Source organism: Drosophila melanogaster, chromosome 3R (genome assembly GCF_000001215.4).
Source record: "Drosophila melanogaster chromosome 3R".
NCBI classification, from domain to species: domain Eukaryota; kingdom Metazoa; phylum Arthropoda; class Insecta; order Diptera; family Drosophilidae; genus Drosophila; species Drosophila melanogaster.
Window position 1 is genome coordinate 28,247,044 of NT_033777.3, and position 141,924 is coordinate 28,388,967.

Sequence of the window (141,924 nt, forward strand, 5' to 3'; positions counted from 1 at the left end):
TTATTGTTAAGCAAAAAGTGGGCGGCAAAAGGGGCTGGCCGCGAACCACGTTCGCTGGGCAGGTCAACGCGGTAACCGCAGCGGCACCGCGGCATTGGACATCAGAATACCACCAACCGAACCACCCACAGTTACACTTGAATTATTTATGAACCATAATTATTTATAGCTTAGAAAAACTTATGTTAAATCTCAGCTAATCTGTGAAATTAAAAAAAATATTTGAATTCAAGAAATTTATTTTTGCAAATTATCAGAATCGTGTGTCTATATATTTTGTCATGACCAAATTGAAATGAATTTTAACGAGTCGCAGCGCAAAGTGTCGGCAAGCAAAGGTAAATAAGCACCACTTGGCTTATCTGTAGACATGAATATTAGGTAAATGCTGTAATTTAAGATTAGAATGCATCTAATAAATTACATTTTGTATGAGGAGGAAAGAGGGCCTGCTTCATAACTTTTGCTATATTCTGTATATATTCTGCGCTTTTTTATTTTTAATTTAATTTTAAAGTGTATACTTTTTTCACTCTCAGTTAACTTTTTCAGTGCACTCTCTATTTATCTGCGCAATATCCCACCCAGTTGGTTCTCCGCGGGGCTACTAAATTATACGCAACGTCGGGAAACTCCCTTTTCAACTGCAACCGCCTGCCCAAAAAGGCCGGCCTCGGATCCGATGCGTGGCCTAAGTTTTTAGCGCGATATCCGACGGAGCTTCCTCTAAAATTGCGAACAAATTACGCAGAAAACTATTATCGTTAGGAGCATATGTGACGCTGTTGGATAGAAAGCCAAAGGGTCGATCCGTAGCCCGGCTAACACATCTAAAACCATCGCTACCAACCCAGACCCGTTCGCATGGCAAATGACTATGACAACGGCGCTTGAGTACCTAAATGCAGCTCCAACTCCAGGATGCCGGCGGCAACTATGCCCATCTTTTTTGGCACACTCTATGCAGGCAGGACTCTCGCCTGTTTAACCCATGTCGCCCTGCGAGAGGCGAAGGTGTGGTGAGCGGTATATGGTGTGTGCATATGCAATAACGACCAGCACCACCGCGGGCTCATCCACCGTTGCAGTCATCACGAATGGCAGAGAGCTCGCTTATTGTCTGCTTTTGTGTGTGGCCCAAAAACCAGATCCAGGTTCAGGTCCGGGTCCTCCTCATTTGGCTCCACATCCTCGCTGGATGCGTGGAAAATGCTTTGCCATGTTAATGTTGTTAGTTGATTTCAGTTTTGGCTTTCAAAGCCGCCGTTGAACCGGCGAGTGGACAATAGGGTCACGAATACGCGAGAGTGGGGCTTGAGGACACTGGGCCGAGGGCGGGATTTCAGGTGATGCCAGCAAAGAGCATTGCCAAAATTGTTAAATACATGATGCACCGAAAGACCCAGTTGGCGGTCCATAGCTACACTGGAAAAATGATAAGTATACATTCGTATAAATAACATTCAAGCACTGAAACTCATGCGATTTGGTACAAGCTATTAGTTAGAAAACATCAGGGCAATATAAAAAGTTCTTTTCTTATCAGATTCCGATAATTTAATATGTTTAATTTTTTCCAACTGCACTCATACCCCCACATGTGCAGTTTCTGTGTGTTTATGCCTTTGAGTTATGAGCGACATTCTGGTTTTTTTTTGGGGCAGCAGCGGGAAGTGGGTGGCACCGCCCACTTTTAATGGTAATAAAAACTAAAGCTGCTTTTGAGCGGTCATGAATTCGCCGGCGTTGCCGTTGCCGCTGCAGCTGCTGGCGAATGGCTGATGTCCATCCGGCGGTGCGACAAAATGGCCGCTGTGCGCAACGGAAGTGCACTAAACTAAACTAAGCCAAATTAATTGCCAGCTGTGGTTTAATGTGCCAAACAAAACTTTGATTGTGCCCCCAGATACGGGCCATCCGAGCCGGATCATTTGCATATTGAACGCACTCCTGCGGGACGAGAGATGGCCAGTCCCCAGCCCATCACCTATGGCTATATAGCCAGCCATCTCCTTTCGCCATAAAAACATGAAGGATTCGACACGAAAAGCTATTAATTCCTATCCAGAGACTTTATTAAAGAACAAGCGTACAGCCTGCTCACAAGCTGCAATAAAAGCGACCAAAACTTAACCCAACAACCGGCAAAACATCTAAAACCGAAAAAAGAACAAAACCAGTCGTTGCATAAAAACCAGGACGAGGCGAATGGAGCAAGTGCACAGTGCGGGAAAATTAATGGTTCTGACATGGAATTTTAATAAAAATGCTTGCGTCCGGATAGCGAGAGGTGAAAAAACTGGCCAGATGCAGGCTGCTAATGCTCCGGCCACCGAGAAGAAGAGAATTCAACTCAACTGCATTGCACTGCCACGGAAGCTGCTTCTGCTCCAGCTTTTGCTTCTGCTTCTGCTGGCGCTGTCATAATGCTGCAATTGTTCATTATCCACTAATGAACAAAAAGTGTGTGAAAATCGCACAGACAAAAACCTAAATGAAGAAAATGCCGCACAGCACTCGCTGAGCGATGAAAAAGGAGCATCGGACGGATGACACACGGGCGGCGGAGTGGAGTGGAGTGGAGTGGAGTTGAGTTGAGTAGAGTCAACTAAAGGCAAAGGAAACGGCAAGGGAAGACCTGGAACACGTTGCTCTGTCAGCAGGTAAGGAATCATTTCACAGCGAGAAATTGAGCTCTTAATTCGCTGGGACTTAATATAAATTAAATGTAATTAGGCAAGAGTTATAGTCCGAAGTATATCACCATAACACCATAATATAAAGTATAAGAAACTTATGATAGCATAAGATAACAAATATATTTTGATATATGAATACGATTCGATTTTCAATGAATAAATTAGCAATATATTGCCAAGACACTCAAGTGATTAGAATCCATATATATTATTTCCAGCTAATTAAATGGTTTCCTGCTCACATCCCGAAGTATCTCAAGCTTTGGTTCAGTGCAGGCGGAATCCAACCGGCAATGGCTTTAATTTGCGCTGCTCCTCGCACGTTTTCTTATTTGCCATCTGTAGTATTGGGGCCAGGACGCAAGGGACTCGGAATGGGGACAGATCTGGGGGCTGGTTCTCTCTGTTCTGAGGGTCTGAGGGTTGAGGGTGAGGGTAGGGTGGGTCGGCAGACGTTGCTTTGAGTGCATTACGTGAAATTTTTGAAGCACTTAAGCTGCGCCATAAAATGCTGCTGCCGTTTGCTTTGCAGCACAGCCCGCTTTCACATGTGACAGTTGCAGTTGCTACCTCGGCGAGTCCATGCCTTTGGTCCTTGGATCCTGCTCACTGCTCTGTGCTCAGTTCTCGGGAGCTGAGAGCTCAGTGCTTGGTCCTTGGTGGGTCGACCGACGACCGTCGACGGCGCTTTTGTCTGCGGCGTTTTTGTTCGTGCGGCATTTTCTAATGACAATTGTTTTGCAATATAAATTGCACAAGTGCGCAATATTTGCCTTTGTTTATGCGAAAACTTCAGCATTGCCTAGACTCATGCGCCTGACACCTGCCACCTGCCCACCGAAACAAAAAAGGACCAAAGAGGACGACTGCGACTGCAAGGCACCCGGAGATCTAGGCGAAATCCAGCCATTTGTCTCGCTTTGCACGTCGCTCGTCGCCCGTCCTCCTTTTGGCCTTTATCTCGGCCAGTTTCTTGCTGCTTCTTGTTTCATTACGCCGACTCTGGGATTCCCGAAAGCCAAAAGCAGCAGCAGCAGCAGCAGTTGCATTCAATGGCTTTTGTTGGGGTCGTGATATTTGCTAAATTAAATGACGTGAGTTATGAGATACGATTTCCTGACCGGGTACTCAGTCCCACTGCGCAGACATGTTGCAGGCAGTACAAAGCATACATATATGAGCTGAATTTAATTTGCTAAATGTTTTAACCAGTAAATTAAGTTGAAACCTTTTGGATATATGTATAAAGAGATTCAAATTAAAATTGGGATATATGAAACGACTACAAGGCATATATGAAATGAATTTGCTTGATGCTTTCACTAGAAAATTAAGTTAAGTTCTTTTGAAATCTTTGGAAATATTAATATTAAGTAAGTTCGAATAAATATATGATTTAGGTCAAGCAGTGAAACATGATAGCTTCTTCCATTCTATGTTTGCGAGTTTAATGTAACGTTTATCGAACTCAATAAGAGGTGCCAAAATTGACTGACGATTGAACTCAAGTTTATAGCTTTTCAGAACTGCAAGAATGCACAAACTTGCATGCCAGAAATATTTTCCTACTTAGAGTGGCAATAAAGTAAAATTGCAGTCCTCTGACATTAAGCTTAGTTGATTTGTTGGCAGGCGGGGGTGCGAGGCGAAGCAAAAGGACGTACAATGGGTGACGAATTTATCCCTATTTGCATATCATTTCGCAAGTTAACGGTGAGTGCACTCACCACAAACACACATGCACACACACACATGAATGGCGAAAGGACACGGCTCAGTTAGTGGTGCGTGCATGTTTCTGCGGTGTTGGCAGTTGGATGTTGGCAGGCTGTCCGAGGCGGCTTTTAAAATGCGCTCCGAGCACTGCAAATATGTAACATTCTGCTAATGTAAATTTATTGTTAAGCAAAAAGTGGGCGGCAAAAGGGGCTGGCCGCGAACCACGTTCGCTGGGCAGGTCAACGCGGTAACCGCAGCGGCACCGCGGCATTGGACATCAGAATACCACCAACCGAACCACCCACAGTTACACTTGAATTATTTATGAACCATAATTATTTATAGCTTAGAAAAACTTATGTTAAATCTCAGCTAATCTGTGAAATTAAAAAAAATATTTGAATTCAAGAAATTTATTTTTGCAAATTATCAGAATCGTGTGTCTATATATTTTGTCATGAATTAATGAATTTTATATGATTGCCCATTTAGTCTCCCCAGTTTCTCTGGGTGTAACTCGGCAGTCACCTGGCAAGTGCAGTGGCGTACAATAAATCTAATTTGCGTCGCATTTAATGACTTTGTCCAGGCCCCGGCTTCAGCTTTGGCCACGGCCTCAGTTGCCAACATCAGCGTGAAAATAGTGGGCGCCTCGAAAGCTGGCCCCTAACGAGGCACTCGGCGGATACCTGGCCATTTGGCCAGGTGGGCAGGAGATGGAGCTGAATGGGAAGGGGAAGGAGGAGCAGCGATGACATTTAAGCCGTTGTTGCCCGGGCAATTTGAGCCAGCCATATTTTTAAGGGTGCGGCGCAAAGTGCCTCATAAAGTAATTAAAAGCGTTAATTAGAATTATGTGACAAAGTTAATGCGCAAATTGTAAATTAAACAATGCGCGAAAAAGTTGTTGGCTTTGGGGGTTGTCCTTTTCGACCATTAAGCCATCTAACTACAAGTATGATGGAATATCTGCTCTACTAACAACCCTATCTGCGTCAATCTCAACGGATTTCGGATATCAAAGGAAATTCCGCTGACTAAGCGAAAAAATATATATTTTCAATAAATGGTATCTCATCTGACAAATGAATGCCAAAGTCGAGAGCACGACAAGAGTGTCCCCAATGCAGGCCCTTAAAAAAACACACACACATGACGAGCACATCACATATCAACATTTACATTCGGAAAAAAGTACCTAAAGTGGGAAGACTTTTTTTTTTTTGACTCCATGAGTCTGTGAAACATTTGTTGCATCGTGATTTGGCTGATTTATACTCTTTGATAGTCTAGAGAAAAGCGGCTTCATTGGCCCAATAAATGTCCTGCGAATAAATTTATGGCAACACGTTTATGCCACTATATATGTACTTTAAATTATATAGAATTTCGAAATATAAATATTATATTTATATTTAGGTTCGTTTTCTCAAATAAGGCTTCGCATAAACGCCGTACAGAGAAGCAAGACAGTCCAAGAGCAATTTACATATTTGATGCCTTCCTCCTCGCTGTACTTTAATATTTTGCCAATGCCCTGGCATTTTGATTTACAACGCAGCAAGCGAATACCCCCGGACATTTTTAAATATTTCCACTGAAATAAATTCCCTCCTTGGTGGGCCCAGCTAAGCGATCCTAATTTGCTTTGTATTCCGGACTGGAGGCTTTTCCCCAACCCATGGCCAGACATTCCCACTGTGGAAGGCATTCATTCATTCGTTTCATTTGATTTCGTTCCGTTTCATTTTGGATACGCATTTCACGAGAAATGATTTATTAAAATTCCACAACGCAGCAGTTGAGAGATGAGTTCCTTTCGCAGAGCCTCAATGACATTAATAATGGAAATGCCTTTCAGCCGTCTCTGTCCGTCGGCCGGCGGCTCCCATAAGTATGCAACAGTTTGGCATCTGGCTTTAAAATATTTACGATTCGCATGGGAGATGAGCAATCGAGTGGACGTGTTCACAGAAGTCGCGGATAAAACAAAAACGTAATTGTGATCCATCACAAACATTTGCGCAGATCGTGTGCTTATCTCACAAACAAAATCTATTTTTAGTCACTGCATAACGGTGACGGCTTCGGTTCGCGAAACTTATCAGCAACTAGCAATTTCTAAGCTGTGTTGTTTTTGCCCCTCGCCCTGCGCGCTGCGCAAGCGGGAGGTTGTTACAATTTACCTTACAAGTAAACCGGTAAATCTTATCGTGTTTAGTAAATATCAATTGCATTATACGGCATAAGTATAAAGACAATTGATATAATGGAGAATTCATTTGCTCAATCGCGACCTAGCAATGGGTGCGATAAATTTGAGAAAATGAGGAAAGTAGCAGGTGTTGAGCCAGGAGAATTACGCTCCCAACTCCGCGCCAGCTGTGCAGTTGTTTCCCCTAACCTGGAAGGTATGCCAACTCAATCTACGGTCTCCAGCTTAATGGTGGCAATCAGCAGCAACACCAATGCAAGTGTTACCTGCACTATTTCTAACGTACAGGCCAACATGATCTGTACTCCTACATACACTGATTGCACAACCGTGACCACTAGCATTTGCCCAACTACGCCTTATGACAATGGACTGCCGACACCTCTGTCATCACTGCCCAATAAGCCATCTAAAGCGAATTGCCCCTTTCAAGCACATGATCGTACTGTCAACAGGAAACGAAAAGGCGTGTCTCAGCCCCCATTACCTATCCTCACCCCTTCTCCAAGCCGTAAAACTAAAAGGCAGGCCACTATGCCACTCAATGAGGAGGCCTCTACCTCCACTGCAGCAGCATTAAATAACAATCGCTTCGCGCTTTTGTCTGCTGAAGCGGAGAATATGGAGCAAGACGTGTCGGATGCTGATTCTGACATTGAAGACTCTGCTGCCCGAGATGATGGTGGACAATCCGCTAAATATAGCAAACCCCCAGCCATATGCGTACCAAGTGTAAGTGATCCGGTCACCTTGGAACGGGCTCTTAATCTGAGTATTGGCTCCTCAAACTACTACATCCGCACCTCTAGATTTGGTGTATCCAGAATCTATACAGCCAACCCTGATGCTTTCCGCACCGCTGTAAAAGAACTAAATAAGTTAAATTGTCAATTCTGGCATCACCAACTTAAAGAAGAAAAACCCTACAGAGTAGTGCTTAAAGGAATCCATGCTAATGTTCCTAGTTCGCAGATAGAACAAGCATTTAGTGATCACGGCTATGAGGTCCTTAATATCTATTGCCCCAGAAAGTCTGACTGGAAGAACATTCAGGTAAACGAAGATGATAATGAAGCTACAAAAAACTTCAAAACTAGACAAAATTTGTTTTATATTAATCTTAAACAAGGCCCGAATGTTAAAGAGTCTCTTAAGATAACTCGACTTGGCAGATACAGAGTCACTGTTGAGCGCGCTACACGTAGAAAAGAACTGCTACAATGTCAAAGATGCCAAATTTTTGGACACTCTAAGAACTATTGCGCCCAGGATCCTATTTGTGGTAAATGTAGTGGTCCCCATATGACCGGGTCCGCTTTGTGCATAAGTGACGTATGTCTGTGTATAAATTGTGGTGGTGATCATGTCTCGACAGACAAAAGCTGCCCTGTCAGAGCAGAGAAAGCCAAGAAGCTAAAACCAAGGTCCAGGCTACCGATGACTAATAATATTGCCACACTCAAACCTCCACAACGTTCTTCAAGCGGTTACATACCAGCTGAGGCATTAAGAACCAACATCTCTTATGCTGATATTGCTCGACGCAACACGACTCAATCTAGGGCTCGTGCTACTGTGCAGGCTGAAGTTATACCAACGTCGGACAATAGCCTTAACAATAAATTTATGACGTTAGACAACTCCATTCGGGCCATCAATACGAGAATGGACGAACTATTTAAGCTTATACACGAAACTGTAGAGGCTAATAAAGCTTTCAGAGAACTGGTTCAGGTTCTAATTACACGTATTCCTAAATGACTCAACCAACCTTAAAAATCGGATTGTGGAACGCTCGCACCCCAACAGCCTAGCAAGGAAGCTAGGAACTGCAGCTGTGGTCAATGCTGACCCTCGGACTAGAGTCAAAAGAAGACTCAAGCGACACCACCCTCATGACCTCCCTAACCTGGTTTTGACCTAGAAAGTCTTAGTTTTAAAATTCATTAGAATAATCAAATAAATAATAATTACTATGTTATATCAACTATTATAATTCTCCCTATCATTTTTAGGATTAAAAATCTGTTAGTCTTAAGTAACCAAGACACATTGTAAAATAAAATAATTTAAGCAGATCAAATTAAGTTGCCGCATGGGTAACAGTGCGTTGATCAAATAATAAAAACATCATCGTAAAACCAAAAAAAAAAAAAAAAAAAAAAAATATTTACGGTCTCTTCGGCATGCATGCTAAACTTAGCCAGCAATTGACCTCGGTCAACCATAAACAAAAAGAGGCATGCCAAAAAACCAGAAAGGAAAATTCATTCGCTTTGCCAAATAATTCAAGTCAAACAAGACCGACAACTCACCGGTTGAGTTGCATAAAATATGCAACAGCCTTTGCGAAAGCAGCTTCAAAAGCCGAGAAATTTCTTCAGTTCGATTCTTAAGTCAGTCGCCACTCGAGCTAAGAGCATTTAAGTTCACATAAAATTATGTTGTTTCGGTTTGGTTAAGGAAACGGTGTTCCGGCTTGATTTACGCCTCCCCAGAAACCAGACTGAATCTTTAATGAGAAGCCAACTAAACTGGTCAATGCTCAGTGCTCACCATGTACACGGAAAAAATCAATTTTTATACATTTATATATCAGCACGGAACATCAGGATGCTTGGACACAATCGAAACGTAACAGGTTGTAAGGAAAACTCCTTATTTTTTCACAGTGTAGTCTGTTGTCACTGTCGTGGCTATAGCTTTGTTGTTTTCCATTTAGTAACTGCCACAAGAACCCAAAAAGTACTCAGACAGGTGGGAATGGGATATTACTGCGAAGGACTTTATTTGGTTTTGCGGCACTTGCCTTTAATTTCTTTGGGAAAGTTTGTTTGATTGTATTAATTGTTTTGTTATTCTTGGCAGCCAGTTAACCGAAAATTGTAAATTAATTGCTTGGAAACCGAAGCCGCACGCACACACTGAAGAGACAAACGTGTCGTGTGGGATGTAATTATTATCTTTCCATTTGCATAAAACTGATTACGAGTTGGCCCGGCTTAAAAGTTTTTGCATAGCCTTTGTCGACCCAACTAACTGCCAGATGGATAATTGCCATTATCTGATTTCGCTTTATGGGCCAGCTATCGAACGAATGAAATTTATTGCTGTAATTTACATAGTTTTTATTTAATTTTCAGTTTTATTTAAACCAATTGCAAAGTACGATAACGAACAGTCGATTAAAGGACAGTTTTTGCTTCGAACGACAAGAAAATAATGCTATTTACCTATGGGACATCAGAAATGCAGGCCACAAATTGCTCGGATAATTATATCAATAAATTTGATCAAATATAATGCAAGCCAAGGCATCCCGGCTTTGTTCGCTTTCAATTTTCAGTTTTCAGTTTGCAATTTTCATTTGGCATTTACACATTTTTCATTTGCATAAACTAAATGCGCCTAAAATAAACTTCATTTAATTTAAATTATTTCCAAATTGAAAAATAGACCGTTAAACGTACGAGAAAGTGGGTAATTGAACACAATGATGATGACTTATGTGTATTTAAACAATTTTCTTCTTGTCTGCTATTAGTGACCTTGACGTTGTGGAAACTCGCACAGGCCTTGCGAAGCACTATCTAAAAAAAAAAAAACATATAATACCAATCAAAAATTGAATCGCATTTTTGGCTTGCCAGCGCAGCTCGCACTCGTAAAATATAGAAATATAATGCCGAATGATGCCAGCTGACGCTACAGTTTTGGTATTTCGTGTGTGGCGCTTGTACTTTATTACACTATGTAGCAGGAAAACGCCACTAATAACACCAATGCAGCAGCACAGACAAAAACAATAAATAAATAAAAAGATGGCATGGCTTTGTCATTGCCGTTGCCACAGTTTCAGTTTCGGCTTTTTTCTCCATCTATTTCTGATGCTGATGCTTGCAAAACCGCAATGGTCCCTCTCAAAACACCAACACACTCACACACACTTACAGGCACACACATGGCACACGTTGAAGTTATAAAACACACAGATACACAAGAGAAGGGGGTACGTTTTTCGCCTTTATTTGTTTTCACAACATTTGTACACACGTGTGCGAGAGTGAGAGAACGAGTGTTATATTTTCATTTTTCGTTGCTTTGAATTCGTCGCCCCAGCGAAAATTTCCAGAAATTTGTCTTCACACGCCTGTCAAACCGTTGCACCGCTGTCATCCATTCGCTAGGCTTAGCCTGCTGCAAAACACACACTGAGAAAAATACTATTATTCAATAAATACGAGCCAAGCACTCGCGCTAACATATATTCATTTTGCAGATAAAGAAGAGCAATGATACCTTTCATTTTTTTTACCAGAGAATAAATTATTTCAAATGGGATAAGATCAAGTCATTACCATGGTATTCATATTTTCAAATGCTTTTCTTTTATGTGCAAGCAAAGTCTAAGCATCCTTTTATATTAATTTTTTTCAGTGCAGCGATCTGAAGTCCACTTAGTTGGCATGCGCGACCACAGACCGAAAAGCTCGTGTACGTGGACACAACAAATTTCTGGTTCTGAATTTTTACAAAGTTTGCACTTTTTTGTTCGGGTGCAGAAAGGGTTAAGGGTGCTTAAGTGGCGGGTGGGCGATGGGGGATGGGCTGTGTGGACCATGGGCCATGTTTGTTGTGCCCGCTGGTCATTTGGGCTGGCGTCCACTGGAGCCTTTGTTTGCCGCTACTGCTGCACGATTAAAATGTGCTCGACAAAGGAATTATTTAATACACGTTTCACCTTTTTGCCCAAGATTTTTATTTGCACTGTGTCGCATCTGGAATCCGCATATAGCTACGTACAAGCCATAGTACATATGTATGTATGTACGTATAAACGTTTGTATCTGTGAGTTTGCCTCAAGCAAATAGCGTGTTGGTTACACATTTGTGTGCCCGTTTTTGGCTCTGCACAAATATTTGAGGGAGCAGCGAGTCGCGTTTTGCAGCAGCTGAAAATATAACGTATACGCAACATTAGCATGCATACCTGTCCTGCGTCCTGCGCCCTGCGCCCTTCGTCCTGCATTCTATTTGTTGTAGGTGTGTGAAACGCTTAATGCTTGACAGCGTGCATGACTTTGAAATAGACAAACTTTTGGGCCATTACAATAAATGCAAATGCTGAGCAAACAGGCAACACTTACTGCAAGAGTTCGCCCCAACCGACTGACAGGCCATAAAAATACACACAGCCGCAGACATAAAATTTATTTATTCAGCTTGCCAAAAATCCCTCAGATAATAATTTCATTTACGCATTCCCACGAATCCGAACCCGAAGCCCAAACCAAAACCAAGATGCCATAAAAATCAACAGAGTTGGCAAGAGCGATAAGTCTGCCATTATTCCATTGCCAGGTGAACAGGCTTCCAAATCTCGGATAGCAGGCTGAGAGGAGGTGGCCATTAAATTAGGTACACCAAGTAGAAACAAAATCACAACAGGCACACACTCACATTAATTTAGCTTTAACTACATAAAAAGTAATGTCATAGCAATAGCTGGGATTCCACGAAAAGAAATCAACTGAAAAAGCATAGAAAAATAAGGATTATCTAAAGTAGTAAACCTAACAGAAACTGGATGATCTAAATATATTTTTTATCCTAAAAAGTCTTAATAATTGATCATAAATATTTCTTGGCTTGTTGGATTAAAAGCTTATTAGCTTATTGCTCCTTTTAATAATTTTTTCTCAGTGCCCACACACTCTCAACTTTATTTACTTCATATCATTGCTGCTCCAGCCATTTTCAGATTTTCCACTCACAATTATGCATAATACCGTGTTATCGCCCAGCCAATTGCCCGTGGAAGATGTCAGTTTGGAGTGGGCTCGGCTTTGTATGTTCTATATATCCATATACACTATCATAATCATCTATTAGCAAGGCAAATCAGTGGATGGCCAACTCGATTCGCTCCACTCTGCTCCGTGTGGCAGGACACAAGTGCAGCATCATTTCCGTTACATATAAATACACTTTTCTGGTTCAATTGCGGCTGTTGGCCATGACTTGGCCGGCAGCGGCGTCGGAATCGAAATCAGAATCAGGAATCGGCTGTGGATATGGCCATGGGGCTATGGGGATACGATATGGGGGCATCGATATCGGCATCTTCCGCACGGCAGTCAACAGTCAACGAGCGCAATTTAAACTTGTTACGTGCTTCCAGCATCGTCATGTTCGGCGTAATGAAATGTGGAACACAGATAGACACACTGACTACCCCATTCCGACCTAACCCATGCCCCCCATCACATCCTCTCCCATCAGATCCTATCCAGTATCAGCAGCTAGTCAGACACGGCAGCATTTTTCTGCCTGATTTGAGGATGCCGTCGTCTCTGGCCATCCAGGCGTGCCCTTTTATTACTATCCCATATCTGAGGATACAGCCGAGTCATGTCCCTTCTCCAAGTATCCCCATGTGCTTATCTCAAGCTGGAAATTATGAATCCCTTACTTCGGACCATTTATTGCCAAGAAATTGGTTTGTCTTTCACCGTCATCGGGGATTATTAGCATTGTTTTAGTCATGACTCCCGCGGAATATCGCAATCGTTTTTGATTTTGAAATGACTTTTGAGTTTAAACAAAAACGATTTCTTAGAAAAGTACTTACACCAATTGAAGCCTCAACGAAACATTGAGTGAAAATCATCTTTAAGCCCCCATTTGTTGCTCCATCCATTGTTTAAACATTCCAATATGAATGCCAATAAATAACCAATTGAAGGCAAATAGTGCGGCAAAAACAGCAAACCATATAATGGAATTTTTAAACTGGATTGCGGGCACAATGGAGTGGCGCAGACCGCTTCTTATGAGCATTCATTCATCAGTCCAATCAATCTGCTGGCAGATCGCTGGCAGAAGCAACCAATTTGAAATAAACTATGCACAGACACCTTGGAAGCCACGAAGCCATCAACTCGGCATTGGTTTGCTTGGTTGGCCTGGTTTGTCCGTAAGTTAGTCCAATAAATTCCATTCGCCAGTCGCTTTTCGCTAGGCCCTGATTGCCAGTCAGCCGTTCGCAGCCTTTGATGATAAATTAAACCGTGTGTCTACCGCTCGAATTTATTATGCGCCAAAACGCCAAATGGCTGTCAGGAATCTCTCTCTTTCTCTCTGGCGCGGCCGCGAAACCTTTTAAACTTTAAATCCGCATCAATGCATCATCGGTGAAAGCCGTGCCAAAGTAACAAACTTTGCTTTTCCCTGCTCTGCCGCGCTTTTGCTCGCGATTTTTTCGCCTTTTCCCCCGCTGCCATAAATTGCAAAAGTGGCTTTGCCTCGCCCAGGGAAAACTGCTAGGATCTGGCCTTTCTTCGCTGCAATCCTGTGCGGCTTGTTTATGCGCTTCACACGCCTGTCTTTACCTGGTCCTCCGGGTCCTGCGAATCTTCCTGCGAGTCCTGCCTTCTGCCTGCTGGCATATTGGTTATTAATGTTTATGGCCGCACGCTGTCGTCGTTTGATCTGTGCCAGTTTCTTGGCCAATGAAATTTATAATTTCATTTGGCGGCCATTACAATAATTCATAAAGCCAGACAAGCAGGCCGTGAGTGCACTACGAAAAGGGGTTAAGTTCTATATTAGTATTGCACTTTCATCTTAAAGATACTAATACTTTGTAAGAAGAAAGGTAAGTATATGGCACATCTAATGCAAGCATGCATCTTCTTAATTACTTAAAAATGTTCTAGCTTAGGAGTTCTTTTTTTTAAATATTTGTTTCTGTGTTGTGGCTTCACTGTTCCAAGGGCTTACTCTCAGTTTAGGCAGATTTCATATTGCTCTATTTGCATGTCGTGCTTTATTGCTTTTATATTGGCTCATATTTCGTGTTTTGTGAAACGGTTGGAGCTTGGGCATTGGACTGGTCCACCGGAGAAGGGATGACTGAGTCGATTCGGGAAGGACAGGGGTTGTAAATTGCGACAGGTTGCCAGCGGGGCTTTAAATTTCAATATGGGCTCTATGTCATCGAATGACCGACCGCCCCCAAGTGCGGGTGTGTAGAACCGAAAATTTATGGCGTAATTGAAACCGGAAACTGCAACGTTTTGTGGTGAATTTTAATAAAGTTGCGCCTTTGTCCGTAGTAATTTATTGACAAATAGCAGATAATTTGATTTTGTGCCAATATTTAAAAAACAATGTGACATACACGAGGGCGCAAAGGTCCCCAAATTGGAATGCAGATTTAGGACCTCCAGGCAATTTATGTGTCTCATGTTCAGCTTATTTGCCCCAATTCCATAACGATATTTTTTATTTTAAAGTCAAAGGGCTATTTGTAATTGGATAAAATGTCGATGGCCGTGTATGGAGCAACGATTTTTGAATTTCGAAAAAGGACTATAGTATGTGGGGATGTGTGATAAAATAAATTGAGTTTTCAGCGGTAACATTTTAACACTTTTAGAATCATCTGCGGTCAACGATATAGTGGAAATTTAATAAACGTTGAATTAAAATCCATCGATTTGCAATCAAATGTCTTAATAGTTTGAGTTTATAGGTAAATAGCTTTCGACATATTAAATAAATAAATATATTAAAATTCAAAAACCTTATCAGTCGTTCTAATTTATATTCACTACTAATCTTACTTAAAGTTGGACCTATTTAACTATTCATAGTAAACCATATAAATGGCAAGTAAAGGTCAAGGAAACACATATGATTAGGGGATGGGCTGATAACTCATAAGCCTTAGTAACAACCCAAATCCAAGCAACCATTCCCAGAGGAATGCAAAAACTGTCAACATTCAGAGATGAGTATGATGGTGATTTTATAGCACACATACTAGCTGATTCCTGGACAGACAAGAAATAGAAAAAAGGACCTTACCACATGGGAATATCCTGGTGGAGTTGGTTCGGGGCCAGTCTGGGGGCGAGACTAGCCATCTCCACCAATGGTCAGAGCTCATAGAAGCATATTAAATACAATGAAGAAGTAAAGTGACAGCGGCCAATAGCAATATTAGAACTGAACATTACACAGAAGTAAAAGTTAACTATTTTGTATTTTAAATTTAAAAATCAAAATCTGTATTTGGGGCCATGGTTATATGCACATCAAGTGCGAGCGGTGTTATCCAATTGACGTAGGCCATCACATCGGTATAGACGTCCTTCTTTGACTCGGAATTACGATGGCTCAGAATGCCATATTGGTGAAATAGTGCAGACTCGTTAATTTGTTTGGTGAGTGGCCACCCAACTGCAATGGGTTGGGGGGGTAAAATGACATCGGGTCGTGGTTCACGAACTCCAAACAGGGAGAGAAACCAATTTAAAAAACGTTTCATGATGCCAGCTTTGTTCTTTTTAGGCTCTTCATTTTTTTTCTTTTCAATCTCAAAGGTAGGAGCTTTTGGTACTTTACCCACGTTTACATCAATGCATATCGGCTGTATATTTTTTTTGTATACAACACTTGTTTTCAATCTGAGCAAAGCTATATTATACTGATGGCTCTCTGAGGAATATGACCTATGTATGAGCGCCCTCGCAACATATATTTCTTCATACTGAAGTTTACTGCTGTTTTGAAGGGTTCCGTCAATCTCTCCCAAGCGAACGATGCTGTGAAGGGCAAATAATGAATACAGTATAGTGTTTGTTCTATTATTACATACAGTTCAGTTTGGTAATCTATGCAGCTCGCAGCGGTCAAGACAAACCCTATAAAATCAGCAACGTTGTTAAAAAAATTTTAATAAAATTGTATTTTAACACCTACGTTCGTTGATAAGCGTGCCAGTACACGTAATATTCGAACTTAGTTCTGGTCGAATTTTGACCAGCCATGGAGCGGGACTAAATACAGAACTTTTCCCGCAATTCTGCTCTAAAAATAATGCTGATCCCTGGTAAAACAGCAGCAGAGCAAATACCGCCAACCGGAGTGTCGCACTCATTGTCTTAAACTAAAATATACTTCCAAATAATAGCGATTAAAAGCAATCTTCAATTGAGCTGGCGCTACCCATTTCGCTTTTATGTTTGTTCTTATGAGCGATCAGAACGTTTAATTAACTGAAAGATTAAATCTACAACAAATAATTTATGCATAAATATGAGACAGTACTTAAAGAGAATTTCTTATTTCATATTTCCGTTTCATAGCGAGCTTAGGTTGAATAGGAACCAATTAAAAATGCTCAGTACTGTTCCATTAAATATTTAATATTCTTTTTTCTTGACTGGAGTACTTATATCAATCTCTAACGAGATTTGAGCTATCCAGTTAATATGAGACATAACATTTATATAAACCTCATCATAGGTTTTGTTATCACGATAGCTCAGGATTCCATATCGTACAAGTCCCTTGAAAGGACCGTTTGAGATTGTTTCAGTCCAAGGACTTCCAGTGGGTTTGGACTGCCATTTTTCTTCATTTTCTCCGAAAACATATTTACAGAATAAACCTTTTATGTTTTTACAAAAGTACCACATTTTGGGCTTTTCATTGATAATTTCAAAAGTGGTCGCCAATCCAAGGCTTTTAGGACTTTTTGTGATACACATCGGTCGAATGTGGGTCTTAAATTCCACTTCCGTTTGCAACCGAAAGATACACAAATTATTCGTATTGTTGGCCGGGAAATGTGTCATCCAAAAGTAAGCCTTTGTTACTCGGAAATTTTCGTAGCTTTTATCAAAATAGCCACTGCCCAAGCGAACAGTTCTATTTAAAAAAGGCAGATAATATTTTTTCTGGTGTTTTTTTAACTTAACAGGACTTACAGTTTTTCATTCTCTTTAAAACAACTCGCAGCTGTTAGAACATAAACTGAGAAACAATATATTGATTATTTTGTGTCTGATGAAGCATATCGCGTGTTATACTAACGATTATTTATGAGTGCTCCAGCGCAAATTACTTTAGAATCCGATAGAATTTCAGCCAGCCAGGGAGCATAGCTTGATCCATTAATCCGCTCCATGTGGTCTACGCAATCCTCCTCCAGAGTCTGGGCAGATCCCTGGTAAAACATCAAAACGATACACAGTACTATCCATCTTGCTGTGTTCATCGTTCCATGCGGCAATTCAACTGCCTGCCAACTGATTTTGAAATCGCAAGCTGAGTACTATTTTTATATGGTGTTTAAAACGACGCTTATCACGAATCTTAGCAGGAGCTTAGTCATTTTGTGTGTTTGTGGTAATTAAATTTGTATACATATTTTTGATTCGCTGAAGTCTTATCAGCTTACACTTTTCACATGCACTCCCTATCGTATATACTCGGTGGAGAATTCTCTTCGTGTGTCTCATACAAGAATCAAAATTGAACGCTGAAGGCAGCGCGTCCGCTATGAATTATGACTTTAATTTCAATTTCAGTCAGGGTCCAGCATATGTGTCGTCCCTTCGATATCCTGCCCATTCTCCCCTACCGCTCCCCTTTCCCAGTTTCCCTGGCAAACCACCTGCCAGTAAGCATTGGCCATAATTCTAAAGTCAGTGACGGATCATAAATTCGAAACTTTTCTGCGAAACGGCAGTGGCAGAAACAACCAAAAGCAACAACAATGGTTTAAGATGGGCGACCTAAGATGAATCCATGGAAACCATCGACGGTCAATGACGAAAGCATCAAACTCAAAACCCGATTGCCATCATATTGAAAATATTGAGTTCAACACTCGAGAAGGTCGGCAACTTAGGCAAACTTCGACTGCCAAATGCTCTGTTTGAACTGATTTAATTGGAAAACCGCAGATGACAAATCTGAATGATAAATACCATTTATTATTTTAATATTATACTGATGCTTACATATTAATTAAAGAAAAAAGAGCTTTTTCGTGTGGCATTAGAATAGAAAAGAATACAAAGGTATATATAAGATTGTCATTATAATCACTTTATGACATATGACAAGCCACTCAAAAAGCAAAATGCTTGATGCAAGATTTTAAGAGTCGACATCTTATTTTAAAAGCTAGTTTCTAGGACACAGTACTTTCAGTTAAATAGAGTATGGAAAAAGAGCGTTTGTCAGCAAAAGAATAACAACGACAAGCAAAGCAACTGCAAATTACACTTGAATGGAACAATGGGAAAATGGGAAATGTGGAGGCGGCGACGGTAAGAGGAAAAGGTAAACGACAAGAATACGATTGGAAAACGATTTTCATTTCTGCAGCTAATATGAGCGACAAATCTAAGTGAAGTGGGTCGAAGGGGGCGTGGCTACATCGAACTCACAGTCACACACACTCGCACACCCACACACACCACACATGCAAGCATCATGCAAAGGGACAATTTCGAAATCAATATTTATGACTGCCCCAGCAGATTTATTGCAACTGGCGATGAGGGTACCAAATTCGCCTCGTTCTAGTTGAATTCTTTTCTCTATTTTCCATTTTTGTGCTTTTCCCATTTTTTTTTTTTTTGCTCATTGCTGCTGTTGCTTTTTGCCGAGCTCACAAAATAATAATATGCCGTGTTTGATTTTCGTATGCGAGCGCATATCTATTTATTGTCTCGGTGTATTTGTGCATTGCCTCGTTTATGACACTGCAGCATTTGATGATTTATGCATTTTAAACAAAATGTCAGCAAATGGACGTATATAAAGGAGCTGGCCTATCTTTTTTTCCATTCGTACATTTTGCGTTCCTTCTCCGGCAAAACGATCAAAGAAAATTCCAGTTGGCAATGCATTTGGATGGTATACTGCTGCAATTGCAGCTGCATTCAATTAACACACATGCAAGCAGTCGGCCTTTGGCGACCACGCCCCCTTCTGCTGCAGCAGCAGTGCACAGAAAAAAAAAGATCGAAGAATTCTTTCTTTGTCAAATCTAAAGCTAATTTTATTCCACTTGCATTATGGCTTTATACCTCTTTTTCAAATAAAGACTTCAAGTACTTAAATAGTATACAAACAGTTCAATTTAACTTAAAGTGCACACGGTATATGTATTAACTTTAACTTCTGTGTATTTGTGTAATTCCATTTGTTGGTCTCGGGTTTTGTTGATGCTGCCAGCCAAGCACAACTTCAATTGAATTATGAATTTCAAATTTCAATTCTACTTCTTTGGCTGCAATGGCAACGGCAACAATAACAAATGCATAAACAAACAGTAATTGCTACCTAGCCAAAGTGAGTGAAAGGCCTCAAAGCGCATTTGTTTGTACGCCCCATCGTCCGTTTGATTCGGGTTTTGGTTTGCCTTTCGACCAACAGACGTTGAAATGTAAAACATCCCACCACATCGGGCCCCCTCAGCTAGCCTAATGTCCATCAAGGTTTTAAGCTGTTTGTCAGCCACAAACACACAGACGGGCAGACAAACACACGGACACAGGGATTTGGCTCATAAAAAGGCCTAAACATTGCACACATTCATCAAAGGGGAAGAAGGAAGGGAGCAGACTTCAATCCGACTTCTGTCATCGGCAGACGGGAAGAGGCCCATGATCAACATAGTCGATTTCAATTAGGAGCTGAATTCTGATTCTGGCCGGTTATCGAATCATTTCTCTCTGATATTCAGGGTGGACTTGCAATACTAATTGGGGCATGCTTAAAATGAGCCATACATGCATAATGCACCAACAAAAAAAATCTGTCGAAGCTTCAATCTAAAAGTTTTCCAGTATTAATGTCCTATTTTTCATAGTCTGCATTTAGCCGGAAGTGTGCTTTAAACAAACAAATATTTTATTACACAGAATAGGACCACTCTAATAAACTCTTACTTTGGCCTGATGTGTGTCAAGATTCTGATTACGCTTCTGTTTTTGTTTAATTTCGAGCCTAATATTTGATATGATTGCTACTTTCGGATTTCGATATGTGCTGTACAAACAGAAAGACATCTAGAATCATATTAATTTGCCGGCTCCACATGTAGTACATCCTGCATGAGCCAAATGCGGCTGGCTCCTGCCAAGGATAAGCTCGAGCTCAGCCTCTTGGCGCTGCAGCCGGTTGGCCTACACTCTGAACTCTGACCGGGCCTAATGAGCCGCATTTAATGAGCCGCAAACACGATAAACATGCAACCGAAACGGCAACAGCGGCAGATTGATGTACAGCATCCTGCTCACAGGTAACAACCTGCACCCAACAACAGTACACCCACATCAGAATTTGTCTCGCGGCGCTTTTATCAACTTTCGCGAACAAGCCGCGCACACACACACACACACACACATGTGAACCGTGCGGTGGGTGTTGGGTGGCAACGAGGTCCTTGCTCAGGATTCGACATTTCATTAACGGGACACAGCCTGGAACAGAAAACGCCACGGGCCTTTCCTGGTAGTTAGCGCTAACAATGTGGCTTGATGCGACCAACTTTGAATGTTAGTCGGCGATGGGGTGGCATGAAACGAGCCCTAAGTGCCCAGAATCCAAGTTTAAAGTGCAGACGAGTGGCGTTTATTATAATTTTCGAATGAATGTTATAAAATTTCCGCCGCAATATGCAGGTAAATGCGGTTGAGAATGAATACCACTAAAAGGTTTGATGTTCGAGATGTATCGAATGTTTAAGGGGCTTTCAGAAGCCACTGCCGATGAAATTTGTAAGGAATCGTTAAAAATGGAATAAATGGAATAAAAAAGACAATAAGTGGGTCTTACCATTTTTTTTAAATGTTCCACCCACGGAGTCCTTCAACCCAAAATAAAGTTTAGATTGAAGCCGACACTTTACCTATTTGGAATCCCCTTTGAGGAGAACTTTTTAATTTTTCCACCACAATCAGCTTATGCATTTAACTATGCTCAATTAGGGAACCTAATCAGGACTCCAGAACCCCGTCGAGAAGGTCAAAGGCAGCTTTCAGTCCGGTCTCGAAAGGCCCCCAAAAGTGAGGAATGAAAAGCGCAGCTCGGCGATGAAGTATGGAACGAATAATTGTTTTGCTGCCGACACAGCCAAAATATTTATGCCTAATTGGGTGCCAATTAGGCACTGCCGGCCACCACCTTGTGTAGATCCCTGCATACCCTTCGTTTCCATTACACCCATGCTGTTTTGTTTAAACTTTTTTTTATTTGAGCGGAAGTTTGGCGTCGGCCACGGCAAAGACAAACGAGGGACGAAAAGCGAAAACTTAATTAAACTGTCAATTGGTTTCTAATGAATGAATGCAAAGATGAATGAGTAATGAAGCTAATTATGCACGGCAAATACGTCAAAGTAGCCATAACCGACTCACACACACGTACATTGAATTATAGCCGAAAAGAGGGGGGTGCAAATTTAGCATTTTATGTGCTGGAATTTTAATTAATTCGTGCTTAAATTGCCGGCACATGGCAGGTTCCTAATTGACGGCATGGGTATACCAACTCTTCAACTCTTTTCACAGATCAAAGTACTGGACCACCGGACTAATTGATAGCACGGGTCTTTAATAGTCGATGTTTTTGAGGGTAGGTCTTTGATTTAAGTTTTGCAGTATACTGACTTGTAACAAACTCTGTTTTATGGTTAAAAAATTACACGCGATGATACAAGTATTGAGTAAACTTATTTCATGCGCTTTTCTATGAAATTGCAATAGTTTTTCGCAAATATTTTTGTCGAAACAATTGACATTTGACATCTTAATCGCAGCATGTGTAAAATTAAAAAACTTTTTTCATTTCGAAAGGCAATTCCGAATGACGTGACTCGACGCCAGTATGCAAATGTGCAGCAGCCGAAGGAGCAGTATCCTTTGCGACGTCGGCTGGAAATTAAATGAAAAGCTAGTGACGGCGTAGAGAACTGCTGCTGCTGCTGCCGGAAAAGCGAGCAGGTGGTAGCAGCAGGTAAATCAGCTTGCGCCAGCATGCAAATTGATTAGCCCAGGCTCGAGCACGAACTGCAATCTGGACACCTGGCAACGGCATAGCACAAACAATGGGCCAAGAATTGGCAGCAGAGAATTCAGCAGGATGCAGAAGGATGCAGAAGAACGCAGGAGGATGCAAGAGCTGCTGCTGCTCGTTGTTATCCCAATGCAATTTGCAAACAAGTGCAAGGCATTAGGCCTAAGTACAACGGCAACGGCAGCCGCATCGAGAGCAGAAGGATCGGAAGAAGCAACAGCGGCCGAAGGACGAGCCCATTTGACAGGACTTTGAGCAACTTAAGCCCAGTTCGAGGCTTTCCTCCCGGGAAACGCATATCAATGGCCGGACTACAAGTTAAATCTCTGCGGACAGGTTACACGAAAAAAAAATACAGAGCCCCCTTTGAATTTCCTACAAGTTCTGTTAATAACTAACTGAAAGAGTATCTACAAAATTGAATTAAAAATTTATATTTACCATACATTAAAAGCGATAGCATTTGAACAATTAAGATTTAACATTAAGATTTCAGTGCGCAATTATAAGTTAGGGGAAAAGACGAAAAAAGGAAATAGAAAAAAAAAGAAAAACCCTTAAAAAAGAGGAGGGAAAACAACGTACCACGGCCAATGCTATTATTTAGTGTGTAGGCATTTCAGCAGGGCGAGTGCTTAATTACTTACAAGCCCATAGACACGCCCATTTCACATCTACTTCCACACTGAAACAGGACCCACAAACACACACACACACATACACACGCATGGAGGACCACCACTCGGGCAAGATTAAAATGCCAGCTTAGTGAAGACTTTTGCATGTGAAATTAGTAGCTTAAACTGTGCAGCAGGCCTTAGTTGCCTGTGCTGCTGCTGTTTCCGCTGCAGCTTGTTGTGGCAAGGACTTTACATGCCCCCTGTGTTTGTTGCTGCTGCATGCGTATGATAAAATAATTCACTCGACTGCAACTCATAAATTCTCTAAGGTAGCGCATAAATTCTCAACAAATCTCGACAAAATGCCGCAAAGCAGCCCCAAAACCTCAGACTTGGCTATGGGATTGGGATTGGACTCTCACACTTGGTGGCGCCACATACTTAGCTGTTCTGGCTGCTGGTTTTGCAGCCTGCATACATGGCCACATATTAGTTTCTGCCAATTAGATGAATGGCGCCAATGGCCTTGTCTTCCAAAATAAACTTTATTCGAAACTTGTTTGATACGTACGTGTACATGGACTGAATAACTGAATAAAGAATAAGGTATTCCACAAATTAACACATCAAAAAATGAACAAACAAGGACCTTTAAATACATATTAATTTAAATCACTTTAAATCAATTTAATCACTAAGCAAGCATAAAAATTTGTATCTGCAAAAAAATAATGCAAATATTTGAAGCAATGGAGAATTTTTACAAGTAATATAATAAAATACCAAATTTCCAAAAATTAAAATTCCATGCTTTACGACACCTGCACCATTGTTTAAAAATCCCATAAAAATACAGAAAGCCCGCATTTTACGGAAAAAAAATATCCGCATAACTAAGTTTGTTTAACATGATGCAGCACAATGATTTTATGCCCGCGCATAAATTGCACACAAAACTAATGTAAATCGCCGGAGATATCAAAAGCCCACATCCACGAGGCCCCAAAATAGGAAAAATCCGCCCACCGATGCACTTACCATATTTTATTGCCCCATGCGGCGTTCATGTCAACATTTTTGATTTTTTCACTTGATAAAATCAATGCATTTTTATGCGGACAATGGCAAAACAACAAAAAAACATCAACTACAATAACGAATAATGGAAAAGCGCTTTCCATGTAATGTGCTCTCCGCGGTAGCAACAAGAGAAAAGCAGATCAGTGCGGCTGAAAAATTCGTGGAAGAGGGGGGCAAATTGTGGGTGGGCTGGGTTGTTGTACAGCGACGACGAAAAAATTACCATTTAAAAAAAATGCCGAAAATTGTTGCTGTTGCATTTTGTACGCATCATTGGGGCCCAATGGAGTGTGCACACACTGATACAAAATGTCGGCGTGTCGTCCTCTCCTTGTGTGTGTTTGTGTAAAAGCGTGTGTGTGTGTGTGTTCGCAGGGCCATAAAACAAAAAGTTTGCAAAAGCTCAATTCGCATCGTCTTCGATTTGTATTTTGTTTGTGAATTGCCAATTGTTCGATTCTTGGAGAAAACGTGCCGCGGCCTCTAAGTAAATCAAAAGGTTTTTCCTCCCCACAACAAGGCACACACGAAGTCTTGCACATACACTCTCTCACGGTCTAATAAACGGAAACGGAAATGCGCGCATGCAACTTTTGCTGTCTGCCAAAAGCGCTAAAGAAAAACTCGCTGCAACTTTTCTGCACCGCCAAACAAGTCACATAAATTGCAAGCATTCGCAGGCTGGGCATTTAAAACTCTTACTATTGCCAGTAAACACGGAAAACAATTGATGTGCAATAAAAATATAAGTACAGCTTAACAATATTAGTAGTATTTTATTAACACTGGATGAATATCGAATGAAATGGAAGTGAAACCATTAATTTTACTTTATATCTATAATATTTATATAGCTTGTTTTTAGAACATTTTTTCTCAGTGAACCCTGTTGGAATAGCAAATTCCTTGAGAGAACGAAGGCTAAAAGGGCAGCAGTATTGATTAAGTCGGCCGCGATGGCAATCCCTTAAGATTCTAATTTATATCAGCGGCAAAACTTATTTCCTATTTCCGCGCGCGCGCCTCTGAAAATGTCGTACGTGATTCAATTATAAAATGCGGTCTCTCAAATCGTTGCAAAATTTATGTATTTCATTTTATTTTCCCACATCGGACATTCCGAGGCCTGCGGGTGCGGGTGTAAGGGCGTGCATGTGTGTGTGTGCGACGGGCACATGTGGCCCCATTTTAATGGACCTGCCTCGTAAAATGCCACAAAAAGTGTCACAAATTTATGCGCGCCCATTCATAAATGGCCGCAAAATGTTCAACAAATGTGCCTCAGGCGACAGGTCTTTAAGAGAGCAAAAGAGGCAGGACTATGTGCAGAGAAAGGGATAGATAATGAGATGCTTGATGTGCACTCTTACACTTATGGCAAATCGATAAAAAAAAAACTTAATAAAATAACAGTAGTAATACTATCTGTCCGTAGATATATGTTTTAAAATAACTTTTGCATTTAGTAAACCATTATATAAAGCTTATAGTTCTTCCCCTGTGCACTCTTGATCCGACCTCATCTCAACTGAAGTGCACCTGCCTTCGAATTGGCAAATTAATTATGCAGTATTCGATTGGATCTCGAAGGAAAGCCGCTTGTGGTATGGGCATTGTTTTAGCCCAACTGCATTGGCGGCTAATTGAGCAATTGGCGCTGCGGTGCCGCAGCTAAGATGCCTATCAATTTGGGCCCTAAATTGCTGATTAACCTCAGAGTCTCGTTGATAATGCCTTGCGGTTGATGGCATCACTCTCACGGGAGGTCCTTGGCTGATCCGCAGGATATAGTGGCGTGTTTTTATGAAAATGTTAGCCTGACGCAAGAAGTGACAGGCGGTTCGCATTTCCCTGACATTTGTTTGTACTGCCATCAGTCACGCTGGCACAAAAGTCATAAATCGCGATGCGTGGATTATGCAATTTTCATGTTTGCATTCGCCGGGAGAAAAACTACCGAGTCCAAAAGGATGTGGCACGCGCTGCCGCTGACAACAATGCGTTCTGCAGTTAGAAGAAGCGACGCTGCTCCAACAGGAGCAATAAAATTACACAAAAAAAAAGTGAGGAATGCTAAATGCATTTTTGGATAGTGGAAATAAGGATGCGTATGCGCTTTTGACAACAAACGGGAGCTGCCACAATGGTAAGGAATATGGCAACAGGAAGCGCTTCAGCCAAAAAGGAAGCTTAAGCAGCAAGGATGCGAAGCAGCAGCGGCAGCGGAAGCCATCAAACAATGACGCGAAAATGCAATTCCATGTGCGAATCTGCCACACGATGTCAGGCGAAACAGACACAAAGCATTATGGTTAATGGTAAAAAATACACAAACCGAGCGGCACGCCAAAAAACCATCTCCTGGTATTTTACATAAATATAAAATATTGCAAGGATACGGCTGCTTATGTATGTCCATTTATCTTAACCAATATTCGAAGGAATTCGCACGTTCAAAATACGTATTCTGGGAAATATCTGGCTAGATAAATATAAATAGAGTATCTAAGTTGATTTTGTAACTCGAGCTTCCTGCCTTTGCGCTCATCCAGTCAAAATTAATAAGTTACCACGATGCAGCTGACAAAATCCACAAAAGCCACTTGATAACTCGCTGACTCTTGCTCCATCTGCTACCCAAATGCAGCGTAAAGCCAACAAAAAGTCTTATTAAAAAACCCCAGGCATTCCCCAGAGCACACACACACACACACCTACTTGTTCCGAACTCATCCGCGGAAAATTGCTAATCATAATGAACGCACCGTCAAAAGCTTTTGGCCGTGTGATCCCCCGGCAGGGTTGCGTTCAAGTATATGAGTATATCCAAAGGGGGTTGGTAAAACCAGCAGCGCATTTTCAACGCAAATCAAGCGCTGAAAAGTGCACAGCCAAAGTTCCAGATGAAAAGCGAATGGCGGCGGGGTTATTGTGGGCGCTTTTCCTCGTGGGGTGGAAAATCAAATTTCAGTGCTCAGTGCAAGCAAAGAGGTTGCCTCGCAGGCGACGACCGGCCAACCAACTGCCATGTGTGAAAATTTTTAATACATCAACTCAAAGGCGGGTCGCAACGCAACCCGACAGACAGCCCCATTCTTCTGCGCCCACTTACCGTGGCATCGCCATACCAAAAGTTGCCCCCAGCAAGCACACCGAAATGAAATGCATAAATAAAGCTCACGCGGAGTCTGGTCAGGACACGGATAGTGTCTCAGTGGTACACTCCCAAAAAAAAGAGTGAGTAAAGTCAAAACGCACTCTTAATTCAGATTTGAGGAGGATCTAAAGACAAGTCTATGGATATGCAACACTATATTTTCAATTAGTTTTGCATACTCCTATCAAAGAAACCCGTACACTTTAAGTTCTTATTATTATTATTATAAAATTATTCTCAAATGTATCTGTTGAGTTTTGCAACTTTTATGTAATTTTCTTAGTGTACGTCGCGCTCTCACCACTTTTTCGGCAGAGTCAAAGGCTGCCGCTGCCACATAATCATGGCCATGAAAGCCGAGTCTTCACTGTGGGAGACGGCAGCCTGGTGGTGCCGGGGATCAGAGGATTCGAGGGGCTCCATGGCTACGGGTTCTCTGTGTGCACTCGCCAAATAGGCGTGCGAAACTCAAAGGCAACAACGAGTGCAGCAACCAAAACAATTTAAATATAAATAATTCGGTTACTCGTGTTCATGCTCATTGTGCGGCCTCTTCCTGTTGCTGCTGCTGTCATTATTGTTGTTGCTGCTGCTGCTGCGGCTGTTGTTGCAACTGCTGCAGACTCATGCATTATAAAGTGTCTGGGGCAATCATTTGATGCCCGGCCATGTCAGTGAGTTTTTGGCCAGCGCAGGACTTTCAGACTGGCAGTGGTCGCAGTGCCCAATGCGCGGGACTACTTGCTTCTGCTTTCCGGCCACACAACTAAATAATTTAGTTGCACAAAGGCAGGGATTGGGGCCAAAAACCAGATGCTACTGACCATCTGCGGCTGACCATTGGCCCGACCAACAGACCGCCCACCCGTCGACAATTTGGTGCAGGCAGCAGGCTCATGTAAATGTTAAAAACAAAACGTTAATAAGCACACAGAGACCAGAACTCAACCGAATTCTCAGTAAATGAAACCAGTGAACAAACAAATAAACGAGGATTTCGTTTTTGTTCGGCAAATAAGGGAATTACGCCTGCAAGGGAACAGCATATTTTCCACGCATAAAAAACAGCTACGAAAAATTTGGAATAGTATTATATATCAGAGTAAAAAAGTAAAAAAAATTTTAAATACAGTAGTGCGGATTACTTACAACCGTTTTTATGACTTGAATGGTAAAGAATATTTTACAAATTGTATATGATTATCAATGACTATCAATGACACTCCAATTAAGTGCGGTGTGCTAATTATAAACGGCTCGATGTAAATAGTAATTGCAATTGAATCAAATCGCTTGGGGCACGTTCCCTTGATGTCTAGTCATGTTCAAGAAGATCTAGCAACCTCAATCTCTTGCTTGAGCAAGTATCAAAAGGTTATACGATTGACTAATTTGCAGCTCCTTCGCCATTTTGGTTTGCCCTGTGACAGCTAATTGAAATTTAATTTGATCTCATCGGCGAGAGTAAGTGCCATGCCATTTTTGTTTATTATTAATTTGCATTTTGATTGAAATTCTGACACTGTCAATGGACTGACAGCTTCGCTCGACATGTGAAATAAACAAAATTACATTCGCCATCTCCTTGAGATGCCAGAAACCGACAAATGATGGACGCTCCGGGCGATTTGGTTGAGCATTATCATTTGGCAAGCCCTTTTTAAATAAAAATATTTTGCCAAGAGCTGATAGCTGATTGTCGGCTGTTGTCATTGGCATTGTTGCCTTCGCCCCAAAACCCAAGAGCAATAAATTGTTTGCAATAATTGATTAATGAAGGCGTGGTTGGACGCCCAGTTTTCCGCACTTTCCCCCAAAACCTGCCGTCCGATTTTCCTTATCATTGGCAGTCGACTCTTGCCACTGACAGGGGGAAAACTTTTGCCATTTAGTTTGGTTGGCAGCAGCCTTCGCGTATATAATTAACATGGCAGTCAAGTGGAAACTGCGAGGCGGGAAAACTGGAAAACTTGGCGGCCCCCAAAAACGCCGCAGGCGCATTGCGTTTTGTGTTGTGCCGCGCTGAGCTAATTTAAATTAATTGAATATGCTTTGATAGCATTTCAATTAACTTTTGTGCCGGCACACGGCCTTGTGCCACATTTTTCCCCCACTTTCCCTCATTTCCCCTTTCTCCTTTTATTTTTTTCCTTTTTTTTGCATGAATTTCAATGCATTTCAAGTGAGCCTGGCCCGTATCTATCCGTGAGTCTACGAATGCCTCTCAGCCATTTCAGCCATGCAATATAAATGAGACGCGCTCCGTCATGACATGTCCAAACCATTTGGAAACCCAACCCTTTTGGCCCCTGGTCATCATCCGTCGCTCCATGTGCGGCATTTTGCATAATAAGTGACGCACATGGAGAAACCATCACTTCAAATGAATGCAAAACTAATTGGTAAAAAAAATACTACAACATATTTAAAAAAACAGATAACTATACCTTTCTCTTTAACTAGCATTTTCAATTTTAATGTATTATTATAAACTTAACATTATTTTTTCTCTGTGCATGGAACAGCCGCCCTAGACATTCGCTACTCAGCTCATTCCATTTGGCGAGCCAACTAAATCACCAGAAATCAGTTATAAATTCGTTGGCCGTTGGGTCCTGGCTCTGGTTCTGAGCACTGCTTTCCAGTCCTCGTCCTGATTCCGATGCGGTGTGCTGCAGGACATTAGATATACAGATACATATGCATAATTCCCTTAACCAGCAGGCTTGGCGCTGATAACGTTGCGACTGCCAACATTCACTTCGTGATCTGTGAGTGTGTGCGCCCTTTAATTATTCAAGTAAAACATCATTCTGGCCATGGTCAAATCGCAAGCAGGCAAAGGACTGCAAATACACCAGGTTTCGGAAAAGGACGAAAAGTCAACAGATATTCTGCACGGAGAAAATTAATAACAATTTTCCCATCAAACAAATGAAAGCATTAATATAAAATTATTATTGTAGTATCACCGAATTGCTTAGTTCTGTATATCAGGAGGGGGTCACACATTTTAACTAGAATAAATGAGATTCTTCGATGGAAAACAACATCTAGGAAGCTCACTCATTAGTGACTTTAAAGTGAAAGCCAATAAGGCAACGGCCTGTTCAGCTCTTCCAAGTCTTAACAACCTACATAATTACGCATAATGCGCACATCAAACACCAATTAAGGGGCATTACAAATAATAACGCGTCCGCAGGAAATCAACGCAGTAGTCATCTCCTGCAAGTGCTGATGGATATAGAAAAAACCCAATTTGATTGATAACACCAGAGACCAAGACCAGCAGCAGATTTACCTAGTGGTTGTTGGTGTTTTGTTGCTGTTCCCGGTGGTGATGTTGGCCACTCTGTCAAGTGCCAATTAAACTAAAGCATCAGCAACAGGAGGACGCAGGACATTCAGCGTATGGCGGGGAGGGCCGATAAAAGTGCCAGATATTTTTTTCACGACTTGCGGGCGAACAAGTTTTTTGCCGCCACTTTTTCCCGAACTAATGACACACGGCCCGGCCGTGACCGCGTTGACGTTGATAGGCCACAACAATTTTCATTGGACAGCCATTTACAATAAACGTCAGCAGAGGCCTAGCTAGGCGAAAAGAAAAAAACCGAGAGTCTGTAAGTCAGCAGGAGCCGATGCTTAGAATACCCTATCTAACTATAAGATATTAAAAACTTAAGATGTCGACTTCATATCAAATTAGTTTTCAAAGAAAGTGTGGGAACTGTTTTATACCATTGGTAATAATCTTAAATATATTTGTAGCAACGTTTGAGTGTGTACTTCCAGTACTTCATGCTACCCCTTGGCAGGGCATAAAAAGTCGCTGTAGTTTAGGGCGAAAATCAAACGGCCATTGAGTGGCGGGACAGATCTGCCTGTGCCGTTTGATAAGCGCTAATGAATGGTTTTCTTATACGCTCCATTGGGCCGAAGCCGATGCCGTGGCTCCGTGGCCGTGGTGAAGAAAATCCGGGAAGGGTGGCGGTTAAAAGCCCAATGAAGTGGGGCGATGGATCCGTATGGGGTGGTGGGGTGGTAAATCGCTGGACACGGCCACTTGTCGCGGTTTTGGGCAATTTAAGCGGCGGTTGCCGTTGTCATTGTCACGACGTCGAATGCGGTTGCCACTGACGCAAATGTTTGGCTTTGAGGCAATTAACGAGGCCAGAAAACGAGGGGTGGAGAATGAAAAAAAGCACAGCACGGTACAAAAGTGAGGCGGTTCGATGCATTTTTCTTCATTTTTTGTTGTTGTTGCAGCTCTATTTTCCGGCTTGTAATAAAATGGCAAACGTATGCCGAGGCAATCAATAAACCCCTCCATCGCTCCCCAAAAAAAAGCATGCTGTGGGTTTTTTAAGAGCTCAACGCAAAAAACCACAACGTTGCAAGGACATGCTGCAAAGGGAGCGAACGGAGAAGGCTGGACGACCGACCAACAAGCGACTTAATACTGGCCAACTTGATGAAGATACAAGACAGATGGATAACGGCAGGTGAGCCGGGCATACAAATAAGACAATTTTTCCTCCATTCTCCTTTCACCTTGCTGCAAGAGATTGGGGACAACTACTGCCAGCAGGACTGCAAAAGGACAAAACTTTTAAACAAGATTCGGCACTCGATACAGACACACAAACATGCACTCACTCTCACAATGGCCAAACAGACTCGGGGACTCAGCCTCTTTTGTGCTTGGCCATAGTCCAATACAAATCGTTACCAATTTTCAGCCGGTTCGGTGGGCGGGCACAGCGAGCGGGGGGCGTGGTCGGTGGCAGGCCATAAGCAATGGTCAACTATATGGACAAACAGGAGGCGCACACCTTTCATTTATTGTTCGTGTCCGCTCTCCTTCTCTCGCTCGGTTCCTTTCTGAGCTGGTGGCGTATACGTAACGTGGGGTATGTTCATATGGAAGAGCGTACACGGTAAGAATTTCGTACAAATATATAAACATATTTTATCAGGTAAGAAAATACTTAATTGTATGATCTAAGCAAATAGAATAACCCAGTAAAGATATCTTTATATTTTTTTTAGATTAGGCAATTATCAGAGATGATAATAATATCGAATTGATTTTCCTCAATGTGTGGTTACCAATTGCAGGTGGTGGTGCTGTGGTGCTGCTACCGGTGGAGTGGTTCAGCTGGTGGTGCATCGGCTTTATGTTGTGTATATGTCTGGCCGAGGTCTTTACGTTGGCTTGATTGGATTTGCCGATGCAAATGAAGAATCCAATTTTTAAAGTTTGTTTTTCGTTATCGTTACGTTTCTTGTTAGTGGTGGAAAACCTCCGACCGGTGTCTCCGCATTTTCCTTCCCGCTTTTCCAGTTTCTCATGCAGCTCACGACACAGGTTCTTGGACACTCTCCTGCTCTTAACTGCCGGACATTTTTTATGCTCGTCGACCACGTTTGTTTTATACGTTTCGGGATAACAATTTCTTTTTTGTTTTGCCATTTTATACTCCTTTTCGTCCCGTCTTGTTGGCCGCATCAGCGAACAGGACTCTCGGCCTGACACAAAGCGTCAGGAGGACGAGCCAACAATAACCAGGGACAATTCAAACAAACCGACAAGGGAGGCACCAAAAATTTGTTTGCTGCACATGGCAAAAAACAGGAATATAAAAAAAAAAAAAAACCAATGGGGAATAGGGAATGAAAATTTGGAAAAGAAAAGTTTTTGCTTTTTGGTTTGGCACGCCATTTGTTTGTGTCCCGATGCCTTGTGCCTTGCCACAAAATCGAATTTTCACTTTTAAACAATTGACGTTACCACATACGGATACACCTGCATGTGTGCCACTGGCTTCGTTTTTGTTTTTTATTTTTTTGCATTGTGATCAACTTTTTGCGTTCGTTTATTTTACTTTTCTCATTTCATGCCTTTCAATTTGTTGTTTACTCTTTGTTTTTGCCATGGTCAGCTTAATTCAGCTCGGCCAAGTGCCTCTCATCGCTGCCATTGGCTTTTGTGTGCAGTTTATTTGGCAAATAAATTTACCAACTATTTTGTTAAACTGGCGAGGCGGCAGGTGGGGATTTCAGGAATCGGTTTCTGTTTTCGAGGGGCGTAAAAAATCGAGAGCGAAAAGTTGTATTTTAATTATCGGCGGTGGACAAATTGTGTTTGCATTTCAAACACAACACGATACGTGTCAAATCGAGTTGGACACCGTGTTATAAGCACATCCGATCATCTGTAATAATCAATTAAGCCGCAGGCGATGCCAAAATGCGAAATGCCGAATCTAACGAAAACATGACAGTTGCAATTTGTTTATTCGCAATTATTAGAATTAACAATGCATCGATGATTGATGCGAAATTAGCGCTGTGCAAACATTAACGGCACGCAGTCATGGCAACGCGATATTCGAGTACGCTAAACAGCAATTAGTACGAATGAAATTTGATAGCTCAATAGTTGGCAGTCGAGCTTATTAAATAATTAAGCACCGATTGCCGGCAATTTATCACAAATGAGTTGTACGCCAAACTGGGGGGAAAAAAAAGACCACTCTTCCCTGCAACCGACCCATCATCATCCCATCGTATAAATCTCTGGAAATACGATCCCTTGACAGGCAGCTACAATTACATCCGACAATCGCCCGAGTATCGATAAATTAATCAACATCCAGAAGTGTTTTGCCCCTCTAACTACCAGCTGCCATTAAATCGCCCGTTGCTATTTTAAGAAGCATTTCGAATTTCTTTTCCTGGCCAACACGGTCTGCTATTAATGTTTTACTGGCCAATGGCATGGTCAGCGGCACAGAAAATTAGCCCAAAACGCATATGCCATAAATCCTGAACCCGGACTGAGAGCCAGACAACCGCTCAAACTATGAAACGAAACTTTATTGACCCACAAATAACGTGCAGATAATTACAAAAACAAAGGCAACTGCCCCCAGGAAAACAAATGTGTCCGTTGTGGGGGATGGAAAAAATAGAGAAAATGTACAGCAAAATACAGTACAATAGAACTCGACTTGGAAATATCCAATAAATATAAGTATAGGTATTAAGATAAGTATTAGTATAAGTAGATAAGTAAGTACTATTTAGATTTTGAATATAATAAACACGTTTTTAAGTGTGCTTTTAAGTTTGCATGTACTAATGATCCTGAAACCCCGAGTGACTTGAACATATAGCCAGTCAGACCAACGCACCCTTGATTTCCGAGGGTATAGGGTGTGGAAAAAAAGCAAAATACCATGGCAAAGTGGAAAAACTACTTACAAGTATGTTAACATGCGCAATTGTTGCCGTTGTCCAGCTCCAGACCTCCGGGCAAACTCGAGCCAAGATGGAGGAGCAGCAGCAGAAGCAACAATGCCACGGAAATCTTTTCTTTTCCGGCCACAGTTTTCCCGCACCACCAGTGCGCCACTGTGGGTTTTTCCCAAAGATGCTCAAGTTTATTTGTTGTGGTCATGGCAGAAAGTAATCCAAAAGATAAAATACAATAAAATAAAGGGCCAAGGCGGTGAGTTATGTCCGAACTTGTTGTTGGCCTGCATTGAGCAGTGGGCAGGTCGGATAGACAATACAATACCTTAAAGCAACCCATACCCCCATGTGTTGTCGTCCGTCGAGCCAGTGTGCATAATTTATATGGCGAGCTTCACATGTTTTTGGCTAAATTATTTCCCTGACTCCAAAGCACGTGCTGCTCCACGGTCTCCACCGGACCCACCGGACCCACCGGCCTTCGGGTCAACCGTTTGGGCCATAAATTTAGACGCCTGCCCTGCGACACGCTCTATGACATTATTGAACTTGAAAGGGATGCGGCTGGGCAGCAAAACAATAAGCGGAAAGCGGAAGACTAGGTGCAGTATCAGAGGCCAAGACACACAAAAGCCACTGAATTGACCTTGTAAACTCCGGTTAACTGAAAAATTGTGTGCATGTGTGCTATTTGTGCTACTACAGCTTACCATTGAACCAAAGATACTTAAGAAACGAAATTTTATTACTTAGAATATTTATTTCGTATATTAATGGCTATAATTATGGGAATTTCTTGGGAAATTTCGCTCGAAAATATTATCAAATAAGTCAGTCGCATGGCCTGTGGTACTGAACAAATCTCACAAGTATTTCAGTTGCTTGGCAGCCGTCAGTCGGAATAATGAATTTCGCATCTTGTCTTGCTGTGTTATCATGGATGCTGGCTAATCAGGGATCGGCACAGCTTCTTGACCAGAACTGTGCCGAAGTTTCACGTCTTTCTAATGATATAATATTTAGTAGACCGTGGATGGCACTGGTCTTATTGCCCAATAAAACCTGCAGTGGCGCCCTGATTCACAAATGTTTGTATATAAATGTAGATGAAATTTAATATTTTATTACAATTTAGAATACCATTTTAGACTTTGTGATAACATCAGCAAGCTGTGTTTTCAATCAAGAGAGAGCGTAAGTTCATTTTAATTTTATACTTTTATCATACATAAGCTCTTTCCCTTCAACAGCATCGTCCGCTTGGGGCAGTTGAGCATTAAACAAGAGCATATTGTTAGTTATAGCAGTGATGATTACCATGTGCAAAGTGCCTACATTCATAGGTTCTATGAGAAAAGCAATTTCGAGCATGACATAGCTTTGCTGGAACTTCAGAACGATGTGCTCTACAAGGCCCACATACGTCCAATTTGCCTTTGGTTAGACAAATCTGATATCGACACACAAATGTTTAAAAGATATGAAACATTCCGCTGGGGCATAGATGAGAAGTACATATTGCCTGCGGCCAAGACAAGCAAAATAAAACACATCAGCCAAGTCAAGTGCGAAAATGCCTTCAAATTGTATCCGCAGAATTCGCATATCTGTGCTGGCTATAAGAACAAAAGCAAGTGCGTGGAAACAGGAAGTCCCTTGTTTAAAAAGATACGCTATTACACAAAAATTCGTTACACTCTATTCGGAATTCAGAGTTATGGCGAATCGAGGACGTGTTTATATACCGATGTGACGAAATACATTGACTGGATTATGGGAGTCATTCAAAATGTTAATGTGATAGTGTCGAATGGGGAAAATAGCTACGCTTAAGATTCTTTAATAAACTGATTCAAAATGCAATGACATACATAACGTTTTAGTGGCACATTTATGGTAGCGTGTTTTAGAATTTACATAAATCGAAAGCGAAGGCAATCTGCATTTCGAGAACAATACAACATTACTGATAAGCTTTGACTTTCCGTCTCTATGTTTGTACATTAGATTGTACATACATTGTACACTGAGATTGCTTCAGTGCTTACGAATCAGTTCGTTTGTTAAGATGACTGCGGGATCATTGTGTTTTCTGTTCACTTTGGTGCTAGCACATCAAGGATCGGCCTATTTCTTAGACTTCGAATGCGTTAACCACAAGCCGCATCAGGATGTTTTTAAAGAAACACCTTGGATGGCATTTATTGCATCTCCCACAAAAAACTGTAGCGGAACGCTTATCAATAAACGTTTGTACACTGCGTGAATTTTCAAAAAAAAAACAAAAAAAAAACATATTAAGGGTGTCCTTTGTTTCAGAATATGTCATAACAACTGCTAGTTGCGTTTTCGATCAAAGCGAAAGGTAAGCAAGTGGAAACCTCGAAAAGCAGCCCAATTATACTAAGCCCAAATACCTTCTGCAGCACCGTTTTTTTGGGAAGGTTTGACAATATACCACAAAATCGAAATAGATACGTCAAGCATTCCGTCCAAAGCGTCTACACTCACAAACTGTATAATAAACAGACTTTCGAGCACGATATAGCTCTACTCTTGTTAGATGATCCTGTGACTTTTAAAATGAGCATACAGCCAATATGCATTTGGTTGGGTGAGATAACCAACTTGAACCATTTGGAATCCAACCGATGGGGCTTATCCGAAAAAATGATTTTCCAAAGAATCAACACCGTTAAAATTCTGAAAATTAAAAAGTGCCGCGATTCATTTGGAATAACTCTGAAAAAATCGCAGATATGCGCTGGCTTTCAAAACGGTAACATCTGTACGGAGACAGGAAGTTCGTTGGTTAAGCAGATACATTACTCGGGTAAACTTTGGAACACATTAATCGGAATTCAGAGCTATGGCGTTTCGGAAAGGTGTATATATAATAAAATCGCACACTATATTGACTGGATTGTGGGAGTCGTGCTGAATGTAGATGTTATACTCCTCAATTCTAGCGATTCTGGAAGCGATCCTAGACTAGATTAGTAAACTATTTGTAATCCATATAATATCATAGATATACCTACCGCTTTTGTACAAGTTTTATGGCTGAAATTATATAGCGTATTTTTAAGCATCACCTTGGCACATTTTATGAGACAAGCGAGCACATACTTTTGGGCCAGCAGGCAATCTTATTGCCTTTAAGGCCAAAACTGCTGCTGCCTTGTTGCTATTTTTGCTACTTATGTTGTTGTGGCTGCAATTGCTTTGGGACCATTTAGCATTTTTCAAGTAACCACATGGGGCTAAGACCGACAGCGGATAGGGCACGAACCTTAATAGCCACAAAGAGGTGGCAAACGGAGATGCCGGTCGGTGCTGAAGTATTACGAAACTCTAAACAGGCGCAAAAGTTTCGCCAAAGAAAATGCTCTTAATTTGATTTCTTCAACGCCCCTGGAGTGCAGTATTGCGGGCAGGCGTCTAAATGTGCGTGTATTTTATAAATATATATCCCTACACATAGAACGGTATATAAAGCAGGGCCCGACTTAGGGCAGACAAGGTCTCATAAAAAGGCTTGGGCACAAAAGTTTTTAATAAAGTTTTTACACCCTAGCTACGAGCATAAAGGCGGCCAGTAAACCAGGGGGGTTGGGTAAAATGGAAATAATTGAGGCAATTTGTTACGCAGGAAATAAAGGTAAGGGCACCGGTACGGGCGATGCAAGCTTGGTTTCCCCATCTTCATCCTCCTGCCAGATGTAAAGCCTTGAAATAACCAAATAATCGCTCTGATCCTGCCCACAAAGATGTCAACTTTCTACGTGGAACTTCTTGAACCAGCAACGCTGGCGATGCTTGAAGTTTCGAGGTCGCAAAGTGCGCGCACATAGCAATATGCAGCGTTCCCACTGCAGTTTGAATTTCATTTCAAAACAATTTGTAACAGTCTCCTCCATATCTTTTATATAGACACACTCGCACGCAGGCTCGCGGCAATCGAAGTTTGGTTTGGCAGCTAAGCAAATTTGTTGCAAGTCTGCCATTGCCACTGCCGCGTCAGCAGTGCAAGGATACGCCTCCTGAATTCTGCATCCTGCATCCCATTCGATCAGATCCGCTTACGATGCACTGTAGAAAAAGTGCAAAGCAAAAATATAAATAATAATTGCAATTACTATTTAGTAACTTATGTGGCACTTGTAGATCAACAAGAAGTTCTTGGCCAATTGAACTGCACTTTGTAATAATGTTCCTTTTTCATTTCAAGAATTCAAGAAATTTTCTTTGAGTGTACTATGCGTGTGCATGTCAATAGTTTTGCGCGTTCGCTGACGCTCCTCGCTGCCTTTTTCTTTTTGATGAATTGACAGGCAATGCTATTTGTCAGCAGTCAATGTGTTTGTTACATTTTATTGCCAGCTGGTTGCTGCTGATGTAGCTGATGTTGCTGCTGTTGCTACTGTTGCCGCTACTGTTGCTGCTGCTGATGCTGATGTTGCTGCTGTTGCTGTTGCTGCTGCATTGTTAATGTCAGGCGTTAGGGCATACGCTAAACATGGGGAGCAAGTTATTTGTCTGCATTTTATATGCAATTTCTCTATGCATCTCGCCGTTCGACAGACGGCCTGACAGGACAAAAGGACGAAAAGGACGACCAGGCGAACTGGAAGCGGCAACACCAGCAAATTGTGTTGTATTGTACTCGCATGCATCCGACAGTCGACAGCTGAGAGGCGATGGCTGTAACTACAGCAATAGCTTCTTCGATTTGCATGGTCGCTGTTTGAAATAGATTACGCATCCGGCGTGCCAATTGCCCCTTGAACTTTGAGCAGCAGGTCAGCGCTCAAAGGGTACGTACCGCCTTTCATTGATTGAATGCAATCAAAGCTTTATTAATATTTCTCGATTTCCGTAGCCTGGCAAGTCTGTTGCCCCTTGCAACGATTTTATTAAAATTCATTGCAAGCAAGCAGCTCAGATTGGGTGGAATTCAATGAGGTAAGTCCCCTGCTGAATCCGTTTCCTTGATACAAGCCTATCTTAATTTAATCCAAACAATTTTCACCCCTTCCGTCGGACGCTGATTTCTTTTCATCTCAAAGCTTCAGGATTTGGATGGAAGTTAATATTTAGCTGCAAATGAAATATCATTTGGCACAACTCAACTAACGCCAATCCTTTGAACCCTTAATGCAATTCTGCCTCCATCCCTTTCACGTAAAAGTTCACCAATCTTTTTATAAAACTGCATAGAAGAAAATAATTTCCTTGTATAGGAACTTCTGAAAAAGCGGCATAAACAGCTTAAAGGTCACTGGGCGTGGAAAATTCAACATGCACACCCAATACACCTGCTGACGTCAGTATAGTCGCCCCCAAAAATAGCTGAGAAATCAGCGACTGTCTGGTTTCGCATGTGGTTTCCGGTTAAAATGTTTTTTTTTTCGCATTACTGTTGCGTTTTATAAATAAGTGCATGTCAACATAAATTAAAATACTCCCGGTTGATTAATAATGCACAAGGAAATGTCACAAAGAAATATGATTGTACTACGGCTCCCTCAGAGAAATTCCTCTACTACTTCAGCAGCTCACTCAGAAAGGACCTGAACCAATCAGCATCAAGGCAAATGTAACAAGGCTTCTAAAAAAGACCAAAGCCGAGACTTGAACACTCTTAAAATTGATTAACAAATTTTGTTGTCTGATTTTTACATATTGGCAAAAGGATTAAGTAACTTAAGAATCTAGAAAATCTTTCTTAAATATTATTTTGGAAAGTATATATTATTTAACGAAACCAATAACCATTCGTAGATAAGAATTATGTTTCTATTATCTGTACAGAATTCAGTGCATTAAAATTGCATCCACACCTTATATAACCAAGTTGCAACCAATAAATTGGTTGTATTGCAATACTCTATATACCCCCTATTGTAAGTGTATGGAAATATTTTATGCCGGCACAAAAATAAAGTCATTAAAATTGTAAATATGTATACAAGTGGTGGCCAAAGAGGAGTTTACGGGGGAAAGCGGAATGGGGCAGCCATCCTGTGTGCGTGCAAGAAATGGAAATGCGGTTAATTTCCGTAAAGTATGCAATAATTTCTGGCACTGAGCATAAGCAAGTGCACCCAGTGTGCGTGTGTGTGTATGCACATGCGAATGTATGTGTGCAAGTGCGAGTGCTGCAACACAAAAGGCAAAGAGTAAAATAACTGCCACGCCCTCCCGCCCCCTGCAAGTAAATCTCTTTGGCAGTCTGCGAAGACGGAACTAACGAACAAACGGACATTCATCAATATAAATCAACCGGCGGCCACAGAGCAGGCCCACTAGCAAGGATTTCCAGGGTATGTCCTTCTGCTTCGTGATAAGGGGCTCTACTGATATACATATTCAAAAAAAATAGTGTTTGGAATAGAAAAGTTACAACCTTTCTTAAGCAGTAATCTCTAAGTATAAAAAATATTTTTTATAAAACTGTAGAGCTATATTTTAGACAATATAGAAACTTTTCAGTCGATATGCCAACCCACCAATGCAAAAGGATGAGGCCGCCCCAATGGAATAAATAAAAACATTTTTTGTGTAAAAATGGCTGCCAACTGGTTGGCAAGCGGGGTCATCGAAGGAATGGTGGAGACGGGAGGGGCAAGGCGGCTGTAAAAATGTTGGGCAAAGAAATATTTTCACAATTTTATTTATTTTTACTTATTCGGCAAATGGCAAGCGGACGGCTTCGGCCGGACCATGGATTTGGGAGCTCGGTCCTTGGTCCTGCATGTCCTTGCAGCTGCTGCTGTTGCCACAGTAGCATTTTCGTTTCATTATGTTCCGCGTGCCTAAAGGATTGCCATATATATTTGAATTTTATTTTTATTTTCTTGTTTGCCACTGACTGAATCGTTTGCATGTTGCAAGGGAACGGCGCTGCAAATGCCTTTCCCCCCCTTCCCGTGCACATCGGCATGCTTTACAATACACAGAATCGTTGAGGCCACGCATTTTGACTTCGGTATTTGCGGCTTTTTATGTAATTCATGGTCATTCCCCATATGCATATGCCGGCAAATTTACTGCCTGGTCAAAAAAAAAAGTCCACAACTTATATTCACGGATTTTGGCAGAGACAAGCCTTCTCGAAAATTACGTAATTTATGCGATTTTTCATACAGTTTCCCACTGAGATGATGAAAGTTAAGCAAACATCAAAGTAGAAATAATCGTGAAAAAAATATTTTACCTGCAGCTATGAATTTTAATATACTGTTCATGTTTTTTATTTGTCCCAAAGAATACCTACTCATACCTACTTTTATTACACTTTTAAAAGTCGTACATTTAACATCAATTTTGAGAGTATAAATATATATTACCAATTATTCAAGTTAAAAAAAATGCTACTTCTTATTTCTCAGTGTATTTGAATGGCATTGCGTTTTATTTGTCATTTCCGGTTTGTGCCGGAAGTTAAAATTATTGAAATCAAACGGAAATGCATCGAAGCAAATGCGTAAAAAAGCGGGAGCCGAAAAATATGATTAACCCATTTAAAATTATGGCAAATATTTGAATTGATTCTCAGACCTTATTAAAAGTGTTATGTCATTAAATTTCTCATTTAACTTGTATGTATATTTATGTATATAAATGGAGTTAAGATTTCGAACCGCTAATAATTTAAAATACAATAATATTATTCACGTCTGCGCTTCAGTAGGTTAAGTCCCGACTCCGATAGAACAACGATCCATCAGCGTATATGTCTGTGAATATATATATGCTGTGCGCAGCCCATAAATAAATATATAAATTTAAATAAAGGCCGCCGCAATACCCGCACACTCACAGTTTGTTTGTCAATAAATCAGAATACTTATCAACGTCAAAGTACCGCAAAGAATGTGAGCAAACAATAAGAACTAAATGTGTGTGTGTTTCAGGAGGTCCATCAGTTTATTGGGAACTATTAAAGTTATTTATGAAAATAAATGGAATACCTACAACTTAAAAATAAAACCTTTCATTGAGCTACAAACATTTCTACACAGTGCCTAAATTATTCGACAAATGCGCCTCTATCTTGACTCCAGCAGGCATTGTGGGTGCCAATTTATGGGCAATCTGTGCTTATTTTCCCATTTCCCAGCCCAACATTGTTTTGGGCCTAGTCCCGAACTAAGTCCGCTAATTGCGCCGCCTTAGCCGGGCCATCTCGACCGGGTTTCGGGGAAGGCCCCGTCCATAATTATGCGAAATGTGCGCCATTTCTTCGGACTGTTGCCTGTTATTGTTTGCATTATTAGCTGACAATTTCGGTGGCACTGTGATGCCAAGTGGTGGGTCTGTGATTAGGCCGGCTCTTTGGGCTCTGGAAATTGTGGGATTAGCAGGCGCTTTGTCTGTGGCTAGAATCTTGGTCGGGCACCATCAGCCTGTCGCTCGATAAGCGCTCCAGGGCAACTCGAGTCCAAGAAGTTGATGTTTTTCTTGCATGATTACGACCATAAGCCAACGGCGTGTTATTGCAGGCCAAAGAAGTGGACGGTTTTCTTGGGAAACGCCCGAGTTCAAATCGATTGAACCAATGTTGCTCTTTAAATTGGTTTAATTTAGACATTTATTGTATCTCAACTTCCTGGAAGCAACTTGATTAAATTTCCTAATTTAAATAACCGGAACTATTGGACAGCAACTAATTCTGAAGAGCAAAGGCCATCTAAAATATCGCTTGATTTCTTAGCTATCACTAATGTGACTATCAATTCGAGGAAATGAAATTTTGTAGAATTAATAAAAGTCGTGTGTTATTAAGAAAATATTAAAACGTATTATATTTATTGTTTGAATACCAGAACGTTTCTTATTCCGAGCACATATTGTAGCGTTTGCCCCTCGCTTTTGGCATTTAAAATGGAGCAAATATTTTAGAATTCACCTGAATCGCATGCAAAAGCCTTTGTCAACATCAATGGTCCGCTGTGACCACGCTCTTTGTTGTAGTTTTTTGTGAATGCGCAATTGTTCAGTGTCGTCATGGCTGTGGCATGCACAAAGCGCCGATTGCAACGCCCATCCATCCACCCAGCAACCCCCCCCCCCCCCCACCTACTAAAGCTTTCAGGATATGCCATCCAACTACCAACTACCATACCGACCAAAACGCTTTTTTTTCGGCGCTGACATGTCCAGGCACTGGGGCAAAAACAAACCCATATATGTATATTCAATAGGCCGGGCGCTGCCAGAGTGTTTTCCGACGTTTTTCTGTAATTCGTTGTAGGTTTTTTCCAAGTTGGCTTTCGGCCGGTCCGAAAAAAGCGGCCTGCCTACATAAAGGCGCTAGCATATTAAAGGCTTAAACCCACTCAACGGCAGATGCCATATTGTTGAAATATATGCAGATACGTCGCGCATACGTCATGTGAAGATGGAATCCGGTTTGCAAAATGCATTCCATTCAAGCAGCGTTCTGTGATTTTTCATTGCAATCGGTTAAGCAATCGAATCCACCAGATTTATGTATTGTAAGCATATATTTCCATTCAAAGCTCAAAGCGATTTTCACCTTACCTGCACAACAAAAACACTACACTAGGGTGTGATCGTAGAGCTCGGTTTTTCAAATTTCGATCGAAGTGGGCCTGGATTATTGTGCAATGCTGTCGTCCTACTGTTATATCTCATTCAGTTTCCTGTTTCGCTCCGAATAACTTCCAAATTGAACAGTAAAAATTTGTAACAAAAATAAAGTATAATATTTTTCTAGAAATTTTATTTTGGAAAACTTAAGTCGAAAACATGTGCTCTCCGTGCGGTCCTTGTAGTCCATGCGATCCCTGCTGCGGTCCCTTCGAGTGCTCACCCAAGTGCTATAATGCCGCCCAATTGGAGGCCTTGCCACAATGTGCTCCACGTATTCCACCTCCCTTCCCCAAATGCATCACCGTGCAGCAACCACCACGCATGATCTGCAAGAAACGCGTGGTGTTCACGGAGAAGATTGTGCCGGAGCCAATGGTGGTTAACCGATGCAGACAGATTACCATTCCAAAGGTCGTTGATGCCACGCGGGTGATCAAGGTGCCCAAGCTGATTTGGGTGTCGCAGATGGTGCGAGAACCCAGAGTAATCTACTACCCCTCGATGATCCCCGATCCCTATGTGGTGTGCTATCCCAAGCGCGTCTGCGAACCCCGGGAGGTGTGTCAGTCGATCCTGTGCCAGCCGAAGCCACAGACCATCGACATTCCGCCGCCAAGGGAGTACTGCTGCTATCCAAATGGACCCATCAACTACAAGCCCAGTGCAGCGTGCCCACCCTGCCCCATTGGACCATGTGCTCCTGGAGGACCCTGCTGTCCGCTGCCCTGCTTCTCCACAAACCAGTATCCCGTTGCCGAGGGTAGGTGCGGACCCTGTGGACCTTGCGGTCCAGGATGCGGACCCTGCGGTCCGCGATGTGGTCCCTGCGGACCCGGCCCGTGCGGACCCTGTGGGCCGAGATGCGGTCCGGGTGGACCGTGCGCCGTGCCCAATTGCGGGCCCTGCGGCCTCACAATGCCGTCGGGTCCGTTTGTCCCGGCTCCGTGTGGACCCTGTGCTCCATGCGGGCCATGTGGACCGCTCGGCAATAGTCCTTGCGGTCCTTGCGGACCCTGCGGACCCTGTTCGCCCCCGTGTCCGTACGAGTCACCCGAGTGCGGCCCCTGCTACCCGTGCGCCCCAACTCCCTGGAATACCCACTGCGGCCCAGTTGGTCCTTGCGGTCCTCAAGTGCCTTGTGGACCCAGCGGCCCCTGTTAACATCATCGTTGTGCTGCCTGGATTGTTGTCAGAAACCGGTGCCCAGTGGACCAACTTGTCTATCACCAATACAGATTGCCATAGTGTATTCTCGCCGTTCTGCTCAAACACCACCAAAAAAGTCTACAGTTCTCTATACTTTGTCAACGCATGGACGACTCATTGGCTGTAAATAAAAATCGGATTTATGCATATATAAGGTTTTTTCAATTTCTTTTGACAGGTTATGCAATGGTTTCTATCCAGATAAAATTTTCTACCAAATTTTTGTCAAATAGTAGGCCTTGCCTCTGCTTGTCAATCTACCTATGTTCGTTACTCAGGCTTAGCTCGCATTTTGAATCCGGTTTCGCTTCGATACACTTCTAAATTTCTCTGATCAAATTTTATAAGAAACAAAAAACAAAAATTAACTTTTTACTCTTTCGGTTTATTCTAGTCGAAACTTAAAATGTGCTCTCCGTGCGGTCCTTGTAGTCCATGCGATCCCTGCTGCGGTCCCTTCGAGTGCTCACCCAAGTGCTACAATGCCGCCCAATTGGAGGCCTTGCCACAATGTGCTCCACGTATTCCACCACCCTTCCCCAAATGCATCACCGTGCAGCAACCACCACGCATGATCTGCAAGAAACGCGTTGTGTTCACGGAGAAGATTGTGCCGGAGCCAATGGTGGTTAACCGATGCAGGCAGATCACCATTCCAAAGGTCGTTGATGCCACGCGGGTGATCAAGGTGCCCAAGCTGATTTGGGTGTCGCAGATGGTGCGAGAACCCAGAGTAATCTACTACCCCTCGATGATCCCCGACCCCTATGTGGTGTGCTATCCCAAGCGCGTCTGCGAACCACGTGAGGTGTGTCAGTCGATCCTCTGCCAGCCGAAGCCCCAAACCATCGACATTCCGCCGCCGAGGGAGTACTGCTGCTATCCAAATGGACCCATCAACTACAAGCCCAGTGCAGCGTGCCCACCCTGCCCCATTGGACCATGTGCTCCTGGAGGACCCTGCTGTCCGCTGCCCTGCTTCTCCACAAACCAATACCCAGTGGCTGAGGGCAGATGCGGACCATGTGGACCCTGTGGACCCGGATGCGGACCTTGCGGACCCTGCGGACCTTGGGGACCAGGATGCGGTCCTTGCGGACCCTGTGGACCCTGCGGACCCTTCGGACCAGGCTGTGGTCCATGCGGACCGTGTGGACCCTGCGGACCTGGCCCTTGTGGCTTCGGTCCTTGCGGACCATGCTGATCTGTAAAACAGCTGGAAAGATCTACTTGACGTCTGCCAAAAACATTTTGTGACAACTCCGCGTTATGGAAGTCCACATCCGCGCTCAATTATATGACAGTCCAAATTAACTTTGCAAGTTTTGTAAATTAAAGAAGTGCATTGATACAATATTTAAACCACATTTTTTCTTCGGGCATTTGTTTCGGAAATTTCGTTGTTTCATTGCATTTAATATGCTATGTATTTTTCAGATAACGAAAGTTGAGATTCGGGATTTTTGTTTCGAAAGGCCTGTTGGGGAATTTTTATTTTATTTTATTATTATTTTAAAAACTCATACTTGTTAGTTCACCAGTGTAGCCCTGAGTCACCTGTCAGCTTGTGGACTTACTGGTAATAGTTGTAGTAGTCATATCCAAATTATTCTTGATCTTAAATCATGTCGAAATATGTGGCTAGAGTGGGCCCAGCGGTTTTCTCCAAGTTGGGAAAGTGGGCCTACAACATGTCTGGATTCAACCAATACGGCCTGTATCGCGATGACTGTCTGTACGAGAATGAGGATGTGGCAGAAGCAGTGCGTCGTCTGCCCCGCAAACTGTACGATGAACGCAACTATCGCATTCTTCGAGCACTGCACCTTTCCATGACCAAGACGATCCTGCCCAAGGAGCAGTGGACCAAGTACGAGGAGGACATCAAGTACTTGGAGCCCTATCTTAACGAAGTGCAAAAGGAGCGCGAAGAGCGTGAGGAATGGAGCAAAACTCATTGATCCGGATACTTCGGTTACAAAGAATGTCATAACCAAAACATAAAGGTTATTTAAATAAATCGTTAATATAAATAGGCATAGAAAAAAAAACAACTTTAATTATCTGGTTTTAATATCATAACATCTAATATCACTTTATCGCCAGCTTTTTTTAAGCGCGTCTCTCAATATCGTCAGCCGTTTAAAAATCCCCTGCGATCCACAGCAATGTCAACGCAAATAATTTTCGCATTAAGTGCATTCGCATAAATACAATATATGAAATTCATTAACAGCGAATACAATACAAATTAGTGCTGCTGGGTGGGGCGTGAGCCGCCCATTGAACATGTGTATGCCGCCCCACGATTTAAAATGACAGTGGAGGAGTGGGCGTGGCAGCGTCAGCGGCAAACAAAATGCGTGTGCATGGCCCGCACATCCTGTCAATCCTCGTATACTTATGCGCATCCTGTTTAAAATGCAGCAAACAGCAACAATGCAGTTGCAGTTGCGATTGCCGTTGCAGATGCAGATACTTTCGCAGTCGTATATATCTGCATCTCTGCCGCTGTCTGATTGTTCTGGCGCTGCCATTCGACCGGAAGAAATTATTGTTATTCGAATTGATCTGCCATAGTTTCGATTTCGATGTTGGCCACTGCGATAGGCAATGCTCCTGCCATGGAGCGATATCGCTGCGTCTGCGGCCAGTAACTGCCAGAGTTCTGATAACGTCAACGCAGGAGGATGCAGCAAACGTAATGGTTACCCTGTAATGTTAAGGGCTGAAGGTATGTAACGCTGTTCAAAATTTAGGTAAAAGTATCTCCTCAATCCTTAAATTACAAATAATAATTCAAGTAACTGTCAATCAAATCTCTACCCTACCCACATCAATTTCAAAATGATGGCTTTTAACTCGCAATTATGTACTGAGTATTTCTTAGTCTAATTCTTCTTGAGCAGCCCTTTTTTTTCAAGCCGCCATCGTTGCCGTTATTTATTTGCGCTCACATATGCATAAATAACGGGCGGTGGACGTCACCACCCACCCACCCAGCCACCCAACCAACACGGGAACGCCCAACTGGCGCTTGTACAATAAATTGCAAAAATATTATTTTATCAACAATAATTAATTAAATGCACTTAATTGCGTGCCGCAGTTGCTGTTGCTGTGTTGTTGCTCGGCTTTCATTTTTATTTATTTTTGTTGCCTCATTTTTGTGCACATTTTCTGCTGTCCCCCGTTCGACCTTGTTTTTATGCAGCTGCTACTGATGTGGCATGGTGGGTGGTGGCTGCAACATGGTCATCTGCATGCATATGCTTGAGCAGAGTTGTAAGTAGCCATGTAAGTGGACAAGTGGCCAACCGTTCCCGCATCGCATTCACTGCCATTCTCCCCGTTTGGCCGAAACTCTTTCTGCGATTTATGCGTATTTTTAAGTGGCATTAAGTGCGCGTTAACATCTTATGAAGCTGGCAGCGGCAACAATAATTTATTGCGGCAGCAGCAACATCTGGATGGCCATTAAACGCCCCGAAACAAATGCTAATTGACGAGTGCCAGAAAGTGTGCTTAAAAAAAAGAGGCGGTAAGTCGCTGGGAAAGCTTAATGAGTTGTGCGGCTAATTGGAGAAATGCAATTGCAACGCCAACGGAGGAGCAGCAGAACTTGCCGTTGCAGCTGCAACCTGCAACATCTCGAGCTGTTACATTTGCATTGTTATTGCGGCAAGTTGGTGGGCTTGCTGCATTTCTGGCTTTCTGTTGTTAATGAAGTTTGTCGGCCGACATGCGGCAGGGAGAAATATTATGCATACGCCATGTTGGCCAAAAGTTTTACAAATCCCGCTCTGTCCTTTCCTTGCCCTGCCCTCCATTTCCCGACCATGGACACTGCACGTTCCTTGGACACATTTAGTCTCAGTATGTGTATGGTAATTTACAATCCCCTGCGCTTGCAATGTACACATGCCTGCACGTGTATGGGTAAATTGTTAAATTTATACACAAAAGCAACGCTGCGCTGCAACTGCCAAAGTAATTTGCGATAAGTGCGTCAGATTCTTTGGGGAATTTTCGACCAGCACGACCACAGAAGCAGCATCACCATCACCGCTGAAAATAACAACAACAACTACGACAATAATAATGCAACCACAACAACAAGTGAAGTAAAAAGTGAATATTTATTCGGTTTTTGGCGAGGGGTCGCCAGCCAGCATAAACGAAACGAAAATGCGCTGCGATCTCGCACTAAGATTAAAGCCTTTTCGCTTTGGGGAAAATTAAGTTTAGCTGCCCTCTGATTATTGAACATCTTTCGGGGCAAACTTCGTTTACTGCTCTGCAATTACCTTTTTAGGAAGGGGAAACGGAAAGATTGTTTACTTGATTACGATAATACAGTATACAGTGATTGTACAAACACAAACAAATCGTGAAACCGTGAAATTATAAAATATTTCTTTAATTGCCCTAATTAAATTTAGTTGCATTTCTTTTTAATCCTTTTTAAAGTATTGCAAGCATGATAATCCTTAAAGATCTACCTCTGATCTTGGTTATTTATGGGAGCGCTCAAAGGACATGGACAATCAGAAAAGTCCTGGCCAAGTGAAGATGGAAGGCAGCTCAAAAATCCAGCGCGCATTTCATTTGCGGCTTGTCCTCTTTGCCGCAACTCCTCTTTAGTGTGTGTGTGTTGGCCACAGTATACGTGAGCACCTCCCTCGGTAAATAAGTCACTGGTGTATGCATATATACTTAAATATATGGGTGTGTGTAAAAAAAGGCAATTTGTATTTCAGCGTGTGCTTTTTTCAGCGCTGCCCCGCAATGCTGTAATAATAAATTGCATAAAAGTATGCAATGAAAATAAAAATGCCAGTGCGTAATTAATGAGTCAAGGTGGTGTCATATGGTGCTTACCCACACACACACACACACAATGGCGCGAGATGGAGACATGCGACTTTGCTGCGCATTGCGTGTTAAGTCGCGTATTTCATGGCGTTTATTTATTATGCACAAAGTGCCATCAGGAATGGAGCACGGGGATAACTTCCCGCCCATTCGGGGGCCCAACAAAATTATTGACTCAATTTGTAAGCTTGCACAGAAGCCACACACACAGATAGCGATTCGCGTACGCTTATACAGTTCGGGTCGAACAATTAGCACTTTACTAAAGAACTAAAATTCGACTTAAAAAATAGGTTAGTATCACAGTGCAATAACGCTTAAAACTAGAAATATTGTTTCATACATATTGACAGACATAGAGGCATTTCCAAGCTAGTGATGCTATTTTCTCAATCCGCACTGTACTCACACTCGCACACTGCAGAGGCGTACGTGTGTAAGCTCCGCAGGCGCGTTAATTGCTTATGGGGCTCACATTATTCAGCTGTCATTCGGCAAATGGCAAGCACATACACGCCTATTCTCGCAATTCTCCTGGTCGAGAAGAAGAAATGGCCAAAGTTGCGGCTTTGGCAAACAATTAGGCAGCTAATTTGCAGCGGCTAAAAGGGCTGGGCGCGGCCTAATCCTGCCTTTCTGGCCAAAAGACAGGGCAGACAGGACGCCTCAGGGACGCTGTCAGTCAGTCAGGCGGTTTGACTGCAAGCAACGTAGGGCGGGTGAGTGAGAGACACGGAATTTGGTATGAAATTTGGGCCAGCAGCTAAATCACTGCCAAATCCTTTTGACAAATACGCACACAAGGACGCCCAGACACAACTAAGCTGGGAGATGCTGACTGCTGCCTGCTGAGCTGAAAGGAAACGGAAACACGCTAATATGGCAAGTTATTCAAAAGGCATTCCAGATCGAGATAAATGCACTTGCCTCTCCTCGAAGATGAGATGATGTTGCACGGAAAAAAAGGGGAGCCACAGGATTACATAACAATGACGGACTTTTATATCTTCCAAGTAAGTAATGTCATAATGCCAACTAATGATTTTAATGTACAAAACGTTTTCGACGTGATTCATTACATATTGCTTAAATGCTTACCTGTATCTCAAACGATACGTTTCTGCAGCTTATCACATTTTTCTTATCCAATAGGCTCTGTAAGGTCTTGATGAAGCTCCACTATTTCGCTCAGTGTACAGCCGTTACGAGAAGAGCTGGCAGCGCAGCGTTGTCAACTGAGTGCTCGGCTGTCAACACACCGAAAACTAAAAAGGTGACAAGGACAAAGCGCTCCCTGGGCTGCTGTGGTTAACTGCTAGGATGCGTGGATGCCAGGATACTGGGATGACTGGATGGGGTAGGATACTAAAATGCCAGCACATGGCAGCTGTCATGCGTGCAATGGAATGGCTCCGATTTCTGGAGCCTTGGATCCGCGGCTTACGGCTAAGTGGCAAAAGTTGCAGCGCTGGATGCACAGGGAAAAATCATATATGCCTTGAATAAAACCTAACTATATATATCAGGTTAATGTTTGTATGGTGTTTAATGCGTCACAGGAGACACAACATGGTAAGTAACTGAAACTCTATTGACTTCGAAAATTATCCCATTTTTCCGAGTGACCCGGGCAAGCGCATCAATCAGCCAACGGCATCCGCATCAGAGGAAGCCGTCTCCTGTCAGCCGTAATTTACGCGCATTCACGCTCACTCCGCTCCCAAATGGCAAACAAAGGACGCGGAAGGGTGACAGGCTTCGCAAATCGTTTTGATTTTGCACACACGTGACTGATTCACCGGCTGCCGGTGAAGGAATCCCCATAAAGGGCGGATGACGCCATAAGACAGGATCTCCAAGATGCGCTGAACTAGAGCGAATGTAAATGTAAAGTAAATGAAGCCCCTCGACGGCGTTTGAATGCGAATAATGAGAACTTGAGTTCGAAAATGATTTGAGAATAATATGATGGTGGAGAACAAAGAAGGAAATCAGCTCGAAATGTAGCATTTGTTAAAGTTCTGCATTTCTCGATTGTTATGCATTATGAAAAGTTACTGCAGCATCCTTTTTACCATAACTAATCTCAACGATTTCCTCACATTATCTAATTATTTGAACAATCGTTTTACTTGGGCACCAAACATTGTAATAGCCGAAATACAAATCTCATTTGGCCTGCCATTTGTAATGATAACAATTTAATTCAATAGAAAATAGTTTTGTGAGCTTACGGATAGCCATGGAACATGACGTGCTTGGACAGCAAAATCAATTCCCCGGCAAACACACACAGAAGTAAACGGGTGGCATGCGGGTGCCAAACAGGTGATCATTAGATTTGGCAAGTCGCAAACGATTCGCAACGTATTTACAACATTGAATCGACATTATTACGGAATGGCTGGCTGAATTGAATTGAATTATTATAACAGTTTCTGTTGTCAACGCTTCCAAACGTGTGTATCTCCATGCTTGCGTGTGTGTGTCTCGCGTCAATAATGTGCCTTTGTGTATTTGTATCTATATCTGTGGCTGGCAAGTACGTGACAGACGCGGTTTGGCGCGATTAAATTACGTTTATGATTATATTTTGTTACAAACACAATGCCATCGCGCGCACACACATACACACTGCCATAAACAATCGACACACACACACGCATACATACTCAATCAAGAGGGCCATGACACATTGTATTGAAGTGAAAATGGTTAACAATTGCGGCGGGAGCAACAATAAAACCGTATTGATTCATGCTTGTGATGGATTTTCCTATTAAACTCTCACTGCGCCCAACTAAACAAAAGCATTAATTGAATTTTAATTAATTCAAGAAGGTGTCCCACGGCGAGCTGAAGTCAATCAAAATAACCGAGCGGATTAGATTAAACGGCCTTAGGTATTCAACTCAAAGAACCCACCCAAAGATCAACTCAAAGATCCCACTGAGTCCCGCCAACGTGTCCCTATGTCTACTCTACGAGTAACGGGTAAAACTACCATTTAATTTGCAATACGTTTGGCTTTAAAATAAATTTTCAACTCTTGTTTCAACGGCTCGCTGTTAATTTTTCACTTGCCCTTCGACATCAACGAGATTAACCGCACTTTATGCAAATGGGATGCTCAAACACTTCTGGCAATCTCAACACTTTCGTGCTCCGAGGAGCCACTTGAACTGCACCTCGAAGTCATCCTCTCGACGCCTTCGTCTCATCCTCTCCTGTTACGGCCTCCTGACATTAAATATCATTCCGTCTGACGCTTATTGCTTATTGCAAACGGGCGGAAGGCAACAAAGGATATCGCAGTGGTGCTTACACATAATATGAAATTAATAACAATCATACGCCACGTTGCCCGCCTGCCAGCCAGCCCGGCATCTCCGTTTCCCAGCATCCCGGCTGAGTTTGCCATTTGCCACTGACAGGCGCATTTGGGTTCATAAGTTCTGCTCGCGAAGATTTCTAAAACTGTCAGAAATTGCAGTAAAATTACGCAGGACATCGGAGGCTCGGGGAAATGGGTAATGGGAGGCGGTGGAGCCCAGCTGCCAGAACGCTTATTAAAATATAAATATGCTAAAACAAGAAGCGCGTGCGGACGCCAAATGGACGAAGGGCTTTCGCCCAGCGAAGGCAAAACAACAGCACAACGCAACACGGAGAGAGCACCGGGCGAAGTTAAAAAACTAAAGTTTTATACTATAAAATAATTTCAACTACTTGAAATAAGCACAAGAGAGCGCGCAGGGGGAAATCTCGAGAATTGAGGGAGGGGAAAAAATAAGAAACAAAAAGCGAAAACAAAAATTTACTACACAACACAACTAAAGTGGAAATTTCATGCGCGCTATGGAAACTTTAGCACTTTCGCCCACCGCCTGGAAAACTGCATCTCCATCCCCCGGGAAACTCTGACAGCCAACAACGACGGCAACAACTACTAACCATGCCAGTCAGCCAGTCAGCCAAGGCAGAAAGCAAAGTTGTTTCTTTGCAAACAATGCGCAGTTATTCTTTTGGCGAATTTCGGACCAAGGTTATTCCGATATGTATTATGCAGGCGCTGCCCGAGCTAAGGAATCTGCGTTACTGAAAATATTTAAAAACAAATAGCAGAACTGCTCCAACAGCAACTACAGCAGCAACAGCAGCAGCGGCAATCCATGGACTGGGCAAATACATTTTTGATTGACTGCTGGCCGGCAGCGTTGGCTCCTGAGCCCTCATTCGATTTTCATTAGTGAATGCACACAAAGAATACCAACTTCGGAGCGAGCGAATGCATTTGAAGCGCAATTAGGCAAACATTCTGGGTGGTATGTTTTGAGGAGAGGCAACCACTCCAACAATCAATCAATTAGCCAATTAGTCGGCAAACTCATCACGCTCATCAATTCCTATGCAAAACTAACTAATTTGCGCACACAGCTAATCAAATTTAATTAAGACATCCAGTAAACATCGTGGCGAGCCGAGAACCAAAGGCTTTACGCATACGCCTCCTTTTACCTGGAAAACAATTGCGGTGATGTAACTAGTAGCAGCTGCTGAAACTACTAACTAACTAACTAATTTTTCAGAATTTTTTAAAATTAATCTAGAGAAATTAGAAAAAATTTAATTGTAAGATAAGTATTCGACATGTTGTAAACTGCGTAAAACTATGAATTTAGTGTTAATTGCTTAGGTTAACAGGGCGTACACATAATTTCCAAATCGATCTAAAAGTATGCACTGGAAACAATAACAACAAAATGACTTCTTTTTACCTTTTTTTTTTTTTTTTTTTTTTTTTTTTTTACGATGATGTTTTTATTATTTGATCAACGCACTGTTACCCATGCGGCAACTTAATTTGATCTGCTTAAATTATTTTATTTTACAATGTGTCTTGGTTACTTAAGACTAACAGATTTTTAATCCTAAAAAAGATAGGGAGAATTATAATAGTTGATATAACATAGTAATTATTATTTATTTGATTATTCTAATGAATTTTAAAACTAAGACTTTCTAGGTCAAAACCAGGTTAGGGAGGTCATGAGGGTGGTGTCGCTTGAGTCTTCTTTTGACTCTAGTCCGAGGGTCAGCATTGACCACAGCTGCAGTTCCTAGCTTCCTTGCTAGGCTGTTGGGGTGTACGACTTCTTTTTACCTGACGTGTACATAATGCATTATATGCCTAAAAGTATGCAACGAAAAATAAGTTTTTGTGTTTTTCGATAACATGGCGTATACACAATGTTTAAGAATGCCCACACTTTCATGTGCTCCAGTTTACATCATTTTGACCGCAGCTGTTCTCCAACAATCTACGGGGCTTCAAGCCCATTGTCTGTTTGATTTACCGGTGAAATATAGTAGTTGTACACGAAAGCAGGCCAAACTAAACTCGTTTCAAGTCCCAACATTTTCGGTTATCAATGCAAATGCGTGGCGTTGTTGCTCAGCGGTGGGCACCACCGCAAAAAGGCTTACCTGCAGACAATGCGTGCCACGCCCCCGCGGCACTCAACGCCTCTATATATGGCTATATTCGCCATGGCCGACGGCTGTGCTTTTGTTTGGAACTTTTCAGGCCGGTGTTACCTGCCACTACCTGCAGTTGCGTGTGGGTGAATAAATGCTCGATGGGTGGGGCCTGGCATTCTACCAAATCGGTCGGACCTCGGGCAATTTTAGAGTTCTTTTATTACCAACTTGTTAGCTGTTTATTTGGCGCATTATTGACTCAACCGCTACCCGAAAACCCCAAGCAATTCCAGCACTACTAGGCCCAGTGCTCCCGGATCCGGATACGGCGCCGTGCGTTTAGATAATCAACTAAACACTTCATTATTCCGTCCGTTGGGTGGTGCAAATTGCTTCCACTCTTCCGCCCACTATTTTTACGTAGAGGGGAATGTGCGAAAATCCTCTGGTTTATTTCGCGCATTTGCCATGCACGCGTTTTTAGCTGCTTTCCTCCCTTTTTTTAATTGAATGATAAAACATCGCTGCACAGCCTATTCCGATTCGCAGTGAGAGGCATTAATTTAGATTAGCGAACGAAAAGTGCGAGTTGAATGTTCTCAACAGGCTTTCTGTGTGTAAATAGCTGTTGAAATCCCCAGCCCATTGAATTAGATTGCATGCATTAGATACTGACACAACACCTAAAGGTAAGGATTGAATGATTCCCTAATTGGTAAGGATACCATTCATTTTTGAGTAAAATTAAATAAGTGGCGATAAGATTCGAATAATGGTATTGTATTTACCCAGCTTACACTTCAATTGCCAAATATAGTTCCAACTGGATATATGATAATCTTTCTCTCGCCATTTATGGGCAGGGTTTCATAGTGATAACCACGATGTATACAAGCACTATACTTCCTTAGCTCGAATGCCCGCTTAATGGGCTCCATATCGACCGTGAAACAGTTGATCTTAAAGGTATCGAGTAGATTCATCATGCCAATTACATCGTAAACACTCGAAACCCGCTCATTCCATATACTAACCGATGCGATTGGTAGGGGATATTCCTTTCTATATATCTGAGTGGCTTCGAAAGGGGTGCGAAAAATATGCATGGTTATAATGCCAGTGGGTCCATCGCCCAGAAATTTGTGTGGTATGTCCCGCACCATTATGGGCGTGGCATCGGGTAAGACACGATCTGAAGGACCTATTATAGTTTTCGGCCTAAGTTCGTCAATCTTCATCAGAGTGCGCTTGTAGCACGGATGATTGGCCACCCTGGCATCCAAGGGTTTCATCAGAATTTTTACTCGGTTTTCGATTTCTTCGGCTAAAGCTTCTTGTACCAAGATCACGGCAACCGCATCTAAGGCAAAGGGATCCTGTAGAGATTCGACCAGGTGATGCAGGGCACAATTGACATCGCCATCCTCGAAGATGACCATCATGCAGGGTGCATTCCAAGCGTACTTTACCTCTTCTTCCTTCGGCTCCTCAGATACCTCAATTACCTCTTTTTCGGATTCAGAAACCGCTTCCGATTTCTCTGTATTATCTTCCACCTCATTCTCATTCGATTTTTCTTCGAAATTAATATCTTCCGTTGGGGGCTTGATTGCATCCTCAATAATATCGGGAAGTGTTATCCTACCGACCATAACACTTGGCAGGATTTGCACCATTTGTCGAGTTATTACCGGGCTGATCATTATGCCAGCTATAATTTAAATAGCTATATTGATAATTTCGAAGGTTGAAAGTATAAATTTGAATTCGGTTGTGAAATAAAAACAAAAGCACACTGAAGAACCTCCTGATTCTGACGCACCATTAAAATAATATATTATGGTTTAAGACCGCCACAAATTATGTTGAATACTACTTGAAAATTAAAAGAGTTTATGGGGGGAAATAAATTTAAAAACGAAAAGTGATTAAAATTTGTTAAAGCGCGTACGTCCTAGAACAATAAACATAAATAATCATTTCAACGGGGCTCCATTAAAATTAATCTATCAGAGCCGAAAATGAACAGCATATTTCACAAAATTTGGACTGAGACTCGGGATTTTGCGGAATATGATTTTGCTATTTTTCCACAATAACTGGCCTGTGGCAGCGAAGAAAACCAAAGCCAAGCTGTCTTGCTTGACATGCCTGGGGCAAATAAATATTAATGAAATGCATTTCATCAGCGATACCAAATTACAAAATGTGACTCCACTCGGAGCAGACCTAAGGCCAAGTTAATTCTTGACTGGACTTCAGCAAATCTTAAATGCAATTACGCTCTAGCATTTGTCGGAACTGCTTTTTGGTTTTGGCCTGCAGAAGCAGTTAAGCTCAAGTTGACCCATTGTCAACTAATTGACAAATGAATGACTTGATTTGCTTGACAGCATTTGATTCGATGCTGTTGCCAAAATCGCAGCCAGCTCCTGAAACTGAGCACGAGAACGAGTCTGAGCCAGGACATGAGCATTTTACACTCATTAAGTTTAATTACATATTTTGCTGGGCATTCGAGGCTGAAGTGCCTGCAGTTGGATGAAGATTATCTCAGTCGAGTGGAACAATGGAGCTGCTTTGTGTCTGACTAAATTCAAAACCTAATAAACCGTCTACACTTTGGCAGTGCGGCATGAACACTTTGCTGAGCAATACAAATATGTAGAATGGAAAAAATTGTGTTTAAATAGTTTAAGCGAACATAAAAGTTAGCATAGGTTATAGCCATATTTCTTTATTAACAGCATTAAATATTCCACCAACTTGCTCTCTTTGCATTTCCGTTCGCTGAATTCATTGATGTCCATAAATTATTGTCGACATTTATGTAATCATGTTTGATGGCATTAATTAGGTTGCAATGATCAATTATCTGGTTTAAATTTAGTGAAGCTCCCATCAAGTTAACCCCTTTTATGTGTTGCTCTTTAGGCACTTTAAAACCAGCACACATTACAAATCATTAAGGGTTCATTTTGCTTAACATTTGTCAGGCTGCAAGGATTCCAAAGGGAGCTCCTTCCAATTCCTGCATATCAGTACACATTTTTTTCGGTTCGATGTCAAACAGTAGGATCGTAAAAACGATGCTCGTTAGAGGCAAAGTTTTATGCCTTTTATTACACGACCCAAAGAGGCATGTAGCGACCTCAATGTCGCCCTTTCAGGCCGGACTCAGGGTTGTCAAGTTTCGCATTGAAAATGAATATAATACTTTCATGTTTTATTCAAAATTAAGCATAGTTTTAAGAGTATGATTATTGAACTTGAGCTAGTTTAATGTTACATATTTTTAATTTTTTTTTCTTAGTTTCGCTTTATGACAACCCTGAGGAGAACGTGCAAAGTCTCCCGACGCACGTAAAACCAAATCAGACGAATGGACTAAACGTATTTGGGATGTAGCGAAGGCAGCTAGATTTTTATCCAGACCGAGCTGCATGATTGCATTTTATGTTCGTCTTAATTTTTTATGTCTACTCTGCGAGTGCGAGGCCATAAATAAAGCAACAATCAATTTTCATACGCCGCACTCTTGTGCGACATCGCAGGCAACTGGAGTCGTAAAAACGTGAAGTAAAGGAAACCGAACTCCGAATTGTAATCGTATATTTTAACATAATATTATTGCACACCCAGATGCGAACAAAACTGGCATTTGCAGGCCCCACTCACTTAAACATCATTAAATATGAAAATTCATCTGCAATTTATCAATTATTTATTTATGGCAATGCTCCTTTCGCATTTTACGCATGTGTTAATGAATAATTTTCTCGTTTTCCCCCTTTTGCTTGGGCCTTCCCCTCCCCGAACATACCCCTCTCCATTAACCATGGTGCGTGACTGAATGTAAGTATATGTCCTGTCCGATTCTGTTCAATCAATTCGCATTCGCTTTTGCATTTTTATTGCACTTTTCCGGTATGCAAAAATATTAAAGGTAGACTGCGATACGAATAAAAAATACCTAGCATTTTAGCCAGATTCCTTACGATGGTATTGATAATACATATAAACTATACATTAAAATATTTTTAATACTCTATAGTACAATGATAGTATAAATAAATCGTATGATCTATTTGCTACCCTTCGACTGTTACTTATCTTCCATCAAAGGGAATACATCCAAGTACTTAACAAATACCCTGTAATGAAACAAAATAATACGTGTATGCTCCACTCAGATGAAAGGAAGAGTTTGAGAGTCCAGAGCCCATTTCTCAAATGTCGCACATTAATGCGCATGAAATGTTCGTTGGTTGTGTGTTATTTTTATTGCACAAAAGAGCAGCAAATTGCATGCGGGTGGTTGTGGATGTGTGAAGACAGCAGCTGCCAGCGAGTACAGTGAAACAAAACCAAACCGAACCGAATCTCCACCTCCTTTGGTCTATCTGTGATCCGAGGCGGGGTCGTCAACGCGGCATTTTTCAATCAAAATGCACACAATTTGCAATTTAAATGTTGATTTCGTTAATGCGGCGAATAACTCAATGGAATGAACACATATGGGCTGCTTGGGGCTTTGGCACTGGCTTTGTTATCGAACTGAAATGAATAGTTTATGCGAAGTCCGCACTTGTGGGTTGAGTTTTGAACGGGTTGCTTTCGAATGATTTCGAATGCTTTGGTTGGTTTGGATGGTGCGGATAAGTGCCGCGAAATTCTGCTGCCTGGCTGCGTTTTATAGCAGAAGATGAATTGTAAATTGCATAGCAAATGAAATCAATTTTAATGGACATTGCTTATGTATTCGACAAATGCTTATTAAGCATTCATTATAAGCGAACCGCACTTTTATGTGTGCACGCGCATCCGAGCCATAAATTGTGAGAAAAGTATGGCCAGTTAAGCGGCTTATCAATGTTTGCAGATGCGTTGGCAATGGTAATTGAGTGCTCTTAAATCCGTTTCAAATCCATGTCGACTTATAATAAATTAAACCACGCCTCGAACGAGTTGCCAATTTGTCTCGTTTTTAAAACAAATACTCATTTTAAACCTTTACTAAGATATTCATTCTTGTAAATTCTACATAAAGTTGAAGAGTAGTACATACGGCTAGTATTCAGAGCGACCTTTTGCCACAGAGTGCTCCACCCTTCCGCAATTATTAGTCAGCCAGATCCTCCACTGCTCCATCAGCCATCACAGACCATTTGACAACTTGCTCAACACTTTCCGTCGCAACTACGCAACTTGACGCGTGGCCAACTGAGTGGGTGAGTGAATGGATGGGTGGATTGGTGGATGGCGGGATGGGTGGATGAGTGGGTGACGGGCTGAGTGAGTGGTGCTCTGAGTGGTGCAGTTGGCCCGACCATGGCCGTGTCTTCGTCGCCAGCCATCAGCCAGTCAGGCAGCAAATGAGCAAAGGGAAAATTACATTTGGGACGCCGGCGTGTCGCCTCCATTGGCATGCAACCCCAATGCAAAACTTTTTTCGCTTTTCCGCTGCCGCCCACTGCCAGCCATCGAGTGCAAATTAAACCGAGCAGCGCACGAGGTTAATTTCACATGCATTTCACTGGCAATCAGTGCGTGCTCCACTCAACGGGTAATGCTGCACGGAGAGAAAATGCGGCTTAGTTCGGTTCATGCGACCAAAGCAAAAAGGAATTCATTCTCCAAAATGGTCAGCATATCAAAAAAATCAAACTGAGAAGGAAGTACAAACAGGAAATGATCACCTCTTTAAACTACCATATTAGAAGTAATTCAATTAACTCTCATGTTGAAACAGCATATTTCTCTGAGTGTACTGCTGGTGCTGGTGGTGCCAGCCCCGGGTGGCGATAGTGGTGCTGCTGGTGGCACTTAGCCCAAGCTACTTACACTGCGCTTTGACTGCCTGATGACTGGCGAGGAAGGAGTGTGGGAGTGACGAGGTAATACGGGGGGTTGTCCTCTAATCCGAAACTCATTTTCCACCCCACGAAAGGGATGGGAATGGTAACTCCATCGGAGGGACAGGAACCGAGGACATGGCCCAAAGGGCCCGGAGTTTCTTCTTGGCCCGTGGTTGAGATAATTGCGTGTAACAGGTGTGAAAGACGGAATTTACAATGGAGATAGTGCTAGAAAGAGCTTAAGAGGTTTCCAGCAGCTACACAAATTAACTTCAAGTCGTCGCATTTCTTTGGGAGCATACACAGCAAGAAAACAGCAGCCAAATTATTGAGTATATGAAATTTTGAAAACATTTTTCAATGGTTGCAAAGGAAGCTAGTTTTTATGAGGGCACAACTGTTCAAATCAAAATCAATTCTCATTCTATTTAGCTGGAGAAAGAAACATTAATTTTCCAGTGAAAGCGAAAGGAAGCTATCTACATTAACTTAAGTAAAAGGCACCGCAAGTTTTCGAGGACAATCTTAATGGAAATTATTATTCATGCACATTACGCGACAAATGCTATCTGAACTCGCCCAGGATTCGTTCATCTACATATAGTATATACGATTCATTTGCAGCGGCACCTCGAGCGCCGCAAATTCCGTTTGTGTCATGAGTTTTGCCTTTTAATTAACACCGTCCATATACAGCAACAATGTTCCGGCAGCAAGTCGCAACTCAAAAAGTTTCGTAGCTTATGCGTTTTTAGTGTCCTTTTGCCAGGAGCGAATGTCCTGGCACTACGTTCTCATTAGGCGCTAGGTGAAACGAAGAAAAATTGCCGTAGACTCTCCCTTTTGGCCCCCTTTTTCATTTCGTATCTTGTGGATACACGCAGTGCGCATGGTCCAATTAAATTATTGCCAGTGCTGTCGGCTAATAGAATAAGAAATCTTCTTTCTGCCAGCGCCACGCAAAAAGCATATGTTAATTTGCTACCCAGAGTGCGAGTGGTGGAGTGGGGGAGTGTGGTGGCGAAGGGGGTGGGGGGAGGGTGATAAGGTCCTGGGGCTCATTAGGATGTCCTTGCCACAACACTTGAAAGGGAATTTTTAATCCCGGCGTGCCAGTAATCTCCGTAGAAAACGGGCCCGGCACTGAGACAAAGTTTGCCATTAGGTAAATGTGCATTGCCGCTCCAACAAATCGCAACAACTGTTAATGTTAATTATATTACATGCTGCCTCAGTCCTCAAAGCACAAGCCCACACCTACACACATCCGAGGCAACCTTGGACTGGCTAAAAGTTTCGAGCCCATTTAAAGGCCCAAGGTTCCAGTCAAAACAAATAAAAGGGTCCCAGCACTCAAGCACCTGACCCGCAAAAAAATGTAAAAAAGAAAAGAAAATTTTAGGAGAAGTTCTTCGTCATTATCTTTGACACACATTAGAAACTAATAAGTTATACACCCAAAATAAAAGATTCTTGGTATCACAGGTATCTCGTCTTCCAAGAAAGACCCATATAATTATGAACTATTTGACTAAGTGGCTCTATTATTACAATACATCAGGAAAGTTTATGGTATAGTTTGAGATTTTCTCTCTATTTCTCCACTGCAAAGATAACCCGAGGTATTTTGGTTAATCACAAGTTGGAGCTGCTATCTCGACGGAACCTTCAACCTGCATCATTACGGATATGTAGTTTCGGCTTGGTTACACGCACAGAAAGGCGGGGCGCATTTGCATGCAACGCCGTGATGCAAATGAAACATAATGAAATTGTAAAAGTTAGTTCCAGCGAATGATAAAATTTGCATTTCTCACAAAAGGAGCGATTCGGCGGAAGTCGAGATTTGCGGGGCGCTCGACAAAACTTTGACATTTTTATGTGGCTGGCATTGCATTTGGAGCGATTTGCTTAGAAATTGTCTTTAGCATTCGCGTACTTGACATTTAAACGTGTGACAAACATTTCGAGGGGATAAGTTTATCGAGCCGAAGGATAAAGGATACAGGCAGGCCACAGTGCAGAGGTTGCAAACTTTTGTATTTGTAAATGCAAATACGCAGCGACAGTTTGGGATGCACTGGAGCATGTGGTGGACGGAAGCGAAGCGTGAGAGCTCCCGGAATATTTAGCGGCGACATCCACGGGAAATGAAGAACGTGTTCGGAATGAGTTGATCAAACAGTGTAGAAGCCAACCAAGTTTCTAACTTACAACTTAGTTTTCTGACGTTTCTAGGAATAAAGTATAAATGCAGCTTAGCTGTAACTTTATTCTTTAGCCCACAACCTTGATGAAACACAAATATTATTAAATGAAAATGTAGTTCTCCATAAATTGGCATTAATTAACTTTTGTGCCTTTTGCGAAAAGTCTTACAAATGATTGGGTAATTCATTTAAATTGCAATTTCAACGCTAGAGCTTAATAAAACTCGCAATAAATCCAAAGAGCCTCCGTTCGTTTGTTGAATTTACATATCAGATAGATGTTTATTGACTTTCCACGCCATTTGGCAAGTTAATTCGGTTTCCTGAATTCTGTAAACTATATTCAAAATTAATAAGTTACCAGGAAAGCGTTGATGAGAATATTTGCATGCGAAGAAAAATTCGTATAATTTGGTAATTGCAATTAAAATATAACAAAATTTAACGCTCAACAGCAAGAGGATATGACGAAATATGATTGAATTCGGACACCAATGCAAATTTAATACTTTTTAGCCGTGAATCCTGAATCGTGAATCTCTCGCTTAATATCCGTTTTGATGCCGACCAGGCTGCACTTTATCCACTATTATGGTGCATAAATAAAATCACAGCAAGAGGCCAAAAATGTCGGATGTCGACGCGGACTGACCTTTGGGGAAAAAAAAATCCAAAAGTCCTGAAAAAAGCAGCTAGCTACCGAAATACAGTGCGAAAAATTGTGCTCATAATTTTTAGCAGTTGGACAATTTATTGTCGCATGCAATTAGGCGAACTCGTAAATTCTGCGAGACTGTCGCAACGCACAGGAAAATAAATAAAATTAAAGAACAGCTAACGGAAAAAGCGAAGCACAAGAAATTTATTTAAAGGAAACTATAATTCACAATTTGCTGCCCCGCAGCCATGGCTTTCTTCTGTTCCGGGTTTCTCCAGTTGGCTATTTATGAGCAATTGCCAGGACGTGGCGAAGATTCACGAAAGGATTCTCAAGATCCTGCAGCAATAAACACAGACCAATACATAAATGAGTGCGCATATCAAGAGGCGAAATGTGTAAATATGCTTATTGTAAGCCCGAGCATGTTTGAAAATCTTAAAGTAGCCGACTTTAGATGCGTTGCATACCCGCCACGAATGCACCACTCATGGATTCAATTGGGGGGCTAAGCTGGGGCTAGTTTACCTCTTTTCGAGACGAGAATTGTGCATTAGTGAAACAATTCTGTGGCATAAAGAACACTCCCCCCACCAGCCCCTCCCAACACACGTGCATGTGTGAGCTGCTCGTATCAAAGCAGCCGGAGCAAACAACAAAATGGCCATTAGGTTGCACAATAAAAATGTTTAAAATACTATATGGTGGAGGATACCGTTTGTGTGGAGCAAACGAATCCGTGCTGAGGTATACAAAATTTAAAAACGAATGAACAATGTTCTGCCACTTAATTGATTGCAATAAAATTTAAGTCGCACAAAATGTTCAACTTATGGTTATGCTTAATCAATTTTGTAAAAGATTTTCTAGGCAAATAAGTTCTTCAGCTGACTTTAGAGTATGCATCAGGTCATGATGACCCAGGTTCCACCTTTTGTTGCCGGCAACTATTCGTGGCATTTTGTTGTGCATAAATAGCCAGACTGTTTGCACTTTTAGACGCCCGGTACGTGTCTTGTGGCATGCCTCGTCGGCTTAAAGCCCGCCTCAAGCTGGCGAGTCAGGTCAAGCGGCTTTAATGCGGCCACACTGCGTATACTCAATACGCGGCCAGGGGACAAATCAGAACATCTATTTTGCATGGCCGTCAATATAGACGCGCCAGCGTTGAAAGCCAGCCATCGCAGCTACACATTTATGACAGGCGGCTCTTTTTTTGCCATTAACCAAATGCGACGCTGATGAGCAGGGCACAAAAGGGGAAAAAAACACCGAAACACTGCACTCGGAGGCAGCGCACTTAGCGGGAATACACTGTACGAAGGCAGTGGTGTAAATATGACTCCTCTGAAAATAAAAAAAAAGTCATTCCTAAAAGTGTTATTTATCATTTTTTGCATACCTTTTTAATAGTTTACTAGTTTTAATATAGTTTACTTCTCCACAATACGCGTGCCACATTAATGACAATGGTTATGTCCATATTTTCTGTCGGTGCAAAATAGAGGGACAACTAGGATGGCAGCACGGCTGGATGGCAGGCAAACCAATGAGTGTCCTTTGCTGGCAGAATGGCTGCATGGTTGGGCGGCTGGCTGGCCGGATGGCTTGCTGGCATAGCAATTGAAGTCGAGTTTGAAGTAGCATCTCGTTGGGCTATCAACGCCATCATTGCCATCATCATCAACGCCAGGACGAAGCCGCTGTCGCCGTGGCAAAGGGCAAGCCAGAATGGATCCTTGTTGGTGCCACCGACGCGCTGCCTCCGCCGATGCAGCTGCTGTTTTTATTATTGTTATGGGCCCATAACTGTCAGCGCAATAAATTTTCCATTTTGCTCAAGCACCACTCTCATTACAAATGCAACGTTGTCGTTGTTGCTATTGCTATTGCCATGGCTATTGCCGCTGAAGGATATTCAAGGAGCAGCCTGGCCGCCTGGCTATTTGCAAATCAGTCGGCCACGCAGTTGCGACGTTGTTCGTCAGCCAAGGGTTAATTAAAATGCGCCAAATCAGCGCCATTAGCGCCTTCAATTTGCCGCTCTGTTCGTAGTCCAGTCCATAGATCCTTTGGCGAACTTCGTTTTATCATATTTTTGGATTGGTTAGGTGTCTCCGCGTACGCCCTTGCCCGCCGGCCATTTTAATTTAATTGCACAACGACAGCGGAAGTGGACGGAGCGGAGTTGTTGAAAGGGTACAACCGGAAATGCTCGCAGCGGTGCAGCTTTTGTGTGTTTAATTGCGGCGGCTGTTGCTCTCACTTAACCAGCAAACTAGAGATGAGCATTCCACTCAATAAAGGCGACAAGTTACTTAATTACAACCTTAATACTTATATATAATAAAACTTTAAGCTTTAGCCATTAAAGTTTAGCCTAAATATATATTTATAGTTATTGCTCTTATAACATTTTAAATTTTTTTTTCAATTCTGTCACGCTACCATTTACCGCAGGATTCCAAAACCCCTAGGTCCTTTCCTTATCCTGCTGCTGCTCCTGCTGTTGTTGTTCGGCCAAATTTTCCCATTCGCCCATGGAAAAACATGTCGCTCTTAGTTTTGCTCCTGCCGTGTCCTTGTTGCTTGCTCTCGTTTTGGCCGCTGGTCATCCGGCTACCCAACTTTGGAACTAGCCATCTCCTTTCCGCTGGCCAGCGGCATTTGGCATCCGAGGAAAACATGTTTGCTTGCACAGGTGCAAATGTGTGTGTGATGGCGGCATGTTTTTTGGTCAAACACACACACAGATGCATGCACTCACGTAGATGAAGAGAGGCGGCACATCTAAAATTCATTGTTCATAAGACATGGACGCATTTTGCATGGCCCAGCGCATTCCAGTGTCGCCTGCAGGTGTCTTTCCGGCCACGCCCTCACCGCCGCCCACCACCTATCCGGACGGAGTCTGTTGTACTTTTGCCGTACTATTCCGGCCGTATTTGTGTGTGTGTGTGTGTGTGTGAGTAATGTGTGTCTTTGCCTAGCGACTCATACAAAATGGCGTCGTTTGGCTGCAGGCGCATTAATTAATGTTTTGAGCCGCAACAACGACGGCATCAGCAAACAACAACACAGCCGCTCCGGATAACAATTCCAGGGCTCAGATACATTTAAAAATTGGCAGAAAATTAGGAAGTATATAATCAGGACTGTAGAAGTATGCCAAAAAGTAACCTCATAGTATTTTTAAACGAAATTGTGGTTCAAGCTAAAAATGAAGTTAAAATCCTGATATATTCTCTGCGTCGGCACATTTCAAATAAAAGGTTTTGAATCCCATTGAGCAGAAGTCGAACGATCACACATCGCATCCTAATTGCCAGCTTAGCTGGGACAGGGAAGTGGCCACAAATTCACCGGGGCGATTTCCATTAGATACATTATACACACACCCCACACACGCATACACGCACACACAATGGACGGCTTTCAATTTAATTGCCACAGGTAAGCAAGGCAACCGATTGGAGTTGCCAATGTCTTCGACACTCAGTCAAGTCCTTGTGGTTGGTCCTTATAGCCAAGCTATACCTAAACCCGCCTGCTATCGCAAAATGCTGTCTCATGCCTGCGGAGCAAAGTCGCAGGATAAGACCGAAGCAAACGAACGCACACAATATTTCTTCATCAACAGCTTAAGGCGGCGGGCAGGCAATAAATTCTGCGCTGTTAATTTGTCACATGATTTTAGTTGGCCAATTACAACTATCGGACAACAACAGTGGTCTCCGTGCTCCCCATGCTCCTCTGACAGGACACAGCACACACAAAGGATGGCCACAATGGCAGCTTAACTGACTGGCCAAGAAGCAAAGGTCCTGGGGTCACAGAGTGTACAAAAATGCCAACGGGGCAGAAAAAACAAAGCAAATAGGTACGACGAGGGGTTTGGGAAACAACAACGAAAAAAGGCAGCAGACGACAGGAGCTAGTGGCTGTGCGTGTCTTGGTATTTATCTAATTGTCCTTTAGCCGCCCACTGCCAATGCCTTTAAGGACATTTCTAGCTTGCTCAATACCTCCGTCAGATAAATGCTTGTGCGTTCATAAAAAAATACGTTTGTATACATCTAATTGCACTGCCTGCGTGTGTCTGTGTGTATCTTTGTGGAGGCAATTGATCCTGGCCAGCCTGACGTTTAATAAATAACCGAGCACTGGAGAGTACCGCTGACGCACTTCCGTTTCCTGTTTATTGGCACTCAACTGAACAGACAACAATTTCAATGTTGGTCCTCGGCCAGCTTTGTGACAATTTGTCAGGTTTTGGAGTGGGTGCGGGTTGTACTTGTGTAGTGCATTTCAAATGAAATGTAATTGCTGTGTAAGCCCAACCCATTAAGGTCCTGCCAAGTGCGTGGGCTACATAATGGCCATGCAAATAGTTTGAGTAGACCCAAACAGAGCGGAGTTGAGCCAGAATTAATGGAATTGCATTCCGGCACAGATCCTCGAATTTGCGACCTACTCCTAAGCGAAAAGCTCGGCTAATTGGGCAAGTGAAACATAGAAATTTATTGCGGAAAATATTTGATACCCGATATACAGATATTAATTACCCATATTAATCCGGCACAGGTAAATAATTAAATGACGAATAAAAATGGCCAGCTTCATTTCGTACGTGTTTAATTTTCAATACATTCAAAGAACGCCATAGAAAACCAGTTGCAATTCATAGCCAGACTATAAATTTGATACATTTATTGCTCATGTACTGTATTTACCATGGCCAATGGCCTCGGTTGATTCCACCAATGATAGAAAGCCCTAAAATATAATTAATTTTTCGATGGAACGCGCCGCCACGCTGCAACCGGAAACTATTTTATGAAATATTTTATTTAATTATTTCGAATATTGGGATCATTTTTTGGCCACGCCATGCCAGTTTTATTCCGGGTTCCGGCCATTTCTGTTGCGGTGATAAAATTTTGACACAGGTTTGTCGACTCCTGCCACGCCCCCTCGATCCGGAATACGGATTCCGGAATTCACCAACCGGGCCGAACTAATTAGACGGCGCACCAAAGCGAAAATTTCGGTATTAAAATTGTTGAAAGCTCAAAATTATATTTATGGATCGCGGCAATAATTACGCTAAGCCAAAGTGCAAATTGTTATGCCTGTGGTTACCCACGTGCCCCCCACCCCTTTTGACCCATCACATGTCGAGTGTTTGTTCAGCCTGTGGAAAGTGGGCGTAATCTGAAACATGATGCACCATGTGGACAGGAATGGGTCTGGTTAGCGACAACCTATGACAGGTTGTGTGGGTTTGTCCGGTGGCAGAACAGCAGGGATTAAAGGATTTAGTATATCTACAGTTTCTGTTAAAAAGGAGCAGCAGTCGCTGTGGATATTAAAGGAAACGCCAATAAATTGCAACATTGACGGCTATTCCAATCAGCCAAACTCCGAAACACACGACTTTTCCAGCCCACTTTACTCCGGAAGCATGTGCGTGAGCTAAGTGCGGACAAAGTTCAAAGGCGAGTCACATGTTAAACGCCCATTAAATTTAGCTTCGATATGAATGCGATATGTGAACCCGCCCCTGACCAACGAGAAGGGGTCACGTGTGATTAGACCTGGTCGCGGTCACGCCAGCCGAAAGCCCTTATCCCCATTGAGCCATAAATATTGGTAACACAATCTAAGCTCTGTCGGGTCAGGACTTGCGCTTGAGGTGCGAAAAGTCGCACTGCCAGTCGGCAGCCGGCACACACACGCCATCTGCCGGCCCGCACCGCCACTCATTTCGTGGCTCCCAAAGACCTCCATTTCCGCCCCCTCCAATCGTCTGTTTTAAATCGCTACAAAATTGGTTTTCAATTTTTAAACGCCTTGCCAGGCTATCGCCTGTTATGCGCTAGGTGCCAGGTCCTAGGTCCTTCGTCCTCCGATTCAGGTCCTTGCGTGCCTTTGCGTCTTGTCCTTTTGTCGACATAAGGCCGCACAAGCAGCACTTGGAAAAATTTTGCAGCACATAAAATAATACAAAAAGAAATAATAAAATAAATGATTTTGCTAAGTTATAGCAATAAGCAAGGCTATATAGTTAAAAAAAAAAACTAAATCATTGTAAGACTCTACCCATTGCAAATTACATTTTAAAGTAAACTTCAGTGTAAATGCCTTTGTGTGTGTGGCGCTTATGTTTTATACATGATTTTTCCCCGCGCTCGAACGGATTTGGTGGAGTAGTTTGCTGTGGAGCCGGGGGCCAGGCCATAATTCAAGTAAGGCGTTAATCTGTGACACCCAATGCTCTCCAAAGCCAACAACATGTGTCGGGGATGGAGATCCCAGCTGCTGCACGGGATGATGTTCGTAGTGGAAGCCCCTGCATTTTGTCGCCGGGTGAAATATGGCACACACACTCGAAGGGGTTAATTACTCCAGGGGTCAATCGACTGGGCGCGCTGTGAGTCCTTATTTTTTTATTGTCAATTGATGTAAAAGGCAGTTCTCCCTAAAATTAGAAAGTTTACCAACCAAATAGACCGGGAATTGCTAGAGTAAGTCATGCCCATCCCAACCCATAAGCAAACGAATTTGCATTGGTTTTTTCAAGTTTTTTTTTATTCATTTTTTTGTTTTAGTTTTTCTACTCATTGTTTTTAACATTTTTTTGTGTTGGAAATTTTAAAAAAATTTTTTACTTTTTTTGTTCACGTTAGTTTAGAAATTTTTGTGGTTTCCGTTTTACACATACATATCCATATATATTTATATATATATATGTATATATGCATCGTATAATTAATTATTAATATAATAATAGTAGTAAATATTACTCTTTATGGTTTAAACTATCACGTTTTTCACATTAATCATTTCTTTCGTTTTGCTTACTTTTCCTCTCGCATTTTTCATATTTAAGTAGCTTACAAAATTACTTTTAATAGAGTTTCCATTATGTTCATTTCGTAGGTCTGTGTGTATCGTATCATATTCGTAGAGTTAAGTTTAAATTATTCATATAAAAGTTGCAAACTTAAAGTGCACATAAAAGTCAGTGATCCAAGTGTGGTTGGTTGTGTGTTATCATAAACTAAAGTCAACACTTCATGTGAAAAACAAAATAGTTGTGGCAGAACTACATATGTATAATTACACAACAGCCGATTGAATTGTCTCGTCGGACATCTCTCTCATTTTGTAATATCTATAATATTGATAGATCGGATCGTTAAGCTCATACAGATAGAGAAGCGTCTGGCCAATGCGGATGTGATTGTTTTTATGTGTGGATAAAATTGTATCAATTGATAAGGCGACATTTTAAAAAGAAGCTGGGAAATATATTTACAGATATCTAATGATAACAAAATAATATTTAATGAAACGTTCTTTGCACTCTTCGAATTTGTGTGGTTTGTAGTGTGTGTTGTGTGTATGCTTGCTTAGGCTAGATGAGCGAGCAAAATCGAGGAGCTAAAGGACCTTGAGAGAGTTTTGCAAACTTCTGCAACTTCACCGTTTGCCTCTTATTTAGTTATGGTATTTTCAAAAGCAGTCACGCTCTAAAGTCTCTCTATATGTGTTTGGATATATGCAGATATATATAGTTGTTATCCGTATTAAGCTTAGATTTGATTTCTCACGTATGTTTAAGTTTAGGTCTATTCACTATGCGAAACAAACTTCATTATTTCTGAATGGTTTTTTTTTCGTTTGCATGATTTGCCTTTTCGTTTTTTTAAAGTTTTAAACTTTTTTTTGGACTTGACAATTTTTGTGTGATTTTAAATTTTTTTTTTGTTTTTTTCTAAGTTTTTCTGTAGTCGTAGCTTTCTCGAATTAAAAGTTAACAAGTGCAAAACTAAAGGTAAAAAATAAATGGTTTTGACATGCTTCTAAATGCTTGGCGGGGTACTGAGGTTTTCGGGTTTAACCAATTCGATAGATTGGATTGATATAGACTGGGGAGAGTGCAGTGTGATAATGGTGGACCCGAGTCCAAGTCGGATTCCTATTCCTACTCCGCTGGCGATTGCGATTGCGCTGGACTGGCTTGTGGTAAATGCTTAAATAACTAAAATTCGCTGGCACTTGAGTCCCGCTTGCCTCAATTGGGTTTAAGGATTACAAGATCTCGCTGCCTCTTAAACAAATACATTTTACATTTGCGCTAAGGTCACACACACAAAAAATAATCATAATTATAGTTAGTAATCATATTCTTATGTACGCGTTTTCATGGCTTCAGTGTACCTTTGCATATAAAGTTATATATGTTTATATATATATATATATATATATATATGTTCTTTCGTAATTTACAAAATTTATTTGCATTAAGATCATTTGGTTTTTGTTGTTGCTTGCGTATCAATTTCGATTGATTGGTTTTCAGTTTTCGTTAGGTAATATTTGCATAGGTTATATCGTTATCGTTATTGTTATGGTTATTAGCTTTAACTTTAATCGTATAGTACAACAGTTCATGGCATTACGTCAACTATTAACGCTGCTCTAAGTAGGAAAATCTTTGCCTTGATTTTTGCATCGCATAAAAAATAAGGAGAATAATTAACAGAACAAAAAAAAAAAATAAGGGCAATCGTTTCGTTATTTTCCAAGATCATGGCTGGTTGGCACTGGTACAAAGCAGACAGACCCCGCTGTGTGTAATTGGTATGTGTGTGTGTGTGTTTTGTGTGAGCATTGAGCATTTTGTAAGCAACCATTGTTTTAGTTTTTTGTCGAGGGTATGCGAGAAACAAACATTTGGAATCGTAACTACTAAACCAACGAGCGCTAGGCAAATTGCAATAAACAAATTTCAAAAATTTCACTTAATTATGCTAAACGCTAACAACTCTTCCCACTTTACGTTTGACTCGAATACTACAAAAGAATAATAAGAATGAATAAACAAAAGAGTGTGGAGCCATCAAATGCGAGTGCCCCCTGAAAACTAAGCGGTAGATATTAACTTAAGCCTAATCCAAAAAGTGTCTCTGCATTATCGTGTAACTACTTCTTCGACGACGATGACCCCGAAGATACCGTTACCGCTGGCGTCGCTGCTGTTGATGTTGCTGCTGATGCGGCTGTTGTTGCTGTAGCTGCCGCTGATGTGGTGGCACGTGTTGAGCCTGTCTGTGATCCTGCTCCTGGCTTCGGCTTCTGTTGCTGCTGTCGCTTGTGTGGCGCCAGGCCAGAATTGCTGCCGCCGCGTCGCAACTCGTGCTGCGATCCCTGATTGCGATTGGCCACCTGCGGCTTGTTGCCCAGGGAGCCGCTGCGAATGCGCACTGTGGTGCTGCCGAAGGAGCCTGTGCGCCTGCGGTTTTGCTGCTGATTGTAGCCGCCGTATCCCTGCTGATACTGGTGATGCTGCTGCTGCTGCTGTTGTTGGTGCTGTTGCTGCAGCAACCTGCCCACGTAGTCGCTGCGGTTGGTGATGGTCGTGTTGAGGCGACGACCGCCGGCCGCAATTACAGCTGTGCCATCGCTCTCCGACACACTGCGGTGGCGATTGAGCTGGCGGCCTGGATTCAGGCTGCCCACTCCTTGCAGCATCTCGTTGATCTCCGGCTCCACCACGCGGAAGTCCTCAATGTTCTTGAAGCTCTTCAGGTACTCGGCCAGCTTGGGCTGCACCTCCAACTTCTCACCATTCTTGTAGTATTTCAGGAAGGCCCAGAACTTCTCGAGGCCGTACAGTTGACCTGAAGAAAATGTTTAATATTAGTAATGAATGTTTAATAATGAATGTTGTAAGAAGTTATAATAATTTTTATATTTGCACAACAAATTCTTACCTGTTTCATAATCGGCAATCGTCTCGTCCTGGAAATCCTGATAGATATTCGGTCTGAACTTCTTCTCCAAGCCGTACGAGAAGAACCGGAAGAGGCATTCAAGACCGTAGCGGAAACCATTGCCGGCATCCTCCAGCGCCAACGATCGGAACTCGTTGTACATGCTCTTGTTGAAGTTCTCGCGCAGGAAGAACGACCAGAAGCGGTACAGGGTGTTCATCTCCTGCGACTGACCGTAGCCCAAGCGCCGGCGCTCCTTGAGGCAGCGCGAATGGTACTTGTGGTAGGCCTGTTGGGTGAAGTTGTTCTCCTTGAGAAGAGCATGTGATGGATGCTGGAATACGGGCAGCGACTGTGGCACCGACGATCCGAACGATCCGTACGACGAGGCGGTAGGCGATGTGCCCGCCGAGGAACCCATCGAGGTGGTGCGAGGACGATGCTCCACAGTGTCAAGCAGCCAACCGACGTGGGCCTCCACTGGAGGATTGGCGGTGTGACGGAGTTTCCTCTTTCTTGGCGTTCGGGGATCAATCGAGTGCGAGTTGGGAGCAGCATAGAAGCGGGCACGTCGGGACTTGAGAGTGTTGTTCAGCGTGGAGTTGAGAGTGGTGTCACCCACCAGGGTTTCATCCAGATCTTCCTCAAATGGTGGCGGTGGTGGCACCACCTGCGGCGGCAACACCGATTTGTTTCGACCACCAGCCAGTTTTTCGAAGTCTGCCTGGGAAATCACATTGACAGTCTTGTAATCGGCAACCACATTGGTGGTGGTCCACAGATCCTCTTCGTAGTTAACCAGTCCATCGTTGATGATGTTCTCCAGATCCTGGGTGATTTTCGTACGCGACGTAAAGTCGGCGGTGCGGTCGTAGCCCTCGTGCTTAGGTGCGCGGCCCACTTGGGCCACAATCAGTAGCTTGTTAATGTCACGATCGGCAAACTCGTAGTCGGATTCGTCGTCGTCGGAGAAGTTTTCGGTGAAGTTGTTGATGCGTCCGGTTCCAGGGGGTAGGGGGTCCATTAGCTCCTCGTCAAACTGGAAGTCTAGTTCTTCCTTTTCGGCATGGCACTGAGCGGATGGCGGAGCAGCTGTTTTGGATGAGGATTTGGAGTGGGTTTTGGAGTAAGCAGCATTGCCAGATTTAATGTTGTTGTTCGTGGTGGTAGTGGCGGTGGAGGTGGTTGTGGTTTTGGTGGTTGCTTTGGTGGCTGAGGAAGCATTGTTCGTGGTTACACACACAGTGGCTGATGATGAGGCGTTGGATGGGGCGTTGTTGGACGAGGACTTGGACTTGGACGAGGTGTTGTTCGTTTTGACATTATCGTTATTGTTGTTGAGCGTTTGTGAAAGCGGTGGCTGTTGTTGTTGTGGTGGTGTAGTAGCGTTTTCTTTGATAGCATTTGTTTTGGAGCGTCTCTTTACCTCTTTCCATATGCCCTCCGGCTCCGCCACCAAAGCAGCTGCTGACCCAGCTCCATTGCCCGCTGAAGCAGCATTTCTCTTGTCTGGCGTCGATGTCGACTTGGGCTTCACACTCTCAGCCAGTCCACTCAAATGTCCAGCCAGCTCAGCGGCACCACCCTCCACTTGCTGGGTCAGCGCACTGATCGCATTCACAGAGTTTAGAGCCGCAATGGTCGAGGATCTCGACTGTTGCTTATCCTGCAACATTTTGGGCACCAGATTCTGGGGGTTTCGCGGCATTGGCGGCGGCGGAATGCTGTTCAGCGGCTTTGTGGCCATCGCCGATGTGAGAATGGGCGGCGGGGAATCCGCCTCAGTCTGCTCCTCCAGCTTTTCCTGACCATCATTCTGCTCCAACTGCTCCTGCTCCAGTGTGCCAATAGCCTTCGGTTCCCCTTCGTTGACCTCCGGCACTTCCGTGATGGGCCAGGTGGTCGGTGTCGTCTTGGTGCGCACCTTATAGCCCTCAAAGAGCTCCAGTTTATCCGATTCCTTAATGGCGTTTACGATCACAGCCACATCGGTGGTCAGTGCGAGAACGCGATGGAACGAGGCGATCAGAGTAACTGGGATATAGCCCTCGGGGTCCATTTTGCGGCGCAAAAAGAAGTCGCCGGTAAGATTATCGACGCTGAAATAGTATTCACTATGGGGGGCAAATGGAAATAGTTTGGAAGTCAACAAAGAGATTCTTAGTAACATTGGATGTAATGCCTTTAGCTGCAGAGTTTATATTTTTAAGTATACATACAGAATATATATTTATCCAGCAAAAGGCATTAGGCGAAATGTATCGATATGTACTTACACTTGCTTCTTGATGGCCTCCTTGATGCTGTTAGCGTCCAATTCGATGTAGGCGGCGGGCACGTTGCCAAAGTAGTGGGTGCCCATGAGCACATACGAGGACTGCGAGTCGGCGCCGGCGGCGTCCGCCGGCAGATAGTTGGCATACTCGCCCGAAGCTAGCAGATGGCGTGGTATGCGATAAGTCGGGCGACCTGGTCCCTGTCGGGAGAATCCGCCCCGGCCTTGCCGCCCGCCACGGTACGGCGTCCGGTAGCGACGCGGCCCGCGCGTGGCTGACCCAACTCCCGTTCCCGCTGCCCCGGCACCACCCGCTGCTCCAGAGCGCTGCTCATCGAACGCTGCGGTGGTGGTGCTGCTGCTGCTACGCCAGGAATCCACGCGCTCGGACGTAGCAGTCGCTGGGCGTGACCCGTACGGATGCCGGCCAGCGTGTGGATGCCGCGACTCGACTCCCGCTCCTCCAGCACCGGGCTGACGGTCGTGGTAGACGCGCGGCGGACGGCGCTGGTCGGCAATATCGTCGCTGAAGCGCCGATTTGGCCGGCCGCCAATCGGCTTGGGGCGACTGGACTTAGCCAGATCGATGGGCAGCGGACGCCACTTGTGCTTGGGTATCTTCTTGGTGAGGGCAGGCCCGGCAGCGGTGCCAGTAGTTCCTGCAGCAGAATTGGCCGCTGGCTCAGCGTCTCGCTGGGCTTTGGCATCATGACTCGTGCTGGCAACAGGTGCAGTTGTGGCTTGGCTGTTGGTAGTGGTGTTTGTGGTGGTGGTGCTGCTGCTGGGATTGCTGTTGCTGCTGCTGGTTGTGCCTGCGACGTTAGACTCTGTGGCAACTTCACTTGAAGTGGTATTGCTGCTGGCTGCTACTGCGGCTGCTGTTTTGGCTGACTGCTGTTTTTTCGTTGGGTTGCGCTTGGGTTCGTTGCTGGTGGCTTTGCCACTGCCAGAAGTTCCGCCAATTAGCGTCGGCCAGTCACCAACGTTGCTAAAGTCGCTGGCCTGAAAGAGATGCATTCGCTGTTTAGAACATGGTAGGTATGGGCACATTACAAAGACCATATCAAAGAGGTCCCATTTAAATGTATGACGATTATTTCAATGATATATTTACATGAGACATGGTAATATACCATCTTGTTGGCTAGAGTTAGATACCAACCTTTTGATTGACCTTCTTTTTGTCCTTTACCACGACTTTGGCAAGAGCATCCGCCTGGCTGGCATCAACTGTAATGAAACAAGCAGTTCTGGGCTGAGTATATCGTAGTACAAGAACAGTGTTTTAAAAATAAGAAATCAGGCCATATGCGTCGCCAAAAAATGGCACCTTCTCTCGGAGCATCGGGTCAACAGAGAGAGTCGGAGTGCCAGAGAGCGGGAGACACGTGAGCAAGTGCGGCAGAGAACGAGAACCAGAGCAGTCACATGGTGATGGTGGTCGGGTCCAGGTTCTCTCATCCGTCTCTTGCATCAAAACAACTCCGCAGGGGGTAGATAATATATATATATAAATATATAGGAATTTACAGAAATACACAAATCTATTTTATTTCTAAGCATTGCCTTGACACACACAACTAGATAGAGAATATTGTGCTAAATCTTAATAATCTTGCCCTATGATTATGTGAAATTCTTTGAGATGGCTGAACTATCGAGCTATTCGCATTGTGATAATGTTTGATGAAAAACAGCATAATAAAAATAGATTGCTATTCATAAATTTTTGCATGTAAACATACAACCACTTAGTTATATTTATAGTTTACTTTCCCCAGTTCACTTCAGATCAATTGAGTTAAGTATAGAAAATTTTCCATCCTCCAAGGGGCACTCACCAGTGGTTGTTGTTGCGGTTTCAGTTGTTGCTGCTGGTACTGCTGCTGCGGATGATGTTGCTGCTGCTGCTGATGTGGTTGCTGCTGTTGCTGCTGCTGCTGCGGTTGCTGCTGCTGCTGCTGCTGTTGTTGTCTGTGTGGTTGTTGTTGCTCCCTGTTGGGGTTGTTGTTGCTGTTGTGTCTTTTTGTTGCTGGCGGTGTTCTGTGCGTTGTTGTTTTGGCTGGCAGTTTGTTTAGTTTGCTGCTGCTGCTGCTGTGCCTTTGGCTGCAAAACACGTTTGTCCAATGGAGAAGTTCCTGCCTTTGGGCTGCCGGATTGTTTGGCCGATATCTGTTGAAGTAGCAGAATGGAATTCAAGAATATGAGTTACATTTCGCACAGTAGGTAGCCCCGAAAAACGGGTAAAAATCAATGCAACTCCAGCTCCACTCCCTATGCGCAGTGCCCCTAACCCAGATTTAGTTCACGACGAGGGTGGCTAACTTCTATATCCACTTCTATAGCGTATATATGTATGCACTTTGGAGAGCGGCTAATTTCTCGTTTTGGCCACTGGAAAATTACCTCGTTTTTGTGCAAGAACTTTTTGTCGCTTTGCCTTGTTTCACTTCTAATCAGTTGTCACTGCGGGTTTTTCGCTTATCTTTGTTTGCTTTGCTTACATTACAACACCTTTGCTAAACTAGCAATTGGCACAGTTGTTGTTGTTGCTGGCACAACTATATTTTGTTTAAACAATTGCTTGCTAGTTCGGAAGAACTGATGCGTCCGTTTTCTCGAAACGTTGAATGAGTTCTGTGCGATAGCGACAATTTTTTGATTCGAATATGCCTCCGCCTCTGTTTCGCTCATCCGCCTCTGCCCTTTCTTCCTCTCCCGCTCTCTTTGGCTACCGCTCTCTCCTTCCACTTTTCGCTGTCCACGCGTTGGCTACGTGAGCAAAAACGACGAAGACGATGGCACAACAACAAAGGCAGAGGCGAGGGCATAACAACAACTGGTTTTACAACGCAACATAAAAAAAGGATACAGTGAAGCTTCGACTGTCGCTCTTTATTAAAATGCGACCCAAAGAAGTGTTTTCTCAGCTTTCTTTTCGAACCAGAGTTTATTAAACAAATTCAGTCCATAGAATGACTTCTAGACTTTAAAAGCTTTACTATTGACACATGATATAACATCCACCCGAAGAAGTCCCACTGTGGCTTCAGATCCAAAACAAAAACAAAACAGAAAACAGCCGATGCGCCGGTTCATGGATGCGTGAGAGAGGAGGAAGCGGAGAACCGGAGAGTTTTGCCGGCGAGAGCGTGAGCGCAGGGCACCCTGTATCTGTATCTTAATGTGTATGCGATGGATACAGGTTTTCGCTCAGTGTGCGTACGTGCGCTTGTTTTATCGTTTTGTTTTTGTACGCATTTTCTACAAATGTTGTTTTGATCCGCTTTAAAGTTCACACACCCACAACGAATCGATCATAGATCGAAAACAGGTGATACGCATATCTTCAAACAAACAAAAGCCTAACAATTATAAACATAAACATTTGCTATCTCGCTCGCGCACGATGTAACAGTAACGGAGCATACAAAGAGGCAAAACAAAACAACATGTGATTTTCGGCACGTAGGCCATCCGAAGGAGAGCCGAAAATGGAGAAACGTGGTGGAAAAACTTCAAAACAAAGAGAGAGAACGAAAATCGTGGAGATGCTTAAATAATCCTATAAAAAATATTACACGCAGATAAAAGTGCACAAAAAAAGATACATTTTTAAATTTGCTTCTGAAGTGACAACAGAAATTAAAAAACAGGGGTTATGTTGTATAGTGTTGTTATTTAGTTTTGACCTTAAAACCTTAATCAGCCCATACGTCATATCACAAACCTTTATGGCTTCCTATAAAAGACATGGAAAATAATTTCACTCTCCTTGAAGGTGTGTTCATAATAAACGCTATCGTTATTGATATAATTATTATTCTCCCAGCCCCTACCTTAATTTATAAATAATTAAACCCTTAATTGAATATTTTCTTTTAGTGTAACCGATGTGTCATGCTTATGCTAAAAATATTTAAACACTTTCCATGCAATTGATCACGTATTCATCAGAATTGTCAAGGATAAAAAATGCATGATGTGTGCCAATAAACAATTCGCAATTGCAAACAACATTCATTTCGAATAGGAAAAGTACGCATAAAACCATGACTCAACCCAATTGCAGGATCATGAGTCACAAGGACTTGTCATTTTGCGCAGAGAAACGACTTTCCTATGAGTCATAAGGTTTACTATTGGTAACTATTTGTAATTTTCCATTATGCGTACATATAAGAATCACTTTCCCACAAACTCAAGATTATCGTGTGCCACTTGTCAAGCACATGTTTCCAATTCTATATTTACCCAAGCATGGCTCTTATCACTTTCGGACATTTTGAACCCCCACATAATTGCTGACGTACTTGGGTGTTTGTCATTAAATTTCTAATACTATAATACACATAGGTAAGCTTTTTCAAGCAGAGATTAGACATTCATTAAGATGGGTGGTTCAAGGTCAACCATAGTTTAAAAACCGATCGAAATGAACGTCAGTTATGATTCATAGAAAATTGTGTCATTAATTCACTTGCATACAGGCACTACAAACTTGAACTTGCCTATAAGTAAAACTTCAAGTATCCAACGTTTTTCAGTTTTCCAGTCATTGAGAAAACACCACTTTCAAAAGAATACTATGTATATTTGTATATCTCTGGGATCTGCGTAAGTGCACCACATCGGGCGATCGATGAAAGACAACTGAGGCGCCTGCAGTGCAAAATTACTATTTAAATGGCATTAGAATCGGTCTGACACGATAGCAGCAACTGAAATCGCACAAAGAGAAGTAAAAATAATGCCAAACAATGACCGAGAGCCGGGTAAACGTGCAAAAAGACCCACATTCAGCGATTCTCGTTCTCTAAGTCAACAGTCGAATGGCTCGCAATCAGTTTGAGGTTATAGTGCAGGCGGGATCGGGGCTGAGATACATTATATATATATATATGTGTGTACATATACCCCCCTTTTTGAGGTTGCGATTCGGTCGACGGGTCTGTCTGTCTTTCTGCGTCTTAGCAAATTGAAAAGTACGAACAGAATGCGAAAACCAGTCAATAATGCCGGCCGCAAGACATTATGTAAAAATATTGTAAAAAAAAAAAAAAACAATCGAAAATAAAACCAGAAAACGTGCTCAGCCAATCGAGTGGCTAGCGAAAAGATGGAAAAAAATGTTCATATGGAGAACAAGTGCCGACAATCAGCTCAGTTTACATGAATAGTAATAAATTTACCAATACTCGAAGAAAACTGATAGTGCTGAAATCTAGAGGTATTATGATTAAACTAAAAAATTCTCAGGTGATATAAAACACACTGTGCTCAAAACCACTGGCATAAGAATCGATTTATTTAAATTTAATAGCTACAAGATACAAAAAATGTATGTCACATTCTAGCTTACAGCTATAGCATACCCTACAACTGATGGGTACGAAAAAGGCCGTCCAGCTTTAAACGCAAACAGTTTAATGACAACTATTCACTCTTCTTTTTCTATTTATAGTTCCATTCGTGATTAAATTAAACGATTAAACTAGCAGATTGCCTATGAAGAGAGTTGAGTAGAGTAGTTTGGATCCGAGGCGACGAACTCCATCGGCACTCATCACCGATGATAAGACGACAAGTTTATAGGGGGTGTGTGCGAAAAGTTGTTTACGTTCGAGCGAGTCGAGCAACTTTACTTAATGCGTAGCAGGCTTAGGAACATACATACATACACACATACATACATAGGTCTTATCGAGGTCCCTATGATTAGGTAAACAAGGCAAGAACAAATATGCACAAGAGTCGTGTTTAGATTCTATATTCCACAATTATTTGTGAAAGTAAAACCTTAGGGTTTTCTATAATTTTCGAATAAATATTTGAGGTAGTCTCCATCACCTCATGGTTTTATAATCAGTCGCGTATCAGCATCGCCTAAATACATTATATTGAGTAAATCCCATAGATTACTTCTATCAGTAGTTTGAGTAACTGAATGAAACTTACGTATAAAAACGATTCGAAAACAGTTTGTGCTTGTGACCTTAACTCTACTTTCAATATTGTGGCTTCTAGAAACTGCGAAGGCTTGAAATTGTTGCGCAAATAATTAGTGGGTCAGCTTTTTAAATGCAAATAATTACTCAAGGATCAACAGGTAAATGAAATGATAAAGAAGTGACAATATAAACAAGAGATTAAAGCCAGAAATAAAAAGTGTGCATTTTGAAGCACATGGCCTTATCTTAAAATTGGCGATATATGAACAGTACTTCATTTGATTGAATAATGCAAGAAGGTATTGAATGGGTATTACAAAACTTTTGAGAAATCAAATTACTTCATTGATTTGTACTGGTTATTAAACAAAACCATTGTAGTTGGTCTGGGAAAATGCCTGTTGTTGTGTGTACATAAAATTATCTGAGAAATTTAAATTAAATTAGCACATGTGCATCTATACTGTAAAGTGCATTTATAAGTAAATATTTTTCCATTTTCTCTTGACAACAAGGGAAAAATCTTGATCGCAAGCACAAAGAACTAGGAAGTGCACGTATTTCTCTTGAAGATAAAAAGAAACGAATAAAAACTGATTATGAAGACAAATACTGTGTGTATCCATCGATATCAACAACAAAGATGACAGCAACCGGGGAAATAATTGAAAATGAATACGGTTGTGATTGTATCTTGGGATTTTCAGCAAATTTGATACTCTGAAAAGAGGCTTATGAAGCCTGAAATTCACATATCGCTTTAGTTTGAAATTCGCATAATACTGCAACGTGATATCCGACAAAAAAAAGAGGGAGTAAACAAGATATAACCCACAATGAAACGTCAGCGTAATTGAGGCAAATTAATGTTATTAATCTCCGGTTGCAAACGAATGCCTAAAAATAGAACATTGTATTGCATTGGCTGTCAACAATAATAACAATGCAAATATCGGTGATCATTGACTTTTATAATGGGCTTAGAATTACAGTAGTGAAGGGTGGCAGTTGTTGTGGAGCTAGCAAATTGAATGTGACTGTTTATTCCCAGCAAAGCACTATTTTGTATAATAAAACTATTATATTGGACGTTCCCTGTACTGCATTACATACATTTTGTTTCTAAATTTAATACTGGAGTTCTGTCTTTTAATTAAGTTGTTAAGATGATTGCATATTTACTTTCGTTTTCATGTTCATTATTCCTTTTTGTTTTGTTCCGCTGAAGAAAGAGAGTGAGGGAGAGAGGGAGCGTGCGAGAGAGTGCGGTTTCTTATCACTCTCTGCGAATACGTAGCCCTACGTTACGTAGCGCCCGCTACGTTAGTGCGAGGAAATGAGAGCGCGATAATCAGGGCGTCGAAATATCAACAAGTATATCGAGTTTTGGCTTCCACGTCGGCGGCACACGCGATTTCCAGCCTTCCAGCTGTATATGTGTACATTATTCTAATTTTGATTAGTTGTTCTGCTTAACCCGCCTCGCAACAGTAATGAATCGACGATTCCACCACGTGGTGAGTTCGGTAACACGTGCCGTTCCAGCTGTTTACGTTTCAAACTTTTGAATCGTCTATTTCCCGTTCCGATCGCACTTTCTAATATTGAAAATTAAGAAATGAGAAAAAATAGTGGGAGTTTGTCAAGTTTTCCCAGCCGCGAACTCTTCCAGAACACACGTCAATGGCAACTGGCGTGGAAAAATAAACGGAAACAACAATTCGAATTGCTGCTCTGCAACGCTGCCGCTGCGCTGCTGCAGCTCTGCCAGCGTCGTCGTCGCAGTTGTGGCTTAAAAACAAGAATCGAAGATAAGCAAATTTAAGCCACTCTTTTTTCGGGCTTCACGATAATAAATAATAATAATTTATTAATTAAGTAACTATAAAAGTAGCTTAACTTATTACTATTATTAATATATTAGATTTTTTGAGTATTTAAATAACACAATCACTTTCAATACAGTATATGCATATTTAAAGGATTTAAACCAAATATTTTTTAGCCTTAAATACATTTAGATTAGATCCGAAAAATCTAATTAGCAACGCTTGGCAAATGTGAATTATTACGAGTTCAATTTCACAACGATATGCATACAAGTTGTTTAAAACGAATTTGATGTCGCGAATGTACAAATGTTTAATTCGTTTCTGGCTGAACAATTATCATTATAAACACACTACTAATGACACAGCGATTAGCGGTTAAGAGACTAGATTCACCTACGTATAAATTTAGTACAACTTACTATCTATTCTCCAGAAATCAAAGTAAATATTCTTCTAATTCCTATTAGCCTAATTTTAAGTCCTAACTTGCGGATTTGAGCGATTTGCATGAGCCGAAAATGTCAAAAGTGAACAAGCTATTTGCATATCCATTTCAAGTGGCTCAAAACGCTTTCGAAAGCAGAGCGAATTTCGAACTGACGCTTGACGACAACTTAGTTGAGTTATCAACTTTTATGGACGTGTAAACTTTTGGCTTTCAGCCTTTTCCACAGAAAGAAAATTAGCCACACCTTTTTGTTATTCGCTGTGTTTGCGTGCCTATTTCTGCTTTCGCCCTCTGTTTATTTGGCTCTCCCTTTTGCGCACGCTTTCGCCATGTTTGGGGGGGGGGGTTGGCGTGTGAGGTGGGCGGTAGGCGGTGGGGGCGGCTGCCTGATGAAATAGATAAACGACAAGCGGCTGACCTTGACATTTATTTTTAGTTGGGAAATATTTAACTTTTTCTCTCGTTCGTTGCGACACCAAAACAGATGTGCCATTATAGATACACACGGAGAATAGAAACAAAACAAATGAAAAAACAAGAAATTAAGATTTCGGCTTCGCCGTAGCAACAAACAAATGAATAACACCTGCTACCTAATGGATTATTAAAATTATCTTACAGTCTGGCCCAAAAAATATGTATTTTTGAAATTGTTAAGAACTGATATTATTCAAACAGAAGTGTGTTCGCGCTTTGGAGGCTTCACGGTAGCCAAGTTAAGCGAGCATGCTTTTGTTTTTGCCAAAAAGGAAACTTTTTTATTTAAAGAAAGGCAAGCAGAAAACAAACGGCAGAAATACCGCCGGCAATTCGCGCTGACATTGCGTAATAAGAAACAGCCAAGAATAAATAGAAATAAACACAATTGTGTGTTTGTTTCCCTCGATTTTGTTTTGTTTTTGATGACACACTGCTCGCCAGACATTATGCAACCTGCAGTTGTGTATCTGTGAGATACAATTTTGCAATCGTAATCGGGTTTTCGGTTTACGCAGCATTCGCATAACGGTGATAAGGGCATGAAAAACCACAACAAATAGCGGAAAACGTGTTTCCACTGCACCGCGTGTGCTTGTTGTTGCTGCGCCTCGCACTCTGCTTTATTGGCCGCCCCGCTTTGCTCCCTCTCTTGTTTTCCATTCCACGCACATTTGTTTACCAACAACCACACACACACACGCACGCACACCCAGCACATGCATAGATATGTTTTTCCATCATTTTTAAGACGCAATTTGGATAAAACAAAATGAAGGTGAAGCCGAAAAACGAGTAACAACAAAGAATGTGAACTTCAATTTGAAGGGGGTTTTCAAAAAACTGCCTTATCGCCATGTACAGTGGATACTCGCGTACTATATTAGTACTATTTCATATCGCATTCTTCACTATTTTACTGATTACTGTTCATATTGGAGCACTGCTTATCTAGATTTTTCTTAGTATTTTCTCAACTTTACTTCAAACCCTTCACCATCATTACAATTTCCACTTCGGAGAACTCACAAAAAGTTGTCGTTATTATTAGTTTAAGGCATATTTGCATTGACTTTTGACTAGATTATATTTTAGCAAAGCTTTTCATTTGCATTTTCCAATGTTTTGTTCGAGTAACTAATTTTTGTCAATGCAAATGTACCTAATTCTATTCCGGTGCACTTCTAAATCTTCTGGATTTTTGAATATATTAAGATTTCCAATTAGGAATATCCAAAGAATACCAATCAATGCCTGAACAACTCTAATGAAAACCTATCCTAATGAACCTACCATTCAAGATACCCCAAAATACAATCAATCACTTAAAGATTCAATCATTTGATCACTCACCTTCCATGCGTTGACCTTGGGCGGTGGGGCGGCAATGAATCGCTTGGGCGGCGGAGCTGCTCCAGCGGCGCCTTTCTCGCCCGCCTGCTGATCCCCGTCGGCGGACTTGGCCTCGTTGCCGCTGCTGCCGGCTCCCTCGATGCTGGCACTGGGCGAGGTATCCTTGCGATCCTTGTGTACTTTCGGTCCACCAGGAACGGCGGAGGACACAGCTCCAGCATTGGATCCGGCTGCGCCAGCAGCTCCAGCTGCCGATTTGCGGGGACTACCGCCGCGCGGCGCACGTGGGCGCACTGACTTGCGTTCGGTGTCGGAGGATCCGGGGACGCGGCGGCCACCAGCCTGCTGGGGTTTCTGACCATCGCCACGTCCTCCGGCCGGCTGCTGATCGCGCGGCTTCTCTTTGCGCGCCTTTTTGCGATCGCGGCGGTGATGCGATAGTACCGGCACGAAGTCGTTGTTGTCGTCCAATTCCGATGAGTTCTCGGCGGTGTTATCTCCACCGGAGGCAGCGGCACGCTTCTCACCCGTCTGGGCTAGGCTAACGCTGCCGACGATTGGCGATTCGCCGGCTGCCTCGGCGGCAGCGGCTTCCTCGCTCCACGACTTGAAGCTCTTCAGATTGGGCTGGTTCTCTTTGTTGTCCACGGTGGCTCTGGCGGTGGTGGTGGTGGTGTTGCTGGTGCCGGACTTCTTGGTCTCCAGGTTCTGCACCACATTGGCGTAGGAAGTGGTGGCGCTGCCCGAGGCGGCGACAGTGGCCACAGGAGCGGCACCTCCCGTGGATGGCGTCTCCTCCTTGCTGGACATGCTCCTCAGTTGCGGCTGCTACTCCTGCTGTTTCTTTGACTCCGGTTTCCTCTCCAGAGTGGGCAGCACACTCGCTGCTCCTGCTCCGGCTACGTCAGCGGCTGATCCTCGTTGTCGGGTTGGGGAAACTCTTGTCTGCTTCCTTGCCTGCTCAACGGGATGTGGTGGCTCCAGAGATAGGCTTCCAAACTGAAATGGTTGGCAATAGAAGGATTAGTTTTCACAGGCCTGTTTGGTAGGAACAAGAGGAAAATCCAGGCCAAAGACTACAATTACGTCATTTTATAACTTTTCCACGCAGTGTTACTATAGCTAAGCTTGACTGTTTTGGGTCATTTACATATAGAACTATTCAGGGCAATTCTGCGGTCAATACTAATGCAATTTGTATAGTAATTTGCATTAACTTAAACTTTTAAGTGAGCTAATAAATTCAAGTCAACATCTCGAGTTTTAATGGCCTTATTGGCCGTAGAAAAATAGACTTTTGAAATTAAACTGATACCAATGCAAAGAAAGAGTGGAATGGAAACTAAAACCTCTTTACTAAAACTAAAGAATGGCCATCTAAGCCCAGCTTTACTGTGCCTACTAGGATTTTCCAACAAGATTGCGAGTTGGGCGAACGCGAGGTGTTTGTTGCTCAATTACGGCGATTAATCTCAAGTTCGCCCTTCTGCAATAATATTTACATCTTTACTTAATGCAACTATTACAGCACACACACATACGCACATACACTGCACTTTGAACTTGGGGCTTTCGCAATGGGGATTACTATTCTTGTGGGACTGCAGAAGAGCCTCCCGAGGAGTGCGGTGATTTTTTAGGAACTGGCCATCGGAAAAGCCTCTCCCAGCGGCCGTTTTCTCGATTTTCCTCAGCTGTCACGCTCCTCGGCGAATTGAATTTACTGCCACGGATTTTGCACGATTATATACTGCAGTTTGGGCGAGCGGAGAAAATCCGTTGCGAGGCACGACCAATCGTGAATCGAGAGGTATTATATTATTATGCAGCAGCCACACACAGCAGTGTTCCAAAGAAGAAGAAGAAGTGAGGTTAGATTTTTGCCCCACACAAGAGGAAGAGGAAGCAGCAACACAACGCTAAGCGACCAGGGCTGCCGCAAAGCGAGCTGCCCACTTGCCAAACTGGAGTACAACGTAATGGCATGGCGTTGAACGTAACCGGTAATACGACAGGAAATCGAAGCGAATTAAAGGTGCAAATAAAAGAAACTGCGTTTATAGCTACAATTTGGTTTTATTATACCCTGTGGCCTACCACAATATCCCTGTTTTCGCTTCACCCAATATTATGCAATATCCAATGCACTCGGCTAACGGCCTGCATTGCTGTTAGTGCCGCCCTGGTCGGGCCTTTTAAAACAGCTGATTTCGACTGCAGCTCGCCTCGAATTTCAAAACGATGCACGCGGTCACACACACATACACAAGTTAAGGTTCAGATTGATTTGAATACGCACCAGAGGAGATTGAAATGGAAACAAGAATTGTATTTTATTCCGCTATCTCTCCCACTTCTTGTTTCGTACGTTTCGTATGTTCACTACGCACTTTCCGCTCCGCGTGTTAACACGTACACAAGTGTGTGTGTGCGTGCGTGTGTTGTTATTGTTGCTTTGCTTTTGCTTTTGCGGGTTTCCTTGCACACACACTTTCGCACCACTACGCACCTCGAATCACTGCCTCTCGCTCGCACTCACTCACGCGCTGCTGGGCAGAACGTTACGAATATTATTTATCGGGTTTTTTCGCAATTGCACACACACTCGCTGCGTTATTGGTTGCACCGTACTTGCGCCGTTCACTTGTCTTGTCAATTAACCGCAATTAGTCAATTAATTGGAGCATTATACCGCCGAAACGAAAATCAAAATCGGTTACCAGACATGTGGTTCTACGGGTCCAAAAGAAAAAGAGCAGGGTTGTTGTTCAATTCGTTTGCGTTGCGTTGCGATAGATATCGACCGATGTGATAGCTACGGTTAATAGAGATGTCCCAACCGGCTCGCAACTGATTTAATTTATTTAATGTTGTTTTTAAATATGATTTTGAAATATCTTCCAGAAAGAATTACTTTTCGAGAACAAACTTATTTTTTCCCCATTTACCACTTGATTTGAAATTGAAAATAGGACATTCAAATTTATGCGGCTTATCGATTTCACACTACTTAAGTGCTCGGAATATCATTTATTTTTATCAGAATTTATTTTTATTTAGTTTTATCAGAATTAAATATATATGTAATTTTTCTTTTTCTAAAATTTACAACGTGATTAACATAACGTAAGCAATAACGTGACGTGGCCCTCGTTTTTTAAACATTTGAAACAAATGTTTAATGTCAGATAAGCATTTTTTGTAAAGTGAGGTACATATAGATCTTTGTTTGGTTTTTCCCGTTTTCAAACAAATTTACTGGTTAAACATTTTCCAATCCATTTTTAATTGAAAGCAGCAAAACACTTTTAAAGAAAAACTGGAAATAATTATATTTCAATTGCACATTCACAAAAAGTAGTGGGTCCACAACACAAAGGGTCAGTACAGCTACAAATGTAGGGGTTAAACATATGTGGCTTCAGCCAGAAGGAGCACAAATGGGTTAAGGGTTCGGATTTTGATCCGACAAAATACCAGAAAATTTTAACTTAAGTGCTAGGGTTTGTTTTGTTTTTCTCAGGCAGATACTAAAATGGAATTCTTGAGACGGTGCGAGCCAGTTAGCCAGATAGTTGGGGCGCCTACTCCACGGTCACCGACTTGGCCAGGTTCCTGGGGCAGTCCACGTCGCAGCCGCGGAGCACGGCGATGTGGTAGGACAGCAGCTGGAGCGGAATCACCGTGAGCACGCCCTGCAGGCAGTCCACGGTCCTCGGGATCTGCAGCGAACGCGTGGAGAAGGACATGGTCTCGTTGTCGCCCTCCTCGCAGATTAGGATCGGTCTGCCCTTGCGGGACGTCACCTGCTGCAGTGCATTCATGCACTTGGTGTACACCGGATCCCGCAGCACGATCATCAGCACGGGCATCTCCTTGTCCACCAGGGCCAGTGGTCCGTGTTTCAGTTCTCCAGCCAGGATTCCTTCGCTGTGCATGTACGTCAGCTCCTTGACTTTCTGCAATGAGCAAGTTAATTGATTAAATTCAGCTCATGAAGCGTGGGACAAACATAATAATTAATTTAAGTGCACTTGGCAAATAAACAAGTTAAGTGAATTGTTGACATCGGTTATTTTCCATCATTACGTTCCCATGCATGCATTACGATGCATAAATGAGATTCGATTAAATTATAGCTCAAATTATCAAATGGATTACCAGTGCGCCCTCCAAACAGGTGGCGAAGTTGAAGCCCCTGCCCATAATGAGCAGCGACTTGTGCTCGTACAACTCCTTGGCAAGCTGCTGCACCTGCGAGTTCAGCTTGAGGACAGTCCTAATGTGCTCGTCCAGCTGCGATAGGCCATCGATGATCTCCAAGCGGCGCTGTTGCAGCGAGAGACGATCCTCCGACATGACCAAGGCGAACATAACCAGCGAAATGAACTGGGAGGTGTAGGCCTTCGTGGAGGCCACTCCGATCTCGGGTCCAGCGTTGATGTGGACGCCACAGTGCGACTCGCGGCAGATGCTGCTGCCCACCGTGTTGGTAACGCCCACGATGAGCGCTCCTCGCTGCTTGCAGTATCTGAGCGCCATCAGGGTGTCCGCTGTCTCGCCCGATTGGGAGATGAAGAAGCACACGTCGTCCCGGAAAATGGGCGTGTTTCTGTCCAGAAAATCGGAGGCCAGTTCCACCATAACGGGCAGTTCGGTCAGTTCCTCCAGCAGCTGCCTGGTGGCCACCGCACTGTGGTAGGATGTGCCGCACGCAATTAGCATCAAGCGGCGGCAGCGCTTGATCTCCGGTATGTACTCCTTGATGCCACCCAGAACCACGGTCTGCGTATCGAACCTCATCCTGCCGCGCATGGTGTTGACCACGGATTCCGGCTGCTCGAAGATCTCCTTCAGCATAAAGTAGTCGTAGTTGCCCTTCATGATCTGCTGGATCTCCATTTTCAGCGTGATGATCTCGCGGGCGTGCGGATCATCGGATGATTTGTTTAGGCGATGAATGCTGAGCGTGCCATCGCTCTTGACGGCGGCCACGTCGTCATCTTCCAGGTAAATCACCCGATTCGTGTGCTCTATAACAGCCGATGCGTCCGAGGCGAAGAAGTACTCCACTTCCTTGCGCTCCAGCGGTTGAAACTCGGCGTTGCAATCGCCGGGCGGCAATAGTTGATAGGCCTGCTGCTGCGGCTGACCATGTGGCCGATGGGCCTTGGCGTACAGGATGGGTATGTGATCGGTGGCCAGCTTGGTCTTGGCCTTGATGCCCACCAGAAGCGGTGAGCCTCGCCTGGAGGCCACGCACTCGCCCGGGAAGTGCTTCGACTTGAAGGCGATGGCGAAGGCGCCCTCCAGCTGCTGAATGGCCTGCTCCACGAGCTCGCCGAAAGTGTAGCCAGGATGCTGCTGCCACAGGTGGTGTACCAGCTTGGCAATCACCTCCGTGTCCGTGTCGGACTCAAATACATATCCGCGCTTCTCCAGCAGCGTCTTCACATCCTTGTAGTTGGTTATAATGCCATTGTGCACCACCACAAAGCTATTATCCTCATCGGATCGCTGCGGATGCGAGTTGACCTCGGAGGGCACACCGTGGGTGGCCCAGCGCGTGTGTGCTATGCCTATGTGGGTGTCGATGGGCAGCGAGTAGTCCTGGCCGCGACACACCTCCGCCACCGCATCCTCCAGCACCTTCACCTTCCCGGTGCGCTTCACCAGCATTATGGACTGTGCCTCGCCAGAGTTCAGCGCATCGATGGCTATGCCCGTGGAGTCGTAGCCGCGGTACTCCAGCCGCTTCAGTCCCTGCAACAGGAGATCCAGGACCTCCTGTCGCGACTTGGGCGTCAAGTAGTTTAGGTACGCGAATATGCCACACATTCTGAAATGCGATTGCTTTTGCTGAAATTTGCTGGTGATTCGTGGTTTTCCACGTCGCAATGTTAACTTTCCGGTCAGCTGAGGCTGATCTTACACTTCTGAGGCGGCTGCAATGCGATTGTCGTGTTTTTATCGCGACACTGGCTGGAATTTTTTTTGTTTTTCTCTGATAAACCAACCCAATTATTTGCTTTTTCGGCGAAAAGAACACGTCTTCGCCCTGCTCTCCCGCTCGCACGCACACACGCGCCGCTCTTGCGCTCTCGCTCACGCACACAGCTACAGCCACACGCGAGCTGCCATGTAAACATTGGCTTTGTGTGACCGTATTGCAGCCAGGGATGGAACGGTAATTTAATAAATTATTTTTTTACTATGTATTGAATAATATAATAAACTTTTAAAGCTATATACAAAGATGTTAACTGTGTAAATTGTCTGAAAAAGCTTAATATAATATGACCATAAAGGCCAGATCTCATTTCATAGTTGGTTTAAACGACATTCTGTTTTTCCCAAAAATATGAGCATTGAAGATAATATTTTCAACCCATGTTCTAAAGGTTTTGGAAGTTATACCAAAAAGCATAAAATGATTATTGGTTGCTGAGAGTAATCAATGGTGTATTTTGACTATATATAGCTCAAAGTTTACCGTTTATTTGAGCGTACATATGTATGTATTAACAAATTTAAGAAAATATATATATTAAAATTAATATATCGATACCCGAAAATATGCTAAGCATATTGCACATCGATATTTCTAACTGTATGTTTTTGACATCCCTAGTTCTGAGTAGAGCTGGCAACGCCGACATTGTGCAACTCGAAAACGGCGTGAAATACGTATTAAACAGCATTTATTGGCAGAAATCGGCGCATATAATGACGGTAAACAAACGCGACGCGGGTGCCACGCGACCGCGGTGCTTCTTTGACATTTCCCTGGGCGGCCTGGGCATGGGCCGCATTGTCTTCGAGCTCTTCAACGATGTGGCGCCCAAAACGGCCGAAAATTTCCGCGCACTCTGCACGGGCGAAAAGGGATTTGGCCTAATCACCGGCAAGAAGCTGCAGTACAAGGGTGTGATATTCCACCGGGTGGTCAAGGACTTCATGGTCCAGGCGGGCGACTTCTCTGCGGGCAACGGCACCGGCGGCGAGTCCATCTACGGCGGGACGTTCGAGGGTGAGTTCTTCCGGCTTCCGATTCGATGCCTGCATGCATACATACACGCTTGTGTGTGTGTGCTGCTGTTTGTGTGGGAAAAAATCAATACAGTGGTTATCTGATAAGAAGAACAGAAAACGAAAGGGAATATACAGGGTACTTAAAGTGCAATTAATAAAGAGTCAGTAGGGGGAGAAATGTAATAAAAACACTGTAAATACAGACACCCACATTTGGAGATTTAAAAACTTCCAGCCAATTACATCTAAACTGCACTACAATAATCTACTTAAGTTTAATCTTTGTCGAAAAAAATTAAAACGCTTTTGATATGCCAGCCAAAGTGTACAAATGCCCCATTTAAATGTCAAAAATAAATGTTTACTCAAGCGACTCAATTTAAATTTACATTTTGGCAAATATTTCCATTAGAAAGATAAGGGAATGGTGCACATCATACATCTACATATTGCTAATTATACGTTTGGGTGGAAAATGGGACAAATATGCAAATAGAAGCGGCTTTGGGAAATCCAATTACATGCGCATTAAAAAGTTATCTAGAAGATAACTTGAGTTGCTCATCTCTCTTGGGCTTTAAAGTAACATTTAAAGTGAATTTGGTTTAAACAATCCGATTCCTCTTTCCAGATGAGAGCTTCGAAAAGAAGCACGATCGTCCCTTCCTGCTGTCGATGGCCAACCGGGGCAAGAACACAAATGGCTCGCAGTTCTTTATGTAAGTGCTCTCGACGGAGGACCGTAACCGGCTGGTCCGGACTAACGTGGCCGTAAATTTAGTTTCAGTTCTGTTTCAGGCACCGATATTACAGCTAAACTCTCTTCGTCTTCTTTTTGATCTATACTTAAACCACTGTTGTTGTTCATTAATCTATTGCCATTTAGCCTTAGCCCGTGGGCGTTAAAGTGTGAGCTAGCGTCCCACTGACCAGCGGACAGATGCATCGCAATCTGTCCTCCATCGGCCGATGCACCGCCATCCCAGCATCCCTAGTGCATTTGGTCTGTGGGTCCAAAAACCAAGCGAAAGACGATGCAGGTCTTTCAGCTCCATGGTCTTTGGTCCCTGGGCCTGGGTCTCAGTGTGTGTCTCAATCTCTCTCTCTCTCGCTGTCGGCTCCTTGTGGATCTTTGCGGGAATCTTGGGCTGGATCCTCACGATGGATCTGCCAGATGACAATGTGCTGGCCATGGCCAGCGGCAGCGGCTCTTGCGGTTGGTGGCTTGCCAAAATCCTGTGTGCCACCTCTGCCTACACACCTAGAAACCTTTAAACTTTGTTGCACATGACATTGTCTCCGCCACAACCGACAACAATAACAACAACAACAACTGAAACAACAACAACAACACCGATTTCAACTACAACTGCCTACTGCAGCCCAACAACCAGTTAGCCAAAGTGTAAAGAATATTTTTCTCTTCTTCTGTTTCTCATTGTAGTACAACACAGCCTGCGCCACATTTGGACAAGTAAGTTAGCTTTGAACACGTTAAGTAGATCAACAGATTAATAGCGTCATATTTTCTCGTTGCAGTATCCATGTTGTATTCGGCCAAGTTATATCCGGTCAGGAGTTGGTGCGCCAATTGGAGGGCTTGCCTGTCGATCGGAACTCACGCCCGCTGCAGGATGCAGCCATTGCCAACTGCGGTGAACTAGTTAGACAGACAAAGGGTACGACTGTAATCCATTTTCGCATATCCATTATACTTGACATGCTTCTCGTCACATAGCCAAAAAGGAGAAGAAGCACAAGAGGCGCTCCACGGCCACCGAAGATTCAAACAGCGAGGAAAGTGAGGCTGAAGCAAAGGTCGTGCGCAAGGCCAAGAAGAAAAAACGCAGCCGCAAAGATACGAAGTCGCAAAGCGATAGCGAAGAGTATGTGATAGTGGTTGTTATTTTGTAATTTGTTTCATTTCATTTCGTTCGTACAGCAATGAAACAAGTCGCGGGAATGGAAAACATGACCAGACCCCGCAGGATGATGACGAGGACCGCGAGGAAGGCGAACTGCATCCGCTGGTCACAATTACAAAGATAGATCCTAACGAGATACCAGAGGTAACTGAAGTGGATTCTCTGTTCCTGTTCTTGAATATGTACCCTTCATCCTATACTCTTCTGTATTTAGGTATCGAACAAATTCCTAATGCGCGCAGAGCGATCAAAGTCGCTGGATCGTGAGGAGCGTGGAGCACGCGGGCAGGATCGTGATCGAGGCAAAGATCAGGATCGAGACCGCAGCCGTAACAATTTCGGTTGGTCAAAGAAGCAGGCACCGCCTACATCGCGTAGTGGTCGCATTGTCAAAGGACGCGGAGTGTTTGTGAGTATATAAAACTGTTTGTAACTCCGCACACAATTTCTAAAATGACACCATTTACAGCGCTTTCGCACCCCGTCGCGTAGTCGTTCGCGCAGCACTACGCCACCTCACTGGAAGCATGCCCAGAAGCGCACCATCAAGTTGTCCGACTTGGAGCGCATTGAGGAGGAGAGCAAGATGCGCGAGGAGGAGATGAAGCGGCGCGAGCATGAGAGAAAGCGTCGCCACGAGGAGGCCACAAAGAATCCTAAGCAGTCCTTTTTCGAGCTATCCCATGCCAGCACTTACGGTGGCAAAATAACTCCGGATCGATTCTCTCCAGAGCACAAAGCCAAGTCGAAGGACACCGCAGACCGCGGTAAAGCCAAGGAGAGAGAAAAGGCTGGCGAGAAGGATAAGGCTAGGGATGTGACTCCTGTAAAACGCCGCAAGTCGATGGACATGAACGCCTTGGACTACGAGCAGCAGACAGAATCCGAAGTCGAGTCCGAGGACGAGGAGCAGTTGAAGGTGAAACCACCAAGCAAGCAGGATATCAGAGTGGAGCCATCGACCAGCAAGGATCGCAACGCGAAACGCGATGAGCGCAAGCCCACCGAGGAGAAGGCCAAGCCAAAGCGCAGCCGTTCCCGGAGCCCTCGTCGCCAATCTCCTGCTCGTCGTCAGCAACGCTCGCCTGCCCGACGTCCTGGCCAAAACTACAACCAAAACCAGAATCAGAATCAAAATCAGAATCAGAATCAGAATCAGCTTAATCGTGGCAATCGCCGAAATCCCTTCGCGGACAGAGATCGCCGCCGTCGCTCGCGCTCTCAGGATAATGAGTACCGCAATCGTTACCCCCTGTCACCAATCAGAGGAAGAGGCTCGCCCAGTGGAGACCGCCGGCGTCAGCAGCGCTCCCGCAGTCAGAACCGTAGGCAGGATTCACCCAGCCAGAGGCGTCAGTTGTCGCCGGGCCGAAAACGTCAGGATTCGCCGAGTAAGAAGCGTCCCAATTCAACGGAAAGAAAGTGGCGTGACTCGCCTGAAAGAAAGCGAGACGATTCACACGACAGGAAGCGGGAGGCTTCTCCCAACTGGAAGCGTGACGATTCACCTGCAAGGAAGCGCAAGGACTCCGCCAATAGAAAGCGGGAGGATTCCCAAGACAAAAAGATACAGGACAGCAAAAGGCAGGAGGATTCTGCGGGTAAGAAACGAGAGGATAGCCCGAGCAAAAAGCGAAAGGATTCTGATAAGAAGCGTCAGGATTCTCCTGTGAAAAGACAAGAATCGCCAGGCAGAAAGCGTCAGGACTCGCCGGAAAGGAAACGCAGGGACTCGCCTGACAGAAGGCGCAAGGATTCACCGGCCAGACGACGCCAGGAATCTTCTGGCAGAAGGCGCCAGGACTCCGATGGCAGAAGACGCCGTGAATCGTCCGGCAACAGGCGCAGTCGCAGCCGTGGACGTTGGCACAGTTCCTCGCGCAGTCGCAGTCCCTCAACTAGTCGCTCTCGCCGCCGTCGCTCGCGCAGTCCGCTGCCCAAGCTCACCTCCGCGCTGCCCATGAGCGAGGAGCGCGAGAAGGCGGCCCGCGAGAAGATGCAGAAGCGTGCGGAGGCCGCCATGCTGATGAAGGAGCACATGCGCAACGAGATCGCCAAGGAGGAGGAACGCCGCATGGAGAAGCAGCGCCAGGACGACTTGGATAAGGAGCGCACCACCCGCGAGCTCAACGAACTGGAGCGCCTGAAGGCCGAGACGCTCAGGAAGCTGCATGAAGAGGATTCCGTGGACCCGGATGCGGCTGCATCCGCCGGAAGTGCGTCCAAAACCGATGCCACCAGCACCGGCGCCAAGAGCAAACGCGATTCCAGCTCAGAGAATCGGCATCGCGAAAAGAAGCGCAAGCATAAGAAGTCCAAAAAGTCCTCGGGTCGATCCGATAACGATTAAAAAACTAATCCTAGACTTTAGTTGATATACCCCAAACGGTGGCCGACCTGGTCAAGTTCCACCAGTTTCAGGTGGAACTTTCAAATTGCAATTGTAAAAATCGCGACCCCCAATTTTGTAGCCAAGTCTGTTTAATAAAGGTAAACGTCACTGTACTTATCCACTGTCCATTTATTTTTTAACTTTTTTTCTGAATTTGCAAAGATAATGCAATATTTTAAGCAAAATAACATGTGTGAATGAGCACATTATTTCAAGATCTGAAAAATATTACATATTTTTTTATTGATCTCAATTTTTGTACTGGTAAATATAATTTATATTATATTATATAATTTATATTTATTTTAAATTTTTCAAAAAGACTTGAAAAAAAATGAATCCCAATAGCCGTGTTCCACACCTAGCCAAGACTCGAGCCAATGTGGTGAGTTTGGACAATCTCTTAGTGCTGCCCATACAAAATGTGCTGCTGTTATTTGCTTGGTTGCATTGTTTTAGAAATGTTGAGTCGCTAGGTGGCGGCACTTCTAAAAGGACTTAAAGGACATTAATGTTTTTCGATTTTATTATTTGCGAGGCACTGTTTCACGCTAATTGATTGACTATTTTCTCTTTAATAATATTTTACAACCTTCGCTATGCTTATTTAACATTTGTTTATTGAATACTTTTCTACAGTATGTTTATTTTTATTTATTTAAAATTGTTTATTTAAAATTTCTTTTGTACCATTTGCAATCCGAGGGCTTTCCAAGATAATCCGACCACTTCGCACATCCGAAAAGTTGCAAAGCAAAGTGTAATTGTTAAACAAATTAAACGTGCAACAGCATATTTTTTATTTTCGAGCAGATTGGTCGGAATTGCCGTTTCTTAGTTGTTTGAACTCCCTAATTGCCAAGTGAACTTGCATAAACACTCGTATATCCTCTGACCAAATTGCCCTGTGTTTGCCTAATATTCTTATATTTTATGTGCATTTCTTTTGGACCGAAGACGACCCTTTGGTTTCGAGAGACAAACAATGGCGAGGCAAGAAAAATAATAAAATTGCAAGTTCAACTTTTAGGCTGTGGGTTGTTGTTGTGGCTGCCGTTGCAAGCGGCAGGTGCAGCATTCCACAGAAAGAAATTTTGTAAGAAATATCTATATCTAGAAGGTGAGTATATAATGCATTATTATGCATGACACCAAGATGTATAGGACCGGAAATCATTGAGTTTAGTGCCACAACGTATGTTGCATACTTTGAGATACTTTTATAAGCGAAATTTTAAGTGTGTAACCTGTTGGTGAATGTCAGATTCTTAGTTTAATTATTTTTCAAAAAAATTGTTCTAAAATTTAATTGATTAACTTAATTGAAAATAGAGACGCACTCATTTCGTCCTGGCATTCTGTTGGTTTTTCCTTGTGTGCCGACAGTTTTTCCTCTTGTAGCTCGTGCGTTGCAAGTTGCTGATGCTGTTGTGGCGCCTAGGTGGTTGCTCGTTGCAAGTGCCACTGACAAACACAGCTGTCGAGTGCGGCGCTTAAATGGCAAGTAAACTGCAGCCGAGCGTTTGCTTTGCTAATTTTGCAGGCATTCTGCCTTTGGAGCCTCTTCTTCAGTGCCACCACACCTACTTGGACCGCCTTCGCCTCAGCGTTCTGCCCCCTCGACAATTGTGTGGGCGTGGCTGTGCACTTGCTGCTTATTATTTGCACTCGGCAAGGCCAACAGCATAATAAATTGGGCGGCAGGAGGAGCAGCTGGAGAAGGAGGCGGTTTGCCTGCTTCTGGTGTCGGGGTGAATCGGAAAATCTTTTATTCATGAATGCCGCCCCCCAGCCGCCCACTGCGTCCATAAAAATTGCACAATTTGAAGCGCTTTTCCCACTTTCCCCACGAGCCGCTTAGTCTGAGACGTATGTCCAAAACCCAAAAAAAAAAAAAACTTTATATAGAAATGCGAGAAAAGGAAGACGCGGCGCTCAAGAAAAGAATTTACGCGCCTCGAGCGGCTCTCTCAAGGATTTCGGCAATGGCTCTCCTGGAGTCCTGCCCCACCCACTTCTGGCTGCAGGCGATAGTTGCATAAATCATAAAAGCGGCACTTGTTGTTGTCCTTGCACCCACCCTCCTTTGGACCCAACCGCTCAGCCTTAACCCGCATCCGTGGCAGGACTTTACGACACTTAAGTAACGCAAGTGGGCGGCGTGAGTGTCGCCAAATGTCTGAATTTGATTGCACGGCCACAACAGCGACTCGAGAGGTGCCACTCCCACTCCTTTACATGGATAATGGATTCAACTCCCCCCGTGGAACTTGGCGCATTTATTTATGAAGGTCTAAAGGTCTCCCGAAATCGTTCTCCGCCCGCCGATTTCGGTCTTCAAATTCTATTACTGGAATATTTGAGTGAAGGAGCAGCGATGCTGGAGGGAAATGCTCTTGCAAAGTGGATGAGATATCAACAGGTTGGTTTCGCTAACCAAAATAGTGGATTTGTGACCATGAAACTGGTTTGCAACCATAACAGCCATTCGAGTTTAACTCAATCAAAGCTTTGTTCATTTCTTGACAGAATCGTAGCTCAATTAAGTATAAATTCAAGGTAAGGTATAATATTTTAAAAGTAAGAAAATGCTCGAAAAGCGCTTAATGCTTAATGCAAGTGCTAGATTGGCCACCTGCCACAACCACCGACAAGTGGCGCCCAACGTGCGCACCACACTCGCCGCCATTTCAGGAGGGCCACGCACTTAATTTATGACTCGCCGTGCAATAATTCAAAGTCATAGGCCTCCAGAGGCCATTCAGGGAACACTCGGCCACTCATTCGCTCAAGGGGCTTCTGGAGGGGCATCTGGAGGGGCTGTTGGCCAGGCTTACGGCCACACCTCACTCACACTTTGCGGCAGCATTTGCGATGGAATTTTTAATTAAAATATTAAAGCATTGGCTGCGAGGTGTTTTTAATCTTGAAAATTGTTTTAATTGTTATTTAGGATTTGTTGCCGATGGTTGTTGTTTGCCCATCTTGTTTGTGGTGCAATTTATGTGCGCCTAATTAGAACAGACACAGCCGCGGTGTCAGAGGTTCTGGCTTCCCTGCTCCATGTTCCCGCTCCCCCCCGCTATCCATTTCTTGTTTTTCTGCTTTCCCGCCTTATACAAAGCTGCTTCATAATTACCATATTTTCAAATTACCATTGGCCAGGGCCATGGCCAACATTTTCCTTTCCATTCGGCCCGCGGCCATAAAAGCTAATTGTATGCGTGCGTGGCTCGAGGGGGCAGAGAGTGTGGGGAAGAGGGAGAGGGGGAGGGGGCGGGGAAAGGTAAATCCTTGGCATGTTGTTTCCCCGGTGATTTATATTTAATTGTTGTCATTATGGTCATCAGAAAGCGTGTGAAGTTCCTGGAGGACCTGGCGCAACTCCGGCACTGTCCTGTCATGATGGAGTGCCCCAGCTGCTGGCGGGAATTGTTCGAGTGTTTCGTGGGTCAACATGCTGACAGATGTCTAATTGCTGGCCAACTTACAAGTTGCCCCATAGACTTTCCTCTTTAAAGACCCTACCGCTCTTAGCATTTTGCAAAGAGAAACATGCTGCGGAGGAACGATGGCATTGGAACAGGACATGCCAGGCGCATGACTTGCATCCACTTTCATGCCGTGCACATACGCTTTGGAATCGCTTCAGTTGTGGCCCGTTGATGGCTCCACTTGGTCGATGGGGGATTGGCTTTGGTCTTGGGCTGCAGCTGGAGCGTGAGTTTAATCGAATTCGAGCAGAATATTCGATATTGATATGCATTAAATTAAATTCAATTAAATTCGACTCTGATTGGGTCTTGGCCGAATTATTCTCACACGATGCCGTGCGTCGCTCGAGTGACACAGGCGTAATTGAATAGTTGTGGATTTAATTATGCAATTGTGGCTCAAGTGGGCAAACGGACAGTCAATTTGCCGATGGCAATAGTAGTTCATCAGCATTTCGACTGCCGGCAGAGCAATAAATATTTTTAATTATTCATAAAATAAAAGCGAACACTTATTTGCCTGATTAATACAATTTCCCCTGCCGCAAATTGAATTAAGCTTTTTTTTATCGTCGCAATCTGGATGCAAATGATGTTGAACGATGAAATCATCAGCACGAACAGCACGAGCTATATTCATTAGTTGCAATAATCCAATATGACATTCCTTTTGCCATTTGTTTTGATGTCCGCGCCCCGCATTCGCGTTTCACCTTAATCAGCCCGCAAGCGATTGTGTTTTAAATGATTATTAATTTAAATGCGTTTTATGCCCCCTTAGGCGTAGCTCTACCCTATCAAAAGATACAAAAAGTTACAAGGGGGCATATACCCATCACACATTTTTTAATACGCCACTATCTGATTGTAAGCTCCACAAGCTGGAAAATGCGGAAAATGGCTACTTTCGCTTTGATGAACATTACAAAATTATTAACGAGTTAAGAGAATGTATCTAATCATTCTAGATATTGATTATTTTTCATTGGAACAAACGAAGCTGTTGGTGCGATAGAATCTCAAAAAATGCATCTATCTATTTTTCGTTTTCTGTAATTCATAGAGTATCTCGAAAAGAGGCGTATTGAATATGGACCGCCCAGTTTTAATTGACTTATAGCATAGTTGTGGCCATAGTTGTTGCAATTATTTACAAGCGTTTGTTATTAATGAAGCATGGCAATCGGAAAAATGACTGGCGTTAATGTAATTTCCCGATTTCAACAGTTGCATCCAGCTTTCGCAAATTAGCTTAGTAAGCGGAAAAAAAGAAAAACTGAAAAAATAAACCATTTTCGCTGGGGTTCGAGGCGATGGCAGGCCTGTTTTCCCACGAAAATGGATTTTCTCGAGATGGGAAGGGGGAGAAAAACAAATTACTTGGGACTTGTTTGTTTTGCAAAAATACTCGCCCATTTGCGATTGCGATTTCGGGCCTAGGCAAAAGTGCCTCGAGATGAAAATAGGGCTTCGTCATTTGCGAATTCGACAGTTTTCCTTCGAGCGTATCAAATCAAGCCGCAAACAGAGGCGCACAGGTATCGAAATTCGGTGGGTCCTTGGCAAGTGGGGCTCCCCCCCCAACCAGTAATATATCCCAATAAATATGAGACGGGAAATAAAATATCTCTCATTAAATGATGACAGAAGCAAATATGAAAACACGCTCGGGGCGGAAAATCAACCACCGAGCAGCATGAGTGCCTGGTAACGAAAAGCAGCCAGGAGGATACACGGCTCGGTCGCGTGGGAAGAAGAAATCGAGCTGGTTGGGGCATTAATTACAACTGTCTAAGTACGATTCTGGATGGCCCCAAAACAAAGGTGGAAATGCTGGGACGAGGCCCACGAAAGCACTTGAGCTAAACAAATATTTAAGTTGATTGGGCGGGCGGCGCCGGCGAGCGGCAAATGCAAAAAGTTTCCACTCAAGAAGGAGTTCACCAAATTCGCATAAATTCAATGCGTGCCAGGGCAACCGTGAACTTTTTAATGTATTTTAAAACACTTTCCACTAAACATTTTAAGCAAACTGCTTCCCCAGGCCTGCGCTCCTCCGCCTTAGTCGCACTCGTCCCCTGCCAAGTTGACTTCCTGCGAGAAGCGGCAAAGTTTTCGCCCCTCCGGAGTTGCAGGCAAAATCCCACGGAGGCTGAAATCAAGTATTTCATTTTGGATTCAACTGCTGTCCGGGCAGTGCAACAACTAAATGGCAAAGTATTTCAGCTCAGCTCAGGCCAGCCCAGCCAGCACCAAGCTGGCGATACCCTGCCCTGTTGTCTGCGCAACACCATAGTTCATTCGAATTTCCACCTCAAAACAAATGAACTGATAAGTGTTGGCCGCACCAAACAAGGCGAAACAATAGTTATCAAGTGACTGTGGCTCAAGTATTATAATTCCGGCGAGTTCTTAAGTCGAATATTTCACGCCTGCCCCCAAAAAGGAAATTCGAGTTTCGTCGAGAGCTGGCTGCCATGGATACAGTGAAGCATTCGAGCAATCGACCAGTCGAGCAGCATCAACGTGGTAATAACAATGCCAGGAATAAGAAAAAGTTCTTGAACAGTTTTCGGCCACCCCCCCCCCCCCCAGATGGTTTTCCATTTCCCCCTTCTGTCAGCTGCCAGCCAGCCGAGTTGAGTTGAGTTTCCCAGCAAGTTTTGCTTTACCGAAAATATATAAACTCCATTTTCCATTTTCCATTTTCGTGGGCTTCGTGGTGCGCCGGTCAGTGTGTCAATGTTTGTTTTATGTGCCTAGGACGAAAGTTGTTCCATTGCCAGAGGATGGCCATCGGTAGTGGCTCTGTTTTCAATCCGAGAGGTAAGAACTCGTAATTAATTACTCCGTCTGACGGTTAATAATTGAGTAAATAGAATTGGACCTCACTGCCTCACTGCGGCATTCACACATTCGAATTAATAATGCCGTCGCTGCAAAGTCTGTGGCATTTGTCCCGAACTCAATTTGTGTGTGCTTTATGACTCCACTTAGGCCTTAACTCGGGTCTTAAGCTGCCAGCATGTAATTGCATTAATTTATTTTACCCATCTAAATTCTCCGACCAAACGATGGCCAAACTTGTGCCGGCTGGCCAGTTGCAGCTGCATCTGAAGCTGCTGGGATCTTTGACCACGACAACAATACCGATACGATGGAGCCGGTAAAAGTCTCGGGCTTAGCAGTAATTAAAACCCTGAAATGTTAGACGAATCCCAAAACAGCAGCTTGCAATTCTGAGCTGCAGGATGCGAGGCAAGCAAAAGTTTTCACATTTGAAATGCAGCTAGGATTTGTTTTAGTTTTTGCTTAGCATTGCTGCCAAATATTTGCAGTGGCTCACAGATTTGCTGCATGCAAGACCACAGGCCGAGCTGCTTGACGGCTGCAATTGGAATTTGCTTTTAATTGTTTTTAATTAAGTATAATTTATTGTGCAAACATCAGAGGGCCAAGATTTGTATGCTGATGCATTCGAAATTTCCCAGAGACCAAGACACTTGTACAACCGCCACTTCATTTGCGAGCGCCAGCAGGCTGAAGGTCATGGCACTCGAATTTAAATATTAAATACAATTATAGGTTGCTCGCTTTAATGGCTTATTGATTTTACTAAGCCGCTAATGAGCACAAACCTCCAGTGAGCTACACTTCCCATTAGGAGGACTCACTCACTTCTCATTCGACATGCTGACGGACAAGTTCCTCCGACTGCAGTCCGCTTTATTTCGCCTTCTCGGACTCGAATTGTTGCACGAGCAGGATGTTGGCCATCGATATCCTTGGCGCAGCATCTGCTGCATTCTCTCGGTGGCCAGTTTCATGCCCCTGACCATTGCGTTTGGCCTGCAAAACGTCCAAAATGTGGAGCAATTAACCGACTCACTCTGCTCGGTTCTCGTGGATTTGCTGGCCCTGTGCAAAATCGGGCTTTTCCTTTGGCTTTACAAGGACTTCAAGTTCCTAATAGGGCAGTTCTATTGTGTTTTGCAAACGGGTAAGCTATCTATTATTGAGATGCATTGTATAAACTCTATTTCCTATTATAATAGAAACCCACACCGCTGTCGCTGAAATGATAGTGACCAGGGAAAGTCGTCGGGATCAGTTCATCAGTGCTATGTATGCCTACTGTTTCATTACGGCTGGCCTTTCGGCCTGCCTGATGTCCCCTCTATCCATGCTGATTAGCTACCACGAACAGGTGAATTGCAGCCGAAATTTCCATTTCCCAGTGTGTAAGAAAAAGTACTGCTTAATATCCAGAATATTAAGATACAGTTTCTGCAGATATCCCTGGGACAATATGAAGCTGTCCAACTACATCATTTCCTATTTCTGGAATGTGTGTGCTGCATTGGGCGTGGCACTGCCCACCGTTTGTGTGGACACACTGTTCTGTTCTCTGAGCCATAATCTCTGTGCCCTATTCCAGATTGCCAGGCACAAAATGATGCACTTTGAGGGCAGAAATACCAAAGAGACTCATGAGAACTTAAAGCACGTGTTTCAACTATATGCGTTGTGTTTGAACCTGGGCCATTTCTTAAACGAATATTTCAGACCGCTCATCTGCCAGTTTGTGGCAGCCTCACTGCACTTGTGTGTCCTGTGCTACCAACTGTCTGCCAATATCCTGCAGCCAGCGTTACTCTTCTATGCCGCATTTACGGCAGCAGTTGTTGGCCAGGTGTCTATATACTGCTTCTGCGGATCGAGCATCCATTCGGAGTGTCAGCTATTTGGCCAGGCCATCTACGAGTCCAGCTGGCCCCATCTGCTGCAGGAAAACCTGCAGCTTGTAAGCTCCTTAAAAATTGCCATGATGCGATCGAGTTTGGGATGTCCCATCGATGGTTACTTCTTCGAGGCCAATCGGGAGACGCTCATCACGGTGAGTAAAGCGTTTATAAAAGTGTCCAAAAAGACACCTCAAGTGAATGATTAATTCATACTATTAATTACCGACTTTCAACTAATATATTTATTAATTGCACTTCCTTTTTCACCCACAGATTGTGCGCACTGCTATATCCTATGTAACGCTACTCAGATCCCTGGCCTAGCTTTCCGGGCTTTCATTATTCAGTGGTTCAGTCGTTCGGGTTTGTTTAACTCCGGAAATATTTACAATTATGCTTTAAGCCGGTGTTGTTACAGCCAGTTGGCTAATTAAGCCATGTTAATGGCAATAACTGCTATGGAAAACCAGTGCCTGCGCCTGTTAATGCCTTTTGCATTATTGGCCTTGCTTGCAACGCCATCAGGACATTGAACGCACGTATACGTAATATTTGCTGTCGCCCGCTGTCCGCCCCTGTAATTTGCTCTCGTTGTTTTTGTGTGAGCTTTTTGTTGTCCTTTTTTATGTTTTTATTATTTTTTTTTTTTGCCATCCTCGCACAACATTGCGGTTGTCTGCACGTGCTCGACGAACGATTATGTATAAAAGTGTGACGTGGTCAAAGGATTTGGCCGATTTAACTTTGTTTTGGCCGATAGACAGGCAGGGCTTTGCCCCACCGCCCACCACCGATGTGTGATCCCGTGTGTGTGTGTGTGTGGAGACTGCACGTGAGTGCGGTTGGGAAAAAGCCAATTGCAGTGACCGGGATTTCAGCGCATCCGCCGTCGGCTCTTTAGTCATAAACTGCACGCAACACGGCGGCTTAAGTTTAGCCGATTTTGTAATTTGTTTGTAGCCACAATGCGTTTGCTAACAGGCTCTGCTGTACACGCAACGAAAAAGATTTAAGAACTATAAGTGTTAAGTATTATTGCTATATTAAATAAATCTGAAAGATGGTATTGCATTATTTTGGGCATTGTTTCAGATATCTTATAACTAATGCTATTTCATCATGTTTTTCCCCGTGTAATTACAACAGCATTGGACCTACAAGCCGTAATGAGCAAATGGTCCTCCATCTGGTTTATGATTCATTTGCTGATTATGCGCGCATTCCTCTGAACTTTTGCTCGATTGACAAAACTGTGTGTAATTGCTGGTGTTAGTCCTTTCCCCCTGGGCAGCGATGTCTGGTCGGGGGAGTTGAGAGAGCGAGTTGGCCAGGCAGGCGGGCAGACAAACAAAATCAAAGACAGTCAACACTTTTGGCCGTAGCGAAAGTGGCGAAAAATATACCCCGAGGGCATTGGACTATCTCACTGGCGATGTGGGTTCGTCCGTGTCCTTTCTGCAGTCTCTCTGCCAGTTGTCCTTGCTTTTGCCTCCTTCTCTGTCTTTGGTTCTTCGCCTGTGTCCTTTGGCGTGTCGTGTGGCGCTTTGTGGCCCATTGAGGCAAATAGTTTCGGTTTAGTCCAATAATGATGCTATTGCAACAGAGCTTTCCCCGCCTTTCTCCCCATCACGCCATCAGAATGAGAGTGAGTGTGTGTGTGTTTGTGTGTGTGTGTGTGTGGGGGTGGGTGGGCTTCCGTCCACTTTCATTCAATTGACGCTCTCCCAGTTGAAATGCCATAATAAATTCAATTGTGCCATTGAGGCCCCCGGCGCCTGTCACTTTGTGTCAGCCCAGATCGGTTACAGCCTCCGCTTTGCCTTTATATTCCCCTCGTCATTTATTATTTTTTGGTTTCTAACATTGTCATAACATTCTCATTCATTCCCTTTACTTCCTTTGCTGGCTTCCTTGCCTTCCTTTTGTGGATGAAATTCTTCCCTTTTAATTTGGCAATTAATTGAATCAATCGTTCGCACTTCCTTCCGTCCTTTTTTTTTGGCCCATTTTTGGGCCGCCTGCCTTTTGGTATTTTAATGCCGCTAATTTATGTGGTCAATTGTTTTTAGTTTTAACGAGCATTCCGGCCATTTTTTATTGCCAAATGTCCGTTCAACTCGACCGATTGAATCACCGCCACAGGACGCTTTCTCATTTTTGCTTCTCTTTGCGTCGGCTTAAATTTTTCTGTGGCGAAGTTGATTTTCCTCTTATATAACTGCTGAAATAACTTCCAATTATTTCTGTGAACACACATGACTTTAAGCCAAGTTCAGGTCCGGGTTGTACCCTCAATTAGAGCATAAATATCAACTATTGCGCATACGACCCGTACACTCTGCACAGCGCCTGCCATTGTGCATATATGCGTATGTATATGAAAGGCAAATGAATTCATTTATGTAGATTGCCTGGTAAACGGCCGAAACGAAAATAGTTTGAATGGCTGTCGGCCAGATAGATGAAGCCATCTTGAGGCGCCCGATAGCACATCAGCATGGCGAGTTTTAAATTTCTGCTGTGCAGGATGCACACAACACACAAAGGTGGGCCAACGACTTCTTGTCGAATGCAGCATGAGTTCGGCATTGTACACGAAATTGTTATAAAGAGCTAACCGGATATTTTCGGAATTTTTAATTAATTCGTCTGCACTGGCCCCGACTTACCGACCAACCAACAGCAATACATACACAGGGCTGACTACCTACCTACCTACCTACACATATCCTGGAGCTGTTGTCCGGTGGCGAGCTGTCCTTGCGTCCACTTTCGTTGCTGCAACTTGCAAGTCAGGCAGCTCTGCAAGTGACCACACTCGGAAAAATATTGCCTATAGCTTAAAATGGGCTTTAATTTTAGGCAAAGTAATTGGATTTCTGTTTGACTTGGTTTCTTAGTTTCCTTTGAGTTGATTTCAATTAGGTAATCTAGCGAAGAAAAGGGATCTTTCTGAGCTTCAGAAGTTTTGTTTTTTTTTTTTTTGTGACATTATTTGAGGCAGGCCCTTTTTGTTCAGTGCACTTATGTTCCATTTGCTGTTGTAGCCATTGTCAGAGAGCGAGCGAGGCGAACTGCAACAATTTTCGGCAATTGCTGTCCTGCCAGGACACTGGGACACACTTGCCCCCTTGTGCTGCTACTGCTACTGGCACTGGCACTGGTACTGGTACTGGTACTGATTCTGCTCTGCTCCTGCTTTGTTGCTGCTCATTCATTGTGCAAAGTTTGTATAAATTTTTGATTTCTTTACACAAAATGCTGTGCATGTCTCTCCGACTGTCTGATGTCCTGCCACTGATGCTCCAATGTGGTGGGGGGGGGGCGCTTGTAGGGGGAACCTTCGGCCCCCCAGTGAGCCACCAGCCCCTTCGTGTTACCATCCTCCTTCGGCTGATGCTTCTTTTGCTGCCTTTCTGCTCTTGCTGCTGGCACAACACAAATGCCATTGATTGAGTCACATCGCCTGGGCATATAAATCTCCACCGATGGGGTGTGGCACGCTCTCGACTTGTGTCAGAAATTCCGGGCTGCCTACCTTAAAGTTTTCGCCGTGCTGAGTCACTGTCACCGTCACATTTTCATCCTGATCCCAGACCATCGTAGCATCGAAGTCTGCTGCTGTGGCGTTTGGCGTAACTTGGCCGATGATTTCGTTATTGTTCGATTGACAATAAAAAATCAACTGAAAGTTGCAAAAGGCACAAACTGTCATTGAATTTGCGCACACACACAGAGATACACGGCCACATACATGTGCAGGGTCAGGATGGCCAGAATTTGGTTCCGGAGGAGTTGTAAGCATATAAAAATAAGTCGCTTGGGGATTCCCCCCTCAACTTTACCCTAACCAATTCGCCCCTGGTCCACCGAAAAATGTGTATGCAAAAATGCAATAAGCGAGCACAGCTTAAATAAAATGCATTTCAATGATTGCATTTTGGATTAAAGCAACAAACATTCGACAGGGCACAACAATAACATCGAGAACAGTCGACAATTCTTTGTGCAAAACCTGCATACATACTCGTACTATATACAGTACCCCATGCCCATTCCCATGCATATTTATTAAAACTTTTCACTTTGCTTTTTAACGGCAGCCAAATGGAACTGACAGACATTGCATATCTCTCAGCTTGCTGCTCCGTTTAGGTTTAATGAAGTGCAAACAAAAATATTTTCAATTAGAGCCAAGGCAAACCGAACCAAACCAAGCCAAACCGAGCAGCAACCGAGAAAACCAACGACCTAAAACGAAATGAAAAGGTAAAAGTCGAAAATATTTGGGCAGGTGAACAGCAAGTGAACGGGTAAGCAGGTGAAAAGGTGAACAAGTGAGTGGCATGCAAATGCAGCTAGGATCTGCTTCTGGATCTGGAAACCGTGGTGCACTCACCTTAAGCCCGGCTTGCTGTCGGCTTTTGGGCGGGTCAGATGTACGCCCCGTTTCGTGGCCAACAAAGTGCTGTCAGCCAGATGGATTCCCGATCCTGGCCAAAGGCAAAAAGCAGAAGGCTTCCAAATATCGCCAGGATAATCCGGCACACACCACGTGCTTGATTTATGCCAAAAGTCTGGGGCTCCTTCGCCTTTTGTTTGGCCGACGCGTCGACTAAACATTCAATAAATAAGCGAAGGCAAGAAAGCAAATTACGATTCGCTGATGTTTTTACGACAGCGACGTGCCCATTTAAAAGTGTTTTTGATTTGTGTTGCCAGTGCCGCTTGCGGCACATTAAATTTATATCCAAAGATTTCACGCACTCCTAATTTATGTGGCGTGGCCAAAAGTCGTTGTTGCAAGTAATATTCCGTAATATTCCGCCGCCCGGCCAACTTTATTATTATGATATTCATCCATGCCATCACTTAAGCGATGACATTTTTATATGCGACCATCAAAAACAAAAGCGTTTTCGTTCGCAAATTGTTAACATAACGATTTTATGCCAAGGCGTAGCAAATGAAACTATTTCACTAAATAAATGGAAACATGTAAGTGTTTATCGCATCGAGCAGCGTCATTATACGATGCCAAGATGCTACGTACCTTAATTGCAGGGAGATGCTTTACAAGTTTGAAGTTTGTTTTGGATTGTGGCTCACAATTTGTCAGGATTACAAGTGTGCGGCTAGAAAACTGAAGTTTATTTAGCACAAATAAACTGTCCTTATTAAATGTCAACATGGATGCAAAGAATAAGTTTAACCGAAAACTGCAGCTAACTCAGAGCTACGAACTTCTGTTATCCTTTAAAATCAAATTGATCAAAATATTCTGTCCTCACAAATCAATACGAATTTATCTTCTTGGCATCATTATATTACCTTCCCCAATCACTGATATCTTCAATGCAGAATTAAAGTTATCCCTGCACACATCGACCTTCATGAAGGGTATGTATAAGTACCCTTTCGGCCCAACATGCCCCTCCACGCACACGGTACTTCGGCAGCAACAATTTGCAGAAGTTTTCAACTTTCGGCTCGCAATTGTTGTTGCCACTGTGCTGCACCCTCATAAGTATTTTTTGTTATTCGCAACGCTCAGAGTTGTTGTTGCTTTCAGAGTCGCAGGCGTAGACATATAGCCATAATGCTCACCTGAGCGAAAGCACGGCAAAAAATATACGAAAATTTGCATGAAATCGCTTAAGTGCTTTTGCCATAACTTTACAAGAGGAGCGGTTCCTGCGGAGCAAGGACGAGGATCGGCGGGCGTGGAGCTTCAGGGCCCCACAGCAAATGCTGTTGTGAGTTTTGCATAAAAGGCAGCTACAAAAAATTGTTTGGCTGTTGCTCGTCGGGTGTATAAATAAAAAGTTTTGCACATGTGACGAGCAATAAATGCAGCAAATTAAACAGAATTCAACAAATTAAATCCGCAACAGTTATGGGAGTCATTTGCAGCGTTGTTTCCCTCGTTATTTCGCTGATGTACAGCCATTTAAATCTGCCACATCGTTTCGCTGGCGAAAGCTTCCGCATTGAGTGGAGTGTAGTAGTCATCTTTTGTGGCCAGGACCAAACAGCCTTGAGCTGTTGCGACGACACTGAATCAAACTTAGAATAAGCAGCAAATGCTCTCATGTGCTTCCGTGTCCTAGCACTTCCTCCTCCTCCTCCTCTTCTCTTCTTTTTAGCGACCTGTCAAGCCATCCATCTAGCCAGCTATCCATACCCTGGCTGTATCGCCAGCTTCACGTCCTGAAAGCATCTGTTTCGTCCTTCCTCACCTGCAATCCTCTTCATTTGCTGCTTTTCTTCCACTTCTACCTGGCTGCATTGTCTGCTGTGTGTAACTAGCTCCGGGCGCCATGTGTTTTGTAATTTCCTTTCCTCTCCGGACTGTTGCCACTTTCTTGGCTTCACTTCCACAATTCCAGGTGCATTGACCCACTGACACAATCTAATCGCCCACTCAGCTGAAAAAGTAAATGTGAGCGAAAAATGCCATCTAGCATTGAGAAACAGTTAACACAACCTAAAACTCAATCGAAACTAACCATATCTATCTTGCAGATAGATAGTAACATAAACGAAATGATAAGATTACGCAAACAGAGCAAAACCATCATATCTTATCTACAAATAATATGTTGTAGGAGTACCTTTGACGATAAGAAAACTTAAAGATTATTTATATCCCTTTAAATTCATAATTTGATCAACTTATGTTACAATATTTTACCCATTCCCCTGCAAATTAATTTTGAATTTATATGGAAATACGGAAACAATTAAATTTGACAAAATGCACGCTGAAGTGGGTGGGAAATGCGCTGCGTGGCGTGCTGCCCACTGGCCACTGGCCACAACTGAGTGGAAAAACTCAAATGAAATTTAATTAGTGCCAAAATGTGGATACGTTTTCACTAATGACACGGCAAACCAATTTACTTGCGGCTCAGCACGTCGGTCCCTCGACGCCCCACTGTCACTCCACCGCGCATATTTACTAGCATTTATATGTGTTTTGCGGCATTTATGGGGCGAGTTGGTTGGTCTGTGACCCCATGACCCTATCGTTTTAATTCATTGCGTTTGCCGATTCATTTGTTTGTCGTGAAAAGTTTTTGGCAGTTGACCCAACGGTTCAACGGTCCAACGGTGGGCGGTCCAAATTCGCTTGTTTGCTGGGAAGCAAGCAAGCTTATCATTGATTTTATTGGCATAATCAGCGTGAAAATTTGCGTTACAAACTTTTTGGCAAACGGCCACGCCCCTGAATGCGATAAACATTTATCTTCATTATCAAATTTGCGGCATCCCGTTTCGTCTGAAGCCAAGGATTCGGTTGCCACCTCTGCATCCTCGTCCTCGTCCGCGTCCGTGTCCTCGTCCTTTCCTGTTGTCTGTTGGGTTTTTTTGTCGAGCGGTTTGGACGGTCCGGACAGACCGCCTTCGCCATCATCATCATCGTTGGCAGCTTAATGAAAAACTTTTTGCCTCTCGCGCATAACCCTTTTTAATTTTTATTAAGCAGAAAATTGCCTGCCGGCCAGGGTCCTTCTTTCGCCCCAAGTCCTTGGGGGCTGGGAAAATGGTATGGGCACGGCACGGTTCGGTACTGAGAGGAAAAAAATGTAAGCGGAAAGTAGCATAAAAATAACAACAGGCCAAGTGCGTGGCCTTGGCTTCACGGACTTTCGCTGCGCTACCACAGGAGAATAAATTCGAAAATAAGAAGTAAGCCCTTCAAGGATATGGCAGATATAATGGGAGTTCTGGAAATTATGGTATCCCTAAGGGAAAAATATTATTTAAAAATTAAATAAAATTAAAGTACTTAAAAGTATATTGTAATTTAGTTATTAGCTATCACATTTAACTGATATTAGTTAAGATTTAGATTCAAATATCTTGGTATCCGCCTTAAATTAACAACTGCAGCATGCTCGAATTTCCCCTTCGCTTGGCCTAAACCCGATTATATGGCCCGTTTCAGTTAGGCCACTTTGCTTTATCAACTTTTGCCTTGTTTATTTTGCTTTGCATTTTTTGCGTTGTTGTTCTGGTTGTTCTCACAAAATCTTTGGGCCACCATTTTAAGCTGATTCGCAGCGCAGCCCGAAGGAGCGAGCGGCGGTGGGTGGAAAGCTGGGAAAGCAAATTAGGAGAGAAATAATTGCTTTCTTATTAGACCCCGAGTTTGCTCGAAATATTTTCAATCAATGACGAGGACATGGACATTGAAACGAACGCTTTTCCATTGGCTGCACGTGTCGCCTGTTTGCAGTTCATTACTGCTAGCTCATTCATCAGTTGATTGTGTTGCTATTGCATGCACAATGTACATGCCTTGGTGCCACAATGAATATTTAAATAATTCCCCGCTTGCTGCTATGCTACATATACTATATGCTTATTTTTTTTGCAGCGGCAGCATTCAATTTAATTACACGCTTTTGTGAAAAACGATTCTTTGGCCCCCGCTTCACGCAAAGTGTGCTAGTTAATTAAATTTTAATTTTATGTGCCATTAAAATATTTAACCAAATTTAGCAGAGCTTAATAAAACGCTTAATGGTTTATTTAGTTTGGCTAATTGAAATCATTTGCGGCTCCCACGGCGTATGAGTAATGACCGGGCATTAGAAAACTTGCATGTTTTATTTGTTGCGACGTATGTACGGTCGCAATGAAAGCGATTAAAAGGATAATCAATTATACATTATTTATATTTCGCACAAACACACACTCACGCACATGGACGAGGATAAACCGGTGGGGAAATTCGGGAAAATCAGGAAAAGAACTGGTTTAGCACAGCAGGCGGCCTCCTTGTCGTTTTGTAAGCAACAAATTTGGCCACGCTTGCTTATTTAGTTAATTATCGCAGATTACTTGCTCTTGATTATTTTGTACCCATGAAGCTGGAATCCGGTTTCAGTTTCAGTTTCGCTTTCCCAGGGGCTGTAAAGTCAGCAAGTTTGCTCGTTGTCTGGGCGCTTGGTCCCGTCATGTTTACTTATTTTGACGCAGCATGTGGCAACTGCCAGCAGCTCACAGCGGGCCAATGCCAACTTGGATTTTCTTAGCTGACAAACGGAAGGACGAGACCGAAAGACTCTGGAGGACGCAGGACGCAGGACACTTGGCTCAGAGACTCGCAGACTCGGAGACTGTGTGGCTGAAATTGAGTCTGTGGCCGATTCATTTGTAGCGTCGCCATATCAACAATTAAATTAAACGTGTTTGCCCTACCCAAGCGAGCTTAGGCGTTCAATCAGCGTTTGGAAGCTCTGGACGAAGGACGCAGGAGGTGGTGGGCTTGAAGCTGGTTTGGGTTTTGGATGCTCTACAAGAGCTATTCAATGCACGTGCGGCATTTTAAATTACTAATTACCAGTGTTTCAGGTAACATTTGCTTTCACCTGCTTCACTTGCTGGGCCTCGCCCCTTTTCGGTCACATAATTAGGTGCAGCTCGAAAAGGGAATTTTCGCTAGCAAAAGGTAAAAACCAACAACGAAAGTCTGACTGCCATTCAGAGAGAACCAGCTCATTGTGAAGCTTATTAGACCAGCTAGCTAAATGAAATTCCTATGAAATATGAATGTTGTGCAGCTTCACGGCTCTGGAGCCCTTAAAGCAGTTTGCAGGCTACCGGATTTAAAGGTAAGCGATTTGTCAGTCTGCTGGCTGCATATTTCGCAGCCAATTGCCGTTCCACTGATTTCGTTTGCAGCCACGTATTGCGGTCAACATTAACAGGCCGACGAGGCCATCATTATCGGCTTTGGAGCTGGGCAAACATGGTAGCTAGGCACTATCGATTAAGTCCGCGGGGTTTTCGAGCTCATATGAAGGTGGTTTTAGAGGGGTCATTAGCGAAATCCGTTTAAACTCCGCGGTTTTTCCTTTATTTTTCAAACAATTTATGCTGGCTTTAATATTACAAGTATACTATCTTGTACCGACTGTCATCGCTAATCGACGCGCAGGAACATTATCATCATCATCAAGGCAGGGCAGGGCCGGACCGAAAGCGGGCCCCAAACCAAACTCAATTCCCAATCCCATCATGCAGCTGACCATCCTGGTGCACTCGGTGCAGTGCAAATAAATACGCAGGCTGCAGTTGCAACGGCGACCCAAACCGTTCGCATGGCCCGTTGCAAATGAGCGGCAATAAACGCCAAAAGCAGAAAATTCAAGTTAATTACGTTTTTCAATTAAGCACTGGCTCGCCAACTGACCCCCCTTTTTACCCACTTCCCCTGGTCGATGGGTATTGGAAAAGTCACCCAGTCAACGTGGAGCTGGGAACAACAATTTGGCATTGAAATTGAATTGATGTTGGAGAAGCTTAAATCGAAATCACTTTATTATTTCCCGTGGCCAGTAGGTACGAACGATCGGTTAATGAAAAAGGACTTCGGGACATTTCAGAAAGTTTTGATCGGCTTTGTAAACTTCTCGGTGGTTCCAAAAATGTTGTGTGCCTCCAGTCGAGGCCATCGGGATTGTTGTGGGTATATTTTATTGGTGCGCTGTGAAATATGAATCCCAAATTGACCACCGAATATAATTCATCATTCATGTGTCCAAACTGACACGTCTGTGGCCGCAAACAAAAACGAAATTCACTTTGTTTGCGGTTGCCAATTGTATAAAGTAAGCTTCGTTTTATTTGCTATGCCCTTTGCTTAACCGCTTTTTGTATCTCGTTTTTTTTTTTTTTTATTTCTTTACTGGTGCTTTGTGGTATGAAATATTCATGGTACGCATTTTATATCGGCCCCAGAATTAATCAGGAAAATACGCGGCCAAGTGGAAATTTTTGTAATCATCGCGGTTGGCAGTCGATTAGCAGGATATTCAGGTGGTGCTCGGCTAGCTATCAAGCTGGGCTAATAATTCGCGTTGGTTGGCATTAAAAATTTACACAATTTTAATTTTTAAATAGGCCAAAGGCAACTTAAGTGCCCCACCTCCTGTCACCTACCTATTTTCCTCTTAGCCAACGAAGCCACTCGAAGCCGTATAAATCCAAGATTGTGGCCGCCAACTTGTCGCATATGGGAGTGTGTGTGTGTTTGGGTTTGAGTCCTTGTGAGTGCTTCTCGCGTGTGTGAGTGTGTGTGGTTGCTATCTTGACTTCATCCTTGAATGGCAACTGGGGGCTGGCTCGCCTCTCTGGCTTTGACTGTAATTGAAGCAAAATGAAAATCTTTTATTCATGAGGCTATAAAATTGCCCAATTTTCAGGCCATTAGCAAAATTTACGCCTTTTTCTCTGCACGCAGCGCATAGTGGCCATTAAACACAGTCGCCTGCATAAGTATGCAAGCCATGGCTTCATGGGCGTTTAGATTTCATTTCCCACTCATCGCGTCTGAGTTTCGTTTTTATTTCGGTAATTGTTTTGATTTTTAAATACGCCGCACAACGACACCTCACCGTTTTCGATGTGAGCAAACGGCAGGAGATGATGAGCAAGTATCTCCCTGGTAAATCGTGACAACGCGGCGTATGCTTGATTTCTGTCTTGCTGCCTCTTGACAGGACAACTACCACCACTCCCAAACGCCGACGTCATGGCCTAATCCTATTAGGCCCGCCCGGCTTGTATCGAAAGCAGCTTAGACATGTCAACGTTGTAATTAAAAGCAGTTGAAAACATCAGACTCTGTCATCTCGTCTCGACTCGCCCGAAAATGCTGCCAAGTCACGCGTTTCCTGTCGGCTTTCCCAGCTGGAGTGGCCAGTGTCTTCCAGCCCGCTTTTCTGGCCAATTATTATGTTAATTTTATGGTCAAGTGCCGCTCTCATTGAGAGTAATTAAAGTGCAGCCAACGAGCCTGTGGGAGCCAGGCCACAAAAGGCAGTGTTTTCGTTTCACTAATTAGTTTGTTCTTAGAAACATATTTGCATGGCCCTGATTGTTTTGCCCTTAAACGTATATTACGCTCCGTGGAGGCTGAGCCCAACCGATTAATCCGTTTGCAATTAAAATTGCGCTGCCAGTGCTGCGTTGGCAATTAATCCAGCTTTGTCTGAACTTGACATTCCGGCGACTGGATAATATCCAATAGATTTTCAATTTCAATTTTCCAGCTATTGAGTTGGCACACACACGCAGCTGAAGCACCAGCCGTCTCCTCGTCACATTTGTGTTTTTACGCCAGTGCATATAGCTCACACTCTGGCAGTTTGCCTTGCCATTGAGCCTGGGCCTCCAGCTTGGAGCAGTGTCAGCGGTTTATGGTCCTTTTGTTCCAGGAACACTGCACTCCAGCACAGAAAGAAAATCAGGTCGATTTTAAAATGTAAATTGATATCAAATCATGTTTGAAAAAGTCGTTCAATTTAGCTGTGCATCAAATGCTATTCGTAATTTACTAATGGCATATCTGCAAGTAAGCCATCGTATCGTTAAACTTTTCTCTCCGTGTGCGGTTTGCATCTGTTTCAGTTCGAATTTAATCGAATTTTCCGAGCCACGACCAATAGCTTTTCAATCTTTCTCAATCTCGGCTCCTTTTAGCCACATTGGGTATTCTTCACACACGGCCGGGGCCACACCCAAATATATTACTTATAAATAAATAGCCGCAGGCATTCACAGCAGACACTTTGGTCAGCTTGGGTTTAATAAATATTTATGAAATCCCCTGAGCAGGCGATCTGTAGGCGATTCCTGTGCAACGGTTAGGTTAGTTAGCAACCGCTCTAATCCGGCCATCCAGGCATCCAGGCATCCAGGCATCAGGGCATCCAACAATCCCGGTACATGAGCTTAAATTATATTCAATTCCGTTAGAAATCAAACAACAATGGACAGGCGTAGCTGGGCCAGTTGGTTTGGCCATGGTCATGTTCAACATGCAAACAAATGGTCGAAAAAAAAATGTTTGTTCACACAAACAGGAACACAGAGACACACACTCAAAGCGGAAGTATATAGGGGCATTTAAATATGCAAAGGAAGTGTGCACTTAATTTGTGCCATCCTTGTTGTTTGCCTTTGCCTCCACTAGTTGTCATCCTGGCCGCTGCTTTTGCTTTTGTTTGTGTGGCCAGGGCAGGGCACAAAGAGAGAAAAAGGACGAAAATAGCAGATGAGCAGCGAAGGGCCAAACGCGCTGATCTGACCATAGAGCACAATATTCCAGCTCAAACACAAATCCCAACTAATGTGGGCCAAAAACTTTTGCGTGCCCACATGGGCCAGCTGACTCTGTTGACTGTTGAGTGGACGGAGTGGACGGGGTGGACATCCTGGACATCCTGGACACTGGACATTCCGGACAGCTGGACTCGCGGACAGCCTTGGTGGTTAGAATGCTGGCCGTGGCCCGTTGGCCATGTGCCATGGACAAAAGTTATCAGCGCTTCGCAGTAGAACGCCCACTTTTCCCGCCCCGTTTTTCCAGACCCATTTTTCCAGTCCCACTTCCATCTGACAGTTTTAATTGCCTCGAATGTTTGCAAATTTCTTACGATGGGGGGCGAAAATCGTTGTAGCTTGCGGTTGGCGAGACAGACAGACGCCGGTTGCTTTCGAGGATCTTAAGCTGGCGAAAACTTGTGCGTTGTATTTTTTTCCTAAATGCTATTGCAAAAGTTTTCAGATACATGCTCTAGATGAAGTGACTTACATTTGGCAAGCGGGAAAGCGAAATTAGCAGCAGCAGCTGCACTCGGCCATCAAATTAAGGGGAAATGTCCCCAGAAATTGTCGTAATACGAATAGTTTGCGTTCGACAAATTCAGTAGTGAAGTTGTGGCATTTTCTCTGACGCACTGCGTCACTTGCGATCATTAGAAATTATTGATTGACTGGCAAACAAGCTCCTTTCCTTTTTCATGCCAACACATCCTTTCCTTGACGCCGCTCGGAATCCGAGACCGGCTATACGTAGATAATTCTATTGTTTTTCTGCCACAAACCGCATGCATCAGAGGCCAGAGTTTGGGCCTGGTGTCGGTATCTCTGCTGCAGTGGCAAGCTCATCAGAATGCCAGCCGGGGCAGCCTCATCATCACCGCCTCACTCTGACTTTGGTTTATTGATTTCACAATGCAGCATGATAGCATACGTACACATCCACATACACATATACAGCCATAACAATCTGAGGCACCATCATCATGTGAGCGAGGACACATGTCGAGCTCCTTGTGGTTTATCCTGCTCCAGGACCTCGGTGATGTGACTCCAATCCACAAGCTTATTACCTTGCACAAACGTTGTTTAAATTACCGGCTCCACGGCTCGAGGGCAATGTAATTAAGTTTTAATCAAACTTTAAGGCATTGCTCATCCGCCGTGTATGCCGCGCAGCGGGTTAAACTCGAAAAGGCGTGCAGGCGAAAACAAAAACAGGACGAGGATGGGGACGAGCATGAGAATGAAAATAAGGATGAGGATGAGGCGGGCAGAAGACAAATGTTTGATCATTATTACGCTACCATAAATAAAGCCAGAGACCCAGAGACGCAGACTGTATAGCGAATTCCAGCACCTTTGGCCAGCTGAAAAGCGTAAATGATGATGGCCAAGACACGGGGGGCCCAGGTCGGCAAGGACAGGCCAGGCCAGGGCAGGCCAGGACCACCGCTGAATAACTGCGATTAAAGCGAGCAACAAAACAATTATTGAGGATTTAATTGCTCGACAGAATGTAATTAAGCAAAGGTAGCACGTCCCACGTTCCATGCTCCTGTTTCATCCCACTCCCGAGATTTCCGTAGATAAACCACAGAAGCCGAGGCACCTCCATCCATCTCTGAGTGTTTTCAATGCGGTCTCTGTGAATCGGAGGGCATTAAATGCAGAGTGCCTCAAGGGCCACTATACCTTACTGAGCTACACTATACACACTATACATATGACACTCTAATGGACTGAAGAGGCCTATTAAAGCCAGCTAGTCTTCAAAATCGCTTTGGCTGACGCATTGGCAACAGCTCTCGGCACTTGTTTCCGGCCAAAAGAGCTTTTGGCCGGTTGAAACTTTTGAGTAAGTTTCAATTTATTAACGAAATAAAATGCAGATAAATGCTGCGGGCAGGAAGGAAGCTAGCAGCAGGCTGAAGACAACGCCATAAGCCTCAGTCGGTGTCAAAACTTTTGATGGCCTCGTCAAGTTTCCGGCGAGTTCAAAGTTCACCTGCAGGCTGAAATAGAGGTGAATGAGTGAGTGAGTGGTTGAGGAACGGAGGCCACAATATCCTTCCTCTGACCAGGCGGTCTTTATTTTCGGTATTTCTACTGTTGTTTCTATATTGGCCAGTTGCGGGGCGTTAGGCATCAATGGCAGCGAAATTGCGGAATTTTATTTGTTACGCGCCCGCGATTTTCAATGCAATTTTCACAATTCACAGGCCGAGCAACACACACACACACACACACATACACATACAGCGAACGAGGCACATGCAATCGCTTTTCATTGCATGTGTCTGTCTGCTCTGTGAATTGAAATTTTTCCAGCGCCGCGCTGTTCTTTCTATTTATTTGCTGCTTTTTTTTTTTCCACCAAGAGTCGTTGGCACTCCAAAGTCAAAAACGAACATATTGGACTGAGGGCGCTAGATCTCGGCTGGAGGCGGCAATAATGTTCCGTGTTTGCCAACACGGTCAAATGGCCAAATTGCTGCAGAACCGCATTCCGTTTTCGATGCCGAAGCGTGTTTTAAACAGTTAAATAAAGCCGGATGCTTCTTGAGGTCTCTGTGAGAATATATCAGGGTGCCACGAAACCAGCACAAAAGTGCGCAAAACTATGCAACCAAATAGATACTTGAACTTTTTATCAGCATGTCTAAAAGTATGCAAAAATATATTTTACATTGGAAATCATCCTTGTAGACACCTTTAAAACTGCAGTATTAAACTATTTATATTTCTCGCTTTCACTTAGATCACTTTCACATTCTGTTGGCGCAGGAAATTGGTTTACCCTACTTGCAGACGATTTACATGTACAGCCGAAGGATTCGCGCCGGAATGTCCTTGATAGACAGCTATCTGTTTGTGCAACTCTCCGGATGACGCCGCCTGCATAGGAATGAGCAATGAGTTGGCAAAGTTTTTCGATTAAAGTTCATAATTACACTTGCAAGTGTTGCCAGTCGTCGCTGGCTGCATTTGCCGCTCACTCACATATGTTGATTGCCAAAGTAGTTTTAATTGAAAATCTTTAGCATTCGAATGCAAAACTGGCACTACAAGTCCGCCATTTTGTGACCCGGCATCAAAAGCATCCAAAATTCTGCCATTTACGTTGGCAGACACGGCGCCATCTAAACATCATATCTACATCTGGATATCGCAGTGCATATGTACATACATGAGAATGTTCTACATAGCAAGTCTGACATTGCATCGATAGCTTCACTTTGCCTTTTTGCAGTTGCGAGTTGCGAAACTCCACCCAAACCCACGCATTTATTTCAATTCCTGTGACTGTTTAGCCATTCTTTTCCAACCCAGACAGGATGTCTCCATGTGTGTGGGTGGTCTGGAACTTGCTCGAATGACTCAAATATTTTAAATGTCTTTGTCTGACTGACTGACTCGGTAACTGGCTCAGTGCGTTGTCAATCATGTGCATCACTGGCTTTACGGCTCTTGCCATCAGAATGTCAGCCACAATGGCAATGGCGATGGCAAATAGCGAGTGCTACGAGTGAATGTGGAAAATGGAAAAACTCCGTAAATACTTTGTCTAACTGATAAGCAGTTATCCGTTCGTGTTCATCTCGGTGTAGTTTATGGCTCTATTAGGCCATTTGTTTGCCTCCCCGTCCCCTTCAAATATCATTTAACATGCAAGTCGAGCGTGTTTGCTGCCTGTTTGTTTGTCTTTTTGGCTTTCGACGACCGATTAAACAGCTGAAAGTTTTTTTTTATTTCCCACTGTTGTTGAAACCATGCTTTAAAAAAAATAATAAGAAATTATTTTTCCATACAAATATGTGTCTATGTATGCTTACAGCCCATTTGTTTGCCATCTGTACTCAAAAATGTGAGAGTCCTCCGGCAAGACATTAAAATATAAATAACTTACTCCAAAGTCTTATGATGTTTGCGACTCAGGCTAATTTAATTGTTTTCCCAAGCGTTTCTCGGAAAATGTCTCGCCCAATCGAGTGGCAATCAGTTAAATGTCTTGTTTCAACAATATACTTTTATACTTTTACTTTATGTTTGTTTTCTCAGAGGAAACAACAAGTCACACACAGATTGTTTTTCTTCTTTGTGTTTTTTTTAACACAATCTTGTCAACATATTAAGATAATACCTTTTTAATCCTTTGGCGACCCAAGGTCACGGCCATCGTAAAAAAGCGACCGAGCTCCATTCACCTGCCAGCCATTTATCCCATTTTGCCGGCTGGCCATAAAAACCCTTTTATAATTATGATGACAATAAACAAGGAGACTGCCGAGACTCGTTGAGCATGCCATCCCATCCCGTCCAGCCATCCAGCCAGTCAACGATTGTTCCCTTGTCTTCTGGCAGAGATGGGATGGAAATGAATGGATGGATGGTCGGAGATGAATGTGAGGTAGAGGTGGGGGCCTTCAGGTTTTTGGGACGACGACTTTTATTAGCTACTTTGGCACGGCTTTGTTACACCTTTCATTATGAATCCCGTGGTGGGTGGGCTGCCACAACAATGCCAGGACCAAGGATATTTCAATTTAGCTGCTCAAACAGTCGCCACTTTGACGTTCGGCTGTCTTGTCTTCTTCAGCTCTGGGGAAACAAGAGGCAACAGGCGTTTTCCATGGAATGCCAGACGTAAATATTTATGCGGCACAATGCCGAGAGCCAAAGGTGACGATGTCAGCTTTTTAACAGCTGCGGAATTTTCCGGCTGTCTTTGTCTGTCTGTCGTTGGCAATCTCAACTAATCTGCGGTTGTCGTAAAGTGTAAGGAGTCTCATTCGGCCGGGGTCGGGATATATATCTCGGCAATAAATGAGCAGCCAGAATATCCGAGGAGTTCATCAATCATACCAGAGACTCTTATCGCATTGAAGTGTATGTATGGGTTTTGGCCTATGAATACGGCTAGATATCGCGCGGATTATACATACATATACATACTACTTTTTGTTGCGGTTTCGCTTGAGTCGCCTTTTAATTGTTCTCACTTGTATAGTCGATTCATTTTTCATAGAAATCGAGACCGGAGACCCGACACTCGAGACCCTCGCGCTGAATAAACTTTAAAGACCCAAGACATCAATTGGCGTCAAGGGGTCTGGGTCTTTTGATTCTGCCATTGGGCAGCTTTAAAGAGATCATCAATCTTGTTTAATGGTTGTCCGCACGATTGAATTATTACATGTGTCAGCTGCTCGTGAGTTATTGATATTACGTAGCAAATGAAGAAAGCGCTCGAATAAAAATCAACCATCAACTAGGGTCGCAGACACATGAAGATGTATATTTCAAGTGCAGTGAATTGCTTCGGTTATCTGGCATTTTATGCACTCAATGATATATTTGAAGTGTTAAAAATGTGGTGCACTAATCTACTTACGAATTTGTGTTTAAATTTTTTATCCTGCCACAAGAGAAGTTACCGACCTACTACTGTTTCATACTGAAATCCCTTTTATTCGGTTAAAAGAATCAATACCCATATAAAGTCACTTTCATCGCAAAGCCCAATGTAAAATGAGTTATTAACGAAACATCAGCGAGTAAAAAATAAAAGAGGCCGCATTTTTTCCGGATTTTTGTACTTTTCTCCATCCATCCTATCAGCTACATTTTCCATCACATTTTCCCACCCAAGCAACCAGTGAGCAACCAGTTGCATGTCCTTTTCTGCGATTTCGCCCAGCAGGTGATGGCAAATTTCAAGCATTTTAAGCCGCCCAACAAAAACGAATCACCCGAAATTGCTGCGAGTACAACATGGCATATAAAATCAATGGGCTGCCCAACAACGAGCAATGGATAAAATAAAGCACCAAAAAGAAAAATAGAATTCCAACGTGATTTGCATATACTTATTTACTTGTAGCGCGAAAGACAAAAAACCCAAAGAAAAGCGAATTGAGCTGCCGACGTGAATCTGGTGAAAAAAAATTGAGTTCCAAGAGGAGCTCTTCTTCAAAGGATTTTCTCCAGAGGGCGACTTTGATTGCTGAATGCAATTCGGCAACGGAATGTTAATAAAATATATAGTCAGATGTCGCGCAATACATTTTCATTCGATGAAATTTTCAATTGAAATATTACAGCGCTGATTAAATTAGCAGTATCCTTGGTTTCTGTGCTACAAATATTCAGGCCAGTCACGTGCACGATATAAGCCTCGAACTTAGCTTGGCCATCAAGAGAAAATCTTAAATTGTCATTTCATATTTTCGGTATTATCCCTGGTTAGCCACAATGGCTTTAAGCCGGTAGCGGTAACTTGATTATGCAATTTTTGGCATAGACAACCGCATAGTCAGGAGAAGTGGCAGTGGAGTTTGGTCACAAAGCGTATTTATGGTGCGGTTGGCCTGTAATGTTTATTTATGCTACATCAAACTGTGGCCATAAACTGCAGTCTATGTCGTTGGCCAGGAATTTGCATAATGCAAATGAACTACTGCCACCAGGAATCCGGAATCGAGTTGATCTGCGTCCAATCATTCCACTGCGTAAGTTTTAATTGAGCCGCTCGTTGTTAATAATTGATGCATTAATACTGGCCAGCAACAGGCCAGTGTCCTTTCTCTTGTTTACACCTTGTTGGCCGACAAACACAGTAATACACTGCCTGAAAGGCGGAGAAAGCTGTGCCGGTGAGCTAAAATGAGTGAACACAATGGAGAAAGGCGAAGGCAACGACTTATGTACCTTTGGGTTGGACTGAGGTAAGGATGGGTGACAAGCATTTGAAGCATGTCACAAAAAATTTCATTTCACTCAGCCTTCTTCGGTGTCCTCTTTGCATCCTTCGCATCCTTTGTGCCGCGTGGTGTCGGCTTTTATTTTAGCTTTAAGCTGAAAATAACATTGAATGAAATCGCCCGTTTTCCTTGTTGATGTTTCTCGCCCGTGTTTTGTTTGGTTTTGTCTTTCCTGCCCGTCGCTTCAATTCTATACCGGGCTATTTCAGCAGGATGTGAGGTGTTTGAATCCAATGGAGGATTTGTAACCGGGAAAATTATTTCAATCCGTTCGTTATCTACTTAAATAGATAGAAAGATAGAAATCATAGAAAGATAGAAAGCTTACTAAACATTGTTTTCGATGCTAACCACGGAAATAGCATCGATTTAATTGCTTATTTTCTTATTACCTTGTAATTGCTAAGCATCTGTTAGTCGTGACACATTGTCACACTTAATGCTTGCCTTCTTTTTTATACCCCTGCACATTTTATCGCTTATTCGCCATCCCTCCTCCAAAGGCGCGCTAAACGCTTAGGGGCGTGGCACCGATGCTGACGCTGTCGCCGGTGTAAAACAGCATGAAAACTCAGTCACAAGCAGTGCAAAAACATTTTGACACTAATTTCATTTTGTATAGAGAAAAACAGGCACGAGTCTCTCATCCTCCGCGTTGCCTTCTTCTATAGTATATGTATATAATACTTCTTTTTTTCGGATGCCTGGCTGGCGTCAAAGGATTTTCCGGGTGGGGAAAAAAGGTTGAAATAGAAATGGAATAGAATTGAAGACAACGCAAAATGGGAGAAAATGGAAAACACATTGCCACGAGGGACTCGAACCCTCGGAAAACCCCAGGGGGTCTTGTCTTTGAAGTTGGCTTGCTAGTGATTTGCTAAATAAAAATTTATGCGGCATGCTAATTGAAATGCCACACACAAAAATAACTTTCAATTTCCCCTCGAAATGCCGAGTCGCATGCGCTTTATAATTAACATTATTTTCGCAGCCCCTCAACACTTTCACACCTGTGCTAAAAATGGTTAAACAGGAGGTTTGCTGTCCTCCTGCAGGCGGGATGTATACGCCAGGGACATTTAACGCTTCGTTTGGGCCTGGCAGAAATTAACAGCCGTGAAAACATTTAACATTTTTCAGCAAGAAGCCAAAAAAAAAAAGGAACGACAACAAAGGGCAATGTTTCGAAATGTACAAGGAAATCGGAAGGCTTGCATCGAATCGACTGCCGAATGCTCTCCAGCTTCTTGCTTGAACTATCTTCTAAAGGATAATTCCCTGGAAAGCACTTCATGCGGATCAACATTTTCACTCAGCTTGTCTCCATTTAATTGCCTTAGTAGTGACACACCCATTCTGAGAGAAATCTGGGAGCTGAACATTCGAGACAAGTCCTGCGGCAGTGGCAATCCATTGCTACCAACAAACGCCCAGATAAAGGACGCTTGCCAAGGGCTAGAAAAAAGCAAAAAAAAAAAATAAAATAAAACAAAAAGAGAAAAACACTGGTCTGCTTGGAAATTGCAAGTGACATTAAAAGGTCCGCCGAGAGTCCCCAGAGCTCTTAGCCAACCCCGCTTAATGCCAAGAATCACAGACAAAGAACCGGCCATAAAACAGTTGGCACAACACTGAAACACAGTTGGGGCGTAGGCAAATCGGTAGCCTCGTGAGGACTTGGTTAATTTTCAATTTGTTGCTTTGTCTGCCTGGCTCCGCTGCAAAAAAGTTAAAGTTGCAAATGAGTTTAGCCATAAAATGTTTTGGTCCTGAGCTGATTTTCAATTCCAACCAGATCGTAGCATCACAGCACGCACAATTTGCCAAGGAAAACATAAATAGTAGCAACGGCAAACATATGTATGCTAAATGAGCTGGCAGAATCTGGGCAGGATTGGGGGATTGGGGTTGGGTATCCAAATTCCCGGCCATATGGCCAGGGAAATGTAACTGGGAAAATGAAGTCATGTGCTCACCTGCTCAATGCATTTCGTGTTCGTTTGTATTGTTGTCGTTCCTATTATCACAGCAACAGTAAGGGATAACATCACCGATGTGGCGGCGTGTCTATCGATGCTACATGGCCCATATCCCAGACCCTCCATCCCCTACATTTGTTGCCCTGTGTATGTGTGTAAACATGATTGGAAATTCGATCACAGCTGCACACGTAGAGCACATAAATCAGCCCCTGAGTCGAGTGGGCTTCCAGCCTTCGAGGCACTCTCGGGTATCCCAAAGATACACCCCAGGGCCTGGGATATTCCAAGTGCGTGTCTGGGCCAGTTTGCGTTTGTGTGAGTGTGTGCCGGCCAGCCAGCTCCTTTGTCGTCCTGTGTATAACACCCACATTGATATGCAAACGCTCTGTCGCCTGCTGTGCGTGTGTTGGTGCGTAAATTAACTGACCAAGTCCATGTCCATGTCCTTGTCGATGGCCATGTCGGTGCGTCGTTGTTGCCCGTGTGCTGGCGATGCAACAATTGATTGTTGCATATAAGTTTTAAAACCGCAAAATAAATTTATCTGCCCGATGGCCGGCAAATGCTGCTGGATAAATATAATTCAAAAGCCCCATGGCGGCAAGAAAAGTCTATAACTTAATTAAAAGGTCGAAACAATAAGACCTAAATATGGAACAATAGTCGTAAATGATGGCCTTTGTGCGTAAGCATGCTAAGATATGAGTAGGAAGCCTGGCAGGACATTTAGTGGGGACGTGCTGAGAGAGATATATGGGTCCTTAGTATTTCCTGAATTTCAAAATGTAAAACATAAATAAAGTTAAATTGGCCATGCACACTGTTGTTGCTTACATCACGAGCGTTACATAACCAACTAAAGCGAACAGACATGTGAAATAAATGGCAGGGCAAACGACTACAAGTTACCCTAAATGCCAGTTAAACCAAGTAATGCATTGATTCGAATGGGTAAGTGCTTACGGGAATGAAGTTATGAACCATCAATATAATAATGTAGATGGAACAACCGAAAAACTACAATAACTGCAACAATATTGTGTCTGCGTTTAGTTCTTTTGTCATTAAAGTATGAATTTAAAGTCTAACAAAACTGTATACATTTATACATTGTAAAATAATATTATGGCGACAAAGATTAACTTGTTGTTTTGCCTTTTGTTACCGACATTATTGAAAATATTTATCACACAAAAAATTGGTGACTTAATTGTTAATCCTGACCGAAGTGCCTATGAGTTTTTTAAAATGATTTTTCCTGATTTCATTTCAATAATCCATATCGAAACAAGTAACAAAGAAACACAATATGCCCGACAAATGCTGCGGGTTCACAAAAAGTACACTGTATGCTTTTTAGGCTGACACTTCGTTTTTATATCCTCATAAAAATGGTAGCTGAAAATTGTTGTTATTTTTAAACAAAAAGGCGTAGAAAAAATGAGCGCCAAATAACAACTCTGGTTGATTATTTTGATGAGACGGGCGCGCAAAAGCACAGAACAGTGAACATGGCCCAAACAATCACTCGCACATAAAACAGCGAACGCATACCAGAGGCACATGTCAATGACTGGAATTTGGGGATCGGGAATCGAAGAGGGCGGGAAATTGTGGATGGGCCAAGGGATGTGGCATGGTTGCCAAATTGGCATATTTGCCATAGAAGCAAAGAGCAATTCATTCATTTGCCGCAGACAAACAATCTCGGCCGAAATAAGCATACAGCACATACAGATAAATACGCATATGAATGCGCGTATTACCGACTGTTTAAAGGAGACCAGTGGGTGCACTGTAAGAAAAATGCGCATACAACATGATAAGGTGATGAATTCGAGAGTCTATACTATTTTTAAGTAAACTGCAACTTTCGCCCCATTCGCCCTTTTAAATCAGATCATGAAATCGATGTAGGCATCTATTTGATATCCTTATAAGTGATCTCCTTGTATAATTTAAAATCGATCATATTTTTCTCTGTGTACCCCAAGGGCTAGTGGGTGGTGGGTGGTAGGCGTTGCTGTCGGCGACGCCAATGCCACAAACAGCGACATATTTTCAAATCAGTGCAAAATGGTAACTTCCGCTCGTTAAGCAAGTGAAAAATTAACTCTCGGCCGTAATTTGCTTATGCCCGAATATATGGGCTATGGATGGTGTGGGGGGCACAGGGTCCTTCGGATTGGATTGGCACAAAAGGACGAGGGCGGTTCCAGCTGACAATGATGCGGCTTATGTGGTGGCGTCGATGGCGACGACAACAACAATAATAAACGCTGGCGCCATAGTGCGCGTCTGGGCAGTAAATAAAAATAATTGCCTTCTGCTTCACTTCGCCTTTCGTCCTTTTCGGCAATTGCGTGAGTGTGTGTGTGTGTGTGAGTGCGTAGTGAGTGAGTGAGCGAGTGTGTGTGAGTGTGTGTGTGATCTGTGCGTGTGTGGCAGCCATAAAAGCGTCTACATTATGAAGAAGCGGCTTAAAACTCACGCATGCCGGCAGCGGCTGAAGTAGTAGTTGTGCTCCCTCACTGGGCCAAGTTTGCCATTCTGTAATAAATGATTACTCGTGTGCCCACTCCCCATACCCTGTAATCGTACTCCAAAGAGGTATATTCGGCTTTTAAAGAAATACACGAAAACTATTTCTTTATATTTTTTAAGTTAATTATAACAGTATTTAAACCAACACCTCATTCATACCCTAATTCTAAGGGTAACTTTTTAAACGTAGTTCCGATAACTGGTATTCTCCGTTGGGTATCACCCAATAGTCCCTAGTTTTTATCCCTCTTTATTCGTTTTGTGTGTCAAATGGCATACAATGGCTTACTCACATGTGAGTCCGTTTTTACTGTTAAATGAAACACGTGCCAAGGAAGCAATTTCTGTGCAATCTATGACACAAGCGGTCCTTCGATCTTTGAAGCCTTCGGCTCTTTGGTCACTTTGGCGCATTTAAAACGCCACGGGGCTCGAATCGAATCGAATCGAATAGAGACGAATGGATTCGAATGGAATATAACCATGGCTATATGCGATAGTTCAGGATGGCTGAGCCAGCTCGGCGTTTTCAATTTGGCTGGAAAGTTTCCGATGCCTTTGGTTTTCTCTTTTTCCACTCTTCCGATCCATTGAAATTGCTGGCCGGTTTGCTGGGTAGTCACCGGGTTCAGGTTACCAGTTTCGGGCTCATGTTCCCATCAGCGGAAGTTAATATTTGGCCTGGTCAGGTGAGCAGAGCACTGATTGCGACTGCTGATGGAAATGAGCTGGCTTTTATTGCGGCTTTTTAGAGCCGCTCTCAATTCTGAGGGCCTCAATTAGATGCACAACAAAACGAAGCGTCTGAAACACATTTCCTATTTCTGTATTTCTTCAGCTTTATTTCACTGAATTTTATTTTTATTTTCTTTTGCATTGTGCTATGTAGCTGGCAAGGAGAAATTTATGCAAGTTCTTGGCACGCTTCTGCAAGAATTCTCATTATTTTCTCAAGATTATGATTTCATAAAAATTATGTGCAGAGCGGACGGGCAATGGATACTCGGACTATCCGGACTCGGCTTTGGAAAATGACCCTCGGACATGCACATACACACATAGACGTTGCGGAAAATAAACACATACACACATAGCCGCGCACACACACACACACACATAGAACTTACTCACACATACAGGAGCCCTAAAGTTTTTCTACAAAATGGAAATATTAATTTCCGAGCAAGAAATTTGTTATTTCCGCGACGCTTGCGCCAATACGATGGGTGGTGGTTGGGTTTTCTGGGTGGCGGATGCTGAAATTTTAATACGATAATAAATGAGTGTTGCTCCCGAATACCCCCTAATATCCCTGCATGCCGCCGTGCACTTGCATGTACTTAAAATTTAAGTAATAAATTTGTGTGCTGCAACTTTGGTCGTGCCACGTTCGACCTTTAGACGAGCCCCTAGAAGTAGGCAACGAAAGTTTGGCAAGCAAATTAAACATACTAGGCTCGGCTGAGGTCCTTAAAGTCCAGCATGGTCCTTGTGGATAACCCAACTCAGTTGGGTCACTCTTGAGCGTGCACATCATTAAATGGATCCGAGACAACGCATAATTGCTACAGGCTCTGGTTTCCTTCCAGCCATGTGTCCAGTTGCCAACACACTGCTTACCATAAGTGTGAATTCATTTGGTTAATTAGAGCGGGATTGTTGGATTACACTGGCTGCTACGGTGTGAAACCTCACGGCGTCTTAGTTTCTGCGTCTGATTGTGTGGCTGCACTGAGAGAAAACGATATAAGCGGATATAGTTGGAAGGGATCGACAGTTAATAATGTTAATATAAACATTATTCTAGTTCTATCTATTTCGGCACTTTGTTGCAAGCTTCCATATCCATCTATCTTGTATCTATCTTTAAGATCCGCCTTAAGATATATCTAATCTTTGAGTGTATTTCAGGAGTGTGGTGACTACTTGGGACACAGTCGGCTCGGGACCTTTCGGCCACGCATGAACAGCTCGGAATGGACTGCGGTTACCAATGTTCCGTCCTCTGGGCCATCTTCGGCCTACGGCTCCATCTTGAGTTTCCGTGATTTCGGTTTGGGAAACACTTGTCCATTACTAATGAGGTGTCTGCCTACCTGGCTACCTTTCCACTTGCTACCTGGTTACGCTGCGTCATTAAACATGAAACAGCCATAACTAGCCGGACTGAAAGTTTGCTAATGTGACAACAAATGCGTGACAAACAACGTGGAAGAGCCGTCATTTACCCGACTAAATTGTAAATATTTTGAGCGTTCTGCAACAAGAGTTGAAAAACATAAACAGCGATGGTTGGAAAAAAGGAATAAGCGAAAATTGAATGTTTTTGTTGTGTGGCCAGGCAAACTGGGCAAACTTTATGGCCACAAACACAAATTACAACTACAACATTTGGCAACAATGCCAACAGCAATAACAACACCAAGTTTGCCATGCAAACAAGCCAGGTGAACGATGGAGCTTTCTACGGGGAAAAGCTGGGAAACGGGCAGCGTTGAAAGTGCTAGAAAAGTGCGCTGATTTACATGTTGGCCATGGACTCCTCTCACGGCCACTAAATTAGAAGTTACTCTGATGCTGATTTCCAGCAAAGTGCGGCGAATGGCGAACGGAGAATGGCGAGCAGGTTGGCAAAAAGGAGCCGCTTCCATTTTATCTCAATTAAAAGTTGTCCTTCAGCATGTCAGCAGGCTGCGGGACCAGCAACGCTGTTGGCCACTTGAAAGTTTATGCCTTATGAGCCGCAAATGGCCACAGGACACGAACAGGAACACGGCACCAACCTGGCACTCCAGCACCGTCTCCCAGGCTCATAATATAGACACACGGACCTGGCAACTGGGATATGCAGTACACTGAACGAAAAGCTTATCAACGGGTTGGTCAAAGGGCTTTGCTAATTCCTGTTTATATAAATTCCTGTTTTATAACCAAATCGATATCGATTTTTAGAAACTTTTATTATTCTAACTGAAGATGTGAAATCACCCAGCTATGTGCCATCACTTTATTCCGCGTGTAGTCGGTTAACTAAGTCGGCTTGGTGCGGACGAAAAAAGGTGCTGAGTCAACAGGAGCCAACTCCTGACTCGCCTGGCTGCGATGGCCATGGCCTCCAGGGTGTTTGCGACCACCATCAGGATGGGGGGCGCCTCGTCATTAGCATCAGTAGCCGGGCTAGCAGGATGCCAGGATGGCCGGCAGGAGCAGGACCAACCAGCACCGACACCTACGCGTTTGTCTGCGGTCCTGCGCTCACTGTGGCCAAGGTGCAGGTCCACTGCAACCGCAGGAGCAGGATCAGCATTCCGGAGAAGGAAGGCTGCAGCCGGGAGACCGAAGTCCATGGCCATGGTCTAACAATAAAACCGAATGTGCGGCGTGTGTGGCCGCAGTGGCCACTGTAAATCCCGAAAAGTGTGCTGCATGCTCGCAAAAAAGTGCAGCAACTTAATTCAGTTTGTTTTGAGATTTTTGCGTTTTTTCAACTTTTTTTTACGGTGTGTAGTTTGCCTTCGTTTGGTTTTCGCCGCTTTTTTCTAACTCATTTCGCATGCAAATAAAATCGTTATGAATTATTTATGCATGCGTCTGACTGTGTGCGGTTTGGCTGGCATTTGAAAATAATTTTTATGTAAACTCTAGACCGTGTACAATTTAAATTTTTGTCCACTCGAATTATGTGCAAACATACGTAAGCCCATCTCGCTGAGCGCAAAAAACTCAATGCATTGCGAAAAAAGTCGAATCATTATGGGGGATATTGTTGTGCGAAACCGCAGTATATAGATTATAATATTTTAATTAAAATCAAAGCATGCGCGCATAAACTATATAAAATAAATTATGCAATCAACATGAGCCAATAAAGATGCAAATGTAAAGTTTAATTTTGTATTAATAATTTCAAATATGTCATGACCCCCTCTTCGTATGTTATCATGCATTTAAAGTAATTGATCACTTGCTGCATTCCAATACAATATGCATTCTTTTGCAGTAAAGTTCCATGGCAAGTAGTTTGCTCCATTGTCTGCTGGCACTGCATTATTTAGTGGCCTCATTTGGTGTGATGTATTTCATATTAATGACATGTATGTATTTTGACATGACATGAGTATTTTAACTCAATGTCTAGCAACTGCAACCGTACACAAAAACAACAGGCAATCAGCTCGACTGCCACTCAGTTAGACATTCAGACAGTCAGGTGGGTGGAAAGTGGGTGTTTTTGGATTGGATTTAGACAAAGGGGGCACCTGGCAAAGTCGGGTAAAATGAGCCGCACGGCGTGTAATCATTTTGCGGGGCTGCGTGATGTATTACACTGGCATATGATTGTTCATTTTGTGAATTTACACATGTTTACATGGCCCTCCTCATATCCGAACAACATCCGAATACAACACGTAAAATTCGCTGACGATACATGCGAGTCGCGCATTTGTGATGATAAAGCGTTCTAAATTTTCTGCTCGCATTATATTTGTCACCAGACCAGACCATACCAAGCCAAACCAGACCAGAACAGCCGCACACACGCACCTTAAATCCCTGTAATTTTGCTAAAATATTGTTTAGCTTTTGCTTGGCCCGCGGCTTTGAGCTCACGAATATGTTTGTTGATTTGCGGCTAAGCCGCTAAATGGTGCACAGAGTGCCAAGTTGATGGCGTTTGCTGTTGGCAGCGCACTTTAAGATTTATTTTCATTTGCAGCTACAAACCACTTGCCACTTGACAAAGGGCTGTGGCCAGAAAAGGGGAAACCCATTCCCCCGTATCCTCAATGTTTCGAGGGGCGCCAGTTAGCTGGGGTCGCCTTGCAGCCACCGAAGGGGATTTTTCCACACCCTCAACTAGCGTTTTCCATTCGCTTTTTTCCCCGGTTATTTCTTTCATTATTTGACCTCCAACCCCGCTGACTTGTTTGCTCATTGTCATGGCGTTCACTTTGTGACCGCGCGCTTTTTTGCAGCAGAAATTAAATGAAAGGATATTATGATTTGGTTAATGCATTTGCATTGCCGCGATGTAAAAGCTGTGCGAGTAATTGCGGTGGAAGTTTAAGTGTGGAAAACAGCTGCAGGAAATGCCGGTTTTAGCTTTGTGGCCAGGGAAACCATTTCAAGTTCGTATGTATGCAGCTAGAGGAAAATTTAGAAGGATACCACAATTATATTCAGAAGATTATTACTGTAATATATGAAATTAAAGTACATGCTTCTATTATTAAATCATATAGCATGTTGGGCAAATAGTTTAAAAATAAATATCCTGAATCTTAAGAGTGTCCTGCATTCACCTTAAGAAAATTCAGAACTTTATCTCCTTTGCTTTCGCATATTTCGTGGCGGTGGCATGGTCTTAAGTGCTAGTTTGCAAGGTCAGCACGTTTGTCTGCTGCTTGACTGGCCATTAAAATGATTAAGGCCAGCTTGAGCCCCGTTTTTGCCATGGAATTCTTTTACCCGGGCAGATGACGATTCGCAGAGTCGCGGATAAATTTGCTTTACGTGCAATGCCCTGCGCTACATTTGGCAATTTACGAGTGGCAATGCCTTCTGCTCCGTTCTGTTCTGTTCTGCTCCAGCCAGAAGGCCCAAGTGGCACGCAGCGGATTCTCGCATCAGACTTAAGCCGCTTAATCCTTTTAGTGTTAAACGCGGGCCAAGTGGCAACCGGCAACTGGCAACTGGCAAGTTGAAAGTGGCAAGTGGAAAGTAGCAAGTGGCAAGTGCCAACCGGCAAGACAACCAACTTTGGCCGGAGGGACGACGAAAGACTCGCCGTCTTGTATTTCTTTAAAGCGAAGAACACAGCATGTGGAGATGGGGAAAATGGTCCTTTCGGCTGCCAAAGGAGCCGGCGTGGGTGGCATGGACTTTGCGCTTTACACGCGTGTAATGTGCAAAAACGGCGTTTAATGCCTCACTAATCCCTCAACTACAATGCTGCCAATTTACGCAAGTGGCGCCTCTACAACTCTGCAACTTGCCCGTGGCGTAGCCCAGTGGGGAGGGGGGGGGGGGGGGTTGGTGGGTTTGGGTTGGGGTCCATAAGTTGCGACGCGTCTGGCTGTGGTGTATAGTATAGTAGAGTAAGTGTAATGAATGTGGCGAAATGGGTGCACAAAACTTGCCTTGAGTAGCAAAGCATCAATTTATTTAAGTGGATTTCCGATGCTTATATTTCGTTTTGGCAAATTTCTCCAGCTTTCTCGGGCTTCACATGAATTATCATCAAAGTGATTTGGCCATGGTGCAGTTGAGTCTGCTTTATTTTACCTATGGAAATGGCGAGGAATTGCTTCCAAGAAATACTGATTCTGATTAAAATATTAATATGATTGAGATTCAGAAAAGTAATTCATTAGGTATGTCTCTCGCTTGGAAGGGTAGATCTATTTTTTATCTATGATGCTTAGTTACGATAGACTTTAATATTTCATTGATATTTGAATATTTATTAATTTAATGATCACTAGTTTTATTATTTCAATGGTTTACAATGGATATGAAGGAGTTTTTTCTCTAGTTTAAAATTATTTTATACAGCTTTTGGCTACTTTGTGGTGATCTAGTAGCACTGTATTTGTTGGAAATTGTGCTGCTGACGCGGCTTAATTTCCCCCTTCCAGAACAACTGTTTCATATTCCTAAAATATATTGCCTTCGCTTTGGCGACCACACATCATATACATATCGTTATCAGAACCCATTTAATTGTGCTTCCGAATTTTCCGCAGCCCACCCTTGGAACGAAAATCATTTTGTTAAAATGAAGCGTTGATTGCCGTGAAGCTGTGCGTGAAAATGCATCAAACTTCGTTTTGTCTGGCCATTGTGAATGTGTTGCTATTGCTGTTGCTCTTGTTGTTTATTGTTTGTTGCTTTTGCCGCGATGTGTTGCATTGCGCATATAAATTGCATTTTTAACAAACAAAAATTTTTGCTGTTGGTTTTGCTTTGGCATTTTTCGCTGTTTTCCTTTTTTCTCTTATGTTGCCGTTTTAGAATGCGAGTGTGTGTGTTTGTGTGCCTCGTGGATTTTAATTGATTTGCTGCAGTTTTGGTCTAAATGGCAAAATGCTGCTCCCACATTACGCATACGTAGTGTAGGCCGGCCGCTTCCTTTCCACTTCGGCCTTTGTTTTTCGGCCGGATGCTCGAAAGTCTATCAAAACAAAATTAATTTGCAGCCATTGGCCGGTATTTGTTTTTTGGGCTAGAATCGGTGGGGCCGTCGAAATGGAGAGAAATTGCGAAGCTCGTGCGAAAATTAAAACGAAACACTTGAGTGCCAGGGCACTTCACACAGATACGCGCACACTCGCATACACACACAGACTGCAGTGTCATGGTGTTGGTGATATAGATAGGATGGGGGCTCGGTTCAGGCCAAAAACTTTGTGAAACCACTTGAAAAGTTATTTACATTTTAAGTTGTTGAGGTTCACACGACGTCAAGTTGTGTTGTGTCCTTGTGATGTGCAAAATATCTGTAGGCAGGTAGGCGCTACACAAAGGACATCCCAACTTCAACCCACCCCCACCGCCTTGGCGACTGTTGCGTCAGTGTGTATCTGTGTGGTCGCCGGTGTCAAATCTGAGGACCGCAAAGGCTTACATAGAAAATCTATTAAATTGCGGTGCCGACGAAGGCGGAAAAGTAGAGTTGTTGCAGCTGGTCTTCGGTCTTCTGCTGGCAAAGTTTGCAACATAAAACAAACATTGGCGAGATATCCGCCGGAGTAGAGCCACGCGAGTCTTGACTGACGACGTCGCACTCGACGCTCTCAATGGCTGACTAAACTTTTGAATAAAAGCAGCAGCAGCAGCCTCGGACTCCAGGACTGCCAACTGGGAGTTTCGAGTTGCCGCTGCAGTGGCTCACACAGGAAAAAAACGTGAAGATCAAACTAATACTGTGTGCACGGGATCAAATAGAAAAGGTTAAGGAGTGTCGCGCAGAAATCTCTGGAAAATCTGTAAAGCTCTTCAAGAATTTATCTCCCTCGAAAAGTTCTTGAATATTTCACAAAGTTTGGAGTACGAGAATTGGCCCTTTTCAATCATGTTGATTAATTTTAGCTAACGTGCACATATAAGAGTAGGTCTTTTCTTTTTAAATTATAAGTTATTTAAAATTTTTTTTTTGTTTATTTAAATGGTAATAAAAATAATTAATTTCCGCATGGAAAAAGTAAATAAATATATCCATTGGACAACCATGTCTTCAACAGTTCGTTTCCATGGCTCTCGCGTATTAAACAAACAAGGAGTGACCCCAATTAAATATGATTTTCATTGCAGTGCATACTTGGGCCTCTGGCTGTTGGCATTGCAGTTCAGCCGGAAAACATAAAAAACTACTTGATTCTTCCTGCCGGAGTGCCAAAAGTAAGCACAGCAGCGCCACATAATAAATAAAGCGAACTGCGGGGGGCAGAGGAGCTCAGTGGTAGTTGGAGCAGCAGCAGGAAATATGGCACTTAAAGTGCTTTAAATAACATTAGAAAGTTGACTCGCTTTGGCGCAGTATGAGTGTTTAGGGGGGCATGTTTTTGATACCCAGTCTGGGTTTTGTTGTGGATCTTGTCTGGCCGAGGGTGGAGTTCCCTTCCATCCTTCCCCCATCATTGTCGACTTTGTCAGTCTGTTTGACTTGTGCGAAAATCTTTCAAGTTGTGACAATCTCAGGCAAAGGCGCCCTGCATTTGTTAAAGTTGTTCATTTGCAAGGCAGCTGACAGACAGACGGCCAGAAACGGAGACGGCAACTAAGGAGGATCCTGAATCCTGAATCCTGGCAGCTGCCTCACTGACTCGACTCGGCTCTTCACTGTTTGTCTTGTTGCTACAACGCATATGACACTTGCCACGCCCACCGCACACACACACACACACAGCACTCCGGCGTACGCCCATAAATAAAACATTTCACTTTGTTTTGTCGACTGCCTCTTAGCCTAAACAAACAGAGAGCACCGAGAACATCGAGTATCTCGAGAACCCCTGGAACACAGCATCCCAGATCCGAGTTTGCAGCTCCTCCACTGCCAATGTGACACACTTTAATTTGACTTTAATGCACAATAACATTTTATAGTGCGCTGCCTTTGGCTGTTGTCTTTTGTCCTTTGTCTCGTGTCTGTTGAAAAATGCACAAAAGCCGGGCAAATTGATGATGGAATGCCGGAATGCAGTTCTCGCGGTGAAACCCCCATATAGCTACTCCAAATGACTTTCAATGCTCGCTGGCAGGTTCGTTTTCACAAGACTCCACTGAAAAGCGCCCTGCGGCTTGTGCTGTCATTAATCATTATTATTCAAATCTCGGCACACTACTTATACCCGTATGCGAAAAGGATACGCATTAAAAGCCAATTAGAAGAAAATTGCACAGCTTTGTGGTTTTCGCCTTTGAGCTATCAGAAGCCGCAACAATGCTATTAAATTGCCAAAATGCAAAGGTAAACTTATGCGCAATTTGCGTTTGTGCATGTTTTGGTTACCCGAAAATGCACTTTAAATCAACGCAAGCTTTATTTCATATGGCCATTAAATTGAACAACACATTTTTATTGAACGAAAAAGGTTTATTATGGCCAGAGATATTTCTTAGAAAAAACAACACTTGGGCTACAAAAATGCAATTATGAACCAATTGGAAACAATATAAATTTTATTGTTATTTGTTTAGTCACTTTTCTAACAATTCAATACAGAATACTCGCAGAGTGAAAGAAATGTAAGTATTCAACAGGTAGAAGGCAAAGATTCCGATCTGATGAAATTAAAATCATTGCAACTATTAGCACTAGAAGATTGACATTAGGAGACGCCGAATTAGGGACTAGAATTCCCAGCACGTAGTTGTATATCTATTTTAATAGGAACTAAACACACAATAGGGGTATTATTTCCCCTGGCCCATTAAACACTCGAGATTTAAGAAAGGGTTATTTACCCAGCCCGAATTGTCTTTCTATTCGTCGCATAATGAACTACATAATTAGTTGAATGCAAACTTTTTCCGCCTACCGACAACTTTGTGTGGCCTACGACTGCGACTAATGTAAATTTCAGGCGCTTTCGTTCCGTCTGAATTTTTTTCTGCGGACTCGACCAAAAACTTTGCCTAATTGGCAGCAGGAGGGGGGCTTTGGGGCTGGTAAAACCGGCAAGATGGAGACGACTCTGGCCAACCGCCGACTTCAGCTGCCATAATCTACAGGCCGCGAACATGTTTAACTCCTGCACAATGTCAGCGGCGTTGTCGTCAAGTTGGCTTGGCTACATTTCGCCCAAAAAAGAAGAAAGTAGAAGTAGAAGTAGAAGACCTACTCGACAAGTCGCAACTTCGGCAAAGTTTTTGGCTGCCGAGTGCTCTTGAGGAATTTTTGAAATGCGCCTGCAAAATTGTTGACAGTTCGAGGTCGTTAACGCCGGCAGTTAAATATTGAAAACGCGCTCGCCAGCTCACCCCAAGTTATTCAATAAATGTCAGGGCGGGAAGCCAAGTCTGCAACTTGTCAGGTGGGTTTAGTGCCACCCAGGGATTGCCCAAATTATGGCAGTTGGCACGCACCAAGCATTCAGCTTCTCCGAGTATATAGCTCTCGACATATATATTTCGACGGCAATACTCACGATTCTCGGTCGACCACATGTGTTTCGAGAGAGTGCCTTCAAAATTTTGGGGGAAAGCGAAATTCGCAAGTTGCTGTGACCTTCGCACGGAAAATTAGTACCAGCGCATGCAAAATTTAAACTTAATTAAACTTTCGCGCGCTATGCAAATGTGTGTGTGTGTGTGTGTGTGTGAGTGCAAAACGCAGTGCGAAAGCAAGCCAGCCAGAATTCAATTTTAATTATGAACTTAAATCGAAAAACTTTGCATTTACACGAGGTCCTTCTGTCTGTCTGTCTGTCTGTCTGTGGGTGAATGTGAATTTGCCAACGGACGAAATGATTCTTTGCGCACGCAGACTGCCGACTGCTTTGACTGCCAGGATCCATTCAAACAGACATTCGCGGCATTCAGGACATTCATATAGTCGCCCGACTGCTGCAGTTTGATGCACTCAAAAAAAAACACAGCTTTGCTTCACATATTTCGTCATAGAAAAACTCCACAAGCACGAAAGTGCATTAAAAGTGATGGAAAAAGCGAAAAAACACAAATCCAAAAAGGGCTTGGAATTTATAATAACACTATGCATTTGCTTAAAATTAATTTTCTTTCCCATAACCAACTTGCATA

At 43.3% G+C, this 141,924-nt stretch overlaps 12 protein-coding genes, 2 long non-coding RNA genes and 2 other non-coding genes across 24 annotated transcripts, besides 2 other annotated features; 8 read left to right on the plus strand and 8 right to left on the minus strand.

Moving 5' to 3' along the window:
* The first annotated feature begins 6,351 nt into the window (after positions 1-6,351).
* Positions 6,352-8,785: a mobile genetic element.
* Positions 8,786-15,691: 6,906 nt separating this feature from the next.
* Positions 15,692-16,579, minus strand: CG43125 (uncharacterized protein; the record flags this gene model as incomplete). Its single annotated transcript, NM_001260415.1, has 3 exons — positions 15,692-16,244; positions 16,298-16,343; positions 16,402-16,579. The coding sequence occupies 3 exons, from the start codon at positions 16,577-16,579 to the stop codon at positions 15,692-15,694; spliced, it is 777 nt and encodes a 258-aa protein (NP_001247344.1).
* A 248-nt stretch (positions 16,580-16,827) lies between these two features.
* On the minus strand, positions 16,828-17,730 carry CG43124 (uncharacterized protein). The gene is made up of 3 exons (NM_001260416.2): positions 17,518-17,730; positions 17,412-17,457; positions 16,828-17,352 (listed from the first exon to the last, which is right to left on the minus strand). Exons 1-3 carry the CDS (start codon positions 17,699-17,701, stop codon positions 16,845-16,847), a joined length of 738 nt encoding a protein of 245 aa, NP_001247345.1. The 5' UTR covers positions 17,702-17,730; the 3' UTR covers positions 16,828-16,844.
* A 17,806-nt stretch (positions 17,731-35,536) lies between these two features.
* Positions 35,537-36,505, plus strand: CG34436 (uncharacterized protein). Its single transcript, NM_001104484.2, has 3 exons — positions 35,537-35,726; positions 35,787-35,832; positions 35,889-36,505. Exons 1-3 carry the CDS (start codon positions 35,543-35,545, stop codon positions 36,469-36,471), a joined length of 813 nt encoding a protein of 270 aa, NP_001097954.1. The 5' UTR covers positions 35,537-35,542; the 3' UTR covers positions 36,472-36,505.
* Positions 36,506-36,675: 170 nt separating this feature from the next.
* On the plus strand, positions 36,676-37,682 carry CG34437 (uncharacterized protein). The gene is made up of 3 exons (NM_001104485.1): positions 36,676-36,887; positions 36,958-37,003; positions 37,065-37,682. The coding sequence occupies exons 1-3, from the start codon at positions 36,707-36,709 to the stop codon at positions 37,636-37,638; spliced, it is 801 nt and encodes a 266-aa protein (NP_001097955.1). The 5' UTR covers positions 36,676-36,706; the 3' UTR covers positions 37,639-37,682.
* A 6,612-nt stretch (positions 37,683-44,294) lies between these two features.
* Positions 44,295-45,613, plus strand: Mst98Ca (Male-specific RNA 98Ca). Its single transcript, NM_080160.3, has one exon. The coding sequence runs from the start codon at positions 44,416-44,418 to the stop codon at positions 45,418-45,420; it is 1,005 nt and encodes a 334-aa protein (NP_524899.1). The 5' UTR covers positions 44,295-44,415; the 3' UTR covers positions 45,421-45,613.
* Positions 45,614-45,754: 141 nt separating this feature from the next.
* Mst98Cb (Male-specific RNA 98Cb) lies at positions 45,755-46,820 on the plus strand. The gene has a single exon (NM_079815.3). The coding sequence runs from the start codon at positions 45,872-45,874 to the stop codon at positions 46,667-46,669; it is 798 nt and encodes a 265-aa protein (NP_524539.1). The 5' UTR covers positions 45,755-45,871; the 3' UTR covers positions 46,670-46,820.
* Positions 46,821-47,004: 184 nt separating this feature from the next.
* On the plus strand, positions 47,005-47,507 carry UQCR-14L (Ubiquinol-cytochrome c reductase 14 kDa subunit-like). Its single transcript, NM_143357.3, has one exon. It carries the CDS (start codon positions 47,091-47,093, stop codon positions 47,424-47,426), a length of 336 nt encoding a protein of 111 aa, NP_651614.1. The 5' UTR covers positions 47,005-47,090; the 3' UTR covers positions 47,427-47,507.
* A 72-nt stretch (positions 47,508-47,579) lies between these two features.
* On the minus strand, positions 47,580-48,236 carry lncRNA:CR44229 (long non-coding RNA:CR44229). The gene has a single exon (NR_125282.1). It is a non-coding gene; the product is annotated as a long non-coding RNA:CR44229 (long non-coding RNA).
* Positions 48,237-55,136: 6,900 nt separating this feature from the next.
* Positions 55,137-55,491: a mobile genetic element.
* A 378-nt stretch (positions 55,492-55,869) lies between these two features.
* lncRNA:CR46103 (long non-coding RNA:CR46103) lies at positions 55,870-56,528 on the minus strand. The gene has a single exon (NR_133474.1). It is a non-coding gene; the product is annotated as a long non-coding RNA:CR46103 (long non-coding RNA).
* Positions 56,529-56,587: 59 nt separating this feature from the next.
* On the minus strand, positions 56,588-57,562 carry CG12516 (uncharacterized protein). Its single transcript, NM_143358.2, has one exon. It carries the CDS (start codon positions 57,522-57,524, stop codon positions 56,622-56,624), a length of 903 nt encoding a protein of 300 aa, NP_651615.2. The 5' UTR covers positions 57,525-57,562; the 3' UTR covers positions 56,588-56,621.
* A 13,556-nt stretch (positions 57,563-71,118) lies between these two features.
* On the minus strand, positions 71,119-89,397 carry larp (La related protein). 7 transcript variants are annotated; one of them, NM_170365.4, is made up of 7 exons: positions 88,965-89,397; positions 86,666-87,664; positions 78,446-78,776; positions 77,767-77,834; positions 76,606-77,606; positions 74,330-76,443; positions 71,119-74,236 (listed from the first exon to the last, which is right to left on the minus strand). In NM_170365.4, exons 2-7 carry the CDS (start codon positions 87,473-87,475, stop codon positions 73,539-73,541), a joined length of 5,022 nt encoding a protein of 1,673 aa, NP_733244.5. In that variant the 5' UTR covers positions 87,476-87,664; positions 88,965-89,397; the 3' UTR covers positions 71,119-73,538. The 7 variants fall into 7 exon arrangements, with proteins under 7 accessions (NP_733244.5, NP_001247347.1, NP_001247348.1 ...); NM_001260418.2 differs by lacking the exon at positions 88,965-89,397 and adding an exon at positions 88,215-88,498; NM_001260419.2 differs by lacking the exon at positions 88,965-89,397 and adding an exon at positions 88,211-88,498.
* Positions 89,398-89,845: 448 nt separating this feature from the next.
* asRNA:CR46104 (antisense RNA:CR46104) lies at positions 89,846-90,586 on the plus strand. The gene is made up of 2 exons (NR_133475.1): positions 89,846-90,045; positions 90,189-90,586.
* Positions 89,976-92,722, minus strand: Gfat2 (Glutamine:fructose-6-phosphate aminotransferase 2). The gene is made up of 2 exons (NM_143360.4): positions 90,827-92,722; positions 89,976-90,624 (listed from the first exon to the last, which is right to left on the minus strand). Exons 1-2 carry the CDS (start codon positions 92,501-92,503, stop codon positions 90,250-90,252), a joined length of 2,052 nt encoding a protein of 683 aa, NP_651617.1. The 5' UTR covers positions 92,504-92,722; the 3' UTR covers positions 89,976-90,249.
* A 568-nt stretch (positions 92,723-93,290) lies between these two features.
* Positions 93,291-98,126, plus strand: Moca-cyp. 3 transcript variants are annotated; one of them, NM_143361.6, is made up of 8 exons: positions 93,291-93,695; positions 94,329-94,416; positions 94,584-95,171; positions 95,237-95,376; positions 95,436-95,583; positions 95,640-95,766; positions 95,837-96,031; positions 96,092-98,126. In NM_143361.6, exons 7-8 carry the CDS (start codon positions 95,855-95,857, stop codon positions 97,970-97,972), a joined length of 2,058 nt encoding a protein of 685 aa, NP_651618.3. In that variant the 5' UTR covers positions 93,291-93,695; positions 94,329-94,416; positions 94,584-95,171; positions 95,237-95,376; positions 95,436-95,583; positions 95,640-95,766; positions 95,837-95,854; the 3' UTR covers positions 97,973-98,126. The 3 variants fall into 3 exon arrangements, with proteins under 3 accessions (NP_651618.3, NP_733246.1, NP_001163758.1); NM_170367.3 differs by having other exon boundaries at positions 95,142-95,171; NM_001170287.3 differs by having other exon boundaries at positions 94,329-95,171.
* Positions 93,369-93,757, minus strand: asRNA:CR46105 (antisense RNA:CR46105). Its single transcript, NR_133476.1, has one exon.
* Positions 98,127-105,198: 7,072 nt separating the features above from the next.
* On the plus strand, positions 105,199-106,577 carry Or98b (Odorant receptor 98b). The gene is given in 4 exon segments (NM_079816.4): positions 105,199-105,508; positions 105,564-105,749; positions 105,802-106,405; positions 106,527-106,577. Coding segments are annotated over 4 exon segments (1,151 nt in total).
* The last annotated feature ends 35,347 nt before the right edge of the window (positions 106,578-141,924 follow it).

Bases quoted from the DNA above. Each gene is read 5' to 3' on its own strand.
- larp (NM_170365.4), bottom strand. From the start codon at position 87,475: ATGTCCAGCAAGGAGGAGACGCCATCCACGGGAGGTGCCGCTCCTGTG. The intron at 78,777-86,665 runs GTGAGTGATCAA...CTACTTCAACAG, and splicing joins CCAAGGTCAACGCATGGAAG to ATATCGGCCAAACAATCCGG. The intron at 77,835-78,445 runs GTGAGTGCCCCT...GTTTCATTACAG, and splicing joins AACCGCAACAACAACCACTG to TTGATGCCAGCCAGGCGGAT.
- Gfat2 (NM_143360.4), bottom strand. From the start codon at position 92,503: ATGTGTGGCATATTCGCGTACCTAAACTACTTGACGCCCAAGTCGCGA. The intron at 90,625-90,826 runs GTAATCCATTTG...TGCTCATTGCAG, and splicing joins CCTGTTTGGAGGGCGCACTG to AAAGTCAAGGAGCTGACGTA.
- Moca-cyp (NM_170367.3), top strand. From the start codon at position 93,392: ATGACGGTAAACAAACGCGACGCGGGTGCCACGCGACCGCGGTGCTTC. The intron at 93,696-94,328 runs GTGAGTTCTTCC...TCCTCTTTCCAG, and splicing joins CTACGGCGGGACGTTCGAGG to ATGAGAGCTTCGAAAAGAAG. The intron at 96,032-96,091 runs GTGAGTATATAA...CACCATTTACAG, and splicing joins TCAAAGGACGCGGAGTGTTT to CGCTTTCGCACCCCGTCGCG.
- CG34436 (NM_001104484.2), top strand. From the start codon at position 35,543: ATGAATTTCGCATCTTGTCTTGCTGTGTTATCATGGATGCTGGCTAAT. The intron at 35,727-35,786 runs GTTTGTATATAA...ATACCATTTTAG, and splicing joins TGGCGCCCTGATTCACAAAT to ACTTTGTGATAACATCAGCA. The intron at 35,833-35,888 runs GTAAGTTCATTT...TCCCTTCAACAG, and splicing joins GTTTTCAATCAAGAGAGAGC to CATCGTCCGCTTGGGGCAGT.
- CG43124 (NM_001260416.2), bottom strand. From the start codon at position 17,701: ATGAACACAGCAAGATGGATAGTACTGTGTATCGTTTTGATGTTTTAC. The intron at 17,458-17,517 runs GTTAGTATAACA...ATTGTTTCTCAG, and splicing joins TGGAGCACTCATAAATAATC to TTTATGTTCTAACAGCTGCG. The intron at 17,353-17,411 runs GTAAGTCCTGTT...TTTTTTAAATAG, and splicing joins TTTAAAGAGAATGAAAAACT to AACTGTTCGCTTGGGCAGTG.
- Mst98Cb (NM_079815.3), top strand. From the start codon at position 45,872: ATGTGCTCTCCGTGCGGTCCTTGTAGTCCATGCGATCCCTGCTGCGGT.
- CG12516 (NM_143358.2), bottom strand. From the start codon at position 57,524: ATGATCAGCCCGGTAATAACTCGACAAATGGTGCAAATCCTGCCAAGT.
- UQCR-14L (NM_143357.3), top strand. From the start codon at position 47,091: ATGTCGAAATATGTGGCTAGAGTGGGCCCAGCGGTTTTCTCCAAGTTG.
- Mst98Ca (NM_080160.3), top strand. From the start codon at position 44,416: ATGTGCTCTCCGTGCGGTCCTTGTAGTCCATGCGATCCCTGCTGCGGT.
- CG34437 (NM_001104485.1), top strand. From the start codon at position 36,707: ATGACTGCGGGATCATTGTGTTTTCTGTTCACTTTGGTGCTAGCACAT. The intron at 36,888-36,957 runs GTTTGTACACTG...CCTTTGTTTCAG, and splicing joins CGGAACGCTTATCAATAAAC to AATATGTCATAACAACTGCT. The intron at 37,004-37,064 runs GTAAGCAAGTGG...TACCTTCTGCAG, and splicing joins GTTTTCGATCAAAGCGAAAG to CACCGTTTTTTTGGGAAGGT.